Source organism: Bufo bufo, chromosome 2 (assembly GCF_905171765.1).
Source record: "Bufo bufo chromosome 2, aBufBuf1.1, whole genome shotgun sequence".
NCBI classification, from domain to species: Eukaryota; Metazoa; Chordata; class Amphibia; order Anura; family Bufonidae; genus Bufo; species Bufo bufo.
The window spans coordinates 446,272,346-446,416,524 of NC_053390.1; the positions used below are offsets into that span (position 1 = coordinate 446,272,346).

At 44.0% G+C, this 144,179-nt stretch overlaps 1 protein-coding gene across 1 annotated transcript; it reads left to right on the forward strand.

Annotated features, from left to right (window-relative positions):
* The first annotated feature begins 13,414 nt into the window (after positions 1-13,414).
* On the forward strand, positions 13,415-120,474 carry FSTL3 (follistatin like 3). The gene is made up of 5 exons (XM_040417519.1): positions 13,415-13,853; positions 56,048-56,233; positions 57,524-57,739; positions 108,555-108,782; positions 119,603-120,474. Exons 1-5 carry the CDS (start codon positions 13,769-13,771, stop codon positions 119,653-119,655), a joined length of 768 nt encoding a protein of 255 aa, XP_040273453.1. The 5' UTR covers positions 13,415-13,768; the 3' UTR covers positions 119,656-120,474.
* Positions 120,475-144,179: the final 23,705 nt, after the last annotated feature.

Below are 144,179 nucleotides of genomic sequence, written 5' to 3' on the forward strand. Positions count from 1 at the left end.
TACAGATCAGTAAGTAGCAACTAGTGATGACAATGTCAGCAAACTGCCATCCCTCCATCCCAGCCAACAGAAGCTGGAAGGAGAGGGCGAAACTACTGGTCTGCTTAGTGGAAGCATGACTGGACTGGCACAGGACGGGCCAGGTTTCAGAGCCTATAAGAACTTGAAGGAACCAAAGAATTGAACAAAAAACCAATTCTACTATCATAGGACCTTAAACAGAGAACCATAAGGCCGTCGCCTCTCGGCGAATAAAAACATTAGGAGATATAAATTGAGCAAATGACGTCCATGCAGCAATCATGGAGGTTCATCTTGTGGCTCACGTGATGGGGTCCCTCCAGCAGGGGGCGATCTTCTTCTCTTTTGTCTGGCAGGTTGCCCGATCGGACCCAGGGCAGGCTGCGGATCCGGTAGTTCCCAGTCCGTGATGGATGGAATCTCAATGCCCAAAGCAGCACAAAAATCAGGGAGATCTGCATGCTGACGCAGGATGGAAGACCTGCCATTTTTCGTAACTATTAATGCAAATGGGAATCCCCATCTATAGGGCGTCTTCTTTTCCTTGAGCAGTTGCAATAATGGTTGCAAGACTCTTCTTTTCTGAAGTGTCCACCAAGATAGATCTTGATATAAATGAACAGGAGTGCCATGAAAGTCAATGGAGCGTAATTCCCTGGCTTTAGACATGATGCTTTCCTTTATTTGGAAGTCATGCACGCAGCAAATGACATCTCTGGGCTGCAAGGAAGAGGATTTAGGCCTTAATGCCCTGTGAGCTCGGTCTAACTTGATAAGCTGGGGTGGCTGAGTGCCTAATAAAGCGTTGAAAAGCTCAGATAACATTTCTTGTAGGTTTTCCTCAGCAGTGGATTCAGGCAAACCCCGTATACGGATGTTATTTCTGCGTCCTCTGTTATCCAGATCTTCAAGATGGCGTGCATTGTCCCTGATGACTTGGGACTGAGAAGCAATAACAGATTGTAGATGTGCGACACTTTTACGGGTGTCGTCATGATCTATTTCAATAGTGTCCATGCGGTCTGCCAAGTGCTTCAGATCCTGCTTCAGAGATGAGATTTCAGACTTGCAGGCGCTTCTGACTTCTGAGACCAGCATTTTAAAATCTTCCTTGGTGGGTAGATGTTGTAAAGTTTGTTGAAGTATTGCAGAGCCCTGGGTAGGCTGTAGAGAGTCTTCCTCTCCCTCATCCATATATTCATTCCCCTGCTCCCAAGTAGCAGCTTCTCCTCCCTCTGCCCTTCTATGAAGCGTTTGGCTAGGGGGGTCGTCAGAAGATTCGGCCCAATCTCGCCGCCTCTGGGACGGGGTGGCCATTTGTTTGGCCTGCTTAGCTGCCGATTTTGGCGGCATAATGGCGGCAGTGTCTCCTGCTGAATGTAGCCCCTCTCTCACTCCTGTGGGATTTAACAGTTCCCCCTCAGCGCTGCAGGGTAGGAAAGTCCTTGCTAACGGGGACAGGGAGGAGGTGGTAAGCTGTAAAGCTGAATTGTAGCTTGTAACTGGTAGCGGCTGTGCGCACGTCTCCTCACTCCTACACGCGTCGGAGGCCTGAGATGAAAGCAGGCCGCGGCCAGACGGGACCGTGTGGAGCGGACGGCTCAGGTAAGAGTCAAGCGTCTTATTCACCCAGACGGACGATCGGGACGAGCTGGAGGGCTTGACCGGCAATTTTTTCCCCATGTGCTGCGCTGGCGTGGCAGGAGAATCTCCTTTAGTAGCTAATGGCGGCGGAGCTCTGTCTTCACGCGGCCATTGCTGAAGACGTCCAGGCCACGCCCCCGGCCTGAAGCTTTAAGAAGCAGCAGAGCGGCGCAGAAGTCCAGGAGATCGCGATTATATCACCGAGACCTCCTGCGCCGGGTCTCGCGAGATGACGAGATGACGTGATGACGCGGCGCAGGAGGGCAGGGTGATGTGTTCCTGAACGCCTGCGCCGGGACGCCCAAGCAAAGACTACAGGAGGTGATGAGTTACCGTGAGTATTATATATTTTTTTTTATGTAAGTACTGGGGGCACTATGGAGGTGGGCAGAAGAGATACAAAGGAGGCCGGTATATTTAGAAAGAATGGGCACCGTTTTATATTATACAGAGGGGCCATGATATATTATATAGGGGGCCATTATATATTATAGTTATACAGTGGGGCCATAATATATAATAATTATACAAGGGGGCTATTATATATTATAGTTATATTATAGTTATACAGAGGGACCATAATAAATAATAATTATACAAAGGGGCCATTATATATTATACATAGGGGACATTATATATTATAATTATACAGAGAGGCTATTAATAATGGGCCCTCTGTCTCTGTATAATTCTAATTGCCTTGATTGACTTCAAAGGTTCCCTTGTGCCGATCCCTTATTCCTTCCTGGGACTTCATCTTCTCCCTTCCTATCAGGCTGAAAATTATACCCTCTTCGATTTTATCATGTTCTCTCAGGAAACTCTTTATAACCTCTGCCCTCTTTGTTTACTGACTCTTCTCCTACAGTTTGTCATTCCTTTGAATACCTCCAATTGCAGCATTTCTACTCCACTATATGATCACGGAACAACTGTTCTAGGGCTCTTACCCCCTTCAAAGGTACTGTCTAGCTGCCTCAGAATGATATTTTTACCCTTCCATGATATTTCTACCCTTTATAAGTTATTATTATCTCAGCACTTCCTTTTTTTCTGTCGGTCCTGGGAAAGCGAATTAGGTAAGCAGTTTTCCTCCTCTCAATGGCACGTCTTTCTTTCTTACACATAAAGCTTCAGTGGCAACTAAGTCGCAGGAAACCTGTTATAAAATACTGTCCTGTTGGTACAGGGTCCTGGTGCTTTTTCACAGATGGTATCCATTTGTATCAGACCACTTCTGGAGATGTAGATTAGCAAAAGGTACAATGTTGCATATATGGTGAGAATGTACTTCCTTATGCCGTTTTTGGGATTCTATTCATAAGATTTTGGGAGAAGTGACCGGGATCCCTGTACCAAAGTCTCCGGAATCTTTGTTATTTTTATGTTTGTACTTTTCCTGCATATAAGAAATCTCATCTCAAGCCTCTTATTCAAGTTGTTAAAGTGGTTGTCCCGCGCCATTGGAAAACTCCTACTCCTACACCTTCTCTTGAGGAACGTTTACTGAAGTGGTCTTAGATCAGAGAATAGAGGAAATGATCACCCAAACTCTTCCAGAAGTTTCACTTTATACAAACACTTGGTCTCCCTGGGATACCTTTCATTTGTCCACAACATATCTCACCATTCAGCCTTCATTTTTGGTCACTATCTCATTCGTCCCCCCTCTTTTTTTGCTTCTTTCTTTCCTCTCTCTACCGTTTTTCCTGTCTTTTTTTCATAGGTTTATAATAAGGTTAAACAATTGTGTGTTAATGCGAACGCTATAGTATTTGAATGTAATTCCTTATTTGTCATTTGACTTATTTATGACTTTAACAGAAAATCAATAAAAACCTTGAATAATAATAATAATAATCTTCCTGCAAAACATGAGCCCCCACACAGCTCCAAAGACATAACTATAAAATATGCTATAGGTGTCAGAAAATGGCGATAAAAAAAAGAAAAGTTTTCCAAAACTATATAAATGGGGTATTGTTGTAATTATACTGACCCCTCGGATGAAATGCATGGGTCAGTTTTCCTGCATAGTAAAAGCTGCAAAATCAACACCCATAAAACTGTGGCTGAATTGCAGTATTTTTTTCCCAATTCCACCCCATTTGGATTTTTTCCAGCTTCCTACTATATCGTATGCAACAGTAAATGGTGTCATTAGTAAGTACAACTTGTCCCACAAAAAACAGGTCCATACATCTATGTGAACGGAAAATAAAAAAAGTTATGGCTGTGGGAAGGCAGGGAGTATAAAAACGAAATCACAAAAATGGAAAATCACAAAGTCTTGGAAGGGTTAAAGGCAGCATATGAAAACTGCATGAACCAGCTTCTCAGCCTGTATCTTTGCTGACAATCATGTGAAAAACTAGGTATAAGGAGTGTGAATGGTATTGTGAATAAAGGGATTGGCTTCAATGAAAAAAGAAACTTAGTCCACACTCAAAACTGTGAATGAAAGTAATTTTATTTGATTTATTTAATTGATGCAGCATGAAAAAAGACTGAAGTGGGTGGTTTAGATCAAAGAGAATGTAATAAATAATAATAATCTTTATTTATATAGTGCCAATATGTCCTGCTGCACTTTACAATCAGAAGTTACATGTACAAACAGAATCAGTAGCAAACTGATTACCCACCCGAAAAATAGGAGTGAGGGCCCTGCTTACAAGCTATGAGGAAACAGGGGTGACACAAAAGGTAATAGCTCTTGTTTTGTACAATGGTCCAGGCATCTTCTGTAAAATAGGGTATTACACATAAGGCACGGTGAGCCAGTCGTCAGCCCTATCTTCTGTAGAAGCAAAAGCAGCATTGAGGATATTAAACAGCAGTGCTGAGCAGTGTAGATGTCAATCCAGCACTGGGTTGAGAAAACCTATTAGAACCAGCAAAAGCATCTCTGCGTACCTGTGCCTCTGTCTCCCTTCTACAGTTCACTCCTCCTCCTCACCCCTCCTCTCCATAAACTTAGATGGCAACATTCAAACTAATCCCTCAGTGAGCTTTTGTCTTTTAACAAAAGAGTGGCCAGTCCAGTAGGCAGGGGTGAGGAGAAGTGGCTCATATGTGGAGAAAAGGGCATGTTGACATTCAAAAGAAGAAAGCTAAAAACATGCGAAGACAAAAACATCCTACTTATTACATAATCCCCCAAAAAACTCCACTCAACTCACTGTGTGTTCGCTGGTTCTCTGCTGTACCATGTGGCATCATCCACATTAAACAAAGGAAATGGTTCTTAGTGCCGAACCCCCTGGACACGTGCAACGTGGGGACACTTGAACTCTAATTTCCATACAAAACAGGAGTTTTCAAATGCCTTTAATTTAGCTACACAGAACTGTTGGGGAACAATGTATTTTAACCACCTCCGGACCGCCGAACGCAGCGAAGCGTCCTGGAGGTGGTCGATTGATTCCTCCTGGACGCATATACGCGTCCTCTCGCGAGACGCGAGATTTCGGTCAGAGCCGGCCCGCGCATGCGCATCGCGGGCCGGCAAAAGTTCGAGGAGTATTTTGTCAGCAACCTGCCAGCCAATGATCGTTGCTGGCAGGTTGCTGATTTTTAAAAAATCGAATCAGAAGCCATCTAACACCTTTTATTTATAAATATAAGGTGTTAAATGGCTTCTGTGCTCCTCTGCTGGTCCTTTTCGTCGGTTGGTTCCAGCAGAGGAGCAGACATCACTGTGAGTACCCACCAAACACCACACTTAGCCCCAGATCACCCTCCATCACCCCCATCACCCCAATTAACCCCTTGATCGCCCCCTGTCAATCACCTAGTGAAAGGGAAAAAAGTGATCAGTGTAAACTGTCACTTTTTTTCCCCCACTGGTATTGACTGATAGTTTTAGGATAGTTTAGGTCCCTTGGTTAGGTAGTTAGCGTCAGTTAGCGCCCAGCCCACCGCACCGCAGTCACTTATTCGCTGATTAGCGTATCGCTAATCAGCATTTGTACTTTTATAGTATCAGTAAGTGATCAAAACTGATCACAGTCAGATCTATAATTGTATTAGTGTCACCTTAGCTCGCCCTCCACCCAAAACGCAGTGTTTGCCCGATCAGGCCTGATCGGTCGCCCACACGTGCGTTCACCCACGCCCACCCCACCGCAGTGACAAAAAAATTATTATTTTTTGATCACTGCACAATCACTTTACAAGCACTGCGGCGATAAAAAAAAATCAGTTTTGATATTTTTTATCAATCGCAGCGGCCTCCGGTACTTCGCTAGCCTCCCATTTGTAAGACAGGCTTGCTTTTTTTCTTGGGTAGTCTCAGGGAATACCCCTAAATTTAATAGTCCAAATGTCAAACAGGGGGTATTCTTCTGAAGAGGCCTACAGGATTCTGACCCAGTCGGATGAGGAATGGGAACCCTCATCTGACGAATCTAGCGGGTCAGAATATGAACCTGTAGAAACTAGTGGCAGTCTGAACCAAAGTTCGGACGAGGAGGTTGAGGTCCCTGATAGCACCAGGCGTACCCGGCCCCGTGTCGCTAGACCACAGGTTGTGCAGGATCCGTTTCAAGGGCAGCAGAGTGGGGCTGGCGCTGTCGGATTACGTGGTGAGGCATACACCAGCAGCGCAGCCCATCCTGGACCTAGTACCAGCACTGCCGTACAACATGGTGAAGTGCCGAGCACCAGAAGGGCAGTTGAAGCTGGTACGGTGGCACGTGCAATAGTTACCCCGTCGCAGCCACCGCAAAGACAGGCCCGTAGAGCCCCTAGAGTCCCTGAGGTGCTGGCAAACCCTGATTGGCAGTCCCCAACTTCAGTCGCACCTGTTGTTCCCCCTTTCACCGCCCAGTCTGGAGTTCAGGTTGAGACAGCTCAGAACGGTTCGGCCCTGGGATTTTTTGAGCTGTTCTTGACTGCGGAGCTCTTGGACTTAGTCGTGGCAGAAACAAATCGGTATCCCACTCAATTTATATCCGCCAACCCGGGAAGCTTTTATGCCCAGCCTTTCCGGTGGAAACCAGTCCAAGTTTCCGAAATTAAAATTTTTCTGGGCCTTCTCCTGAACATGGGTCTAACCAAAAAGCATCAATTGCGGTCATATTGGTCCACGAACCCAATTCATCACATGCCCATGTTCTCTGCTGCCATGTCCAGGACACGTTTTGAGACCATCCTGCGTTTCCTGCACTTTAGCGACAACAGCACCTCTCGTCCCAGAGGCCACCCAGCTTTTGACCAGCTCCACAAAATTCGGCCCCTCATAGACCACTTCAACCAGAAATTTGCAGATTTGTATACCCCAGAGCAAAACATCTGCATAGACGAGTCCCTTATACATTTTACCGGGCGCCTTGGCTTCAAACAATACATCCCAAGCAAGCGCGCCCGGTATGGGGTCAAATTGTATAAGATCTGTGAAAGGGCCACAGGCTATACCCACAAATTTCGGATCTATGAGGGAAAAGATCAGACCCTGGAGCCGGTCGGTTGCCCTGACTACCTGGGGAGCAGTGGGAAGACAGTCTGGGACTTGGTGTCACCCTTATTTGGCAAGGGGTACCATCTTTATGTGGACAGTTTTTACACAAGTGTGCCACTCTTCAGGCATTTGTTCCTAGAACAGATTGGCTGCTGTGGCACCGTGCGACCTAGTCGCCGGGGCTTCCCCCAATGGCTCGTTACCACCCGTCTTGCAAGGGGGAAGAGGGCTGCCTTGTGTAACGAAGAACTGCTCGCGGTGAAATGGAGAGACAAGCGTGACGTTTACATGCTCTCCTCCATTCACGCAGACACGACAATACAAATCCAACGGGCAACCCGTGTCATTGACAAGCCCCTCTCAGTCCACGATTATAATGCGCTCATGGGAGGGGTGGACTTCAATGACCAGATGTTGGCTCCCTATTTAGTTTCCCGACGCACCAGACGCTGGTATAAGAAGGTGTCTGTATATTTAATTCAATTGGCTGCCTATAATAGTTTTGTTCTCTACAGTAAGGCTGGGAGAACACGATCCTTCCTCAAATTTCAGGAAGAGATCATCGAGAACCTCCTGTATCCAGGAGGTTCCGTGGCCCCAACCACCAGTGTAGTGAGCCGTCTACACGAGCGACATTTCCCCAATGTCGTTGCTGGTACCTCAACCCAACCGTCACCCCGAAAAAAATGTCGTGTCTGTAGCAGGAGTGGAATAAGGCGTGACACCCGCTATTTCTGTCCTGACTGCCCTGACCACCCTGCCCTATGCTTAGGGGAGTGTTTCCGGAAGTACCACACACAGGTACACTTAGCATAGGGATTGCATCTCACAGGACAGGCACACAGGGCTATTAGGGCCCTTTTACTCACAGCTTCTGCAAACCTCTCCTTTCACCTGGGATAAAGTGCATAATGTACTTCGCCACATCTTTGGGCGATTTGCGCTTTGCACATTGTCCCATGGGGAAGGAGAGGTTTGTCCTATAAAGGTAAAAAAACAAAACAAAAAAAAAAACACCGGTAAGCAAAAAAAGTTAACGTTCAGTTCAATAAAGTTTATATGTTCTGTTCAAAAGTTATTATAAAGTTAATAAATTTATTGCGTTGCGGCCTGGTTTTTTCTTTTTTTTTTACCTTCCAGGTGGACCAACCGATCGACTAGCTGCAGCACTGATGTGCATTCTGACAGAAGCATTGCGCTGCTGTCAGATTACACAAAAGTCGGTGTATGCGGCGCTGCAAGACGAGATGTCTCCTCTGCAGTAAAAGATACGTTTGCCGAGGCATATGAGCTGAGGAGGCGGCGGTGTTCATATACTTTGGCAAACACTTTGTATATAAAAAAATAATAATAAATCCTGGCAATGATTTATTCATTCACATCGATTGATGTGAATGGAGAAATCTGGTTTGCCAGGACATACGGGCTAAGTGGGTATGGATGTTGGGCGGAGCTCCTATGTCCTGGCAGACGCCTTTCCCCTCCTTTTTTTTTTTTTGGCAGAGATTTTTTCATCCACATTGATCGATGCGAATGAAGAAATCTGTGCCGTTCATTTTTTTCTTTCAGCCCAGAGGCTGAACGAAAAAAAAAAAATCGCATTACCCGTATGCTCAATATAAGGAGAATAGCAGAAACTCCTAATGCTGGCCATACATGTAATGATTGCGGAGACCCTCAAATGCCAGGGCAGTACAAACACCCCACAAATGACCCCATTTTGGAAAGAAGACACCCCAAGGTATTCACTGAGGGGCATATTGAGTCCATGAAAGATTGAAATTTTTGTCCCAAGTTAGCGGAAAGGGAGACTTTGTGAGAAAAAACAAAAAAAAAATCAATTTCCGCTCATGGAATACCTTGGGGTGTCTTCTTTCCAAAATTGGATCACATGTGGGGTATTTATACTGCCCTGGCATTTTAGGGGCCCTAAAGCGTGCAAAGAAGTCTGGGATCCAAATGTCTAAAAATGCCCTCCTAAAAGGAATGTGGGCCCCTTTGCGCATCTAGGCTGCAAAAAAGTGTCACACATTTGGTATTGCCGTACTCAGGAGAAGTTGGGGAATGTGTTTTGGGGTGTCATTTTACATATACCCATGCTGGGTGAGAGAAATATCTCGGTCAAATGCCAACTTTGTATAAAAAAATTCGAAAAGTTGTCTTTTGCCAAGATATTTCTCTCACCCAGCATGGGTATATGTAAAATGACACCCCAAAACACATTCCCCAACTTCTCCTGAGTACTGCAATACCACATGTGTGACACTTTTTTGCAGCCTAGGTGGGCAAAGGGGCCCACATTCCAAAGAGCACCTTTAGGATTTCACAGGTCATTTTTTACACATTTTGATTTCAAACTACTTACCACACATTAGGGCCCCTAGAATGCCAGGGCAGTATAACTACCCTACAAGTGACCCCATTTTGGAAAGAAGACACCCCAAGGTATTCCGTGAGGGGCATGGCGAGTTCCTAGAATTTTTTGTCACAAGTTAGCGGAAAATGATTTTTTTTTTTTCTTACAAAGTCTCATATTCCACTAACTTGTGACAAAAAATAAAAACTTCCATGAACTCACTATGCCCATCACGAAATACCTTGGGATGTCTTCTTTCCAAAATGGGGTCACTTGTGGGGTAGTTATACTGCCCTGGCATTCTAGGGGCCCTAATGCGTGCAAAGTAGTTTGAAATCAAAATCTGTAAAAAATGGCCGGTGAAATCCGAAAGGTGCTCTTTGGAATGTGGGCCCCTTTGCCCACCTAGGCTGCAAAAAAGTGTCACACATCTGGTATTGCCGTACTCAGGAGAAGTTGGGGAATGTGTTTTGGGGTGTCATTTTACATATACCCATGCTGGGTGAGAGAAATATCTTGGCAAAAGACAACTTTTCCCATTTTTTTTATACAAAGTTGGCATGTGACCAAGATATTTATCTCACCCCGCATGGGTATATGTAAAATGACACCCCAAAACATCTTGCCCAACTTCTCCTGAGTACGGCAATACCAAATGTGTGACACTTTTTTGCAGCCTAGGTGGGCAAAGGGGCCCACATTCCAAAGAGCACCTTTAGGATTTCACAGGTCATTTTTTACACATTTTGATTTCAAACTACTTACCACACATTAGGGCCCCTAGAATGCCAGGGCAGTATAACTACCCCACAAGTGACCCCATTTTGGAAAGAAGACACCCCAAGGTATTCCGTGATGGGCATAGTGAGTTCATGGAAGTTTCTATTTTTTGTCACAAGTTAGTGGAATATGAGACTTTGTAAGAAAAAATAAATAATAAAAATCATCATTTTCCGCTAACTTGTGACAAAAAATAAAAAGTTCTATGAACTCACTATGCCCATCAGCGAATACCTTAGGGTGTCTACTCTCCGAAATGGGGTCATTTGTGGGGTGTTTGTACTGTCTGGCCATTGTAGAACCTCAGGAAACATGACAGGTGCTCAGAAAGTCAGAGCTGCTTCAAAAAGCGGAAAATTCACATTTTTGTACCATAGATGGTAAACGCTATAACTTTTGTGCAAACCAATAAATATACACTTATTGGATTTTTTTTTATCAAAGACATGTAGAACAATAAATTTAGAGAAAAATTTATATAGAAATGTAGTTTTGTTTGAAAAATTTTACAACAGAAAGTGAAAAATTTCATTTTTTTGCAAAAATTTAGGTCAATTTCGATTAATAACAAAAAAAGTAAAAATGTCAGCAGCAATGAAATACAACCAAATGAAAGCTCTAAACCTAACGGACCCCATTATAGTGTATGGGGTCTGTAGGCTCCGTTATGTGCCGAATACGTTCTCCTTCTCCTATAATGGAGCAGGAGAACGGAAAGGCTGAACGCTGAAGTGAAATCAGCCTTAAAGGGGTTTTCTCATCTCAGACAATGGGAGCATATTGCTAGGGAGAGGCGGGGATTAGCGCTTGGTGGTGGACAGACCCCAGGATCCTCCAGCCACAGCACTCCCCGCTCCGTTCTCGATATAGGTGCGGGTCCCAGTGGTGGGACCCGCACCTATCAGACATTGGAGGCCTATCCTAGCGATATGCCCACATTGTCTAAGATGGGAATACCCCTTTAAAGGGTAAAACTGCAGCACTGGGAATATGTTTCATGAACTTAAAAATGCTTTGCCGCACCTGGTATGGTCCACCGCTACTGGTGTGGACACTGAATGGCATTGATTCCCCTTTCTGACTGAAGCAAACGATTGACGATTAACCTTCATATATGTCGTTTGTAGTGAGCACCATTTTTGAATGCAATTACCCTATCTGATAAAACTGCATTTTCAAAACACGTAGCCAAAAAGCCTCAACTCCACTATACACAGGGGCGCTTGGCTCAGCATTCATGCCATTTCAATAGCGGGAGCAGATAAGCAGCTGTCCCCTCATTTGACACATCTGTTGCTAAGCAATGCTGAAAATAATAGAATAAAATACGAGTAAAAACTAGAGAAACCAGAAAAGTTAATTTTTTATTGCAAACAAGAAAAACGGATGAAAAGCGGATGTAAAAAATAAATAAAAGTAGACAATCAGAGCCAACATGGACTTTCCTACATTGGGAAAACAGTCAGATTACATGTTTGTGTGACCTAAGGGCCCAATACGTATTGATGTATTGTCAACTGAACCCGCCAAGAAATACAGGTTCGGCCGACAGTCTAATGTGTATGGGGAGCTCCCGACTCTCTTCCTGACGATGTTGGGAGATAGAATAAATTAGGTGAAGTAAATAGTTTCATCCCATACTTTTGTTCTCCTTGGATAAACCACCATCCGAGGTGACTGGCAGCGGGTTTGTCCGCTCTCCCCATAGAATACACATACACATGGGAGCAAATGACACACTCTAATACTTACTACCTTAGCCACTAAATAAATAATGACACCAACAACTTAGTGTAGGAAATGGCCGCTGTGCTTTATTAAGGGTCATGTAAAATAATTTACAACAATAAATTAAATAAATATTTTAATTTAAAAACACCACCATAACGATACCCAAAGACCAATAATAAATTAACCATATAAAGACCAAGATACACTCAGAATGAGCTGAGCGACACTACCCTTCTAATAAAGCCCAGCGACAGGTGACTTAATGAAAAAAGTAGAGGGGGGGGGGGGGGGGGGGGGGGGAGACGCTGCTCAAGTCTTCAGGCACTTCTGAGCCAGCGCCGCCGAACCTGTCAATATAAAGGGGTACAGATTCCCGCCGCCAGAGCAGTGACGAATCAGGGAGCTGGAAATCTCCCCCAGCAACTGGCAGCAACCAATCAGCTGCACTCTTGATTCGCAGAAAACCAGAATCAGCTTGATTGCAGGTAAACAGCTCCCTGAGGTAATTTTACATGTAATACAAAAAAGGCGGGAAAAGCGAGACAGGGAAGGGAAAGAGAACACCATACAAAACCCCTAATCTAAAATTACCTAAGGTGTCATTGCCGCCATGCCTCCCCCCAAGCTAAACGTGGGGTTAATTCATTCGGCTATAAGCGGTCAGCCGAACAACTGAATGTGTATGGTCGCCTAGGTATAAGCTTGTGATGTGATAGCAAAATCTTAGTTTATGGCATGCTGACTTTTTTGGAATAAAGGGTTAGGTGGCAGATAGAACCCCTTCTACATAGAGCAGAATAGCTGATAAAGGACTGACTGGAAAAATGCCAGCCTAAGGTGATCTTACTGACCACACACAGATTTAGGGAAGGAGATACTGAAAAATCCCAGCCAGACATACCACAGAACCCAAACACATTGTGAGAAAATAACACTGACAGGAATGACAGACATACCTGACACAAAAGGGCACACAGCACAATACTGGAGGACTCTGTCCTCCTCCAAACATGAAGGCTCCCTCACACACTGCGCCTGCATGGGCACCTGAGCGGGAAAGCAGCTTTCCTCTGGTAAGGGCACAGGCAGACAGGAGACATTGCGCACAGTGCAAGTGGTGGAGTTTAGGAAGGAAGAGCCAGACAGGACCACCACACACACTGGCACCTACACCCACACACAACGGGCAAGTGGATAAAGTTACCGAATTGTTCTCACATGTCACAGGGAAGACAAGTCAGGCAGACGTCTATTAGAGGAGCAGCGCATTCCCAGACGCAGCCAGACACAGGGCAGACAGGCACATACACAGGCACAGACAGGTGAAGCAATACTACAACAAAAGTGAAGAGACATATAGAGAAAACAGACACCCAGCGTGGGGGGACTCGGAGGAAAGAGGGGAGAGGAGGGGGGAGACCCGGGGAATAAAGAAGTGCCGCGGAGGGGGCAGACAGATTGTACACACAATTCTTAGACACAGACAGCACTTAGACACAGGACAGACATAGGGGCACGAATAAGGGGGGGATCCTGACAGACTAGACAGAGGCACAGAGAGGCTCGCACAGGGATCCAGACACACGGAGAAGTAGCAAACAAACAGGGGAGGGTCACGGAAACATTTCAGAAGAGACCAATCTTCTGAGATCCAGATAGAAAGACCTTGTCAGACACAGAGAGCACGTCTGAGGAGACAGGCGGCAGCCACAGGCAGGTAGACGGCTCCCAGACCCAGGTCCTAGGACGCAGTGAAGCTGCCAAGTTCCTGCACCATGCTACAATTGCTTCTGCTCCCTCTCCTGCTCCTGACTGCCACCCGGTGCCACCCTATCCCGGGAGGGGACACACTGCAGCCTGGTGAGTCACACTAGACACCCCCCAACTCATGTACCCCCCCACACTGAACCCCTGCTGCCCCAGGGAGCCCTGCTCTGTACCACTCACTGCAACCCCTCCTGGTCCTCACACACAAGTACACCTCATGTGGGAAGCCACAAAATTGTCTGTGTGGGGATATATATATATATATATATATATATATATATATACTGCTTATATGTATATATCAGGTATAGAAATAATATCGCTTATTTTATATATATATTTTTATATTGCAGATGTGTGTGTATTATGTGTTTGTGTATACAATTTATTTGATCATCTTTTTGATCTTATATATTTATACATACGGTACATTTATAGATCTGTATATTTATCTTGTTTGTTAAATCTAGATATCTCATTTATTTCTATTTCCTCTGTGTCTAATTTCTATCTGTCTGTCTAATATCTATCCATCTACAGTATCTATCTATCCATCTCATATCTATCTATCTATCTATCCATCTCATATCTATCTATCTATCTATCTATCTATCTATCTATCTATCTATCTATCCATCTCATATCTATCTATCTATCCATCTCATATCTATCTATCTATCCATCTCATATCTATCTATCTATCTATCTATCTATCTATCTATCTATCTATCTAATATCTATCCATCTATCTATCTATCCATCTCATATCTATCTATCTATCTATCCATCTCATATCTATCTATCTATCCATCTCATATCTGTCTCATATCTATCTATCTATCTATCTATCTATCTATCTATCTATCTAATATCTATCCATCTATCTATCTATCCATCTCATATCTATCTATCTATCCATCTCATATCTATCTCATATCTATCTGTCTCATATCTATCTATCTATCTAATATCTATCCATCTATCTATCTATCCATCTCATATCTATCTATATATCCATCTCATATCTATCTATCTATCTATCCATCTCATATCTATCTATCTCATATCTATCTGTCTCATATCTATCTATCTATCTATCTATCTATCTATCTATCTATCTAATATCTATCCATCTACAGTATCTATCTATCTATCTATCCATCTCATATCTATCTATCATCTATCTATCCATCTCATATCTATCTATCTATCTATCTATCTATCTATCTATCTATCTATCTATCTATCTATCTATTATCTATCTATCTATCTATCTATCCATCTCATATCTATCTATCTATCTATCTATCTATCTATCTATCTATCTATTATCTATCTATTATCTATCTATCTATCTATCTATCCATCTCATATCTATCTATCTATCTATCTATCTATCTATCTATCTATTATCTATCTATTATCTATCTATCTATCTATCTATCTATCTATCTATCTATCTATCTACTGTCTATCTACTATCTATCTATCTATCTATCTATCTATCTATCTATCTATCTATCCATCTCATATCTATCTATCTATCTGACTATCTATCTATCTATCTATCTATCTATCTATCTATCTATCTATCTATCCATCTAATATCTATCTATGTATCTATCTATCTATCTATCTATCTCTCTATCTATCTCATATCTATCTATCTATCTATCTATCTATCTATCTATCTATCTATCTATCTATCCATCTACAGTATCTATCTATCTATCTATCTATCTATCTATCTATCTATCTATCTATCTATCTATCTATCTATCTATCTATCCATCTCATACCCATTTATCTAGCTTATATCTATCTATTATCTATCTCATATCTATCTATCTATCTATCTATCTATCTATCTATCTATCTATCTCATACCCATTTATCTAGCTTATATATATATCTATTATCTAACAATCTCATATCTATCTATCTATCTATCTATCTATCTATCTATCTATCTATCTATCTTATACCCATTTATCTAGCTTATATCTGGCTGTCTGTCTGACATCTATATACTGTACATTCATTGAGAAAAAAATAATGAACCAAGGAGTTGTTGGAATCAAACTTTCTATGTGTGCATGTAATGATGTTATATGTAAATGATTGCATTATTAGATTAAACAAATGCATTTATTGGGGAAACTGTACAACTGAAAGGAGGCTTTAGAAGCCTGTTGGGCCTCCTGTAGCCTGGATAAAAGATGAGATATGTTTGGGCATGGAGGCATACAAGTTCTGTATGGCATCCCCCAGCACATTTGCCTACAGATGTTACAGCTGGGCCTGTAGGTCCTGCACACATGTAGGATGCCGAAGCTGGCTCCCCAGCTGGTCCTATAAATGCTCAATTGGCGACAAATCTTGTGACTAGCAGACTAAGGAAGTGTTGCAATCTGACGGAGACATTCCTGGGAAAGTCCAGGTTTTTTGTTCATAACACAGCAGGTGATGGTGGCTGTCTTTCAATGTCAGGACACTTGATTGGTACCATGACACCAAATTTCTTTCTGCAAAACATTTGAAAATGGTTCAGCCAGAGACAAGAGTGTGAAATGAAGGTGCCCCATGTTTGGATGGTGGACAATAAAATTGTGGGAGCAGCTCGTTCTTGTCGGTGGATCAAACAATCTTCTCTACTGGTGGTCTGTCTGGGCCACCCGGAGCCTGTTCACTGTGTATGTGTGACCTCATGTAACCACTGCTCCCAACATCTCCTGGCAGGCAATCCATCAAAATGACCATCCTGATTCTTTCAGTTCAGTGATCAACTCTCTCTCTCAAACTCCGTCAACTGGGCAAAATGTCTTTGAGTGCGTTGTAGAGGCATGTCTAGCAGTCAATGATCTCTCACCAAGAAGTACACCACCCAAAAGTAACTTCTGAGAACCTTTTTATAGGGCAGCAGGGGAAAGACTTTTATGCCTTCTTATGGCAAGACTTAGTGTCTCATTAGTCCACACCTGTAATCACTTACATATCTGCCTGAGACATAACTGTGTGCTGAGTTTTGGTGATAGTGGTACAATATCTATCATACATGAAAAATGGAAGCTCTTCACACACATTTTTGTTCAAACGTGTGTCGGGCCCATCTACCAAAGTCAAGGTGGCTTCTGCAGATGGGTACCTAATACTAACAGAACTGCCTCTCCTGGGCCTAACCTAAGCCTACAATGTTCAGAGCAGTGTAGGAACCAGCTACATTTATACTCTGCTCAGAAGCCCTGGGCATATGGGCGGGGGGTTCTCAATCTAAAGGAGGGAGCTATCGTCCAAAGATACTACGAGTAAATTTAGACTAGCACATCTAAAGTCACAGGTGCACTTCCATAAAGCTAGCATGCAAACAGCAAACTAAAAATGTATGGCAGCACACCATTACACATGCAAACAATAGAACTAGGGATTGGGATTATTATGCATTACAGTTATGAAAAATGGAAGATGTGCACATTTCTGATCAAACGTGTGTCTGGCCCATCTACCAACGTCAAGATGGCATCTGCAGATGGGTACCTAACACTAACAGAACTGCCTCTCCTGGTCCTAACTTAAAGGGTTTCTATCACTTCGTTTCACATATTTAGGTGTCAGACACTAGCGATCCGCTAGTGTCTGCTCTAACAAACCATCCTAATATGATAGGTTTTGGGGCAGCCGTTTCGCTAAAATAAGAACTTATATATATATGCTAATGAGCCTCTAGGTGCTATGAGGGCGTCATTAGCACCTAGAGGCTCCGTCTACCTTCATAAACTGCCGCCGCCCAGCGTGGCCCTCCAGCCCGCCCATCTCCTCCGGAATGCGATCCTCCCCGTGCGCGTCTCTGTTTGGCGCATGCGTAGTGAATGTCTGACCGCTTCCCTGCACAGACATTTCCACTGCGCCTGTTCCTCGGAGCACTATGATGTCATCGGCGCCTAGACGGCGCCGTGACAGTACCCCCCCTTTTACGCAGGGCCACCGGACCCAAGGACTCAGGTGACGGCTTCTCGGGATGATCCTCATGAAATTTCTTAACCAGTCTAGGGGCATGAACCTCCCTAGCTGGTACCCAAGACCTCTCCTCAGGTCCATAGCCCTTCCAGTGCACCAGATACTGCAAGGAATTACGCACTCTCCTGACATCCACAATTTTAGATACCACATACTCCACAGAATCCTTAACCAGAACAGGCAGAGGCGCGGCTTGTGACGGTACAATAGGTTTGATGTATTTTTTTAGTAGGGACTTGTGAAATACATCGTGAATGTGGAACGAGTTGGGCAATTCTAACCCAAATGATACAGGATTAATCACCTCTACGATTTTGTACGGCCCTACAAAGCGAAGAGCAAACTTTCTTGAAGCAACTTTGAGTGAAAGATTTTTAGAGGACAACCACACCTTATCACCCACCTGAAAGTTCACCACAGTGGAACGTCTCCTATTGGCCTTGACTCTTTGAGTATCTTGAGCCTTTTCCAGGTTCGATTGAACCCGAGCCCATACTGTGCACAGTTCAGAGGAGAGCCTATCCGCCTCAGGGTTAGAGGAGGAGACGGATGACCCAGAAAGAAAATGAGGATGAAAGCCATAGTTACAAAAAAAAGGCGAGACCCCAGCAGAGGAATTAACACGGTTATTCAGAGCAAACTCGGCTAATGGAAGGTATTTCACCCACAACTGTTGATCATCTGCAACATATGCCCTGAGAAATTGTTCCACCGACTGATTGAGGCGCTCAGTCTGTCCGTTACTTTCAGGGTGATAAGCAGATGAAAAGGACAGAAAAATCCGGCATCTCAGACAGAAGGCCCTCCAAAACTTGGACACAATGTTTTGCCCCCTCAAGAAAATGGGGGGGAGGGAAGTGACCACTGCGCTGGGTTACTGTAGGTTCAGGTAGACTGAGAGTTGTGGATAGAAGGCATGTCCCACAGTCTGTGGCTCTCCATAATTCATTTGCAGCACTTTCAGAGTGCAAGAGCAACATGGAGGATGGCTCAAGCACAGTGGGTGAGAAACAATCATCTCCCATGCCTAAAGTATGCAAGACTGCAGCCAAAGACAAAAAGGAGAAGGTGAGGATTGATAGTAAGCAGCTGTTGGTGGGCGATTCCATCATAAGAGGTGTGAAGTTTGAGGAGAATGGTGTTGTGAGATGTCTCCCTGGTGCTACCGCTAGCAGGGATAGACGACGGCTCCTAAATATGGTTAGGCAAGCAAAGCAGGAAAGGGAAGTGGATGTTATTCTCCATCTTGGGACAAACGATCTAGCTTGCAATGAGGTTTCAAAGGTGAAAGAAGCTTTTCACACACTTGGAAAGGATATACGGGAGGTTGCATCAACTGTTTCATTCTCTGCAGTTTTGCCTGTGCATAACCTTCAGCATGACAGGAAGATGCGCATTAAGGAATTCAATGTATGGCTTGGTGAATGGTGTCTGAACCAAGGGTTTGGCTTTGTGTCTCATGATAGCTCTTGTTGGAATGAAAAAGAACTGTACAAGAAAGATGGTTTGCATCTTTCTCTCAAGGGAACGAATGTCCTCGGTGAACAGTTCCAAGTATTTGCTAAGAAGCATTTAAACTAGGAAAGGGGGGCAAAAGAGTGATAATCCAGCAGTCCGACTGCCCCCCGGAACAATGCCAGAAGAGGCCAGTAGCACAAAGGTTAAGAAATGACAAGCTCAGAGTCTTGTCTACAAATGCTCGCAGTCTAGGGAATAAGATCAATGAGCTTGAGGCTATAATGGCATCTGAGAATATAGATGTAGTGGCTGTTACTGAGACGTGGTTCAAGGGGAGTAATGACTGGGATATATCAATACCAGGGTTCTCTCTATACAGGAAAGACTGAGAAGGCAAGAAGGGGGGAGGGGTGGCCCTGTATGTGAAAGATAGCATAAAATCGAATTTGATACAAGTTAGCGAGAACAATTTAGAGTCAGTTTGGGTTACCTTGCAGCTTGATAATCATAAGGTAACTCGTGTAGGTGTTATATATAGACCACCTACCCAAGTCAAAGAATTAGATGATCTACTAGTTGAGGAAATAGCTAAAATGACATTGAAGGGGGAAGTTATCATTATGGGAGACTTCAATCTTCCAGATGTAAACTGGAAAACCAAAATAGCTAGTTCTGCCAAGAGTACAGATATTCTAAATTCCCTACTGGGATTATCTCTACAGCAAGTAGTGGAGGAGCCAACCCGGAAGGAGGCCATTTTAGATTTAGTATTCACAAATGGGAATTTGGTATCTGATATTACTGTAGGGGAAAGCTTGGGATCTAGTGATCACCAGTCAGTGTGGTTTACTATAAGTACAGTGACTGAGTCACACCACACAAAAACAAAAGTTTTAGATTTTAGAAAAACTGACTTTTCTAAAATTAGATTAGTGGTATACGAGTCCCTATCAGACTGGAACAGTTTCATTGGAGTCCAGGAGAAATGGGACTACTTAAAAGTGGCACTATTGAAGGCAACAGAAGATTGCATTAGGCTTGTCAGTAAAAGCAAAAAAAGGAAGAGACCACTGTGGTACTCAGCAGAAGTGGCCAAAATCATTAAAAACAAAAAGATAGCATTTAGGAATTATAAAACAAAACAAAACGAGGATGACAGACAAATTTATAAGATTAGGCAGAGAGAGGCCAAACAAGTTATAAGAGCTTCTAAAGCACAGGCAGAAGAGAAATTAGCTCAGTCAGGGAAAAAAGGCGATAAGGCATTCTTCAGCTACATAAATGAAAAAAGGAAACTAAAACAAGGAATTACCAAATTAAAAACTAAAGAAGGAAGGTATATGGAAGAAGATAAAGAACTAGCTGACTGCCTCAATGAATACTTCTGTTCAGTTTTTACAAAGGAAAATGAAGGAGAAGGACCTCAGTTGGGAAAAAAGACTAATGAATCTTTTGACGCATGTGTCTTTACAGAGGAAGAGGTTCTAAGTCAACTGTCTAAAATTAATACAAATAAGTCACAGGGGCCTGATGGGATACACCCAAAGCTATTAAAAGAGCTCAGCGGTGAACTAGCAAAACCATTAACAGATTTATTTAACCAATCACTGGCAACAGGAGTCATCCCAGAAGATTGGAAATTAGCAAATGTTGTGCCCATTCACAAGAAAGGTAGTAGGGAGGAATCGGGCAACTATAGGCCAGTAAGCCTGACATCAATAGTGGGGAAATTAATGGAAACCATACTTAAGGAGAGGATTGTGGACCATCTAAAATCCCATGGATTGAAAGATGAAAAACAGCATGGGTTTACTTCAGGGAGATCATGTCAAACTAATCTTATAGATTTTTTTGATTGGGTGACTAAAATAATAGATGGAGGAGGTGCAGTAGACATCGCTTATCTAGACTTTAGTAAGGCTTTTGATACTGTCCCACATAGAAGGCTTATCAATAAAGTGCAGTCATTGGGCTTGGACTCCCATATTATTGAATGGATTAGGCAGTGGCTGAGGGACAGGCAACAGAGGGTTGTAGTCAATGGAGTATATTCAGACCAAGGTCTTGTTACCAGTGGGGTACCTCAGGGATCTGTTCTGGGACCCATATTGTTTAATATCTTTATCAGCGAAATTGCAGAAGGCCTCAATGGTAAGGTGTGTCTTTTTGCTGATGACACAAAGATTTGTAACAGGGTTGATGTTCCTGGAGGAATACACCAAATGGAAAAGGACTTAGGAAAACTAGAGGAATGGTCAAAAATCTGGCAACTAAAATTTAATGTTGATAAGTGCAAGATAATGCACCTGGGACGTAAAAACCCAAGAGCAGAATATAAAATCAGTGATACAGTCCTAACCTCAGTATCTGAGGAAAGGGATTAAGGGGTAATTATTTCAGAAGACTTAAAGGTAGGCAGACAATGTCACAGAGCAGCAGGAAATGCTAGCAGAATGCTTGGGTGTATAGCAAGAGGAATTACCAGTAGAAAGAGGGAGGTGCTCATGCCACTCTACAGAGCACTAGTGAGACTTCATTTGGAGTATTGTGCTCAGTACTGGAGACCATATCTCCAGAAGGATATTGATACTTTGGAGAGAGTTCAGAGAAGAGCTACTAAACTGGTACATGGATTGCAGGATAAAACTTACCAGGAAAGATTAAAGGACCTTAACATGTATAGCTTGGAAGAAAGACGAGACAGAGGGGATATGATAGAAACTTTTAAATACATAAAGGGAATCAACAAGGTAAAAGAGGAAACAATATTTAAAAGAAGAAAAACTGCTACAAGAGGACATAGTTTTAAATTAGAGGGGCAAAGGTTTAAAAGTAATATCAGGAAGTATTACTTTACTGAGAGAGTAGTGGATGCATGGAATAGCCTTCCTGCAGAAGTGGCAGCTGCAAATACAGTGGAGGAGTTTAAGCATGCGTGGGATAGGCATAAGGCCATCCTTCATATAAGATAAAGCCAGGGGCTATCCATAGTATTTAGTATATTGGGCAGACTAGATGGGCCAAATGGTTCTTATCTGCCGACACATTCTATGTTTCTATGTCTCCATTCTTCAAATGCCCACTTAATGGCCAGTAACTCCCGATTTCCTATGTCATAATTTCTCTCAGAGGGGGAAAACTTTCTGGAAAAAAAAGCACAAGGTCTCAGGTTAGTGAGGGTAGCAGGACCTTGCGAGAGGACTGCTCCTGCCCCGTCCTCAGAAGCATCCACCTCCACGATAAAAGGTTTTTCCTGATCTGGCTGGGTTAGAACGGGAGCGCTTGTCACGGCGGACGTGCATTCAGTATAAAGGATGACACACCAACCAGGCTCTGGACGAGAGACAGGGGAAGGGTCACCTCCTAGTTTATCCCTAACCTCTTTCCCTGCACTGCTCAGCCCACAGACAGACCTTGAAGGTAGGTGTGCTGTGTCCTCCAGCCTGGACTGAGAAAACCCTGAACTCCCTGAGATGGTGAAGTGGGGAGATAGGAGCAGCCTGCTCGCACAGAACCTGGATGGGATAGATGACACAAACAACCAAACAAGAAATGACACTTATCTTCTGAGAGCAGGAACTGACATCCAACCTTCCCTCCAAACTTCCCAGACCAAAATGATCAGTATAATCCGCTCAGAGCACTTAGCTGGAGATCATTTAAACTAATGACTCCACCCAGTGCACCTGATGAGAGGCGGATCCAGCACGGAACCAAAACAAATACTAAACTCGTGCTGCAATCCTGGCCGACCTCCGCACATCGTCAGAGTGGGGCATGACTGCTACTGAAAGCATCCTTTAGGGTTTCAAATGAATCTAAGGCCTCAGTAGACCAATTTTCCAGATCCGCCCCTTTTTTAGTGAGGTCGGTCAGTGGTCTAGCGATTACCGAGAAATTCTTTATGAACTTATGGTAGTAGTTAGCGAATCCAAGGAAACGTTGTAAGGCCTTTAAGGATGATGGTCTTACCCATCCCTTAATCGCTAAAACCTTGCTAGGATCCATCTTTATGGCATGGGGAGTCAGAACATGTCCGAGAAATATAATCTCCTGCACCCCAAAAACACATTTTTCCTGTTTAGCAGATAATTGGTTCTCTCTCAACACCTCCAACACCTGTCTAACATGAAACATATGACTCTTAAAATCAGGGGAAAATATCAAAATGTCGTCGAGATATACAATGACAAATTTTCCCAAGAACTCCCTAAGAATATCGTTCATGAAATTTTGGAACACAGCCGGGGCATTGCTGAGTCCAAAAGGCATAACGAGATATTCAAAGTGACCAGCCGGGGTATTGAATGCTGTTTTCCACTCGTCCCCCTCCTTGATTCGGATTAAATTGTATGCTCCTCTTAAATCAATCTTAGAAAACCAGGCCGCCCCTAATACCTGGTTAAATAAATCCGGAATCAATGGGAGGGAGTAAGTATTCCGGATAGTGATCTAATTTAATTTCCGGTAATCTATACAGGGTCTAAGACCACCATCCTTCTTCTTAACAAAGAAAAACCCCGCCCCCATGGGAGAAACCGAGGGTCTAATGTGCCCCTTAATGAGACTCTCCTTAATGTAATCTTCCATGGCCTCACTTTCAGGTTTGGAAAGATTGTAAATACGCCCCTTAGGAAACCTTGCCCCCTCTCCAGGACTATGGCGCAATCATAAGGTCTATGGGGAGGAAGAGCCTCTGTGGACGACGACGAGAACACATCAGTATACTCCTTTATGACTGCAGGTAATACCTCAGTCTTCACAGAGAACCCAACCCGTATTCTAGCCAAACACGAGCCGCACTCAGATCCCCAACTCACCAGTTCCCCTCTGGTCCAATCAATCGTAGGATTGTGTAATTGGAGCCACGGCATCCCCAATACCACCTCGACTGGTAAGTTCTCTAGGACTAACAGGGAACATTTCTCTTAAGTGGCACACTCCCACAGCTAAGGAAATCTCTGAGGTACATGACCTGACAGTACCCCCCACCAGGGGAGTGGAGTCGATGGCCATGATATGGATGGGCGTGGGTAAAACAAAAATTGGAATACCCTGTCTAGTAGCATACCCCTGGTCAATAAAGCTGGCCGCTGAGCCCGAATCTATAAAGGCCTGACCCGACCACTTATTAGAACCCAGAGAAATTGTTATAGGAACTAAAAGCTTACTCTTAGTAATAACAGGGAGTACCTGGTCCCTTGGTGGTCTTGTCTTGGAAGCCTTATCAGAAAGGATCCTCTTTGGACACTGATTGATCCAATGGTCAGGATCTCCACAGTAGAAACAGATCCCACGTCTGCGGCGCTGATCCCCTCTGGTCATCCCAATTTGCATCGGTTCTTCAGAGGAGACCTCCACACCACTCCTGGTGCAACCCTCAGACTGGACCAGTACCTGAGAAGAGAACTGTCGTTCCTGTCGTCTTTCTCTCACACGTCGGTCGAGTTGGACTGCTAGGGTCATAGTCTCCTCAAGAGTCTCAGGGAGCTGATAACTCACTAGTAGGCCTTTTAGATTATCAGATAGGCCTGACCTGAATTGACACTTAAGAGCTGTCTGATTCCACCCTTAGGGAACACACCACCTTCTAAATTGGGTGCAATGCTCCTCCGCAGAGAGGTTGCCTTGAACCAATGCTTTCAGCGCAGTTTCGGCTACCAGAGCCCTGGTTCATCATACAGGGTACCCAGAGCCTGAAAAAAAACCTCTACCGTGGTTAAACAACTAGCATCAGGGGGTAAAGAAAAGGCCCACTCCTGGGGATCCCCCTGTAAGCGGGAAATAACAATGCCCACCCGTTGGCTTTCCGACCCGGAAGACAAGGGGCGTAAACTAAAATACAATTTACAGCTCTCCTTAAAGGAGTGAAACTTCCTCCGAACTCCAGAGAAGGGCTCTGGAAGCTTGATCGGTGGCTCCATATGAGGGCTCAAGTTCGGAGCAGCGGCGTATTGTCCTATTTCTAGGGAAAGAATCTTCTCCCCTAGCTCCTGCACCATCTGCGTCAGGTTTGACACATGCTCAGTCAGGGTCACTAGAGGATTCATGGTACAGTGGTTTCAGTAGGCCTGTTATTCTGTAACGGTCACGTACACACACACACACAGGGGGGAGGGAAGTGACCACTGCGCTCCACCCTCACCCCTGCCCCTGCCTACTTGCCTCGCGAGTCCTAATGACAGGGGACAACTGGACGGCAATCCCTAGCTTGGAATAAGTGCAGGGATGACAGACAGACAAACAACAGAACGTGAACAGACCGAGTCAATACCAGGAAATCTACAAAGTACAAATGAAGCAAGCAGAGAATAGTCAGGAGAAGCCGGGGTCATAAATACCAGGAGAGTCGTGAAGTACCAAAGGAGTCAGCAGAGGATCGTCAGGAGTTCAGCAGGGGGTCAGTACGCCAGGAAAGACAAAATCGCAGGTGGAACCTAAATAACAGGCAATCTGTGGCCAGCAGATTGCCTGTTTAAATAGGGAGCTAGAGGGGTCATGTGACGTGGCCAGCGTCATATGACTTCACACAGACTACACAGCCGAGCACCGAGTGATCATCTCGGTGCTCAGCCCTAAAACCATTAGCATGAATGCAGATAGATGCACGCATAGTATTATCAGGAGCGCGGGTTACGCTGGACGCACTGATGATGCGCGCCTGCTCTGGACGTGCCCGCCTCCTAGACGGCGCCGTGACAATCAGTGAAGCATGGTGGTGGTAGTGTCATGGCGTGGGCATGCATGGCTGCCAATGGAACTGGTTCTCTTGTATTTATTGATGATGTGACTGCTGACAAAAGCAGCAGGATGAATTTTGAAGTGTTTCGGGCAATATTATCTGCTCATATTCAGCCAAATGCTTCAGGACTCATTGGACGGCGCTTCACAGTGCAGATGGACAATGACCCAAAGCATACTGCAAAAGCAACCAAAGAGTTTTTTTAAGGGAAAGAAGTGGAATGTTATGCAATGGCCAAGTCAATCACCGGACCTGAATCCGATTGATCATGCATTTCACTTGCTGAAGACAAAACTGAAGAGAAAATGCCTCAAGAATAAGCAGGAACTGAAGACATTTGCAGTAGAGGCCTGGCAGAGCATTACCAGGGATGAAACCCAGCGTCTGGTGATGTCTATGCGTTCCAGACTTCAGGCTGTAATTGACTGTAAAGGATTTGCAACCAAGTATTAAAAAGTGAAATTTTGATTTATGATTATTATTCTGTCCCATTACTTTTGGTCCCTTAACAAGTGGGAGGCACATATGCAGACTGTTGTAATTCCTACACCGTTCACCTGATTTGGATGTAAATACCCTCAAATTAAAGCTGACAGTCTGCAGTTAAAGCACATCTTGTTCGTTTCATTTCAAATCCATTGTGGTGGTGAATAGAGACAAAAATGCTACGGTAGAATTGTGTCGATGTCCCAATATTTATGGACCTGACTGTATATCTATCTGTCTATCTATTTTTCACTCTATCTATCTATTATCTATTTCCCTAGCCTATATCTTGCTATCTGTCAGATTCTATCTACATGTATCTTCTATCAACCTATCTATCTAATGTCTGTGTAGCTGTCTATCTCTCTTGCTCTCTTTTATATCTGTCTATCTATCTACTATCCATCTAGAGAGCTTATATCCCTCTATCTGTCTGTGTGTCTGTCTGTCAAATTCAAATAAGGGTACTTTCACACTTGCGTTGTTGGATTCCGGCAAGCAGTTCCATCGCCTGCCGGATCCGGCAATCTGTATGCAAACGGATACCGTTTGTAGACGGATCCAGATGTGGATCCGTCTTACAAATGCATTGCAATACCGGATCCGTCTCCGGTTGTCATCCGGAAAAACTGATCAGGTATTTATCTTTTTCAAATTTTTAAAGGTCTGCGCATGTGCAGACCGCAAAACAGGATCCGTTTTTCCAGAACACTGGGGCCGGATCCGGCATTAATGCATTTCAATGGAAAATAATGCCGGATCCGGCATTCTGGCAAGTGTTCCGGAATTTTGGACGGAGAAAATACCGCAGCATGTTGCAATATTTTCTCAGTCGAAAAAACGCACAGTGACTGAACTAAAGACACCCTGATGCATAGTGAACATATTACTCTCCATTCAGAATGCATTACGATAAAACTGATCATTTTTTTCCGGTATTGAGCCCCTAGGACGGAACTCAATACCGGAAAAGTTTAACGCAAGTGTGAAAGTACCCTAAGCTTTATTGTCAGGACCAAATACACATTAGCATTGCCAAAGCAAATGGGAAATAATTGGGTTGAGTATAGGGAAGGGGGGTAGAGACACATTCACGGTGGGGTGTAGAGATGTCCATGGCATGTCACGTGTTTCTCAGTCTATGTCATTCACTGACATATTGTCCAGCTATGGCCATAGTGTTTTCATCTTCCCTAACAGGATATACAATTTGTTTTCCTCCTCCATGGATGAGAAGTCCTGAACGAGATCAGATAGTCTTCTGAAGTTGATGTCCCTCACCACTCAGTATTTGGGGCTTCACAGCAGGAAGTGGGCCTCATCCTCTTTGGTCTCTTGGTCACACAGATGGCACACTCTGTTCTCCCTGGGCTTTTACTTCTGTATATGCCTCTTGGATTCAATAACTAGGAAGTGGGCGCTCAGTCTGTACAGATTGCGCATCTGTCCGTCTCTTGATTTTTCTCTCTGTCCTTACTTTTTCAAGATATTGGACTCCCTCTGTAGACTATGGTAAATTGTCAGTTTCTGTGATCTTCTTTTACCTTTTGTCAGGGTGTTTTGGTTAGGTTGGGTTTTGGGGGAATTGTTCTGGGGTACTTTGTTTTCCTAGGGCTTCTTGTTGTAGCAAGGCTTTGTGATGATAATTACTGTACTTGGACTGCTTCTATGTAGGTGGACCCAGAATGATAGTGCCCTCTTTTGGACTGTAAGGTATAGGCACTGTTTGAGGTATTGCGGTGGACTTGGAGAATGTGCTTGCAGAATTCCAGCTGGGATTTTCCAATTGGACCAGAATCCCACCTGGCCTCAGACTCCACTGCCACGCACGAGGGTTGAGGCGATGAAGCTATCAAAGCTTTTAAGCAAGGGGGTCGCTGGTGGTTTGAGATGGTACAAACTCCTTCTGATTAGGGGTGGGCGGTATAGGCGGTATAGGCGATATAGGCGATATGCGATATAAATTTGGGCCACGATATGGATTTTCGCCATATCGCCTATATCGCCGGACCGCAATACAATCGCGCTCTCTGCGGGCACCATTTTCTCCTGAGCCGGCCGGCACAGTGGAGGGAGAAGGAGGGAGTCCCTCCCTCCCCACTGTACGCGGCTGCCGCTGAACACCAATGAGGACAGAGTAGGAGGAGGAGGGGAGGGACTGTGGCCACTGCGCCACCAATGAATGTGCCGGCCATATCCCACAGGGTCCCCCTCCCCCCCCCCATCATTGGTGGCAGTGGGCAGTTCCGATCGGAGTCCCAGCAGTGTAATGCTGGGGCTCCGATCGGTTACCATGGCAGCCAGGAGTCACGCTACTGAAGTCCTGGCTGCGATGGTATGTTAGTGAGCAGCATTATACTCACGTGCGCCGTGGCTGCCGGTCGCTCCTTCTTCTGTCTGTGCGGCGGATTGCTAATGCTTATAGAATTAGCAATGCGCCGCACAGACCTATGAGAAGAAGGAGCGACCGGCGGCCACGGCGCACGTGAGTATAATGCTGCTCACTAACATACCATCGCAGCCAGGACTTCAGTAGTGTCCTGGCTGCCATGGTAACCGATCGGAGCCCCAGCATTACACTGCTGGGACTCCGATCGGAACTGCCCACTGCCACCAATGATGGGGGGGGGGGACCCTGTGGCCACTGCCACCAATGATTAATACTGGGGAGGGAGGGGGGGGTGGGTTTGAGTTACCAGAGGGGGCGGATCAGAGGCCGGGGGAGCAGATCAGAGGCTGGGGGGGCAGATTAGAGGCTGGGGGGGCGGATCAGAGGCTGGGGGGACAGATCAGAGGCTGGGGGAGCAGATCAGAGGCTGGGGGAGCAGATCAGAGGCTGGGGGGGTAGATCAGAGGCTGGGGGGGGCACATGAGAGGCTGGGGGGGGCACATGAGAGGCTGGGGGGGCACATGAGAGGCTAGGGGGCACATGAGAGGCTGGCTGCCATGGTCAGCTCCCTGCTGTTGTGTGCACAAAGGACAGGGCAGCAGGGAGAGTGTAAAGTCCTATTCACCCTAATAGAGCTCTATTAGGGTGAATATGACAAGGGTTCTAGCCCTTAAGGGGGCTAATAGTTATTAAATAAAAAGTAAAAAAAAAAAAAAAAACAGTTTAACCGCCTTACGTCCGGCCATAAGATATAAACGTCCTGTGGGTGGACTTCTATTTCTGAACGGACGTTCCAGAACGTCTGTTCAGAAAGTGCAGCTGCACGCTAATCGTGCAGCTGCTGATCGGGTTGCCCGCTGTCAGTGACAGCAGGGCAACCCTAAGACAAGGCAGGGACAGTGCCCAGGTGTCCCTGCCTTCCGGATCGCTGCATACACAGCGCTCACCGAGCGCTGTGTCTGCAGAGAAGGAAGCGCTGTGCGCTTCCTGTTCCGGCCCGGCGGTCATGTGACCGCCGTGACCGGAGTGTGCAGGAGCTGTGTGAGGTCTCTCAGAGACCTCGTTCAGCCCTGCTCTGAGGCTGTACAGCGCTGGATTGCTGCTGTACAGCCTCTCTAGGGGTGTATTTGTCCTGTAACTGGGGCTACTATGTCAGCCCCAGTTACAGGAGAAATCAACAGTGAAAAAAAAAAATAAGTGAAGCAAATGTCCCCCAGAGGTCTTGTATGACCTTATGGGGGACGAAAAGTATAAAATAAAAAAAATAAAAATAAAAGGTTGAAAATAAAAAAATAAAAAAAAGTTTCACATGTAAAAAAAAAAAAGTCCCCAAGTAAGGAATGAAAAAAAAAAAAGTTAAAAATAGAAAAAATAAAAAAAGTATACATATTAGGTATTGCCGCGTCCATAACAACCAGCTCTATAAAAATATTACATGACCTAACCCCTCGGGTGAACACCGTAAAAAAAACCAAAAGAAACCGGTGTCAAAACAAGCAATTTTTGTCACCTTGCATCACAAAAGGTGCAACACCAAGTGATCAAAAACACGTATGTTCCACAAAATAGTACCAATAAAACCGTCACCTCATCCCGCAAAAAATTAGCCCCTACATAAGAAAATCTCTCAAAAAAAAAAAAACTATAGCTCTTAGAACATGGAGACACTAAAACATCATTTTTTTGGTTTCAAAAATGCTATTATTGTGTTAAAGTGAAACAAATAAAAAAAAGTATACATATTAGGTATTGCCGAGTCCGTAAAAACCAGCTCTATAAAAATATCACATGACCTAACCCCTCAGGTGAACACCGTAAAAAAAAAAAAAAAAAACTGTCAAAACAAGCAATTTTTGTCACCTTGCATCACAAAAGGAGCAACACCAAGTGATCAAAAACGCGTATGTCCCACAAAATAGTACCAATAAAACCGTCATCTCATCCCGCAAAAAATGAGCCCCTACATAAGAAAATCTCTCAAAAAATAAAAAAACTATAGCTCTCAGAACATGGACACATTAAAACATAATTTTTTTGTTTCAAAAATGCTATTATTGTGTAAAACTTTAATAAATGAGAAAAAGTATACATATTAGGTATCGCCACGTCCGTAACAATCTGCTCTATAAAAATGTCACTTGACTGAACCCCTCAGGTGAACGCTGTAAAAATAAATAAATAGAAACTGTGCTAAAACAACCAATTTTTTGGTCACCTTGCCCCATAAAGTGTTATAATGAATGATCAAAAAATCATATGTACCCAAAAATAGTACTAATAAAACTGGCACCTTATCCCCTAGTTTCCAAAATGGGGTCACTTCTTGGGAGTTTCTACTGTAAGGGTGCATCAGGGGGCTTCAAATGGGACATGGCATCTAAAAACCATGTGGAGTTCCTTTTCTTCTGCGCCCTGCCGTGTGCCCATACAGCAGTTTATGACCACATGTGGGGTGTTTCTGTAAACCGCAGAATCTGGGTAATAAATATTGAGTTTTGTTTGGCTGTTAACCATCGATGTGTTAAAGAAAAAAATTGATTAAAATGACTCACAAAGTGACTTCAGACCTGACTCACAAAGGCCCCACAAAGTGACTTCAGACCTGAACTGGTCCTAAAAAAGTGGGTTTTGGCAATTTTCTTAAAAATTTGAAGAATTGCTTCTAAACTTCTAAGCCTTCTAACGTCCTAAAAAAATAAAATGACATTTCCAAAATGATGCCAACATAAAGTAGACATATGGGGAATGTTAAATAATAAATATTTTATGAGGTATCACTTTCTGTTTTAAAAGCAGAGAAATTTAAATTTTGAAAATTGCGAATTTTTCAAATTTTTGGTAAATTTGGAATTTTTTCATAAATAAAGGTGAAATATTTTGACTCAAATTTATGACTATCATGAAGTACAATGTGTCACGAGAAAACAATCTCTGAATGACTTGGATAAATAAAGGTGTTCCAAAGTTATTACCACATAAAGTGAGATATGTCAGTTTTGCAAAATTTGGCCTGGTCAGGAAGGGGGCAAATGGCCCAGATGGCAGGTGGTTAAACACCCCCCCAATATAGAAAACAATATATCGCAATATATATCGCACATGCTTAAAATTATATCGCAATATAGATTTTAGGCCATATCGCCCACCCCTACTTCTGATGGCATAAAAAGTTTCTAATGCCTTGCCTTTTAGCATCCCTATGACTTGTTTAAAGCACCCTAATTGACTGATTTCTAGGCCCACGTAACTGTACCTTTTTGTTTCCGTAAGTGGACAGTTGTATAGTAGAAAGGAAGGATGCCTGACTAACAGGCACTGTTTGAGCTGTTGCCATTGACTAGGAAAAGGTACTTGCAGATCTCCAGGTGAAATTTTCCAATTGGACCAGAATCCCATCTGGCCCCAGACTTTGCTTCCACGCACGAGGATTGGGGCGATGATGGCTGCCTTGGACACCTTTTTCGTGTGGTGATACATGTATGCACCACCCTGGTAGTGTGACGCGGGTGTGACAGCAAGGGGATAATTTACTCCACTCAAATCTTGCACTCCCCTTAACGCAGCCTGCAAATTGAGCATAAATCACACCCCAACACAGTCCAAGCCCCCCAAATACATGCTGCCACCTCCTACTGCATTCTGTAGAATTCTGGGCAAATAGGTACACCAACACATGCACTCACACAATAACACTAGCCATACTGGTCAAGGTGGGATTCTGGTCTAAATAAAAATTCCACCTGAAATCTACCCAGCTCAACTCAACAAGCACTGTTTAAGTGCTGTGGTTGACTGAGACAAAAATGGAAATACTTAGCATGTTGCATGGTAAAAGTCTTTGCTATCCTGGAGACAGGGAAGAAAGATGGACACAATACGATCATATCCCCAACTTTTGTCAGTAAAACATCCATGGCATAGTATTTTTAACTCCCCTCATCAAAAGGGGTCTGCTGAGAGGACAGCCCCCTCTGTTCTGGCTTAGCCCTTGAGGTGTTGCTTCATTATTCATGTTCATGCCCATCACCTCCTCATCCAAGTGGCAGATATGAAATATGAACAAAACGTGATTTCAAGCCTGTACTGAAGGAGATGCAGGCCCAGTCATACTTCCTTAATTAATATTCCATCATACTGGTCATATAGACACTAAATATGAGCCATGTAAACCATTATTAAGTGGTGTTTGGGCTTCTCATGAAGCCCACAATGTACCAAACACGATTATTTAAATTATTAACACATAGGTCTTAACATTAATGATTTATAGCCCATGATATATTTACTCATATTCCTATGTAGACATGCAGCCTCTAGAACACCTGCTGTGAGTAGAGACTTGATCTCCAGGCCTTTATGACTTTGCATAGGATTGAGTGATTTGTGTGTGTGAGGACCAGTGCTTGCTTAATTAAACAGTTCCAAAAAGAGCCCAGTTGAATCACCACCTGGTACTAGCATCTGACAGGCAGATGCTAATTGGATTACAAAGAAGATGTTCCTTCCACCACACAGCCTCCCAGGTTCAGCAGAGCCGTAGGGCCTCTATTATCATATACATAACACTAACAAGATGGGATGTAGCTCATACAATCACATGTAATACATGCTACAAGATAGGCTGTCTATTTATCACAGTGATAATAGCAGGAGGTTCTCTTCATACAGCAGATATTTCACACTGGGGTCATTGAGGGTACAGACATGGTGGTGAGGAGGACTCCAGAACCACGGCCAGCTCATTGATGTAGATGTTGAAGAGCGCTGTACTTAGGCTGCAGCCTTGTCTGCCTCCACGGCTCTGCTGGAAATAAGCAAATCTCCTCCCATTTACCTTCACACTGCATATGTTTTCAGTGTAGGAGCTTATGATTACATCATAAGTTTTCCTTCCTATTTCACTCTCCAGAAGATTTATGAATAAGCCTAGGCGCCACACTGAGTCAAAGGGCTACTTAAAGTTCACAAACAGGTGTAGCTCTTTCCATGCTTTGTATTATGGACGTGGCTCTTGATGCAGCTGTGCAGGGTATAGATGTTGTAAGTAGTGCAGTGGTTTTGCATGAAATCTGCTTGGCTTTTGCTAAGGACGTTGTGGTGAGTGAGTGTTAAAGGAAATATTACTTATTGATATTTTGGTTAATATCAATAATTAATATTCATAAATACGTGTGAGTAGTTTATTGATGACTCTGCCTATTTATGCTATAAATAATAATTAGATAACTAATTTACCTTGGTTGCCCTTACACTTTTTCCCTGAACTACATGTGACTTACTACTGCTACTACGGCGGCTACCATAAAAGACTATACACTGTATTATGAACAATAAAGTATATTTGTTAACACAATAACATGTCTACAGTTTACTAATACTGAATTCCCTCTACAGTGAGGAAGCTGAGAATCCTCTTATTCAGGACACTGCTGAACAGTTTTCACAGGTTTCTGCTGACACATATCCCTCGGTAGTTGGCTGGGTCGTACCTGTCACCGCCGGCCCTGGGAGAGATCTTAGAAGTTCAGATAGACAGAAGACTCAGGAGTCTATCTGACAGATCTCTCTTGTTTTCATTGTTGCCGACAGGTTTCCACCCCTTCGCAGATGCTGCTCATTATCAGTCAGGTGGCTCTTTATATGTTCCGCCTCTCACTTGTTTCCCTGCAGCTGATAGTTCTTTTGTGGAGTGCTCTGCTTGTGTGGTGGTTCTCCTGTTCCAGTTACATCTCAAGCTAAGTCCTTTTCCCTTTTCTTGGTGTGTCTGTTCTGACTAGGCCTCAGGGAGACACTAGCTCCTTCAGTTTGGAAGGAGCCGGTTGCCTCATTCCCTGTTCCCTAAGCTGAGGGTTTGGTGCAGTGTTGCAGCAGTCTCAGGTTCCTGTGCATGTGCATTTCTACCTTTTAAGATTTGCACATGTTGTTAGCAGCTTAGGGAGAGTATCAGAGATTGCTAGGAGGTGACTTCTTCTTTCTTTAGGTTTGGGGCCTAGTCTGTTGTTGTTTAGTTGTGGTTCCCTTTGGTTGTCTTTTCTCCCTTTTGTGTAGCGAGCGGATAGACCTTCAGGGGGATAAATCCCTCTGAGAGTAGGTCTCAGGAAAAGGGGGGAGAGGGAAAAATAACGATCGGCAAGTACCACTGAGTAGGTGCAAGTGATGTATAATTTGTAGATATATATATAGCGTGAAGGTGTCCTATATTATTCCGCTACTAGGTAATTGGGTTGGTGATCAGAAAGCATTTCTTACACCAAAAGAGAATATATAATAAAATGTATAGTAATTAGGGATCGACCGATATTGATTTTTTAGGGCCGATACCGATAATCTATGAACTTTCAGGCCGATAGCCGATAATTTATACCGATATTCTGTGAATTTTCATTTTTGAAAAAAAAAAAAAATTCCTACACAAATCTGCTGAAAATGAATATGTTTATTGTTAACATGTAGTTTTTTTGTGTAAATCTTTCTTTTTCATTCATAATTAATATTTTTTTATTTTTTATTTTAACTTTTTTTATTATTAGCCCCCTTAGGGACTAGAACCCTTGAGCTCTATCAGGGTGAATAGGACCTCACACTGTCCCTGCTGCTCTGTGCTCTGTGCACACAGCAGCAAGGGAGCCGACTATGGCAGCCAGGGCTTCAATAGCATCCTGGCTGCCATGGTAACCGGTTGGAGCCCCAGGCTTACACTGCTGGGGCTCCGATCAGAACTTCCACTGAGGAGGAGGGGACCCTGTGGCCACTGCCACCAATTATTAATACCAGGGGGCTTGGGTGGGGGGGCGCACTGCGCCACCAATGATTCACACTGGGGGGGCGCACTGCGCCACCAATGATTAATACTGGGGTTGGGGGAGGGGCGCACTGCGCCAACTATGATTAATACTGGGGTTGGGGGGGCGCACTGCGCCACCAATGAAGATAACTCTCTCATTAATTTATATACAGGAGGCGGGAGCTGGCTGCAGAATAACATAGCCGGCTCCCGACCTCTATGAGCGTTAGCTGCGATCCGCGGCAGTTAACCCCTTAGGTGTGGCACCTGAGGGGTTAACTACCGCAGATTGCTGCTACTTGTCATAGAGGTCGGGAGCCGGCTATGCGATTCTGCAGCCAGCTTCCGCCTCCTGTATATGAATTAATGAGAGAGTTATCTTCATTGGTGGCGCAGTGGCCACAGCCCCTCCCCTCCTTCTCCTCCCTTCTCTCATTGGTGGCAGCAGCAGCACAGGGGGGAGGGAGACACTGCTTCCTTCTCCCCTGTGCTGCTGAGGGAACACAGGGAGCGCTGTCAGCAGCGCGATCCTTGTTCCCGATACGTTATAGGTATATCGGCAAAATAGATGCCGATACCGATAACGTTCAAAATCCTGAATATCGACCGATAATATCTGTAAAACCGATAATCGGTCGATCCCTAATAGTAATGTTACAATATTTGTGCTGTTAAAATATTTGAAGAGATATTGAAAGTGCAATATATTATATATATTAGTTGTCAACTCACTTCACTGGGGAGGGGGCCTGAAGGATAAACTCAAGACACCGACAGGTCTCTCCTCCCCCCGCCGAGATCGCTTGTAGAGTGTTAGAAATTAATGTCAGCTTCAGGAGGCAGCATCTTCATCAATGACCTTTAATAGTTAGCTCAACGCGTTTCAGGGATTACAGAAAAATCCCCCTTTTTCAGGAACAGTATAACAATAATACAGAAATGTACAAGATAAACATAATCACAACATACAGCTTTACCCCTTTAAATAGTGGTTGATTCCCGCCAAGTTTACAGTGTAGGTGTCACGGCTGAGGATGGGGGAAATCCTCAGTCGTGTGGAGCCCGGTGATGTTATGGCTGCTTGACCAAGAAGACAGGATTAGGGAGCAGGTCACCTCCTAAACGCATCCCTAACCTGACCCTGGCTCCTAGCTACATGAGCCAACCTTGATGGTAGGAGGGCTCATGCTCCGGAACCTAGAAGTCCCTGCTAGCCCTCAAGATGGCCCTAAACTAGGAGCTGAGTAAGACAACCCACTCCTCCAAGACACGGAGGAGCAGGAGTCTCAATGGCCAAGCTGCTGGAAAAGGGGAGACATAAACAGCTCTATGAATATGGCAGGTGAACAAAGAGTTCCACCTACCTGCCACAGCCTTGCTGACTGGATCCCTGTGTAAGCAGGGTGCAGATCACAAACGCATCCCCACACAGGGACCCAGATCCATAGCTGCACAAAATCACATGTAAAACATCAAACGGGCATCACACATAACTAGAAATAAACTTAATGAGACATTATGGTTATGACCACAGGGGTGGCTCTTACTGGCAGGTAGTAAAGACAGGGGGCTGCTTTCAGCTAAGCATGGCTGAAGCAACTTGCAGACCTGCAAAAGCAGTGAGGCTTTATAGGCCAAGAAGCCACACCCCACAGTCGGACACACCCAGTGAGACACACACAAGCACTGGGAAGGGAGTTAACCCTTCCAGCACCAAAGAAGGGAAACACACATAAAAAGGAAAAGTGTCCAAACAACACATACACTGTGGCTGTTGCCGCAGGCAACGACATGGGTGGCACTCATGTCCAGGGAGTCAGCCCGAAGGCTGGGACACTGCCACCACATGTACAACAACGACCAAACGTTGCCACAGGCAACCACAATGAGGGGAAGATGTACGTGCACACCAGACATAACACAGAGTGTACACAGACATACCAAAGTGCATTCATACTCGCACACAACTCCTAGGAAACCGCACACATAGCTGTTGTCCGCGGCAACCGCACCTGAGGCCAACTACATTATGCCTCAAGCTGCGGTTGACACTACAACCCAAAACCGCGGGCAACAGTATGCGGCTCCCAAGGAGTCACGGCCAAAACCGTGGCCGTGACAGTAGGTTTGGAAATGAGGTGATGCGTTCCAGCTTGGGGGTCTCAGCTTAAATTAATAAATACTTCAGAAATATTCTAAAATACTCTAAAAAGACATTGGTGGCAGTAAAGGGCGTTCCATAGGTAAACGCTGAAACTTTTGATGTCCCAAAGAAACTGGCTGGGTCGAAGAGGAAGGCCAGGAGGCTGCGACCCGCGGTGGAACGCATATGCGTTCCATGCTGGATCCCAACAGACCAGAAGATCTGGGCTAACGACAGGTAATGGAATGCACATGCGTTCCACGTCGGAGCTCAATGGGCCGGATCTAATGATTCTCTGTGAAATGCACGTGCGTCTTGACGGACTGTTCACAACCATGTCCACCTTTAGGTAACTGTGTGATAAACAGTAATAATTAAAAGAAAGCATCACAACAAACATTTGCATTTAAAACACACACCCAAGTGGAGGTTTACACATAAAAGCAATGTAAAAATAATATACTGAGGTGTGAAAAGCTCATATATATATATATCACAAGCACATAAATCAACCAAAGCTTGTTCTCTTAAAACACTGGAACACATTTAACAGATACCATGTTGCCAAAATCTACATTTTCTGCGAGTGCACAGCATATCAGGTATAAAAATGTAAGCTAATAATTAGTACCCACAACCACCTTTTATGCAACTTTGTAGCAAAGAGTGGTTGTGACTAAAATGCATATTCTAGCAAAGTCCTTATGATAAATAACATATACTGTTCAAAATACTGTAAGATGTGAGGAGTTCATACATGCCACACATGTTTATACTCAATGCTGCATGTGTTAAAGAAATGCAAAAATGCATTAGTGTACCAACTAACGTTTGTAAGCAAGTATTGGGAATTATATAATACTAGCAAGATGACCCGGCTTCGCACGGGTATATTTTGACTATTTCATTTAAAGGGGTTGTCCGGGTTCAGGGCTGAACTCGGACATACCCATATTTTCACCCAGGCAGCCCCCCTGATGCTAGCATCGGAGCATCTCATGCTTCGATGTGCTCATTTGCCCTGCGCTAGATCGCGCAGGGCACGGGCTCTTTTGTTTACAGTGTGTTCGGTGACGTCACTGGCTCCAATGGGCGTGATTTAGCGCTGCCCTAGCCAATTTACTGGCTAGGGCAGCACTAAAGCCCGCCCATCAGTTCTGGTGACATCACCAGGCTTCCTGCCAGCCCCATGGAGACCCCGGTACGTCACCGGAACTCTTGAAAATGCCTTTGCCCTGCGCGATTTAGCGTAGGGCAAAGGAGAGCATCGGAGCATGAACTGCTCCGATGCTCAAGTCAGGGGGGCTGCCTGGGTGAAAATGGATGTATGTCCGGGTTCAGCTCTTTGTGTGTGAGGTAAAAGATATCCACAGTGTTCCCCATAACAGTGACCTCTACAGCAGCCCACCCCCTTAACAGTGACCTCCACAGAGGTCTGCCCTCTTAACATTGATATCCACAGCACCTTGTCTTATTAACAGTGATGTCCAAAGTATGCCACCCCCTTAACAGTGACCTCCACAGTGGCCTGCCCCCTTAACAGTGACCTCCATGTAACTCTGCCCCCTTAACTGTGACCTCCACAGTGCCCTGCCCCCTTTACATTGACTTACACAGTGACCTGCCCCGTAAAAAGTGACCTCTATAGTGCAGGGCTCCAGATGGCGACCAAAATGGTCGCCAATGCGACTTAGAATTTACAAATGGCGACAAGACTTTTTAGTCTTGTCGCCATTTGCGACTAGACCCGCCGCCGCAGCTCTGCTCAATACAGCGGCAGGCACAGGAGCTGATGTTCTCAGCAGCGCAGGAGGAGTCTCTCCCTCCCCCTGTGCTGCTGCTGCCGCCGCCTCTGCCAATAAGAAGAGGCAGGAGGAGGAGGGGCTGTGGCCACTGCGCCACCAATGAAGAAAACTGACCTGTCATACAAATACAGGAGGCGGGTGCCGGAATCAAATAGCCGGCACCCGACCTTTGTGACAGGGAGCTGCGATCAGCTGCAGTTGAGTTAACCCTTCAGGTGCGGTACCTGAGGGGTTAATTGTAGCTGATCGCAGCCCCCTGTCACAAAGGTCGGGTGCCGGCTATTTGATTCCGGCACCCGCCTCCTGTATTTGTATAAGAAACGTTGGTGGCACAGTGCGGCCCCCCCCCCCCAAACACCCCAGTATAAGAAACATTGGTGGCACAGTGCGACCCCCCCCCCTTCCCCCAGTATAATAAACATTGGTGGCTCAGTGGGAAGTGCCAATGAGGGTTAAAAATAATAAAAGAAAATTAACTCACCTCCTCCAGTTGATCGCATAGCTGCCGGTCTCCTGTACTTACTTCTTTCTTCAGGACCTGTGGTGACGTCACTGAGCTCATCACCATGGTAATGGATCATGTGATGAGCACAGTGACGTCACCACAGGTCCTGAAGAAAGAAGTAAGTACAGGAGACCGGCAGCTATGCGATCAACTGGAGGAGGTGAGTTAATTTTCTTTTATTATTTTTAACCCTCATTGGCACTTCCCACTGAGCCACCAATGTTTATTATACTTGGGGGGGGGGCGCACTGTGCCACCAACGTTTCTTATACAAATACAGGAGGCGGGTTAGGGTTGAGTAAATTATTTTTTTATTTTTTAACCCTCATTGGCACTGCCCACTGCGCCACCAATGTTTATTATATTGGGGGGGGGCACACTGCGCCACCAATGTTTATTATTTTGAGGGGGGGCGCACTGCGCCACCAATGTTTATTATATTGGGGTGATGGGGGGGCGCACTGCGCCACCAATGTTTATTATACTGGGGTGATGGGGGGCGCACTGCGCCACCAATGTTTATTATACTGGGGTGATGGGGGGCGCACTGCGCCACCAATGTTTATTGTATTGGGGTGATTGGGGGGGGCACTGCGCCACCAATGTTTATTATACTGGGGTGATGGGGGGCGCACTGCGCCACCAATGTTTATTATACTGGGGTGTTGGAGGGGCGCACTGCGCCACCAATGTTTATTATACTGGGGTGATGGGGGGCGCACTGCGCCACCAATGTTTATTATATTGACCTTCTACTATGTATTCTGTATTCAGAATGCTATTATTTTCCCTTATAACCATGTTATAAAGGGAAAATAATACAGTGAATAGACTTTCATCCTAGGAACCATGCGTGAAAATCGCGCCGCATCCGCACTTGCTTGCGATTTTCACACAGCCCCATTAACTTCTATGGGGCCTGCGTTGCGTGAAAAACGCACAACAGAGCATGCTGCAATTTTCACGCAACGCACAAGTGATGTGTGAAAATCACCGCTCATGTGCACAGCCCGATAGAAGTGAATGGGTCCGGATTTAGTGCGGGTGCATTCCGGTATTTTGAATGCCGGATCTGGCACTAATACATTCCTATGGGGAAAAATGCTGGATCCGGCATTCAGGCAAATCTTCATTTTTTTTTCGCCGGAGATAAAACCGTAGCATGCTGCGGTTTTATCTTTTGCCTGATCAGTCAAAATGACTGAACTGAAGACATCCTGATGCATCCTGAACGGATTACTCTCCATTCAGAATGCATGGGGATAACACTGATCAGTTCTTTTCCGGTATAGAGCCCCTAGGACGGAACTCTATGCCGGAAAAGAATAACGCTAGTGTGAAAGTACCCTAAAATATTAAGTTTAAATCCCCCCTTTCCCAATTTTACATATAAAATATATAAACAATAAATAAATAAACATATTACATAGCGCTGTCCAAACTATAAAATTATTCAAAAATATCTCCTATGCGGTGAGCATTCGCCATTTTTTAGTCAACTTGTCACCCCAAAAAATAGGATAGGACGGTTCTATTATGGGCCGAATGTTTCATAAAATGCGAAATGCACGCGGCTTTTTTTTTTTGGGGTTTTTTTTGCGCGGTATTGAGTATCGCAATACTTTTTTATGGTGACGAAAGCGAATCAAAATTTTGGTTTCAAAACAACCCTACGCCGATCTGATCGGCATAGCGTTGTCACGATACCAAAATTTTGATTCAGTTTCGATTTGGCGACTAAAAATTTGATTTGGCTCCTAAATTTTTCAGTTCAGGAGCCAATGGCTACTAGGTATTTTTTTTAGGCTGGAGCACTGTAGTGGACCATCCACTTAACAGTCACCCCACGATGCCTCGCCCCCTTAAATTTAACCTCTACAGTGTCCCACCCCCTTAGCAGTGACCTGAACAGTGGTTTGCCACCTTAACTGTGACCTCCACGGCGCCCATCCCGTTAACAGTGACCTCCACATAGCCCCCCCCTTTAACTTTGACCTCCATAGAGGCCCACCACCTTAACAGTGACCCCCCACAGCGGCCCACCCCTTAACAGTGACTGCCAAAGCATTCCGCCCCCTTAACAGCGACCTCCACAGCAATCCGCCCCCTTAACATTGACCCCCCACAGTACCCTGCACAGCAGCCCCGCCTCCTTTACATTGACCTGGACAGGGCCCCTCCCCTTTAACAGTGACCCCCCCACACTGCACCACGCCCTCTTAATAGAAGACCTCCACAGCACCACGTGCCCTTAACTCGGATATCTGCAAAACTTGGCATGTAATTTTGTCTCAGGCAGATATTTTAAGGATTACAGTTGTGGTCTGATTGAACACTTGCCACAAGAGGGCTTAAAAGTTCTTCCCCCACTGCCCTATAAAACAACTCTCAGAGGCTACTTTTGGCTGGTGTACCTCTTGGTGAGAGATCACTGACTGCTAGACATGCCTTTACGATGCACTAAAAGTTATTTTGCCCAGTTGACTTTGAGAGAGTGCTTATCACTGGACTGAAAGAATCAGGATGGTCATTTTGACCAACTTCCCGCCATCTAGGCCATTCTGACCTAGCTGATAGGAGGTGTTGAGAGCAGCGGTTAAGTGAGGGCACGCACACACAGGGAACAGGCTCCAGGTGGCCCAGACAGACGACCAGTAGAGAGGATTGTTTGATCTACGGACAAGCATGAGCAGTTCCAAAAGTTTTGTCCACCATTCAGACACAGGTTGCACCTTCATTACACACCGTTGTCTCTGTCTGGGCCAATTACAGGTGCTTAGCAGAAAGAAATTTTTTGTCACGGTGACCATTATATGTCCTGCCATTGACAGCCAGCCGCCGTCTCCTTCATTTGTAGTGGTGTTGTGAACAAGACTTCCAATTAGAATTTTTTAGCAGAATGATGCCTATCGAGCATTTATGGGACCAGCTAGGACGCCAGCTTCGGCAACCCATGAATGTGCAAGATCTACAGGCCCAGCTGCAACAAATGTGGGCAAATGTGTTGCAGGATTCCATACGGAACCGTATCTCATCTTGTATCCGGGCTAGAGGCGGCCCAACAGGGAACTAGAGCCTCCTTTCTATTGTACAGTTTTGCCCATTAAACTTATCCTTTCTCTCTAACATTGTAATTACTTACGTATATAAGTTTCCTTCAATTCCAGCAACTCAGTTTGTGCATTGTTATCTTTTTTTGCCAATGAGTATATCTTATTACAAAGACTCATTTATCTGTGTCTGTATCACTGTTTGTCTATCTTTCTATCTACAGTTGCAGTCAAAATTACCGTATTCAGCTTACATAGTAAATTAGGTTTACAAACATTTACTGACATCTCTGAATTATTCACCCTAGGGGCGGACTGGGAAGTGGCCCTGAAAAAAAACTAAAAGGGCCCCTCTTTTGTATTGGGGCTCAAATTGACAAAAAGCAGGGTCAACACAAGTAGGTGGGACCAGTAATACTATATTGCAGTACATTATACCACCTCAGCAGAGCCAAATACCACAGTGCATCACAAACTGCACCAGCAAAACAAAATACCTCCCCAAAAACTGACACTCTGTGGTGGCCGGCGCCAGCTGCCATGTTCTTTCCTCCTACTCCAGTTGCCTTAGGATGGCAATACAGTTGAATTCAGGAGTCAGGAGGGAAGCGTCAGATCATTACTTACTTGGCTGGCAGTGGTGAAAAAGAATTCAGATACCAATGTGCCACAGAATAAGACACCACATAGAATCCCTCATAAGAGCGCACATTTACAAATCAAGTGTTGTTTCAAGCACACCAGATGAAACTGATCAAGGGCTTCATTAGTGTGCTTGAGATAAAACACATGAAATAACAGGGCTAGCAGTTTGTTGACTATGACATGTGATTGCTTGTTAGGCCGCATGCACACGACCGTGGTGTGTTTTGCGGTCCGCAAAACACGGATGGCGTCCGTGCGCGTTCCGCAATTTGCAGAACGGCACGGACAGCCTTCAATATAAATGCCTATTCTTGTCCGCAAAGCGCGGACAAGAATAGGACATGTTATATTTTTTTGGCGGGGCCACTGAACGGAGCAACGGATGCGGACAGCACACAGAGTGCTGTCCGCATCTTTTGCGGCCCCATTGAAGTGAATGGGTCTGCATCCGAGCCGCCAAAACGGCGGCTCGGATGCGGACCAAAACAACAGCCGTGTGCATGAGGCCTCAGAAGTAGGTCAAGAGAGTGGTCTAAAAAGTTGAGAAAAAATCATTGCTTTGCACAAACGAGGAAATGATGCAAAAAGATAGTAAAGCCACTGTATGTTCCTAGAGATACTACCAGGACGTGGCAGTAAGAGGAGGCTATCACCGGTTGCTACCAGATTCCTGCGGAGACGCATGGTCAAAGCCCTGAAGTGACTGCAAAAGACTTGCAGCAAGATTTGGTAGAAACTGCCACTGAGGTTTTAGTTTGAACAGTAAGGTTCATCCTAAATAATGAAGGTCTCCATGTCCAAACGCCAAGACATACCTAAAAGCACAAGAAGTCTGCTCCAATATGCCCAAAACCATATAAATAAGCCATAGAAATTTTGCGAATCTGTCCTGACGAGCGATGAGAAAATACTTTAACTTTTTCGGGCCTACAGATCACCCTGTTTACAGTGAAGCATTGCAGCATAATGATGATGATCTGGGGCTGGTTTGCTTTCTCTGGCACTGGAAACCTGAAGTGTGTAGAAGACAATATGAATTCAGTCAACTATCTGGAAATCCTTGGCAAAATCGTCATGGTTCCTATGAGAAGGCTGAAGCTTGAGTGTCTTTGGACTTTCCAACAGGACAGTGATCCTAAGTATGCATCAAGTTTCAGGTGAGGTGCTGAAAGATTCTGGAGTGGTCGTCACAGTCACCTTACTTGAACCCCATAGAAACTCTGTGTTGGGATTTGAAGAAGGTGGTTGTAGAATGCAAACCCAAGAATGTTGGTCAAGTGGAGGCCATTGCCCATGAAAATGGACTAAGATTCCTCAAGAACGCTGCCAGAAGCTGGTACCAGGCTATGCATCACATATGTGCTCTATACTAAGAACAAAAGACGTTTGTCGTGAAGAGCTTGAATAATTCTGAGACTGCAGTAGTAGTGGCCTTAACTATTTATTATTCTTATCACTCTGTATTGTACAGTCGTGGCCAAAAGTTTTGAGAATTATATAAATATTGGAAATTGGAAAAGTTGCTGCTTAAGTTTTTATAATAGCAATTTGCATATACTCCAAAATGTTATGAAGAGTGATCAGATGAATTGCATAGTCCTTCTTTGCCATGAAAATTAACTTAATCCCAAAAAAAACTTTCCACTGCATTTCATTGCTGTCATTAAAGGACCTGCTGAGATCATTTCAGTAATCGTCTTGTTAACTCAGGTGAGAATGTTGACGAGCACAAGGGTGGAGATCATTATGTCAGGCTGATTGGGTTAAAAAGGCAGACTTGACATGTTAAAAGGAGGGTGATGCTTGAAATCATTGTTCTTCCATTGTTAACCATGGTGACCTGCAAAGAAACGCGTGCAGCCATCATTGCGTTGCATAAAAATGGCTTCACAGGCAAGGATATTGTGGCTACTAAGATTGCACCTCAATCAACAATTTATAGGATCATCAAGAACTTTAAGGAAAGAGGTTCAATTCTTGTTAAGAAGGCTTCAGGGCGTCCAAGAAAGTCCAGCAAGCGCCAGGATCGTCTCCTAAAGAGGATTCAGCTGCGGGATCGGAGTGCCACCAGTGCAGAGCTTGCTCAGGAATGGTAGCAGGCAGGTGTGAGCGCATCTGCACGCACAGTGAGGCGAAGACTTTTGGAAGATGGCCTGCTGTCAAGAAGGCCAGCAAAGAAGCCACTTCTCTCCAAAAAAAACACCAGGGACAGATTGATCTTCTGCAGAAAGTATGGTGAATGGACTGCTGAGGACTGGGGCAAAGTCATATTCTCAGAGGAAGCCTCTTTCCGATTGTTTGGGGCATCTGGGAAAAAGGCTTGTCCGGAGAAGAAAAGGTGAGCGCTACCATCAGTCCTGTGTCATGCCAACAGTAAAGCATCCTGAGACCATTCATGTGTGGGGTTGCTTCTCATCCAAGGGAGTGGGCTCACTCACAATTGTGCCCAAAAACACAGCCATGAATAAAGAATGGTACCAAAACACCCTCCAACAGCAACTTCTTCCAACAATCCAACAACAGTTTGGTGAAGAACAATGCATTTTCCAGCACGATGGAGCACCGTGCCATAAGGCAAAAGTGATAACTAAGTGGCTCGGGGACCAAAACGTTGACATTTTGGGTCCATGGCCTGGAAACTCCCCAGATCTTAATCCCATTGAGAACTTGTGGTCAATCCTCAAGAGGCAGGTGGACAAACAAAAACCAACTAATTCTGACAAACTCCAAGAAGTGATTATGAAAGAATGGGTTTGTTACGCTGAGCGCTCCGGGTCCCCTGCTGGTCTCGGAGCGCTCACAGCGTATGTCCCCAGGCAGCACTCCAGCGTCTCGGCGTGTGCGTCCTCGCTCTCTAGGGCGCGCGCGCGCCGGGACTCTTAGATTCAAAGGACCAGTGCACCAGTGATTGGTGCCTGGTCCAAAGGGGTTATTAAGGGTTAAGGTTGTGAGAGGCAGTGCTGACTTAATTAGGCTGCACCTGTGCACTGCCCATTTATACCTTCTCCTCCCACAGCCTTCTGCCGGATCTTTGTGCCTTGTGCCTCAGAGAAAGCGTTCCCTATGATGTTAGTTTGCCTTACCTATTGCCGTACCCGTTGCTACCGTCCTCTCGCCTTTGAACCTTTGCCGCCTGCCCTGACCGCTGCTTCGTCCGACTACGCTCTTGCCTTCTCCCTGTGTACCACGCCTTATCAGTTGCCAGAGAGGTCGAGTTGTTACTAGGGGACACGACCTGGTAGTTACCGCCGCGGCAAATCCATCCCGCTTTGCGGCGGGCTCTGGTGAAGACCAGTAACTGCTTAGAACCGGTCCTCTAGTACAACCCGCGCCATCGCCTCTCTGGTGCAGAGGATTCACTACCTGTCCTGCCGGTTCGTGACAGGGTTGCTATCAGTCAGGAATTGGCCCAGAAGTTGATTGAGCGCTTGCCCAGTCGAATTGCAGAGGTCCTGAAAAAGAAGGGCCAACACTGCAAATACTGACTCTTTGCATAAATGTCATGTAATTGTCGATAAAAGCCTTTGAAACGTATGAAGTGCGTGTAATTATATTTCACTACATAACAGAAACAACTGAAACAAAGATCTAAAAGCAGTTTAGCAGCAAACTTTGTGAAAACTAATATTTGTGTCATTCTCAAAACTTTTGGCCACGACTGTACATTTCTTTATTATTCCTTTTAGAAATGATGTTTGAATTTGCTAGCAGTTAGTATTTAAGGTCCAGATGAGTATTACCAGTTGCGGGCATGTCCCTACACACTCTGATACTGGCAGCTCTCATTGGATAGTGTCAGACTGGGCAAGGGCACACTGCCAATTGGTAACCCTCATTTGGACCTTCATTGCTAACTGCTAGGAATTCATCCATAACTTCTAGCAGGAATAATAAAGGAATGGCACATCACCAAATAATAAAAATAGACGTTCCAGAATTGTCATTACAGTGTGAATGCAAGTAGTTGCTAAAACAGACACCAATACGCCACATAAACATAGATACAAAGCCGACTGCTTTCACCACTGTTTATTTTTGTGCTGTAATTTTTCTTAGTCTTTCCTATATTTATGTACATCATGTAATCTAATCCTTACCCACATTTACATGTTAAACTGAATACAAGGTGGAAAAATATTACCTTTGGCTGTGAGAATAACCACTGTATTTTTGTATGTGAAAATATTGATTTACAATAATGTGGAGTACATGCTTTCAGAAATGTGTACATACTATGCATTTACACCGCCTAGCTGTCCAGATACATAGACATAAACACAAAAGTTACCGTACATGGATTTTGCCTACAACTGGAATCTTTCCTTGGGTGAAACAATAGCAACAATTTACACAATTGCTCTTGTACATTGCCCACAATTCTAATTTTATTCTAATACAGTCAGGTCCATAAATATTGGGACATGGACACAATTCTAACATTTTTGGCTCTATACACCACCACAATGGATTTAAAATGAAAGGAACAAGATGTGCTTTAACTGCAGACTGTCAGCTTTAATTTGAGGGTATTTACATCCAAATCAGGTGAACGGTGTAGGAATTACATCAGTTTGCATATGCGCCTCCCACTTGTTAAGGGACCAACATTAATGGGACAATTGGCTTCTCAGCTGTTCTATGGCCAGGTGTGTGTTATTCCCTCATTATCCCAATTACAATGAGCAGATAAAAGGTCCAGAGTTAATTTCAAGTGTGCTGTTTGTATTTGGAATCTGTTGCCGTCAACTCTCAAGATGAGATCCAAAGAGCTGTCACTATCAGTGAAGCAAGCCATCATTAGGCTGAAAAAACACAACAAACCCATCAGAGAGATAGCAAAAACATTAGGCGTGGCCAAAACAACTGTGTGATGGGAAGAAAAGAGTATGGAGAAGGAAAGGAACTGCTCATGATCCTAAGCATACCACCTCATCAGTGAAGCATGGTGGTGGTAGTGTCATGGTGTGGGCATGTATGGCTGCCAATGGACCTGGTTCTCTTGTATTTATTGATGATGTGACTGCTGACAAAAGCAGCAAGATGAATTCTGAAGTGTTTCGGGCAATATTATCTGCTCATATTCAGCCAAATGCTTCAGAACTCATTGGACGGCGCTTCACAGTGCAGATGGACAATGACCCAAAGCATACTGCAAAAGCAACTAAAGAGTTTTTTTAAGAGAAATAAGTGGAATATTATGCAATGGCCAAGTCAATCACCTGACCTGAATCCGATTGAGCATGCATTTCACTTGCTGAAGACAAAACTGAAGGGAAAATGCCCCAAGAACAAGCAGGAACTGAAGACAGTTGCAGTAGAGGCCTGGCAGAGCATCACCAGGGATGAAACCCAACGTCTGGTGATGTCTATGTGTTCCAGACTTCAGGCTGTAATTGACTGCAAAGGATTTGCAACCAAGTATTAAAAAGTGAAATTTTGATTTATGATTATTATTCTGTCCCATTACTTTTGGTCCCTTAACAAGTGGGAGGCACATATGCAAACTGTTGTAATTCCTACACCGTTCACCTGCTTTAGATGTACATACCCTCAAATTAAAGCTGACAGTCTGCAGTTAAAGCACATCTTGTTCGTTTCATTTCAAATCCATTGTGGTGTATGTATAGAGCCAAAAATGTTAGAATTGTGTCCATGTCCCAATATTTATGGACCTGACTGTAAATGCCATGATTGCGGCCATAAAGTTTAATGATTTCTCAGTATCACTGGTAATGGGGCCAATTTATTTTGAAGCTCCCTACCCACCCACAGTTTTTACTTACCTGGTTGGCACTGATATTTAGGGGTATGTCTACTTGGGACGGATACACTGTAGATTTTTCACAATTAAACTGCAGGCACCAAATGCAGGCTACAATAGCCATAAAGTGGATTAGATGTTGCCAAATCTCACCCATAGGGCTCATGCAAATGATCGTATGTATTTTGCGGTCCGCAAAACACAGATTCGCCAAAAAAAATGATGACATCTGTGTGACATCCGTCCGTGTTGCATCAGTTTTTTTTTGCGGATCCATTAAATGCCTGTCCTTTTTCCACAAAACGGATAAGAATAGGACATGTTCTACTACTTTGTGGAACGGACATACGGAAACGGAATTACACAGTAATTTCTGTGTTTTTGCAGACCCATTGAAATGAATGGTTCCGCATATGAACCTGTAAAAAAACGGAACATGTTCATGTGCATGAGCCCATACACTGCTGAAAAAATCCTTTTCAGAATCTGTGTGGAAAGGCGCCTGAAGTGTGGAATTTTAAATCCATAGCATGTCAATTTAGGGCTCTTGCACATGACCGTATGTATTTTGCAGTCCGCAAAATATACTTCATATGACCTCCGTGTGCATTCCGTATTTTGTGGAATGGAACAGCTGGCCCCTAATAGAACAGTCCTGTAATTGTCCATAAAGCAGACAATAATAGGACTTGTTTTTTTTTTTTGCGGAACGGACATACGGAAACGGAATGCACACGGAGTAACTTCCGCTTTTTTTGCGGACCCATTGAAATGAATAGTTCTGCATACGGTCCGCAAAAAAAAATGGAACGGACACGGAAAGAAAATATGTTTGTGTACATGAGCCCTTATACTGAGTATTTCGGCAGCAGATTTCACACTTGGCAAAGCCTAGGGTTCAATCTGCAGGAGATTGGCAGCGAACTCTGTATGTAACTCCTGTAGATTTTCGAAGCAGATTTGATGCAGATGTTATACTCTGAGTTTACGTCCTGTGTCGACATACCAAAGATCCCACTCTGAGCTTGCTAGCCCTTCATGAAGGTCCAAGGAGATCCCAGACTGGGGGCAATCAGGTAAATTAAATTGGCTCAATCCACCATCAGAAGTCAATCAATCAGGGTCATTTATCTTTGTTGTTTGTGCCTTTTTTGGGCTAGTTTTGAGTGTTTTTGACAGTCTATTTTACTCTTTGCATTTACTCTTTCTTTTGCGCCAGTTTCTTAGCCTCTTTTTCCTGGTTTGACTGTTTTTTGTTTTAGACTGATTTTGGGGGGCATAGTTTAGTTGGTGTGTATTTTTCAGACTGATATAAGTAAGTGCGCCTTTTTTCCTGCCGGAATTAGTTGTCACCTTGATGCAATTTCTGCGCTTCTTCATGGCTGGTGTACTTTTTGTTCATCGGTGATGTGTGTGGCCATGCAACAATTTTATTAAAAGAGTCACATCGCGGGGTAGATGTGCACCTTTTCACAAACATAAGTATATGGCTGCGACTTTTTATATCTAATATGTGACTTTTTATTTAACCATTTCACATCCGGGCCATTTGCCCCCTTCCTGACAGGCCTAATTTAGCAAATCTGACATATGTTACTTTATGTGGTAATAGCTTTGGAAAGCTTTTACTTATCCAAACCATTCAGAGACTGTTTTCTCGTGACACATTGTACTTCATGATAGTCATACATTTGAGTCAATATATTTCACCTTTATTTATGAAAAAATCCCAAATTTACCCAAAATTTAGAAAAATTTGCAATTTCCAACATTTCAATTTCTCTGCTTATAAAACAGAAAGTGATACCTCATAAACTGAAAGGAAAATGGAGATCAAATTTTTAAATTTCACTTTTTTGGCAGATTTTCCATTTTGATCTTCAACATATCGAGGGTTAACAGCCAAACAAAACTCAATATTTATTACCCTGATTCTGTGGTTTACAGAAACACCCCACATGTGGTTGTAAACTGATGTAAGGGCACACGGCAGGGCGCAGAAGAAAAGGAGCGCCATATGGTTTTTGGAAGGCAGATTTTGCTGAACTGGTTTTTAGATGCCATGTCGCATTTGAAGATCCCCTGATGTACCCTTACAATAGAAACTCCCAAAAAGTGACCCTATTTTGGAAAATAGGGGATAAGGTGCCAGTTTTATTGGTACTATTTTGGGGTACATATGATTTTTTATTGCTCTATATTACGTTTTTTGTCAGGCAAGGTAACCAAAAAATGGCTGTTTTGGCACTTTTTGTTTTATTTTTTACAACATTCATCTGACAGGGTAGATCATGTGCTATTTTTTATAGAGCAGGTTGTTACGGATGCAATGATATCAAATGTCTACTTTGTTTGTTTCAGTTTTACATAATCAAGCATTTTTATTTTTTTATTATGTTTTTGTGTCTCCATTTTCTGAACGCCATATTTTTTATATTTTTCTGCCGATCGTCCTATGCAGGGACTCTTTTTTTGCATTTTTACCATTTTTGGGTACACATGATTTTGTGATCATTCATTATAACACTTTATAGGGCAAGGTGACCAAAAAATTGGTTGTTTTAGCACAGTTTTTATTTATTTATTTTTATAGCGTTCACCTGAGGGGTTAGGTCATGTGACATTTTTATAGAGCAGATAGTTACGAACGTGGCGATATGTAATATGTATACTTTTTCTTATTTATTTAAGTTTTACACAATAATAGCATTTTTGAAACAAAAAAAAATGATGTTTTAGTGTCTCCATCATCTGAGAGCTATAGCTTTTTTTATTTTTTGACCGATTAGTTAGGGTCTAATTTTTTTGCGGGATTAGGTGACAGTTTGATTGGTACTACTTTCGGGGGCATACGCCTTTTTAATCGGTTGGTGTTGCCCTTTATGTGATGTTAGGTGACAAAAAATTGCTTTTTTGGCACAGTTTTCATTTTATTTTTTTACGGTCCATGTGCAAAAATATATCTAGTCTAAGTTTATTCCACCTATAAGTAGGTTTTTGGCTCATTTTTGGCGCATGGAGGTGCGTTTAGGCCATGCCACAGAATGTTGAATGCCATTTTGCAAAGTTCAATGAAAGTGGTTTACATTTCCACCAACTAGAAAGTAACTTTCATCTTTACATTTACCTTTGTGCCACAATCTGCACCAGAAATGCGCTTAATATAGGCATATTTCTGGTTAGTAAATGACCGCTAAATCTGAGCTCTGATTGGTTGTTCTGGGAAATAAGGTCAGTGTCTCTTAGAGCTTATTTGCACGTCTGTATCTGTAATAATGTCTGTAATAAGACAGTCAGTATGTCCATTTATTGTCCTTCATGTGGAATCCGTATTCCACATGCACTGCTAGGCTAAAAATGGATTTCCACAGCATCTCCTACCAATGGTCAGTAAAAACCCGTGACTAGAGATGAGGGAGTTGATTTGTACAAATCAATTTTTGTTCAAAATTCAGTCTCCTTGAGCAGTGAGGGGCTGGCCACGCTGCTTAAGAGACTCCACATCCCCTTTGATTGACAGGGACAGACATCTGACCTGGTTCTGTCTTTCACGTGTGCTGTTACTCCAAATATCAGCCCAAGTGCAGAGGCTTTGCTGCTGCTCAGGTAGCTGAATGTGCATGCAAGGCTCACATCTGGGCAAACCTGGAAGTGTCGGGGCACGTACACAGTCGGCATCTGCACTGCTCAGGTTGCTGAATGTGCATGCACCGCTTATATCTGGGCATACCTGGAAGTGTATGGGCATATGCACAGTTGGGATCTGCACTGCTCAGGTAGCTGAATGTGCATGCACCACTCACATCTAAGCACACCTGGAAGTGTAGGGGCACATACACAGTCGGCATCTGTGCTGCTCAGGTAGCTGAATGTGCATGCACCGCTCACATCTGGGCACACCTGGAAGTGTAGGGGCATGTGCACAGTCGGCATCTGCACTGCTCACATCTGGGCAAACCTGGAAGTGTAGGGGCACGTACACAGTCGGCATCTGCACTGCTCAGGTAGCTGAATGTGCATGCACCGCTCACATCTGGGCATACCTGGAAGTGTATGGGCACGTGCACAGTTGGGATCTGCACTGCTCAGGTAGCTGAATGTGCATGCACCGCTCACATCTAAGCACACCTGGAAGTGTAGGGGCACATACACAGTCGGCATCTGTGCTGCTCAGGTAGTTGAATGTGCATGCACCACTCACATCTGGGAACACCTGGAAGTGTATGGGCACGTACACAGTTGGCATCTACACTGCTCAGGTAGCTGAATGTGCATGCACCGCTCACATCTGGGCATACCTGGAAGTGTAGGGTCACGTGCACAGTTGGGAACTGCGCTGCTCAGGTAGCTGAATGTGCATGAACCGCTCACATCTGGGCACACCTGGAAGTGTAGGGGCACGTGCACAGTTGGTATCTGCGCTGCTCATGTAGCTGAATGTGCATGCACCGCTCACATCTGGGCACACCTGGAAGTGTAGGGGCACGTGCACAGTTGGTATCTGCGCTGCTCAGGTAGCTGAATGTGCATGCACCGCTCACATCTGGGCATACCTGGAAGTGTAGGGGCACGTGCACAGTTGGGAACTGCGCTGCTCAGGTAGCTGAATGTGCATGCACCGCTCACATCTGGGCATACCTGGAAGTGTAGGGTCACGTGCACAGTTGGGAACTGCGCTGCTCAGGTAGCTGAATGTGCATGAACCGCTCACATCTGGGCACACCTGGAAGTGTTGGGGCACGTGCACAGTTGGTATCTGCGCTGCTCGTGTAGCTGAATGTGCATGCACCGCTCACATCTGGGCACACCTGGAAGTGTAGGGGCACGTGCACAGTTGGTATCTGCGCTGCTCAGGTAGCTGAATGTGCATGCACCGCTCACATCTGGGCACACCTGGAAGTGTAGGGGCACGTGCACAGTTGGGATCTGCGCTGCTCAGGTAGCTGAATGTGCATGCACCGCTCACATCTGGGCACACCTGGAAGTGTAGGGGCACGTGCACAGTTGGGATCTGCGCTGCTCAGGTAGCTGAATGTGCATGCTCTGCTCACATCTGGGCACACCTGGAAGTGTAGGGGCACGTGCACAGTTGGCATCTGTGCGGCTCAGGTAGCTGAATGTGCATGTTCCACTCACATATGGACACCCCTGAAGTGTAGGGGCACGTACACAGTCGGCATCTGCGCTGCTCAGGTAGTAGCAGCAGCAGAGCCCCCGCGCATGGCCTGCTACTCGTAGCAATGCTACAGGCGCAAGATTGATAGGGCCAGACGAGATGTCTGCCCCTGTCAATCAAGGGGGAAACTCTTGAGCAGCCGGGGCAGCTTGTACGAATCAAATAGCTCAACTGTACCAGTGATAGAACATAGATCACATCCGTATTCCCGCAGTGGTTTTCACAGAGCCATAGACTTCAATCAGCGTGTTTGGTGTCTGCATCACAGACTAAAGTAGTGCATGCTTTTGTTGTTTTTGCGTTAGTGGAAAAACAGGGATGCAAGAATATACAGATTAAAATCAATGAATATGTGTGCTCATGTTAAATTGGATCGGATAAATGCTGACGAACCACACAGACTGCATAATATAACACTTTTAGAGGATAGATTCTTTCATTATTCAAGTGCAATTCTTACAGATAGTTGAATGTAATTCTAACATTGTCATATAGAAAGATGGATTTACTATGTTACAGGGCCTCTGTCAGCAGATTTGTACCTATGACAATGGCTGACCTGGTACATGTGTGCTTGGCAGCTGAAGACATCTGTGTTGGTCTCATGTTCATATGTAAACGCATTGCTGAGAAAATTATGTTTTTTATATGCAAATGAGCCTCTAGGAGCAACGGGGTGTTGTTGTTACACCTAGAGGCTCAGCTCTCTCTGCAACTGCCACACGCTCTTCACATGCTCATGCACACGACTGTAGCAGGTGCATGCCCATTTTGCGCCCCACAAACAGCGTATGCTGTATCACAGATACAGATTCATTGACTTGAATAGATACAGTGCGGAAAGGAGGCACGGAGCAGAAGCCCACGGAAGCACTACTGAGTGCTTCCGTGGATTTTCTGTCCGTGCCTCCGCACCGCAAAAAAGTAGTGCATGCATAGTAGTGCACACAGTTGGTGCTTGTGCACTTGTGGTCCACAGCACGGGCATAGACACCACATGTTTGTGTTCATGAGGCTTTATAGACAGGGCCAGGCCCTGTCAATCAAAGTAGAGAGGACGTGGCAGTTGCAGAGCTGAGCCACTAGGTGTAATGGCAATGCCCCTGTTGCTCCTAGAGGATGATTTGCATACATTAACACTTCATTTTTCTCAGCCATGCGAGCACATATGAACATGGGACAAACACAGATTCCTTCAGCTGCCAAGTGCACATGTAACAGGTCAGCCAGGGTCATAGGTGCAAATCTGCTGACAGATGCCCTCTAAGACAATGCATTTACTCTTGCTATTATTATTAGAAATCATACCATTTTTCTTATGTCTTACAGGTGGCACTTGCTGGGTTCTAGAGGGTTCTAGTTCCACATGCAACTTAATATTACTTACTGCAGGGACATGGGATGAATGCTGTGGAGATGGACATCTTGACACAGCCTGGTCTAACTATACCGTTCCAATGAACAAGATTAGCCTTATGGGCTTCCTAGGACTGGTCAATTGTCAGCCTTGCAGAGGTGAGTAACACAGAAAGGTAAATCTCCGACAGAGGGCATACGTTTAGGCTGTCTACACATTCCCCAGATTTATCACAGTGACTCAGGCTGGATGATAATTCTGGTGCGTGGCTAGTCACAACTGTTCGTTGGTGTTTTTTGAGACAGAATTTTGCGCCAGAATTGCAGTGCAATTTTGGTGCTAAATGTTGCTTATTAGGGCACGCCAAATTGTGCTACATTTTTTTATCTTTGCATTGACACATTCTGAACCACATAATGTTCTTCGAAGTGTTGTATTTTTGAGGACAAATTTAGTGTTTAGATTTAAAAAAAAGTCACATCTCCATGCCAGGTAACTCCATGGAGCACTTTCACTGATAGTGGCGAAATCACATCACACTTGCGCCAAAGGTAATAAAACAGAACGCCACTTATAAATTTGACGCAGCACCGCAAACCAAAGACACAAAAAATAACGCAAATGATACATTTTCCATGTTACAATCGAGCCATGCCACAGGCAGGTCCTGAAAGCAATTTTATTGTAGCAGGCCTCAGAGCCTTCAGAATGTCCAAGGCTGCCATAGCAAGTGAATGAATCGGGGAAGCTGTTCCATTCCCCAGGAACACATCAGTCACAGGAAAGACCACTCAGCCTCTGGTGCTTGCTGTATAAGACAGCAGGCACCCAGCAGATATGGGAGCCATCTCTAATGTCACGACTTGTGCCCATACATGTATGGTGCAAGTCATGAAGGGGTTAAAGGGGTTTTCTGTAACTTTACTATTGATGGCTTATCCTTAGGATAAGTGATCAATATAAGATCGGTGGGGGTCTGACTGAAGGCACATTGCTGATCTGCTGTTTGAAGGAACTACACAGCCCCATACACTGACTGTGTACTGGCTGTGGCTGTGTACTGCAGCGCTGCTGCCTATTCAAATGAACACTACACTACAGAGTAGGACAGATTTAATAATCCTGTAGATTGCGTAAACTTAAGGTGGCCACTTTGTAGATGATCGTTTGGCTGACAACTAGCTCTCCTGACTCCCTCACAAGTCCTTCATACACATTTTAATGGGTATTTAATGGGGAAAGGGGAGAAAGCCGCGGGGCGAAAATATTTTCGTCCCATTCCTCTCTCCCTCGTCATCATCTGTTATAAGACAGTTGGAAGCTCCCAGTACACATTAAACTGTGTTCTTGGTGGGTTCAGCCAACAATGCATGTGTATGGGGGGCCTTAGACATGCTGTCTAGACATGCAGCAACTTTGTGTCTAATATTCTTTTTCCCCCCCCACAGACAGCTGTGATGGTGTGCAATGCCCACCTGGTAAGACATGTCTTCTGAAAGATGGTCGCCCCCAGTGCGAATGTGCACCTGACTGTTCGGGTCTCAATAGCGATATTCCCGTATGTGGCTCAGATGGCAACACATATCAAGATGAATGTGAGCTAATCACAAATAAATGTCGTGGACAGCCGGACCTGGAGGTCATGTACTATGGAAAATGCAAGAGTATGTTATCACGTTTTATCTTTGTTTTTCTGTTGCTATCGTTAAATTTGCTTCTCAGCAACTTATGGTAATACTATCACTTTATTCTCGATGCTACATGGTAAAAAATATCAAGTTAATTATCAGTTTCTGAGACGCTAAAACAAAAGTGTCAGCCAATATACTGCCACAGTGAGACAGAAAATTGGCAGTGTCAGTAAAACAATACTGTACAATATTATGTTAGTTGCGTTAAAGGGGTTGTCCAAGATTAGTGAAAATTGGGACATAGGCAATTATAAGCATTATTTAACTGTTAAATCGCCCAGTTCTCCAGCACTGCCTTCCAAATCCTTTCCGCCAGGTACGGGCTGCAGTACTGACGAGACGTGACCACTGCAACCAATCACTGACCTTAACATTGGTCACACATTGTCAACACTACAGCCCTGTAAGGAAAATCCGTCAGGGAGAACTGAAACAGCTGCACCGGAGCAGCGGGCAATTCAACAGGTAAGTACAGTAATGCTTATTTTGTTATCTTACTCCATCCCTGCTTGTGCCCGAATTTTTCCTAATCTGAGATAACCCCTATAACTTCTGATGTAACAGTATATGGCCATCTTTGTTATTGGTGGAAATCCTCTTAAAATACATATATACATATATACTGTAGTGTGCAATGTCAAAACTGGACTTGTGTGCAATACAACATTAGCACCGTTAATTCTTCAATTAAATAAGCGACAATAAAAAGGGACTGCGATTTTAAAAGTATCCCAGCAAGTCTTAGACAAACTGAACTGCGTGTTAGGGAGACTGTCCACCTAAACTTAAAGGGGTTCTCTCACTTCAGCAAATGCCATTTATCATGTAGAGAAAGTTAATACAAGGCACTTACTAATGTATTGTTATTCTCCATATTGCTTCCTTTGCTGGCTGGATTCATTTTTCCATCACATTATACACTGCTTGTTTCCAGAGGTTATATGACCACCCTGGTGGCCTGGACCGTGGAAGCATGCATAATCACGCATATGCAGCTGCTCCCGTTCACGTCGTATCTGTACTGGAGAGGTGGCAATAACCTCTGTAAATGAGAAGTGTACAATGTGATGGAAAAATTAGTCCAGCCAGCAAAGTAGGCAATATGGACAATCACAATACATTAGTAAGTGCCTTGTATAAACTTTCTCTACATAATAAATGCCATTTGCTGAAGTGAGACAGCGGATCTCCAAAGTTAGGGTCCATTCACACGTCCGTTTTTTCTTTCCTGATCTGTTCCGTTTTTTCTGGAACAGATCTGGACCCATTCATTTTCAATGGGTCCTGGAAAAAAACGGACAGCACAATGTGTGCTGTCCGTTTCCGTTGTTCCGTTCCGCATGTCCGTTTAAATATAAAACATGTCCTATTCTTTTCCTGAAAAATCGGATCCTGGTACAATACAAAGTCAATGGATCCGCAAAAAACGGAAGACATACGGATGTCATTCCGTATGTCATCCGTTTTATACGGAATCCGTTCCTGGAAATTACATTTTAATTTTTTTTTTTTTTTCAATAAATCCAAACAACTTTATTTGCTTATTGAAATTTATACATGTTTCCGTTTTTTGCGGATCCGCAAAAAACGGATGACATACGGAAACATTTTCAGGAACAACGGATCCGCAAAAAACGGACAGAAAATCGGATTATAGAAAAATACTGACGTGTGAATGTAGCCTTATATAGAGGCCAAGTTATATAAACAACAAATGTTTTGCTTTAGGTTGAAACCCCTACACCAGGAGTACTCAAGTACTTTTTGTAAAGGTCCACATTCCTGGGTCTGCTGTAGTGTGAAGGTCTGAGCCGCAAAAAATTATGTAAGGAGGGATAGTAATATGAGCATGTAGCGCTGCAGCAATTTGTTTTTATAATATCGACTAGCTCTATCTTCTGGCGCCTGCGCTGTGGCTCACAGACTCGTCTGCTGTGTTCTAGATCTGTAGCTGCTTGCTGAGCGGCAAGAATTCACAGAGCACAGGTGCCAATGAGGTCATTACACCCGGAAGTGGAGGCACTGGCGGCTTCAGAGACAGAGGAGGAACGCTTCCGCGTGGAATGCGCACTGTGAATCTGCGCTGACTGGTAAACAACAACAGATGTAGAGCGCAGGTGCCAAGTTTGCAAGCCAAAGCACATGTGCCAGAAGATAGGGCAGGATGTGATATTTTTCTCTTGCAGTCAAATGAGAAGGGGGAATGTACTGAGCACCGGGGCATAGCTGTAACAGTGATCCTAGGGTTACAGCCAGCCCCTTGGTGCTCCAACTAATTTATAAGTAATGATATTTCTGCAGCGGTACAAGCTAAAAACAAAAGAAAGAAATAATTTTAATCAGCACGATCAACCCTACCAGGTAGTATGCCTGGTTTAATAGGGTTGATCGTGCTGAGAGGTGCTCTTTAAACTGATAAGATATATATAAAACTGTAAGAAGCATATTATTCATTTTAAAATAATAGGGCAGTTTCTGAGGCTGCAAATTTTATGCAAGCTCATCAGGAAGGCTAGTGCTGCATGCGTTATTTTTCTGGTGAAACAAACAGAGGTTTGTGCACAGCTGTACAGTCGTGGCCAAAAGTTTTTAGAATTACATAAATATTGGAAATTGGAAAAGTTGCTGCTTAAGTTTTTATAATAGCAATTTGCATATACTCCAGAATGTTATGAAGAGTGATCAGATGAATTGCATAGTCCTTCTTTGCCATGAAAATGAACTTAATCCCAAAAATACCTTTCCACTGCATTTCATTGATGTCATTAAAGGACCTGCTGAGATCATTTCAGTAATCGTCTTGTTAACTCAGGTGAGAATGTTGACGAGCACAAGGCTGGAGATCATTATGTCAGGCTGATTGGGTTAAAATGGCAGACTTGACATGTTAAAAGGAGGGTGATGCTTGAAATCATTGTTCTTCCATTGTTAACCATGGTGACCTGCAAAGAAACGCGTGCAGCCATCATTGCGTTGCATAAAAATGGCTTCACAGGCAAGGATATTGTGGCTACTAAGATTGCACCTCAATCAACAATTTATAGGATCATCAAGAACTTCAAGGAAAGAGGTTCAATTCTTGTTAAGAAGGCTTCAGGGCGTCCAAGAAAGTCCAGCAAGCGCCAGGATCGTCTCCTAAAGAGGATTCAGCTGCGGGATCGGAGTGCCACCAGTGCAGAGCTTGCTCAGGAATGGCAGCAGGCAGGTGTGAGCACATCTGCACGCACAGTGAGGCGAAGACTTTTGGAAGATGGCCTGGTGTCAAAAAGGGCAGCAAAGAAGCCACTTCTCTCCAAAAAAAACATCAGGGACAGATTGATCTTCTGCAGAAAGTATGGTGAATGGACTGCTGAGGACTGGGGCAAAGTCATATTCTCCGATGAAGCCTCTTTCCGATTGTTTGGGGCATCTGGAAAAAGGCTTGTCCGGAGAAGAAAAGATGAGCGCTACCATCAGTCCTGTGTCATGCCAACAGTAAAGCATCCTGAGACCATTCATGTATGGGGTTGCTTCTCATCCAAGGGAGCTGGCTCACTCACAATTTTGCCCAAAAACACAGCCATGAATAAAGAATGGTACCAAAACACCCTCCAACAGCAACTTCTTCCAACAATCCAACAACAGTTTGGTGAAGAACAATGCATTTTCCAGCACGATGGAGCACCGTGCCATAAGGCAAAAGTGATAACTAAGTGGCTCGGGGACCAAAACGTTGACATTTTGGGTCCATGGCCTGGAAACTCCCCAGATCTTAATCCCATTGAGAACTTGTGGTCAATCCTCAAGAGGCGGGTGGACAAATAAAAACCCACTAATTCTGACAAACTCCAAGAAGTGATTATGAAAGAATGGGTTGCTATCAGTCAGGAATTGGCCCAGAAGTTGATTGAGAGCATGCCCAGTCGAATTGCAGAGGTCCTGAAAAAGAAGGGCCAACACTGCAAATACTGACTCTTTGCATAAATGTCATGTAATTGTCGATAAAATCCTTTGAAACGTATGAAGTGTGTGTAATTATATTTCACTACATCACAGAAACAACTGAAACAAAGAACTAAAAGCAGTTTAGCAGCAAACTTTGTGAAAACTAATATTTGTGTCATTCTCAAAACTTTTGGCCACGACTGTACAACTGAATACGCTATTCGACAAATGCTGAAGGTGTTTTCCCATATTACGTATTTTTTCAATTGTCTAGGCCACAGTGAATGTCTGGTATGCTGGTATTTATACCGTAGGTGGTGTGGTATGCAACTCCTCCTCCAGCTAAACTTGGCATGACGTCATTTTGGCTCTTGTGTTTAGATTTGCTAGAGACTTCATAGTAAGTAAGGAAACTGTAAAATTTACACATTTGTGGGAAGTCGAGGGAGGGAGTAAGTGAAACCACGAAGTTGTGCTGTATTATGTAGGTCCATATGATTACAGCAATAGCAAATTTATATAGTTTTTATATGTTTTACTACTTTTAAAGAAAATAAAAACTTTACATTTTTTTTTGTATTGCTAACTGTATAACAGTTTTTTTGATTTCTGTGTACAGAAATATGTAAGGGTTGTCAGGGTGACCAAAAAACAGTGATATGGCCATCTAGTTTTTTCCATTACGGCATTTACTGTGCAGAATAATTACTTATATATTTTAGTCAATCAGACATTTTTGGATCCAGAAATACCAATTACCATATTTTCGACTATAAGACGCACTTTTCCCCCCAAAAGTGAGTGAAAAGTGGCAGTGTGTCCTATAGTCTGAAAGCTAATGACCGCTTCCATTATGGAAGCGGTCATTAGCATGCAGAAGGCACAGGGAGGTGAGGGCAGTGCTGTGCTAGCTGTACTCACCCTCCTCATTCTTCTACCCTCGCCCTGCTGTGCACTGTGTCCTGACCTTGTATAGCGGTGCAACATAAGGTCACAGTGTAGCATGGGCCGGAAGAAACGGTGCAGTGCAGTAAGCAGTGAGTACTGAATCTGCAGTGTAGCAGCGCCATCTGGAGCAAGCAAGGTAAGTTTATCTATTTTTTATGTCTGATCTGAGGCTGAGGGGTCTGATGGGAGTCTGATCTGAGGGTGATGTAGATTGGGGGTCTGATTTTGGGGTCTCATTTGAGGTCTGATGAGGATTCGGGGTCTGATGAAGAATGGATGTCTGATTTGGGGGCCTGCTCTGAGGTCTGATGGAAAATTTTTTTTTTCTTATTTTCCTACTCCAAATCCTAGGTGACTCTTTATAGTCCGAAAAATACGGTATATTTATTTTTTAATGTGTAAAATCTTTTTTTTTTTTTACATTTTCTTTTTATTCTAACATTTATAAAAATGTTTTTACTTTTAAAATGTTATCGCTTAAACCAGGCATGGCCAACCTGCGGCTCTCCAGCTGTTGTAAAACTACAACTCCCACCATGCCCTGCTGTAGGCTGATAGCTGTAGACTGTCCGGGCATGATGGGAGTTGTAGTTTTGCAGGAGCTGGAGAGCCTCAGGTTGGCCATCCCTGGCTTATACCATAGAATACAATAGTTTACTATTGCAGTCTGTGAGGATTCTGTAGTATGTTAATAGGCATTTACAAGACCCCAGTCAACCATAGCAACCGATCAGTACCTTGCAATTGGAGGACAGAAGGAGTCTCTATTGCCCGCTGCTTCTGAGGAGTTAAACAGTCATAAGCCTGGCTATAGCAGGCAGGTGTCAGCTGTATAACACAACAAGCACCCGCTGTGTATAGAACAGGCTCAGCACATGAGCCTAATCCATACAGTCATCCTGCATCTTAGGCTACTTTCACACTCGCGTTCGGTGAGGATCCGTCTTGTATCTGCACAGACGGATCCGCACCGATAATGCAAACACTTGTATCCGTTCAAAATGGAACTGCTTGCATTATTCTCTGAAAAAAAAGTCTAAGTCAAAACGGATCCGTCTTGACTTTCATTGAAAGTCAATGGGGGACGGATCCGTTTTTAATTGCATCATATTGTGTCAGTGAAAACGGATACATTGTAAGTCAGGACGGATCCGTTTGGCTCTGCATCATCAGGCGGACACCAAAACGCTGCAAGCTGCGTTTTGGTGTCCGCCTCAAAAGCGGAACGGAGACCAAACACAGCCAAATTGATGCATTCTGAACGGATCCATATCCATTCAGAATGCATTGGGGCTGAACTGATCCGTTTCGGGCCGCTTGTTAGAGCCCTGAAACGGATCTTACAAGCGGACCCAGAAACGCCAGTGTGAAAGTAGCCTAAAATGTACAGTTGTGTCTAGGTACACAAAGGGGTTAATACATAATGTTTAGATTTAACAAATTAAATTACTTATTATATATTGGTAGGGTGGCCACTTGCTTCACACCCAAAAGCCAGACACTCTAGCCATGCCCGTCAAGTCTGATAAACCATGCCCCAAGTCTGCTAAGCCACTCCCCCTGTTGCCAGCAAAAGGGGGGGGGGAGTACTGTAAGACCTTCAGGGGAGTTGCGTTGGGGCTTCTTTTCCTCCCAGTGAGTCACAGAGAGCCATATCCGTGGCTCTAGGTCAGGGGTGCACAACCTGCGGCCTGGGGGCCACATGCGGCCCTTGATACCATTCTGTGAGGCCCCAACCATCTGGTATGTCTATGTCTTGTGGCTACTCACATATATTTTTCAGGTATTCTCCTATTAGATGGGAGTCCTGGAAGTGTAACTAGACATTCCTGATATATACTGTATGTTCAATATGCCATAAATGCAGTATTTCAGTTGTTAATACCCTTTTCAATTTTATTTTCAGCCCTTGTCATTGGTTCAGTCTGGCAATGTGGTCCCCAACCAGAAAACGTTGTGCACCCCTGCTCTAGGTACTGACTGGGAGGTGAGAGAAGCCTCAGACAGTTGATTTGTTGCTGAAGCTCACGCTCAGACAGCAAAATGCTGTTTTTTTTTCAGCTTTCCATTCATTACAATGAAAGAATCAGTGCAGATTCCACATCAAGATAAAGCATAATGCTTCTATTTTCCATGCTCCTTTTTTATGTGGGAAAAAAAGCAAGTGCTATTTCCCATTGGTATGAATGGGACGCTGTTTAGAGGCCCTAGTTTTTCTTTCCCACCAGTTAGTCTCCACCTAATAGCTCAGGGACAGCTGAGAATAAGAGATGCAGAGGGGAAAAAAGGATAAAATATTTCAGATATATATCATATAATGGTCAGTAATACTCCAATTTCTAATGTACCCAACATGATAGCTTATCATGGAAAGTCATCAAAGTGTAGATACGCTTTAAATGTTCCTCTTTTTGAACTGATCGTTTTATATCATAAAGCTCCAGAAAGAGTATACATGGTTTTCAAACAGCTTATTAGACCCTAAATACTATATCGCTTCATGATTTGATGCAATTCTGTTCATGTGTATAGGCCTACGTGAAAAAGTGGATATTTTACACACTGATCCATAAGTGTTCATCTTTGGCCATTCAAAAAGTCAGGCAATATAGGTCGACATATGCTTTCAAATGGTTTGCTGGTAATGGTAAACTAGTGCAGTATACCAGTCCCTCTTCAAAAAACAAATATTTTATATGGAGAATTTCCCATGTGCGTAATTATAATCACATTACACAGTAGGGCTAAAACGATTCCTCGATTGAAAAAATCCTTGATTGTTATTACTTACCGCTCCGTGGTCACATCAGGATCCAGTGCAGCGTGCGGAGAAAAAGAGGAAGGAGCTGTGGAGCGGCGCCCCTACAGGAAAGTTAAGTATTTTATTTCACTGGCACTGGGGACATGGCACTGAAGGGGGCAATGGATGGCATGGAGGGGCAGATGGGAGTGGGGGACATGGAGGGGCTGACTGATGGCAGTGGGGGACATGTAGGGGCTGATCTGATGGCACTGGGAGGAATGGGGTACATGGAGGAGCTGATCTGATGGCACTGGGGGAATGGGGTACATGGAGGGGCTGATCTGATGGCACTGGGGGAATGGGGTACATGGAGGGGCTGATCTAATAGCACTGGGGGAGTAGGGGACATGGAGGGGCTGATCTGATGGCACTGGGGGAGTGGGGACATGGAGGGGCTGATCTGATGGCACTGGGGGACATGGAGGGGCTGATCTGATGGCACTGGGGGACATGGAGGAGCTGATCTGATGGCACTGGGGGACATGGAGGGGCTGATCTAATGGCACTGGGGACATGGAGGGGCTGATCTGATGGCACTGGGGGACATGGAGGGGCTAATCTGATGGCACTGGGGGAGTGGGGGACATTGAGGGGCTTATCTGATGGCACGGGGGAGTGGGGGACATGGAGGGGCTAATCTAATGGCACTGGGGGAGTGGGAGACATGGAGGGGCTGATCTGATGGCAATGGGGGACATGGAGGGGCTGATCTGGTGGCACTGGGGGAGTGGGGGACATGGAGGGGCTGATCTGATGACACTGGGGGAGTGGGGGACATGGAGGGGCTGATCTGATGGCACTGGGGGAGTGGGGGACATGGAGGGGCTGATCTGATGGCACTGGGGGACATGGAGGGGCTGATCTGATGGCACTGGGGGACATGGAGGGGCTGATCTGATGGCAGTGTGGGACATGAAGGGCCTGATTTGATGGCACTGGGGGACATGAAGGGGCTGATCTGATGGTACTGGGGGAGTGGGAGACATAGCAATGGATGGCATGGAGGGGCTGATGGCACTGGGAGAGTGGAGCTGAAGGCACGGGTGGGGAGAGCTGAAGGCACTGGGGTGGGGGAGAGCTGAAGGCACTGGGGGAATGGAACGATGGCACTGGGGTGGGGGGGAGCTAATGGCACTGGGGGAACTGATGCACTTGGGCTGATCGCACAGGGGGGAAGGAAGGGTTTTAGGGACTGATGGCAGGGGGTCTGATGATTTTTTATAAAGGAAAATAGTCTATTAATGTAACGGACCGTTTCAGCAGACAAGGGGTTAAAATCAGTTTAGGCGATATGCCCCTTTTCTGAGAGACAGGCACAGCTACTGCAGAACACCAAACTCCCGAACTGGATACAAAATAGCACTCCAAACTGGAACCTCACGAATAGCTGCTAGCAGACGAACAGGAATCAGCTTACAATCCTGGCAATCAGTCTCTATCAGCATACAGTAAATCCCCCCAAGAACGAGACAAGGCTCCGTGTTGAGGGTCAAGCAGTGGTCTGAGGTGCTGGTACACCCAGCCTGGTTTTTATTACAGTTGTTGCAAATACAGGTCCGCCCACAGGGAGGTATAAAACAACCCAGCCCATCTGGTGTACACGCCCCTAAGGGACCAGAAGGAAGACTGTGACACAGGACAGACATGCAGCACTGTAGGACACACAGAGACAATACATCCCCACAATGCATCATGGTTTCCTCCTCTCTGCCCTGGAGACACCCGAGGAGCAATCCAATTATCTCTCAAGACAAAGGGAAATCACCAATACACATGTGGGGACAACAGAACAGAAATCACCATTTAAACATACAATGTCACAACCCTTTTCACTACACAGACATTTAACATCCCAAAATGGCACGAATTAGACCAGGAGTTCAAGTTAGTTCAAGTCCTTTGTGAACAAATGAGGCCTGGCTGATGAGAGGGCCCATAATCCTGGGGCAAGAGGCCAGCAGCCAGGCCCCTCCAAAACCCAGTGGCGAGGTTGGTTTCGCCACAATTAATTCATTTTTTCTTATTAGATTACTCGATTAATCGTAAAAAAATAATCGATAGAATACTCTATTACTGAAATAATCGTTTACTGCAGCCCTATTATACAGTAGTAAATAATGTTCAAAATAACATTTTTAATTATAATTTACTGATAAAAACTGATTTATATCCCATAATTTTTAGGGCAAATGTCCTTCACATGGAAAGTAGAGGTTGACTACAAAACTGCATGTTGAATACGTATTGTATAGTCTTCAATTTTATATAATATTAGAGTATGGCACTGGATTATTCTCTTTTACATGGTTGACAGAGTCACTAGTGGCGGGTGCCAGGGGATCTTGCTAAGGCTACTTTCACACTAGCGTTTAAGTTTTCCGGTATTGGGTTCCGTCATAGGGGCTCAATACCGGAAAAAAACGCTTCAGTTTTGTCCCCATTCATTGTCAATGGGGACAAAACTGAACTGAGTAGAACGGAATGCTCCAAAATGCATTGCGTTCCCAGACCGGAGAGCAAACCGCAGCATGTTGTATTTTTATTTCCGCCCTGGGATGCGGAGCAAGACGAATCCGGCATTACCCCCAATGCAAGTCAATGGGGACGAATCCATTTTTTCTGCCACAATAAAAAACAGATCCGTCCCCCATTGACTTTCAATGGGGGTAATGCCGTATCCGTCTTGGCAGTGTTAAAGATATGTTAAAGATAATACAACCAGGTCCGGTCATAATGGATGCAGATGGTTGTATTATCACTAATAGAAGAGTTTCCGCCAGGGTCCAACAAAAACGTTATTGTTAAAGTAGCCTAAGACAGGGAGTGGTCTCTTGAGAATTGTGGCTGTGGCTGGAACTTTTAGGGTGTTTTTTTTTTTTTAGGTTGATGTAAAGGTTGATGTAATACTAATAGCCAAAAGGGAAGCAATTGTATTATAGAAGTTGGAGATGCATACAGTTAACTAAAGAGCACATTTTTCAAATCATTACTCTAAGTCTGGTTGTATGGTAAACGCCTTGTAATTTAATTCCAAAGATAGGAGAGTTTACAAACTATTTGTAAGGCTTACATCTTGGATAATTTGGCCAGTGCATGATGACCAATCAAGACTACTTTACACCACCTATCAGACATTGATATTGTTGTTCCTACAGTAAGACAAAATTGACCCCTCAATTATCTATGTAGGGCTACTTCAGCAGATTAATAGTTTTCAAGAATATTTTTTTTTAGTGTTGACCTAATGCAGCAGAGGCTTTAACTGCGCAGAGTAGCTGGCTGCAAAAGTGTTACTCAGCTGTAAATAGCTGCATGCCAGACTTCTGCTAGCAGTGTGGGTGTCCTGCTAAAGTTGAAAAACAGACAGAGCAATTGTTTCTCTAATGCTTCCTATTTTAAGGGGCTTAGTATTGCTGACTTTCACATCAAAACTTTAGTTATTTGCAATTATTTTATAAGGTATTACAGCCATAAGTTTAAAGCCACCTAACTAATATTGTGCTGATCCCACTTGAGATGCTTTAACAGCTCTGACTTGTCAAGGCACGTACACTACAAGACCACTAAAGGTGTCATGTAGTATTTGACACCAACATGTAATCACCAGATCCTCTAAGTCATGTTGCGTGGTGAGGCCTATAATGATTATTTCCCAGCATATCCCACAGATGCTCAATTGGATTGAGATCTAGGGTATTTTGAGACCAAGTCAACATTGTGGACTCTGGACAGTACCACTCCTGGCTTGGCTTCATTTTATAGTTCATCCTAATGCCATCACTTCCTAAGTCTACCTTCTACTATTGCCCCATGATCCTGTTCTGATGCTCACATCCCCATTGTAGGCACTTTCGGCGATGATCATGTGTCAGCTTGGGCACTCTCACAGGTCTAGGGCTAAGCAGTACTATAAGTACCAGGCTAAAATGAACTGTGGGACAGATTTACTAATACTATGTAAACACAGTGTAAAAGTGCATTTAGACATGCTGATAATATTTGAAGGCTAATGATTTATGTAGGACAATAGTCATGCAGTGAAGTGTATGTTGCAACTGATTTATTGTATTGAAAATGTAACACTTGTAAAACCGTTTATATGTTTTATACAGCGGAAGTAGCTGCACCATATTGATATATGGTCTGGTGGGCAAAGAGTCAGTAAAACTTGTAATTTATACATTTAAAGGTGAACAGTAGAGAGAGACGCGGCACTATATTCTTTTGCTGGTTGCTTTTTATTGCAGGTAAGACAGCATGCTGCGCAGGCAGGCGGGCGGGATGGCCATAGTGTGCGTCGGCGGCGACGGCCGTTTCGCGCAAAAATAGCGCTATTTTTGCGCGAAACGGCCGTCGCCGCCGACGCACACTATGGCCATCCCGCCCCCCTGCCTGCGCAGCATGCTGTCTTACCTGCAATAAAAAGCAACCAGCAAAAGAATATAGGTGAGTGCCGCGTCTCTCTCTACTGTTCACCGTTATACCACTTTGCCACGCTGAGCACCACCTCCTATATGGTCTTCACAGATGGCTGCCGTTCCCAGGTTTGACACGGACTTACATGTACAGAGGTGTATTTGCGTAGTGCCGCTGCAATTTTCCTTTCCCTTCTTCTTTGTGCCACAATTTATACATTTAAACCTCTGCTCTTTCTGAGTTCAGATGTACATAGGGGCAGTGTTATCAGTTATTGATGGCATTCTATGTAAAAGTGTGTATCTACAAAGATAGCTGTCAGTCACTGATAGCTGCATACGGGGAAAGTATTATCAGTGATTGATAGAATTGTCTGCTTAAGTGTGTATACAGAGATACAGGTGGCCCCTGTGTGCAACTGAGCTTAGAAAGAGGAGAGATGTAAATGAGTAAATTACAAGTTTTGCTGAATCTTTTCAAACTACAGTCATGGCACCCCAGAAAAGTATTTCTCCCAGAAAATTATTGAAATTACACATGTTTTGTTCTACACATTTTTATTTCCTTTGTGTGTATATTGGAACAACACAAAAAAAAATAAAAAAAATGACAAATTGGACATAATTTCACACAAAACTCCAAAACTGGGCTGGACAAAATTGTTCAGACCTTTTCAAAATTGTGGGTAAACAACTTTGTTTCAAGCATGTGATGTTTGTTCACACTCACCTGTGACAAGTAACAGGTGTGGGCAACATAAAAATCACACCTGATAACCAGATAAAAAGGGGAGAAGTTCAATCTTTGCATTGTGTCTGTGTGCGCCACACTAAGCACTGAGAACAGAAAGAGGAGAAGAGAACTGTCTGAGGACTTGAGAACCAAAATTGTGGTAAAATAGCAGCAATCTCAAGGTTACAAGTGCATCTCCAGAGATCTTGATTTTCCATTGTCCACGGTGTGCAACATAATCAAGAAATTTACAACCCATGGCCGTAGCTTTCATCCATTTTTCTCTTCTGTCCATGTCTAGGCAGATGCTTGGACATAGACAGAAGAGAAAAATGGATGAAAGGTTGCAACGCAGGGTAGTCCGAATGGTGGATTAGCATCCCCAATCAAGTTGCCAAGAAATTCAAGCTGTCCTGCAGGCTCAGGGTGCACCAGTGTCAGCTCGAACTACCCGTCGACATTTGAATGAAATGAAACACTATGGCAGAAGACCCAGGAGGAGCCCACTGCTGACACAAAGACATAAAAAAGCTAGACTGGAGTTTGCCAAAAGGTACGTGAGTAAGCCAAAATCCTTCCAAGAAAACGTCTTGTGGACAGAAGAGACCAAGATAGAGCTTTTTGGTAAAGCACATCATTCTACTGAATGAGGCCTACAAAAAAAATAACACATTACCTACAGTAAAATATGGTGTTTTTGGGTTGTTCTGCTGCCTCTGGCACTGGGTGCCTTGACTGTGTGCAAGGCATCATGAAATCTGAAGATTACCAAAGGATTTGGGGTCGCAATGTAGGGCCCAATGTCAGAAAGCTGGGTTTGCATCCTAGATCATTGGTCTTCCAGCAGGACAATGACTCCAAATATACTTCAAGAAGCACCCAGAAATGAATGGGAACAAAGCGCTGGAGAGTTCTGAAGTGGCCAGCAAATCCCATTGAACACTTGTGGAGAAATCTTATAAGTTGCTGTTGGGAGAAGGCACCCATCAAACATGAGGGACCTGGAGCTGTTTGCAAAAGAAGAGTGGTCCAAAATTACAGTTGAGAGGTGTAAGAAGCTTTGTTGGTTATAGGAAGCAAATTATTTCAGTTATTTCTTCCAAAGGGTGTGCAAGCAAATATTAAGTTGAGAATGCAAGTAAATTTGTCCGGACCATTTTTGGAGTTTTGTGTGTAATTATTTATTTAATCATTTTTGGCTTTTTTTCCTCTGCTTTTTGTGTTGTTCCAATACACACAAAGGAAATAAACATGTGTATAACAAAACGTGTAATTTCAATAATTTTTTGGGAGAAATACTTCATTTTCTGAAATAATTTCAGGGGTGCCAACACCTGCGGCCCTGACTATATATATCAATCTGCTCAGCTTCTCCTGCTCTATAACATGCTGCCTACAGATTGTACTGCATTATGTGGTGACATCTCTTTTTCCCTATTGACTGGACTGCAATTGCAATTTTGGATAGAGAAGATACCATTAAAAGGGTTTTCCGGTTTGCATCAACATTCTTTAAACAAATCATTTATGAAGGTAGCTGTAATTTTCTTTTACCTTTCATGCTGCTATTCAAGGCAACAATCTTCCAACACCACATGTGATCAAGTTAAAAATATCTTTACTGTCACCATTACTAGATTTCCATAGCAGAGTAGTTTGACAGGTTTACATGTTTTGGCTAAAAAGCGTTAATCATAACCTCAAAGGCTTTTTTGCCGAAACATGTAAACCTGTCATAGTGCTCTGCTATGGAAGTCTTGTAATGGAGACCAGATGTTAAGAGCTGCTTGTCATTATACTGTTGTAGATAGAAATTAGTTTTAGGCACAATTTATATTTATATCACCCTGTTTTGTGTTTTTCATGATAATTTAACTTGAATCTTGTATAGCAGGGCTTGACAAATTTCCTTGGAATCTAGGAGCCAGCTAAAAAAGTTAGGAGCCAGGCGGAGCCGCGTCATAAAGCCCCCAGTAGGTGCCCCCATAGTGCTCCCCCCCCCACTTTTCCATAGAGCCCCCAATAATGCTGTATACCATGTTACATATACCGCCGCTCCGTCCCCGGACCCTATTGACTATAATGGGGACGGGGGTGGAGCTCCGGCGCAGCATGGCAGTTCGCGGTGAGAGGCCGCCAGACTAAAAAGTTGGACATGCAGTACTTTTAGCCCGGCGGCCTTTCACCATGCACTGTTGTGCTGCGCCGGAGCTCTGCCCCCATTATAGTCAATGGGGACGGAGCGGTGGTTCGGCGAAACAGCGGAAGGACGGATCCAACAGGGTGAACAGCCTGCCTGATCCGTCCTGCCGCAAGTGTGAAAGTACCCTTAGTTATATAGCTACTGAATGAGACAGAAGAAGGGATGCCTTTAACATATATATCTCCTTGAGAAGCCAATTTGATCCTAAAGGGTTAATTCAAACTGTAATCTAAACTCTGTGTCCTGTCACTTATCTCTCTGCTCCTGTCCCTTAATCTTATCACTGCTGCAACAAAAGCATCAGCCTCAGTGTAAACTGTTCTAGAGTCTGACTCACGGCTCTTTTAACTCAAAGAATCGAATGAGTCTCTAACTTAAGTCGGATCTTTAGATTCTTTTAACCTGAGACTCATTCGATTCTTTCTAGACTCCCTCCTGTACTTGTGTCAGTGACCCAGAGCTGCTAGTGCTTGCATTGCCTCAGCTCTGATTGGTTGGTGGGCGGGGAGGGGAGGGGCTGGCAGAAGCAGCTTCCACTCTAGGATCAGATTACACTCCTCTCGAGTCCCTCCCCTCCCTGCTGCCAGCGTCTCACTCTCTGTGTGTGCTGTGACGGACCTGACTCAGACTGAGGAGCTGCTTCAAACGGTGCTGCCTCCGGACAGAACGGCAGCTCCGCACCCATCGCCCGGGCACCTTTGAAAACGGACTGACAAATACCCAAGCGCCAGGACTAAATTCCTGGTCGCCATGGCGACCTGGCGCCTGGGATTTGTCGAGCCCTGTTGTATAGTATAATTACTATTCTTTTTTTGCAAGATAGTATGCATTAAATGTTTCCCTTGTAGTCATACCCATTTAGTAATACTATATTTCTGAAGCCCATGCAGCATATAGTAATACAATACATATTACATATAACAGTGTAACTCTAATTTTCTTCCCACACGTTGAAATGCCCAGTATCCCTCATTATTCAGTCTATACAGTAGAATACAGCTTACATTACAGTTCAAGTAACTACATGGGATATAAGTAATATGCTACTATTAACACTTAATGCTGTACTGCTTTCTACTTGTGACATATGCACTGTAGCGCTATCTACCTGTAATATATACCGGTATTTACTTGCTGTTTAGCAGTGATATATGAACCATACTGTATCTGTAATATGTGTACTGTACAGTTATTTTCCAACGACAGGACAAGATACTCTTGGATTGCTCTATTTTATTTTTCCTGTTTTCCACTTCTGCTTAAGGCATTAGATTTTTGTTGGCTAACCCAATTTTAATAGCCCATGACAAAAACATAGGTAATATTGAATATTGAGACAGACCATCCCTCTGATGGGATTGTTTCTTGGGATGTAAGTAGCATCATTTTGGCCTCCATCGTCAAAATTTCTGTTACTGTGAACAGGTAAGCAAGTTGAAGATGAACTGATCTCCAAAAGGCATAAAGTTAAAGATGACACGTTCTTTTTTTATTTTAAGCAAAAACTATTTATCTTTTAGATTTCAAAATGACTAAAAAGCAAAACTATGGGCACCCTGCATGGTTAGTACCTAGTAGTCTTTCAATTCTTATTTGAGGGATTTTCATCCATTCTGCCTTACAAAAGTCTTCCAGCCATCTTTCATGCACTGCTCTTTTGAGGTCTATCCACAGATTTTCAATGTTCAGATCAGGGGACTGTGAGAGCCATGGTAAAACCTTCAGCTTGCGCCTTTTGAGGTAGTTTCAGGTTGCCATTTCCTCAGTTTGAAATGCAATTAAGAAAGGGCAGTTAAGTGGAGGTCAAGGTCTGGAATACGAAGGCTAGGACTACACGGCGAAACTGGTCGCATGACACCTGTCGCGGCCAGGATCGCTGAGTAGCGGTGATCCTATAGAAATTAGTGGGATCGCTGGGCAGTGACAAGAAATCCAACATGGCTAGATTTATTGCAACTGCCACAGCGTTCCTATTCATTACTATAGGATCACCTCTACTCAGCGATCCTGGCTGCGACAGGTGTTGCGTGACCAGTGTCGCTGTGTAGCCCTAACTTCAGAGACAGCTACTCACAAGATTGCTAGAAATGCGAATCAGAACCCCTGCTTAGCTGTAAAAGACCTTCTGATGTTGTGGTACATTGTTCTACTGTTCAGCGACACTTGCAAAAATATGGACTTCATCAGAAGAAAACATCTTCTGCATCCTCAACACAAAATTCAGCATCAAAAGTTTGCAAAAGAAAATCTAAACAAGTGCGATGTATTTTGGAAACAAGTCCTGTGGACCGATGAGGTTAAAATACAGGATTTTATAAAAGGAACATCTCGTCAACCATTAGGCATGGGGGTGGATCAATCATGCTTTGTGGTTATGTTGCAGCCAATGGCACAGAGAACATTTCCCAGGTAGAGGGAAGAATATATTTAATGAAATGCCAGCAAATTGTGAAAGCAAACATAACACCAACTGTAAAAAAGCTGAAGTTGAAAAGAGGATGGCTAGTACAAATGGATAATGATCCTAAACAGAACTCAAAATCCACAATAGACTACCTCAATCCACAATAGACTACCTCAGCTGATGGCCCTCACAGTCTCGTGATCTGAACATCATTGAAAATCTGTGGATAGACCTCAAAAGAGCAGTGCATGCAAGACGGCCCAGGAATCTCACAGAACTGGAAGACTTTTGCAAGGAAGAATGGATGAAAATCCTTCAAACAAGAATTGAAAGACTCTTGGCTGGCTAAAAAAAAAGTGTTTACAAGCTGCGACACTTGGTAAAGGGGTGCTACTAGGTACTGACCATGCAGGGTGCCCAAACTTTTGCTTTGAGCCGTATTTCTTTTTTAATGGAAAAGATGAAAAATAAATGTTTTTGCTTAAAATACAAAGAGAATGTGTCTTTGTATTTTCTGTTTGTGTTTAACTTTATGGCTTTTGGAGAGCATTTCATCTTCAGCTTGCTTACCTGTCCACACTAATAGTAATTTTGACCAGGGGTGCCCAAACCTATATATGTGGCATTATTGTACTTTATTTGTGTTTGCAGAGTGCTGCTGCATTGTCCTTTTTTTCCTGTATGTTTCTAGCCATAGCAACGTGCACCTGCACATTGGGATGTGCTGACTGACCCCCTTTTTTTGTAGTTGTATTGGAGCTGGAGGTGTGGCTGACTCCATTTGGTCTAGCACCCCTGACCAGTCTTTCTGCCCCATAGGCTGATTTTAATTAGAGTAAGTATAAAGCTGTAGCCTGCTATCATTGTATTTATTGGAAGCCATTTGGCACCAGGGGAGGTATAGAGTGGGCTCAGCATTCATGTTGGTAGCTGCATTCCCTGGATTTAATGGAGGCCGTTATGGCACCAAAAAATTGTAAAAAGCAGAGTGGACCCAGCATGCATGTGGAACCTGCACTCCCTGAATTTTATGGTGGCCATTCCCGTCTGATAGAGATTGCTTTGATGTTTAGCAGAAGGGCCCAAATAATTTTGTACAAAATGTATTTGCCAAAAATCTCAAATTTGCAAAATAAGCATAGCATTAGCACCAGAATGTTTTCTATAATTATGGCATTATTGTACTTTATTTGTGTTTGCAGAGTGCTGCTGCATTGTCCTTTTTTCTTCTAGGAGCAACGGGGGCATTGCCTTTTTCACTAAGAGGCTCTGCTCTCTCTGCAACTGCCACGCCCTCTCCCCTTGACAGGGCCTACCTATCATGGGCCATTTTTAATACTGGTTTCTTATCACGTGGCATAGCAGTGCCCTTAGGTACAGGGCCTGGGTGTGGCTGCTACCTCTTCATCCCCTGGAGTTACGTCCCTGCCCTTGCCAGTATTTACATGAGAGATAGAGCAATTAAGCCTGCTATTAAAGACATGTTCTACTTCACTCAGTAGTGCGTTCAGCATGATCACATGACTATGCTCCACTCGCCATGCTGCCAAACAGACGCTGATATATACAGATTAAGTTGGCAGCACTGTTTGTCAAAGCATACTTGCCAACATTTGAAAACAATTTCAGAAACTATGTTGTTGGGCAGGTGCATAAAGTGCTTATTGTGTGAGGAACATTCGATGCAGACATAGAACAGCTCACTTACCCAAAAACACGATATCCTCATAGAAATTTTTTTGTATTTTTATATTTAGTAGGAAAACAGTATTCATAATCAGTAAAACAAAGTACATTGCAGTAGTTTACTTATATAGTTGGCCGTTGCATAATAGCGGCACAGAATTCCAAAATATATAGCTTTTTTCTTCTTTTTGTTGATGTCGATTTGAGATCTATTTTTTGCATGCCAAATTATATTTTATATGGTATCTATATACCATTATGGGTTAGCATTTAATTTATATATTTCTTGTGTGTGTAGGGGAAATGTGCAAAGAAAATGAAAACACTAAAACATTCTTGTCAAATTACAGTAAAGCAGCAAAGAAGCAGTTGTAAAGGGTATCTGGCAGCAGTTTTGTATCTATGAAACTGGCTGACCTGTTACATGTGCTCTTGGCAGCTGAAGGCATCTGTGTTGATCCAGGGTTCATATGTGCCCATATTGCTGAGAAAAATGATGTTTTAATATATGCAAATGAGCCTCTAGGAGCAACGGGGGCATTGCCTTTACACTTAGAGGCTCTGCTCTCTCTGCAACTGCCACGCCCTCTCCTCTTGACAGGGCCAGATGGTGAAACTGACATCACATCTGACCCTGTCAATCAAAGTCCAAAGGTCCCGGCAGATGCAGAAAGAGCAGAGCCTCTAGCAACGCCCCCGTTTCTCCTAGAGGCTCATTTTCATATATTAAAACCTCACTCTTCTCAGCAATGCGGACACATATAAACATGGGGCCAACACAGATACCGTCATCTGCCAAGCTCACATGCAACAGGTCAGCCCGTTTCACAGGTACAAATCTTCTGACAGATGCCTTTTAAAATATAGTAGCATAATTTAGCACATAGGCAAACTAAATTTGTGGCTAGATTGGAAGTGCTGTCCTAAGGATAGGTCATCAATATGCAACAACCCATTTTAAATAAATGTCTTCCACTAAAAGAAATGGCATGTCTGTGAATTTTATGTCCAACATATTGTTTCAGATTACATTTCTGTGGAGTTTTATTTAATTAGGTTACTGTTATGTCCACATACCGTATGTGAAAAAAACACAACTTTTATCGGGCGGTGACTATAATAGTGTACAGTCGTGGCCAAAAGTTTTGAGAATTACATAAATATTGGAAATTGGAAAAGTTGCTGCTTAAGTTTTTATAATAGCAATTTGCATATACTCCAGAATGTTATGAAGAGTGATCAGATGAATTGCATAGTCCTTCTTTGCCATGAAAATTAACTTAATCCCCAAAAAAAATTTCCACTGCATTTCATTGCTGTCATTAAAGGACCTGCTGAGATCATTTCAGTAATCGTCTTGTTAACTCAGGTGAGAATGTTGACGAGCACAAGGCTGGAGATCATTATGTCAGGCTGATTGGGTTAAAATGGCAGACTTGACATGTTAAAAGGAGGGTGATGCTTGAAATCATTGTTCTTCCATTGTTAACCATGGTGACCTGCAAAGAAACGCGTGCAGCCATCATTGCGTTGCTTCACAGGCAAGGATATTGTGGCTACTAAGATTGCACCTCAATCAACAATTTATAGGATCATCAAGAACTTCATGGAAAGAGGTTCAATTCTTGTTAAGAAGGCTTCAGGGCGTCCAAGAAAGTCCAGCAAGCGCCAGGATCGTCTCCTAAAGAGGATTCACCTGCGGGATCGGAGTGCCACCAGTGCAGAGCTTGCTCAGGAATAGCAGCAGGCAGGTGTAAGCATCTGCACGCACAGTGAGGCGAAGACTTTTGGAAGATGTCCTGGTGTCAAGAAGGGCAGCAAAGAAGTCACTTCTCTCCAACAAAAAAAAAACCCATCAGGGACAGATTAATCTTCTGCAGAAAGTATGGTGAATGGACTGCTGAGGACTGGGGCAAAGTCATACTCTCCGATGAAGCCTCTTTCCGATTGTTTGGGGCATCTGGAAAAAGGCTTGTCCGGAGAAGAAAAGGTGAGCGCTACCATCAGTCCTGTGTCATGCCAACAGTAAAGCATCCTGAGACCATTCATGTGTGGGTTTGCTTCTCATCCAAGGGAGTGGGCTCACTCACAACTTTGCCCAAAAACACAGCCATGAATAAAGAATGGTACCAAAACACCCTCCAACAGCAACTTCTTCCAACAATCCAACAACAGTTTGGTGAAGAACAATGCATTTTCCAGCACGATGGAACACCGTGCCATAAGGCAAAAGTGATAACTAAGTGGCTCGGGGACCAAAACGTTGACATTTTGGTCCATGGCCTGGAAACTCCCCAGATCTTAATCCCATTGAGAACTTGTGGTCAATCCTCAAGAGGCGGGTGGACAAACAAAAACCCACTAATTCTGACAAACTCCAAGAAGTGATTATGAAAGAATGGGTTGCTATCAGTCAGGATTTGACCCACATGCATAAATGTCATGTAATTGTTGATAAAAACGTATGAAGTGCGTGTAATTATATTTCACTACATCACAGAAACAACTGAAACAAAGATCTAAAAGCAGTTTAGCAGCAAACTTTGTGAAAACTAATATTTGTGTCATTCTCAAAACTTTTGGCCACGACTGTACTGTACTGTACACATTCTACTCATTTTGGGCTAAAAAATAAAAAAACATTTATTAAAAATATTGAGCCATTCTGTGACAAAAGGTTAACTGTCTAGCTGTGTGAATCCACTTTTTACTTTCACTTTGTGGCCAGTCATCTAATAACCCTTATCTCTAATTTACTAAGAGGTCATAAACTCTTATTTAAGCCACATTCTTATTAGTAAGATAAGAACTGAGCTATAATGAGTGTTTATAATGTCAGAGAGCAGAGATAAGGAGCCTGTCAGATTAGCTGACTGACAGAGCATAGAGAAAATTTTGATCCCTCTATTAGAGCATCTCAGCCCTGTACAGAAAAACAGGTTCCAGATTTGTATTAAAGACCAATTTAAAAAAGGATTTTTAGCTCAAAATGAGTACAATGCAATAATAAAAAAATATTGTCCCCAAAGGTTTTCATAACCTTTAACCCCTTAAGGACCCAGGACGTACCGGTACGCCCTATTTCCCGAGTCCTTAAGGACCCAGGACGTACCGGTACGTCCTGACTTAAAATCTGTATTCCGGCGCCCCAGGGGTTAATCGGAACGGGATTTCGGCTGAAATCATTCAGCCGGCATCCCGTAACAATGCAGGGGGGGGTCATTTGACCCCCCCGTATCGGCGATCGCAGCAAACCGCAGGTCAATTCAGACCTGCGGTTTGCTGCGCTTTTTGCAGTTTCTGATCCCCGCGGGCCCTGACCGCGGGGATCAGAAACTTTTGAGTGCCTAAAATCATTATTTTTCACCCCCCCTGCACCCCTGCACGATTTTATGCCGGTGGGTGCGATCTCCTTGGAGTCATTGCACACCTGACCAGTTAATCTGTCCTTGAGGCTGGTTTTAAAGTCAGTATAAAACTGAGTCTGCTTGTATAGAACCTACCATTAGCCATCTGGCTCCAGGAGAAGTATATGGTGGGTTCAGCATGCATGTTGGTACTTGCATCCCTGGATCCGATGAAAGCTGTAATGGCACCGGACGGGGTTACAAGCAAAGTGTACTTGGCTTGCATGCTGACCTGCATTCCCTGGATTTTATGTGGCTGTCATGGCCTATGAACAGGTAGGAACAAGAGTTAGGGACCACTCATGAGACAACCTTGACGCGGTGAGTGGCTTACTATGCTTTGGCCAAAATATAAACCAATGTCTCGTCCAGCATGGAGGGCAGAGTGCTGGATGTAGTGTGCGATCACATTTGCATTTTCCGTTTGTATATGTATTTCGCCATAGTGATGTGCACCTACAGGCAGGTTGTGCTGACCCAACCCCTTATTTTTTTCATTGTGTAAAACTTACATAAATAAAAAAAAAGTATACATATTAGGTATCGCCGCGTCCGTATCGACCGGCTCTATAAAAATATCACATGACCTAACCCCTCAGGTGACCAACGTAAAAAAATAAAAACAAAAACGGTGTAAAAAAAGCCATTTTTTGCCATCTTATGTCACAAAAAGTGTAATAGCGAGCGATCAAAAAGTCATATGCACCCCAAAATAGTGCCAATCAAACCGTCATCTCATCCCGCAAAAAATGAGACCCTACTCAAGATAATCGCCTAAAAACTGAAAAAACTATGGCTCTTAGACTATGGAGACACTAAAACATTTTTTTGGTTTTAAAAATGAAGTTATTGTATAAAACTTACATAAATAAAAAATATAGTATACATATTAGGTATCGCCGCGTCCGTGACAACCTGCTCTATAAAATTACCACATGATAAAACCTGTCAGATGAATGTTGTAAATAACAAAAAAAAAAAAAGTGCCAAAAAAGCTATTTCTTGTTACCTTGCTGCACAAAAAGTGTAATATAGAGCAACCAAAAATCATATGTACCCTAAACTAGTACCAGCAAAACTGCCACCCTATCCCGTAGTTTCTAAAATGGAGTCACTTTTTTGGAGTTTCTACTCTAGGGGTGCATCAGGGGGCTTCAAATGGGACATGGTGTCAAAAAAACCAGTCCAGCAAAATCTGCCTTCCAAAAACCGTATGGCATTCCTTTCCTTCTGCGCCCTGCCGTGTGCCCGTACAGCGGTTTACGACCACATATGGGGTGTTTCTGTAAACTACAGAATAAGGGCCATAAATAATGAGTTTTGTTTGGCTGTTAACCCTTGCTTTGTAACTGGAAAAAAAATATTAAAATGGAAAATCTGCCAAAAATGTGAAATTTTGAAATTGTGTCTCTATTTTCCATTAAATCTTGTGCAATACCTAAAGGGTTAACAACGTTTGTAAAATCAGTTTTGAATAGCTTGAGGGGTGTAGTTTCTTAGATGGGGTCATTTTTATGGAATTTCTACTCTAGGGGTGCATCAGGGGGCTTCAAATGGGACATGGTGTCAAAAAACCAGTCCAGCAAAACCTGCCTTCCAAAATCAAACCGCGCACCTTTCACTCTACGCCCTACTGTGTGGCCGTACAGTAGTTTACGGCCACATATGGGGTGTTTCTGTAAACAGCAGAGTCAGGGCAATAAAGATACAGTCTTGTTTGGCTGTTAACCCTTGCTTTGTTAGTGGAAAAAATGGGTTAAAATGAAAAATTAGACAAAAAAATGAAATTCTCAAATTTCATCCCCATTTGCCAATAACTCTTGTGCAACACCTAAAGGGTTAACGACGTATGTAAAATCAGTTTTGAATACCTTGAGGGGTGTAGTTTCTTAGATGGGGTCACTTTTAGGGAGTTTCTCCTCTAGGGGTGCATCAGGGGGCTTCAAATGGAACATGGTGTCAAAAAAACAGTCCATAAAAATCAGCCTTCCAAAAACCATACGGCGCACCTTTCACTCTACGCCCCGCTGTGTGGCCGTACAGTAGTTTACGGCCACATATTGGGTGTTTCTGTAAACGGCAGAGTCAGGGCAATAAAGATACAGTCTTGTTTGGCTGTTAACCCTTGCTTTGTTAGTGGAAAAAATGGGTTAAAATGAAAAATTAGACAAAAAAATGAAATTCTCAAATTTCCTCCCCATTTGCCAATAACTCTTGCGCAACACCTAAAGGGTTAACAATGTATGCAAAATCAGTTTTGAATACCTTGAGGGGTGTAGTTTCTTAGATGGGGTCATTTTTGGGTGGTTTCTATTATGTAAGCCTCGCAAAGTGACTTCAGAGCTGTAGTGGTCCCTAAAAATTGAGTTTTTGTAAATTTCTGAAAAATTTCAAGATTTGCTTCTAAACTTCTAAGCCTTGTAACATCCCCAAAAAATAAAATATCATTCCCAAAACAATTCAAACATGAAGTAGACATATGGGGAATGTAAAGTCATCACAATTTTTTGGGGTATTACTATGTATTACAGAAGTAGAGAAACTGAAACTTTGAAATTTGAAAATTTTTCCAAATTTTTGGTAAATTAGGTATTTTTTTTGTGCAAAAAAAATAATTTTTTTGACTTCATTTTACCAGTGTCATGAAGTACAATATGTGACGAAAAAACTATCTCAGAACGGCCTGGATAAGTCAAAGCGTTTTAAAGTTATGAGCACTTAAAGTGACACTGGTCAGATTTGCAAAAAATGGCCTGGTCCTTAAGGTGAAAATGAACCCGGTCCTTAAGGGGTTAAGGACCTTTAAACATTGACTTTTTTATTATTGGATACAGTTTTAGTAAGTTCTAACAGGGAAATAATGGTAACGATTTGGAGACATGAAATTGAAAGTTTTAATAATCATGGAGCTATATTTGACTCTGCTTATAACTAGCATTGTTTATGTGGCTTTTCTATATTGATTTCCATTAATTTTAGTGGCTTTTGGGATATTATTTTTCGATAATTTTATAACCCTTATATTAATACTTTTCTGTAAATCACAGAAAGTCTAAAGGCTGTCATACACATTCAGTAGCTGTTGGCTGAATGATCGTTCAGCTGACAGCTATCTCCCCCGACACCTCCATACCCATAAACATACATGTTCAGTTCAACAGAAAGGGTATGTGTGTTCAGTTGGGAGAAAGACACTGCCAGGCACCTCTGGTGGCAGATTATCTCTTGGAAGAGCAAAATGATCTGGCAAAAGATTAACTTTGCCCACTGATGATGTCAGGGGGGGTCGGGAGGTCCCCACACACATTAGACTGTCAGACGAACCCGCTGTTCTCAGTGGGTTTGGCAACAATACACTGATGTGTATGGGGGCTTTTAGGCTGGATTCACAGATGCAGTTTCAAAAATACATGATAAACATATAGGAGGTCACTTATTAAAAGTGTGAACAAACCCTAAATCATACGAAAATAAAAGCAGTCACTAATTTTGCCTTTACAAGCCTCCAGCCTTGCTGTCTATGAAGGCAAATAACTTGGGAATAGACATAAAATTAAAGAGCTTGGCCCACAACATTTATCACATAGCCACAGGAGAGGCTGAGGGTCTGACTGCTGAAACCTCACCTATCATGAGAACTGGAGCCCCCAAGCCCACTTTGTAAATAGAACATTGGTGCACATGTGTGACTACAACTCCATTCTTCTCTCATCCTTCTATGGGACTGACAGATAACCAAGCATTGTACTTGGCAGTTCAATACAAGTGAATGGGCCGGTAGTCACACGCCACCGCTGCATTCACACAGGGGGCTAAGGGGCTCTCCTTCTCATGATTGCTGGGGGTCTCAGCTATTGGACTCAGTGTAGCAGTGAGAGGAAAGCAGACATTTGTATTGTATTTCCTTTTCTGTCTTTCTTAAGAACCTTCAATTTTATGCAGAATTATGGCTAACACTCAACAAGCTTTATGAACACTTTGGCATTTACAAGAAGAGGTGAATGTTGGGAAATATTTTGGGAACCAGAATTTTTTTTATTATTTACAAGATTTTCAAGAGATTAACCAGCTGGCTTGTACTGTGAAAGGAATACATGTTCTTGTCTTCAGGCAAAATCCAATTTGTTGTAAATGCAATTTAATTTCTGAAAGAAAAATACAGTACATATTCTGCAGATCTTCGGCAATTTATATTGATGGCAATTGACCAACTTAATCAATTTATGGTGCCTTCCCTGGCAAATCTCACTGGAGGGATATATCTTTACTGGAAAAAAAATCCCAACCAGGGGTCAGTAATATGATATGTTTGTAATATAGACCACCTGTCATTAGTTTGGAGTTAAAGGGGTTGTCGCACCTCAGCAAATGTAGAGATATACTATGTAGGGAAAGTTAATACAAGGCACTTACTAATGTATTGTGATTCTCCATATTGCCTCCTTTCATTTTTCCATTACATTATACACTGCTCGTTTCCAGGGCTTACATCCACCCTGTAATCCAACAGTGGTGGCCATGGTTGCACAATATAGCTAAAGGCGCCAGCCTCTCTTGGTGGCCTAGACTGTGGGAGTGCGCATAGTCCAGCACTTTTTTCTATAGTGTGCAAGCATGTCCACTGCTGCTTAAAGGGAATCTGTCACCTATTTTGACCATATAAAACCGTTAACATAGCAATGTGCAATAAAGTACCTGTCCCGCGAGAGACCTCCGCGTCGTCAAGCAATAAACAAATGGAAATCATGTACAGACACACAAGAGTTTATTGCACAAACAAAAACCAGGGAAGGCAGCACAGACAAAACATGAGCTCTATGTACCGTCAGCACAGTGGGAGAAAACCCCCACTGCGCCACTGTCTAGTAAAACTCCAGAGGGGCGTGACTAAGCAACTCCTGGTATTCACTAGGGCCCCAGATGGTAGGGTTAGACTTTGCAGCAGGAAGTTGCCAAGGTCCACTCCAGCGCGTGAACTAGACAGTGACAGCAAGAACGAATGGACAACAGGTATCAGAAGGTACTGACGGCACATAGGCAATCATAACATAGACAGGCAAATACAAACAGGGCAACTAATAACACAAGCAGGAGTACATAGCAAGGAAACAGGAGTGACAATGAGCAGAGAAGGACTAGCTCCACCAGTGGTATACTGCGTGGCCTTGCCCATAGCACTCTGCAGCAAGGCACGCTGCAGAAAGGGCTTGCTGAACAGAGACATACAGTCAGGTCCATAAATATTGGGACATCGACACAATTCTAACATTTTTGGCTCTATACAGCACCACAATGCATTTGAAATGAAACTAACAAGATGTGCTTTAACTGCAGACTGTCAGCTTTAATTTGAGGGTATTTACATCCAAATCAGGTGAACGGTGTAGGAATTACAACAGTTTGCATATGTGCCTCCCACTTGTTAAGGGACCAAATGTAATGGCCAGGTGTGTGCTATTCCCTCATTATCCCAATTACAATGAGCAGATAAAAGGTCCAGAGTTCATTTCAAGTGTGCTATTTGCATTTGGAATCTGTTGCCGTCAACTCTCAAGATGAGATCCAAAGAGCTGTCACTATCAGTGAAGCAAGCCATGATTAGGCTAAAAAAACAAAACAAACCCATCAGAGAGATAGCAAAAACATTAGGAACGGCCAAAACAACTGTTTGGAGCATTCTTAAAAAGAAGGAACGCACCGCTGAGCTCAGCAACACCAAAAGACCCGGAAGACCACGGAAAACAACTGTGGTGGATGAATGAAGAATTCTTTCCCTGGTGAAGAAAACACCCTTCAAAACAGTTGGCCAGATCAAGAACACTCTCCAGGAGGTAGGTGTATGTGTGTCAAAGTCAACAATCAAGAGAAGACTTCACCAGAGTGAATACAGACGGTTCACCACAAGATGTAACCCATTGGAGAGCCTCAAAAACAGGAAGGCCAGATTAGAGTTTGCAAACGACATCTAAAAAAGCCTTCACAATTCTGGAACAACATCCTATTGACAGATGAGACCAAGATCAACTTGTACCAGAATGATGGGAAGAGAAGAGTATGGAGAAGGAAAGGAACTGCTCATGATCCTAAGCATACCACCTCATCAGTGAAGCATGTTGGTGGTAGTGTCATGGCGTGGGCATGTATGGCTGCCAATGGAACTGGTTCTCTTGTATTTATTGATGATGTGACTGCTGACAAAAGCAGCAGGATGAATTCTGAAGTGTTTCGGGCAATATTATCTGCTCATATTCAGCCAAATGCTTCAGAACTCATTGGACGGCGCTTCACAGTGCAGATGGATAATGACCCAAAGCATACTGCAAAAGCAACCAAAGAGTTTTTTAATGGAAAGAAGTGAAATGTTATGCAATGGCCAAGTCAATCACCTGACCTGAATCCGATTGAGTATGCATTTTACTTGCTGAAGACAAAACTGAAGGGAAAATGCCCCAAGAATAAGCAGGAACTGAAGACAGTTGCAGTAGAGGCCTGGCAGAGCGTCACCAGGGATGAAACCCAGCGTCTGGTGATGTCTATGCGTTCCAGACTTCAGGCTGTAATTGACTGTAAAGAATTTGCAACCAATTACTAAAAAGTGAAAGTTTGATTTATGATTATTATTCTGTCCCATTACTTTTGGTCCCTTAACAAGTGGGAGGCACATGTGCAAACTGTTGTAATTCCTACACCGTTCACCTGATTTGGATGTAAATACCCTCAAATTAAGGCCTATTGCACACGGACGTTTTTTTTTTCCCGTTTACTGGACGTTTTTTGCGTTCCGTATACGGTCCGTATACGGAACCATTCATTTCAATGGGTCCGCAAAAAAAAACGGAATGTACTCCGTATGCATTCCGTTTCCGTATTTCCGTTTTTCCGTTCCGTTTTAACATAGAACATGTCCTATTATTGCCCGCAAATCACAGTCCGTGGCTCCATTCAAGTCAATGGGTCCGCAAAAAAACGGAACACATACGGAAATGCATCCGTATGTCTTCCGTTTCCGTTCCGTTTTTTGCTGAACCATCTATTGAAAATGTTATGCCCAGCCCAATTTTATCTATGTAATTACTGTATACTGTATATGCCATACGGAAAAACGGAACGGAAAAACGGAACAGAAACGGAAACACAACGGAAACAAAAAACGGAACAACGGATCCGTGAAAAACGGATCGCAAAACACTGAAAAAGCCATACGGTCGTGTGCAATAGGCCTAAAGCTGACAGTCTGCAGTTAAAGCACATCTTGTTCGTTTCATTTCAAATCCATTGTGGTGGTGTATAGAGCCAAACATGTTAGAATTGTGTTGATGTCCCAATATTTATGTACCTGACTGTATAAATACACACAAGGTGACTCAAACATAACTGGCAGAACAGATAACAGAAACACAGGAAAGAGGACGGGAATGAACAAGTAGGAAACCCACAGAGCACAGACAGACAGGGATCCCATGGGTCAGCAGCATGGGAGAGTGAGTACAAACAAGGAGCAGGACAAGACAACACACACCAGGAGAGCTGACCCAGAACTGAGGAAACCTCAGCCTTATATACAGGTTCCATGGGTGCAGCAGAGAGGCCACACCCATGGAGCAGACAGAGACGATTAACTCTAGATAGGAACACAGGGGAGTTAACCCATAAAGAACCACAAGCAACACACAGGAACGGAGCTGCAGCGAGAGCGTAGACAGAAGGTCACAGCCAGAGATAGCGACTGTGACAAGACCTTCTTACCTACATGTGTCTTCTTTCTTTTATTCAACTTTTCATTCTTATTAAAAAGCGATTTTTCTGATATGCAAATGAAGTCTCAAGGTGCCCAGAGGGGCGTTATTACTCTGCTCTAGTGCCCAGTAACGCCCCCCTGCAGTGCCCAGCCGGCCTTTCTTCCAAGCCCAGCACGCCTCCTAAGAAATAAATGTCCTCCCACATACTTGCCGAACGGCGCCGCCCCCTCCCCACTACATCATTTAACCGCCTCCGGACCACTGAACGCAGCAACGCGTCCTGGAGGCGGTCGATTCATTCCTCCTGGACGCATATACGCGTCCTCTCGCGAGACGCGAGATTTCGGTCAGAGCCGGCCCGCGCATGCACATCGCGGGCCGGCAAAAGTTCGAGGAGTATTTCGTCAGCAACCTGCCAGCCAATGATCGTCGCTGGCAGGTTGCTGATTTTTTAACCACTTAAGGACCACAGGTTTATACCCCCCTAAAGACCAGGCCCTTTTTTACAAATCGGCACTACACTACTTTCACCGTTTATTGCTCGGTCATGCAACTTACCACCCAAATGAATTTTACCTCCTTTTCTTCTCACTAATAGAGCTTTCATTTGGTGGTATTTCATTGCTGCTGACATTTTTACTTTTTTTTGTTATTAATCGAAATTTAACGATTTTTTTTGCAAAAAAATGACATTTTTCACTTTCAGTTGTAAAATTTTGCAAAAAAAACGAGATCCATATAGAAATTTTGCTCTAAATTTATAGTTCTACATGTCTTTGATAAAAAAAAATGTTTGGGTAAAAAAAAAATGGTTTGGGTAAAAGTTATAGCGTTTACAAACTATGGTACAAAAATGTGAATTTCCGCTTTTTGAAGCAGCTCTGACTTTCTGAGCACCTGTCATGTTTCCTGAGGTTCTACAATGGCCAGACAGTACAAACACCCCACAAATGGGGATAAATATCTTGGTCAAATGCCAACTTTGTATAAAAAAATGGGAAAAGTTGTCTTTTGCCAAGATATTTCTCTCACCCAGCAGGGGTATATGTAAAATGACACCCCAAAACACATTCCCCACCTTCTCCTGAGTACGGGGATACCAGATGTGTGACACTTTTTTGCAGCCTAGGTGGGCAAAGGGGCCCATATTCCAAAGAGCACCTTTCGGATTTCACAGGTCATTTTTTACAGAATTTGATTTCAAACTCCTTACCACACATTTGGGCCCCTAGAATGCCAGGGCAGTATAACTACCCCACAAGTGACCCCATTTTGGAAAGAAGAGACCCCAAGGTATTCGCTGATGGGCATAGTGAGTTCATGGAAGTTTTTATTTTTTGTCACAAGTTAGTGGAATATGAGACTTTGTATGAAAAAAAAAAAAAAAAAAAATCAGCATTTTCCACTAACTTGTGACAAAAAATAAAAAATTCTAGGAACTCGCCATGCCCCTCACGGAATACCTTGGGGTGTCTTCTTTCCAAAATGGGGTCACTTGTGGGGTAGTTATACTGCCCTGGCATTTTCCAGGGGCCCTAATGTGTGGTAAGTAGGTAAATGACCTGTGAAATCCTAAAGGTGCTCTTTGGAATATGGGCCCCTTTGCCCACCTAGGCTGCAAAAAAGTGTCACACATGTGGTATCGCCGTATTCAGGAGAAGTTGGGGAATGTGTTTTGGGGTGTCATTTTACATATACCCTTGCTGGGTGAGAGAAATATCTTGGCAAAAGACAACTTTTCCCATTTTTTTATACAAAGTTGGCATTTGACCAAGATATTTCTCTCACCCAGCATGGGTATATGTAAAATGACACCCCAAAACACATTCCCCAACTTCTCCTGAGTACGGCGATACCAGATGTGTGACACTTTTTTGCAGCCTAGATGCGCAAAGGTGCCCAAATTCCTTTTAGGAGGGCATTTTTAGACATTTGGATACCAGACTTCTTCTCACGCTTTGGGGCCCCTAGAATGCCAGGGCAGTATAAATACCCCACATGTGACCCCATTTTGGAAAGAAGACACCCCAAGGTATTCAATGAGGGGCATGGCGAGTTCATAGAAATTTTTTTTTTTTGGCACAAGTTAGCGGAAATTGATATTTTTAATTTTTTTCTCACAAAGTCTCCCGTTCCGCTAACTTGGGACAAAAATTTCAATCTTTCATGGACTCAATATGCCCCTCACGGAATACCTGGGGGTGTCTTCTTTCCGAAATGGGGTCACATGTGGGGTATTTATACTGCCCTGGCATTCTAGGGGCCCTAAAGCGTGAGAAGAAGTCTGGAATATAAATGTCTAAAAAATTTTACGCATTTGGATTCCGTGAGGGGTATGGTGAGTTCATGTGAGATTTTATTTTTTGACACAAGTTAGTGGAATATGAGACTTTGTAAGAAAAAAATAATAATAATTCCGCTAACTTGGGCCAAAAAAATGTCTGAATGGAGCCTTACAGAGGGGTGATCAATGACAGGGGGGTGATCAATGACAGGGGGGTGATCAATGACAGGGGGGTGATCAGGGAGTCTATATGGGGTGATAACCACAGTCATTGATCATGCCCCTGTAAGGCTTCATTCAGACGTCCGGATGCGTTTTGCGGATCCGATCCATCTATCAGTGGATCCGTAAAAATCATGCGGACGTCTGAATGGAGCTTTACAGGGGGGTAATCAATGACAGGGGGGTAATCAATGACAGGGGGGTGATCAGGGAGTCTATATGGGGTGATCACCACAGTCATTGATCACGCCCCTGTAAGGCTTCATTCAGACGTCCGGATGCGTTTTGCGGATCCGATCCATCTATTAGTGGATCCGTAAAAATCATGCGGACGTCTGAATGGAGCTTTACAGGGGGGTAATCAATGACAGGGGGGTAATCAATGACAGGGGGGTGATCAGGGAGTCTATATGGGGTGATCACCACAGTCATTGATCACGCCCCTGTAAGGCTTCATTCAGACGTCCGGATGCGTTTTGCGGATCCGATCCATCTATCAGTGCATCCGTAAAAATCATGCGGACATCTGAATGGAGCTTTACAGGGGGGTGATCAGGGAGTCTATATGGGGTGATCACCACAGTCATTGATCATGCCCCTGTAAGGCTTCATTCAGACGTCCGGATGCGTTTTGCGGATCCGATCCATCTATCAGTGCATCCGTAAAAATCATGCGGACGTCTGAATGGAGCTTTACAGGGGGGTAATCAATGACAGGGGGGTGATCAGGGAGTCTATATGGGGTGATCACCACAGTCATTGATCACGCCCCTGTAAGGCTTCATTCAGACGTCCGGATGCGTTTTGCGGATCCGATCCATCTATCAGTGGATCCGTAAAAATCATGCGGACGTCTGAATGGAGCTTTACAGGGGGGTAATCAATGACAGGGGGGTGATCAGGGAGTCTATATGGGGTGATCACCACAGTCATTGATCATGCCCCTGTAAGGCTTCATTCAGACGTCCGGATGCGTTTTGCGGATCCGATCCATCTATCAGTGGATCCGTAAAAATCATGCGGACGTCTGAATGGAGCTTTACAGGGGGGTAATCAATGACAGGGGGGTAATCAATGACAGGGGGGTGATCAGGGAGTCTATATGGGGTGATCACCACAGTCATTGATCACGCCCCTGTAAGGCTTCATTCAGACGTCCGGATGCGTTTTGCGGATCCGATCCATCTATTAGTGGATCCGTAAAAATCATGCGGACGTCTGAATAGAGCTTTACAGGGGGGTAATCAATGACAGGGGGGTAATCAATGACAGGGGGGTGATCAGGGAGTCTATATGGGGTGATCACCACAGTCATTGATCACGCCCCTGTAAGGCTTCATTCAGACGTCCGGATGCGTTTTGCGGATCCGATCCATCTATCAGTGCATCCGTAAAAATCATGCGGACATCTGAATGGAGCTTTACAGGGGGGTGATCAGGGAGTCTATATGGGGTGATCACCACAGTCATTGATCATGCCCCTGTAAGGCTTCATTCAGACGTCCGGATGCGTTTTGCGGATCCGATCCATCTATCAGTGCATCCGTAAAAATCATGCGGACGTCTGAATGGAGCTTTACAGGGGGGTAATCAATGACAGGGGGGTAATCAATGACAGGGGGGTGATCAGGGAGTCTATATGGGGTGATCAGGGGCTAATAAGGGGCTAATAAGTGACGGGGGGGGGGGTGTAGTGTAGTGTAGTGGTGCTTGGTGCTACTTTACTGAGCTACCTGTGTCCTCTGGTGGTCGATCCAAACAAAGGGGACCACCAGAGGACCAGGTAGCAGGTATATTAGACGCTGTTATCAAAACAGCGTCTAATATACCTGTTAGGGGTTAAAAAAAAAACATCTCCAGCCTGCCAGCGAACGATCGCCGCTGGCAGGCTGGAGATCAACTCTCTTACCTTCCGTTCCTGTGAGCGCGCCGCCTGTGTGCGCGCGTTCACAGTAAATCTCGGCTCACGCGAGATGACGCCTATTGGCGTTAGCGTAGCCTGGGGGAGCCGCCGCAATGACGCCTTTCGGCGTTACAGTTGCGGGAAGTGGTTAAAAATCGAATCAGAAGCCATCTAACACCTTATATAATCAGAAGCCATCTAACACCTCTGCTGGTCCTTTTGGTCGGTTAGTTCCAGCAGAGGAGCAGACATCACTGTGAGTACCCACCAACACTACACTTAGCCCCCAGATCACCCTCCATCACCCCAATTAACCCCTTGATCGCCCCCTGTCAATCACCTAGTGAAAAGGAAAAAAGTGATCAGTGTAAACTGTCCCTTTTTTTCCCCCACTGGTATTGACTGATAGTTTTAGGATAGTTTAGGTCCCTTGGTTAGGTAGTTAGCGTCAGCGCCCAGCCCACCGCACCGCAGTCACTTATTGTACTTTTATAGTATCTGTAAGTGATCAAAACTGATCACAGTCAGATCTATAATTGTATTAGTGTCACCTTAGCTCGCCCTCCACCCAAAACGCAGGGTTTGCCCGATTAGGCCTGATCGGTCGCCCACACGTGCGTTCACCCACGCCCGCCCCACCGCAGTGACAAAAAAATTATTATTTTTTGATCACTGTACAATCACTTTACAAGCGCTGCGGCGATAAAAAAAATCAGTTTTGATATTTTTTATCAATCGCAGCGGCCTCCGGTACGTCGCTAGCCTCCCATTTGTAAGACAGGCTTGCTTTTTTTCTTGGGTAGTCTCAGGGAATACCCCTAAATTTAGTAGTCCAAATGTCAAACAGGGGATATTCTTCTGAAGAGGCCTACAGGATTCTGACCCAGTCGGATGAGGAATGGGAACCCTCATCTGACGAATCTAGCGGGTCAGAATATGAACCTGTAGAAAGCAGTGGCAGTCTGACCCAAAGTTCGGACGAGGAGGTTGAGGTCCCTGATAGCACCAGGCGTACCCGGCCCCGTGTCGCTAGACCACAGGTTGTGCAGGATCCGTTTCAAGGGCAGCAGAGTGGGGCTGGCGCTGTCGGATTACGTGGTGAGGCATACACCAGCAGCGCAGCCCATCCTGGACCTAGTACCAGCACTGCCGTACAACATGGTGAAGTGGCAAGCACCAGAAGGGCAGTTGAAGCTGGTACGGTGGCACGTGCAATAGTTACCCCATCGCAGCCACCGCAAAGACAGGCCCCTAGAGTCCCTGAAGTGCTGGCAAACCCTGATTGGCAGTCCCCAACTTCAGCCGCACTTGTAGTTCCCCCTTTCACCGCCCAGTCTGGAGTTCGGGTTGAGACAGCTCAGATCGGTTCGGCTCTGGGATTTTTTGAGCTGTTCTTGACTGCGGAGCTCTTGGACTTAGTCGTGGCAGAAACAAATCGGTATGCCACTCAATTTATAGCCGCCAACCCGGGAAGCTTTTATGCCCAGCCTTTCCGGTGGAAACCAGACCAAGTTTCCGAAATTAAAATTTTTCTGGGCCTTCTCCTGAACATGGGTCCAACCAAAAAGCATGAATTGCGGTCATATTGGTCCAAGAACCCAATTCATCACATGCCCATGTTCTCTGCTGCTATGTCCAGGACACGTTTTGAGACCATCCTGCGTTTCCTGCACTTTAGCGACAACACCACCACCCGTCCCAGAGGCCACCCCGCTTTTGACTGGCTCCACAAAATTCGGCCCCTCATAGACCACTTCAACCAGAAATTTGCAGATTTGTATACCCCTGAGCAAAACATCTGCGTAGACGAGTCCCTTATACATTTTACCGGGCGCCTTGGCTTCAAACAATACATCCCAAGCAAGCGCGCCCGGTATGGGGTCAAATTGTAAAAGCTCTGTGAAAGGGCCACAGGCTATACCCACAAATTTCGGATCTATGAGGGAAAAGATCAGACCCTGGAGCCGGTCGGTTGCCCTGACTACCTGGGGAGCAGTGGGAAGACAGTCTGGGACTTGGTGTCACCCTTATTTGGCAAGGGGTACCATCTTTATGTGGACAATTTCTACACAAGTGTGCCCCTCTTCAGGCATTTGTTCCTAGAACAGATTGGCTGCTGTGGCACCGTGCGACCTAGTCGCCGGGGCTTCCCCCAACGGCTCGTTACCACCCGTCTTGCAAGGGGGGAGAGGGCTGCCTTGTGTAACGAAGAACTGCTCGCGGTGAAATGGAGAGACAAGCGTGACGTTTACATGCTCTCCTCCATTCACGCAGAGACGACAATACAAATTGAACGGGCAACCCGTGTCATTGAAAAGCCCCTCTCAGTCCACGACTATAATGCGCTCATGGGAGGGGTGGACTTCAATGACCAGATGTTGGCTCCCTATTTAGTTTCCCGACGCACCAGACGCTGGTATAAGAAGGTGTCTGTATATTTGATTCAATTGGCTGCATATAATAGTTTTGTTCTCTACAGTAAGGCTGGGAGAACAGGATCCTTCCTCAAATTTCAGGAAGAGATCATAGAGAACCTCCTGTATCCAGGAGGTTCCGTGGCCCCAACCACCAGTGTAGTGAGCCGTCTACACGAGCGACATTTCCCCAATGTCGTTGCTGGTACCTCAACCCAACCGTCACCCCGAAAAAAATGTTGTGTCTGTAGCAGGAGTAGAATATGGCGTGACACCCGCTATTTCTGTCCTGACTGCCCTGACCACCCTGCCCTATGCTTAGGGGAGTGTTTCCGGAAGTACCACACACAGGTACACTTAGCATAGGGATTGCATCTCACAGGACAGGCACACAGGGCTATTAGGGCCCTTTTACTCACAGCTGCTGCAAACCTCTCCTTTCACCTGCGATAAAGTGCATAATGTACTTTGCCACATCTTTGGGCGATTTGCGCTTTGCACATTGTCCCATGGGGAAGGAGAGGTTTGTCCTATAAAGGTAAAAAAAAAAAAAAAAAAAACACCGGTAAGCAAAAAAAGTTAACGTTCAGTTCAATAAAGTTTATATATTCTGTTCAAAAGTTATTATAAAGTTAATAAATTTATTGCGTTGCGGCCTGGTTTTTTCTTTTTTGTTTTGTTGTTTTTACCTTCCAGGTGGACCAACCGATGAACCAGCTGCAGCACTGATGTGCATTCTGACAGAAGCATTGCGCTGCTGTCAAATTACACAAAAGTCAGTGTATGCGGCACTGCAAGACGAGATTTCTCCTCTGCAGTAAAAGATACGTTTGCCGAGGCATATGAGCTGAGGAGGCGGCGGTGTTCATATACTTTGGCAAACACTTTGTATATAAAAAAAATATAAAAAATCCTGGCAATGATTTATTCATTCACATCGATTGATGTGAATGGAGAAATCGAGTTTGCCAGGGCATACGGGCTAAGTGGGTATGGATGTTGGGCCCCCATTTTGGAAAGAAGACACCCCAAGGTATTCCGTGAGGGGCATGGCGAGTTCCTAGAATTTTTTATTTTTTGTCACAAGTTAGCGGAAAATTATGATTTTTTTTTTTTCTTACAAAGTCTAACCTGTGCCAAAAAAAAAAAAATTCTAGGAACTCGCCATGCCCCTCATGGAATACCTTGGGGTGTCTTCTTTCCAAAATGGGGTCACTTGTGGGGTAGTTATACTGCCCTGGCATTCTAGGGGCCCTAATGTGTGGTAAGTAGTTTGAAATCAAAATGTGTAAAAAATGACCTGTGAAATCCTAAAGGTGCTCTTTGGAATGTGGGCCCCTTTGCCCACCTAGGCTGCAAAAAAGTGTCACACATCTGGTATTGCCGTACTCAGGAGAAGTTGGGGAATATGTTTTGGGGTGTCATTTTACATATACCCATGCTGGGTGAGATAAATATCTTGTTCAAATGCCAACTTTGTATAAAAAAAAATGGGAAAAGTTGTCTTTTGCCAAGATATTTCTCTCACCCAGCATGGGTATATGTAAAATGACACCCCAATACACATTCCCCAACTTCTCCTGAGTACGGCAATACCAGATGTGTGACACTTTTTTGCAGCCTAGGTGGGAAAAGGGGCCCACATTCCAAAGAGCACCTTTCGGATTTCACCGGCCATTTTGTACAGATTTTGATTTCAAACTACTTTGCACGCATTTGGGCCCCTAAAATGCCAGGGCAGTATAACTACCTCACAAGTGACCCCATTTTGGAAAGAAGACACCCCAAGGTATTTTGTGATGGGCATAGTGAGTTCATGGAAGTTTCTATTTTTTTCACAAGTTAGTGGAATATGAGACTTTGTAAGAAAAAAAAAAAAAACATTTATTTTCCGCTAACTTGTGACAAAAAATAAAAAGTTTTATGAACTCACTATGCCCATCAGCGAATACCTTAGGGTGTGTACTTTCCATAATGGGGTCATTTGTGGGGTGTTTGTACTGTCTGGCCATTGTAGAACCTCAGGAAACATGACAGGTGCTCAGAAAGTCAGAGCTGCTTCAAAAAGCGGAAATTCACTTTTTTGTACCATAGTTGGTAAACGCTATAACTTTTACCCAAACATTTTTTTTTTACCCAAACATTTTTTTTTTAACAAGGACATGTAGAACAATAAATTTTGCGAAAAATTTATATATGGATGTCGTCGTTTTTGCTAAATTTTACAACTGAAAGTGAAAAAAATCGTTAAATTTCGATTAATAACAAAAAAAAGTAAAAATGTCAGCAGCAATGAAATACCACCAAATGAAAGCTCTATTAGTGAGAAGAAAAGGAGGTCAAATTCATTTGGGTGGTAAGTTGCATGACCGAGCAATAAACGGTGAAAGTAGTGTAGTGCAGAAGTGTAAAAAGTGGCCTGGTCATTATGGGTGTTTAAGGTAGGGGAGCTGAGGTGGTTAATTTATTCACTGCATCGGTCCTTGCTTCCTCCTCTCTTTGCCTACGGCGCCACCCCCTCCCCACTACGTCATTTAATTTATTCACTGCACGTATCTGCCCTTGCTCCCTTTAATTGCTGGGTGGTCATAACCATGGAAAGCAGCAGTGTATAATGTGATTAAAAAATGTATCTATCCAGCAAAGGAGGCAATATGGACAATCACAATACATTAGTAAGTGCCTTGTATTAACTTTGTCTACATGATAAATGCCAATTGCTGAAGTCAGACAACCCCTTCAAGCCCACAATCTTTTGAATGAGGACAATTTAAGGCTGAGTTCAAATAGGGTTCACATGGGGTTTTAGTACTCCACAAGGCTATACCTCTGAATAGTTCAAAAACACTATTCAAATGTATACCACAGTGGTTACTTTTACTTTAATGTGTGAAATGGAGTTCAGATGATTAATCTTTGGAGTCTGAGAGAGGAGCAGGGCTTGAGTGCACCAGGATGCCTCCTTAATTTGTATATTCCTAAAAAAGGGAATTTCTTTGCAGGGAAAATCGGATCTAGGAACCAAGGGCAGCTTTGTAACTAGGTGATTACACTGGTGTCACTGGTGCCAGACTCCCTTTAAAGGGAACCTGTCAGGAGCTTCATTCTGCCCAGGATACATGCCTCATGAAATCCCAACAGCATCCCTGGTTACAAACAGCTATGGTTTTACTCTGACATGCTCCAGTGTTTCAGAGAAGATATAGTTTAGAATTCAGCCAAGAATTAGAGAAGAGTCAAGGGGCCAGTGCAGGCGCTGTTACTCAGAAGAGTACTGCGCATGCACAGTCGTTGCTTCGATAGCAGCAGTAGAGCCACTATTTAGAGCAAGTAAGATGTCTGGCCTTGTTAATCAGGTAGGAGGGAGAGCCTTTTCAGCCGTGGGGACTGCCCCTCACTGCTCAAGGACTCTAATGAACGAATAGATTTGTTTATGTCTAGTGGGAGTACTTTTGACAGCATAGCTAGAAATACGTAAGTGTATGTGATCCTACATTGACATATAGCAGCATGCATATAATGAGATATAAATGAAGGGGTGATTTTATTCAACCAGGATGCGTGAGACCTACTAAGTCTTACATAATTGCAACAATGTTTCTTTTGCTCTATTCTACCAACAGAAATGTTTTTATTCATTTGTTTTTTATTTTATTGCGTTTTTTCTTCTTTGCATTTTCTTGAAAAGTAAAAAGGAAGAAACACATTTTGTATTCTTAAGAAAAGCAGCAGAAATCAGTGTAAACACTTGGCAGCAGGAGAAGGAACAGTCCGTCCGCTCAAACACATGTCTTACATCTTCCTAACTCCTCCGGCTTAAAGAAACATACAGACAGCATTAATTTGCAGCATCGGGAAGCTAACAGTTATTTAATAGGACTGCAGCATGGAGTTGTGTTATGAGCTCCACCTTCACTGTTAAGCTGGGAGGGTCAAGAAGCAAACAAGGTTCTAGAAAAATAAATCTACAAGAAGAAGCTAGACTCTGTATTTCTTACCTTTAGTACTTAAATAATTGGTTACATTATCTTTAAAGGGAGCTTCTCACCAGCAACCTCCCTATCAAGCTGTTTGCATAGGACACGTAGCTGTGGTTCACCTGATTAAATCGCTGTTTTTCTTTTGTTGATCTGAGGCTCCGTTCCCAATACTTCAGGCATTTGGTGCAACAAGGGTGACCAGCCACTCTCTTGCTACTTTGATGACGCTTGGATGCAACAAGAGCAACGGTGATGCCCTTGTTGCAGCAGGCGCGTAATTTGCACATTGAGAAAAAATATCATAACTCAGGAATCAACAAAAGAAAAACTGTGATTTCATCAGATGAAGCTATGTGTCTATGCAAACACTTGGATAGTGAGGTTGCTGGTGACAGATTCCCTTTATTTTCACTGATGATACACTATGGGTCATTTGTTTTGTCCAAGTCAGGATAACAAAAGGTATCTAGTGTTGCAATGTTTTTGTGAGAAAACAGCCATGTTGTTCTAATTCTGTTCAAGACCTCTTTCACACAGCTTTTTTCTTATAGTGTTTTATTGTTTCATAAAGCTTATTTGTGTGCCCTTTTAAGGAATTCTAAGTTAAAGGGGTATACCAGCTTCAAAAATTAATGACTTATCCTCAGGATCAATTTGAGATCAGTGGATGTCCATCGTTCGGCACCAGTGATGGCCAGTTCGCAGTGTTCGCCAATGAACACATGCGGGCTGCCATCTTAACTCACAAGTCCGGCGATGCACAGGTAAGCCCTTACCTGTGCCTGCACCGCGAGCCAGTCTGAAACAAATGCGGTCACCGGGAGCAGGCAGTTCCGAGAACAGCCCGATGTTCTCGGAACTGCCTGCTCCCGGTGACCGCATTTGTTTCAGACTGGCTCGAGGCGCAGGCCCAAGTAAGGGCTTACCTGTGCATCACCGGACTTGTGAGTTAAAGGGGTATTCCCATCATCATGATCATATTGTATTCCCCCAGTGAACATTTGACTAAATATATTGCATTAAAAAAAACTACTGTTCTCTCTAAAATTCTATTCTCCTACTCCATTATTTATATTCGCTGCCCATGGATACGGCCATCGCTCGCCTGCCCATCCATGGGCCGCGCTTGTGCAGATGTTTCCCTGGCAATCCAGTGGCTGGCCTCTCATTCTGTGAGCGCGCACGTCGCCAGGAGAAGGCGAAGGGGGGGGGGGGGGGGGGGAATGTTGTCCTATCAGCGGAGGAGGAGGGGAGCTGTCCAGGCTTTCAGCGTTCAGCAGCGCAGCCCGGATCTCCTCAGTGAATGGTGAGGAGATCGGGGCTGCGCTGCTGTGTATAATAACAGTGCGCCCTCCCCCTCCTCCCCCCATCATTGGTGGCAGTGGCAGCTCCGATCGGTTACCATGGCAGCCGGGACGCTACTGAAGCATTACACATGGAAGCCGGGACGCTACTGCCATGGTGCGCCCTCCCCCCCATCATTGGTGGCAGCGGCAGTTCCGATCGGAGTACCAGCAGTGCAATGCTGATGGGGGGCTGATGGAGGCATATGGGGGGCTGATGGAGGCACTTGGGCTGATGAAGGCATTTGGGGGGCTGATGGAGGCATATGGGGGCTCTGATGGATGTAGCAGAGCTGAATATGCTGATGTTCAGCCACAGTTCTAATGGAGAATGGAATAGACAAATGTAGCAGAGCTGTATATGTTTTGTGTCAGCATCAATGCTGATGGAAGAGAGAATCAGATGTAGCAGAGCTGAATATGCTGATGTTCAGCCACAGTTCTAATGGGGAATTGAATAGACAAATGTAGCAGAGCTGTATATGTTGTGTGTCAGCATCATTGCTAATGGAAGAGAGAATCAGATGTAGCAGAGCTGAATATGCTGATGTTCAGCCACAGTTCTAATGGGGAATGGAATAGACAAATTTAGCAGAGCAGTATATGTGGTGTGTCAGCATCAATGCTGATGGAAGAGAGAATCAGATGTAGCAGAGCTGTATATGAGACTGTTCTGACACAGTGCTGGTTGAAGACATAAACAGAGAAATGTAGCAGAGCTGTATATGAAGCTTTTCAGACACAGTGCTAGTCGGGGAGTAGAATAAAGATGTAGCAGGGCTGTATAGGAAGCCATTCAGCCAAAGTGATGTTAGGGGACTGGAGAAGACACATGTAGCTGAGCTGTATATGCATCTATACAGATACATAGTGTAAGGTTTATACACAATTGGAGTACAGCTGTAATGGAAAAATATCTGCATCAGTGCTGGTGGGTAGGGGTTGGTCATGTTTTATGGGAGACAAAAGCAAAGATTATAAGTCTTCTAGCTAACAAGCTTTTGAGCTAATGTATAATATGGAATTATATTTTTTGATTAAAAAATTGGTTTGTAAGAGATCAGACAGCGATTTTGTGTGTAAGGGTTCATTCACATGTCCGTGGTGTGTTGCGGACCTGCAAATTATGGATCCGCAACACACCCGGCCGGCACCCCCTATAGAAATGCCTATTCTTGTCCGCAGCTGCGGACAAGAATAGGACATGTTCTATCTTTTGCGGAGCTGCGGACCGGAAGATCAGGCCACGCTCCGCAAATGCGGACAGCACACTGTTTGCTGTCTGCATCTATTCCGTCCCCATAGAGAATGAATGGGTCCGCACCTGTTCTGCAAAATTGCGGAACGGATGTGGACCCATTTGCGGACGTGTGAATGGACCCTAAAACTGTGCAGAGCAGCCACATGTTCCTGTACACTGAGCTCACTTATCACAGCTCTCTGAGTGACGATTCCCCAGCAGGGGGGAGGGGCCTCACAGACACTGCAGGCTCCCAGACTGATGAGTCATACTCTTCACATGAACTAGCACGCAAGGACTGAGTTCTCAGTGTGATGTCATAAGGGGGTGTGGCCGGCCTTCACTCTAGCTGCCTAAGCCCGCCCAGCCTTATCTGCAAAAAACCAGGAAGTGAATTCTGCTGTAACTGCAGCTCAGGCTGATTTAGCAAGATGGGAATACCCCTTTAAGATGGCAGCCCGCATGTGTTCGTTGGTGGACACTACGAACTGGCCATCACTGTTCGGCACCCCCGCTGATCAGCTGTTTGAAGGGGCTACAGTGCTCGTACAAGTTCAGAAGCTTCTTCATTGTTCATATGCACTATATAGTAGCTGCATTTCAGGGTTGATTACAGCTTTGTCCTGTTTACTTGAATGGGAGGAAGCTGTAATTAACCTGCGCTACTACTACTATGTAGACTGCATACAGGTAAACAGGGCCGCCATCAGGAATTTCAAGGCCCACAGGCAAACCCTTCCCCAGCCCTTCTCACATTCATAACCACAACAGCTATAACTTTTGTTTTGGGTCAAGCCATTTTGTCATACACGAGTAAGATTTTAATTTCTCTCAATTTTATTATGGGTGAAATGAAGGAAAAACATGTTTGCAATGTTAATTTATGCTAATTTACTGATCACTATAAATAAGGCTACTTTCGCACCTGCGCTTTCACTTTCCGCTATTGAGATCTGTAAAAGGATCTCAATAGCGGAGGAAATCGTTTCAGTTTTGTCCCCATTCATTGTCAAACTGAACTGAAGGGAACAGAGTGCACCAGAATGCATTGTGTTCCCATGACACACACAAAAGCACTGCAGGCAGCGTTTTTGAGTGCGTCCTGGGATGCGGAGAAAGGCGGATCCGTCATGACTCACAATGTAAGTCAATGGAGATTGATCCGTTTTCTCTGACACAAAAGAAAACGGATCCATCCCCCATTGACTTACAATGGTTTTAGAGACGGATCCGTCATTGCTATTTTAGAAATAATACAACCGATGCAGATGGTTGTATTATCATGATGGAAGCATTTTTGCTGATCCATGACGGATCCAGCAAAAACGCAGATATGAAAGTAGCTTAAGTGTGTTCACTATATTGTATGGGTTATTATGATTACAGGAATGCCAAATACTATTTTGTGATATTTAATAATAAATATGTTACAAAAATGCATTTGTTGTAATGGTTTTTGCTAAAATGTAATATCAAAACACACCATAAAAGAAAAACTGGAAAATTGTTGTTCAGTTTTTCTGCCATAACTTTTAATCAATGAAATTATCTTATAGATCTCCACTGAGAATTGAACCCCAGACCTTCTGAATAGCAGATTTACCACTACTCTGTAGAGCTGGTCTAATGAGCAGATAGGATTTTCTATGCCAAAAAAGCTACTAAATAGTACAATTTATTTAATATCATCTCTCCAGTTGTTCTTTTATGGTAAAAGGTATGTTTTTCTAAAAAGTTATTGTTTATAAAGAAAAATAACAGCAAAAAACATTACAATCGTGTTTTTTAACATACTTAAAGAACCACTCCCATCAGTTTTTTTTTTTACCTAAAGCTATGTGTACAAGTATGTCAAAAACGTTCTTACTGTTGCTTCATCCCTGCTAATAGTCTCAATTCTCTGTACTGGTCCGCCATCTTTATCTGCCTTTTGGCTCTACTATATTCGTTAATAATGGCTGCTGCTATATCAAAATTCCTTCCAATGTTGCTGCAGTTTTGCCTACAAGTCCAAGAATGCTGCTGTCCTAAGGGGGAGAGTGTAAATGAAGGTTGGCGTTTCCTCCATAATGTTGTTCCCACCCACTGATCCTCTTCCTGGCAATCTGTATTCTCATCATCCTGACAGGATCTTGTGATGTCACTCGGTCATGTGACTAGAGTTGTTGCGATACCAAATTTTTGATTCGGTTTCGATACCATGAAAAAGTATTGCGATACTCGATACCATTCGATACCACGCAAAAAAAATAAACAAAAAAAGCCACGTGCATTCCTCATTTTTAAAAATGGCGAATCGCGCAGTTTTTATTTTATTTTTTCTGTTCCGGCATTCACCACCTAGATTTTTTTTTTATATTTTAATAGTTTGGACTTTTCTGACGTGGCGATGTAATATGTTTATTTATATATTTTATATGTGAAATTGGGAAAAGGGGGGTGATTTATACTTCATATTTTAGTGTTTTTTTTTTTTTCACTTTTTATTTAATAACTATTTCCCCCCTTAGGGGCTAGAACCTGGGATCTTTCATCCCTTTTCCTATTCACCCTGATAGATCTCTATCAGGGTGAATAGGACTCCACACTGTCCCTGCTGCTCTGTGCTTTGTGCACACAGCATCAGGGATGTTACCATGGCAACCAGTCCTGGCTGCCATGGTAACCGATCGGAGCCCCAGGCTTACACAGCTGGGGCTCCGATCAGAAGCTGCCACTGCACCACCAATGAGGGGGAGTGGAGAGGTCCCTGTGGCCACTGCCACCAATGATTTTAATACTGGAGGGTTGAGAGGGGCCGGCGCACTGTGCCACCAATGATTTTAATGGGATGGGGGGATTGAGGGGGGGGGGGGCACACTGCACCACCAATGATTTTACCCCTTTATACAGGAGGCGGGTACTAGCAGATCAGCGGCAGTTAACTGCCGCTGATCGCAGCTCCCTGTCAGGGGCAGGGTGCCGGCAATGCGATTCTGCTGCCGGCACCCGCCTCCTGTATGTGTTAAAGACTGACTACTGTATATGAGTCCAGACTTTCACTATTAGGCCACACAGAGCGGCGCCCAGCGATGTCTCAGCACTCACCATTTAGTCCTGGGCGCCGCTCCGTTCGCCCGCAGTGCCCCATTACTGTCTCCTCTCCTGCTCCACATGCTGCTGATTACTATCGGAGCGATGGGAGGAGACATCAGCTTCACTAGTGGGCGTTCCTTCTCCCTGGCTGTAGCGCTGTCCAATCGCAGCGCAGGGAAAAGGAACGCCCACTAGTGAAGCTGATGTCTCCTCCCATCGCTCCGATAGTAATCCTATCATTGGTGGCGCAGTGCGCCCGCCCCTCCTCCGCCCCTCTCTTCTCATTGCCGCCCCTCCTCCACCCCCTCTCTTCTCATTGCCGCCCCTCTCTTCTCATTGCCGCCCCTCTCTTCTCATTGGTGGCAGCGGCAGCGGCAGCAGCACAGGGGGAGGGAGGACAGCTTCCTTCTCCCCGTGCTGCTGAGAGAGAACATGAGCGCGCCGATAGCAGCGCGCTCATGTTCAGAGATACTAGACTGCGCAGAAGCGCAGCCCAGTATCGAAAAAACGGAAATCCCGGTATCGTATCGATACCGGGACAAAAGTATCGATTGGGTATCGAAATTTCGATACCCGCAACAACCCTACATGTGACCCCTGTTTTCAGACTTCCAAACATTAAAACACTTATTTGATAAAATTATTATGTTTAATTTGCTAATTTAAAGGAGCTTATAGAATAGCTAATTTTGTAACCCATGTGACTTGATCTGGTCATATGACCACATGAAGTCAAAAGATTCTTGCAGCTTAGTGATTCTAAGCATTCTATGCTGGTGTGGAGGAGGAGGCTTTAGTGAGAGGAATGAAGAGCTGCTGAAGGCCGTAAATACAGCAGATGATGATCTTCCTTCAGACTCTGCTTGTAGTTTCCATCTGCACAGGAAGGGGAGAAACTGGCTTCCTGGGGAACACATAAATATAAGGACAGAATGGTTATTCCTAAGTGGGTCCTACCGCTGGGTCTCAGTGTGGCGTGGGCCCTACCGCTAAACTACCTATCGTGTTTGAACATTGGTAACATTCTGGTGCACCTGCTAGCCTGTGTCACATGGCCTGTTATAGGTGGGGCTCGCAGCCTCCTCCTCCCCCCTCTTATTGTATTAGTGATCTTACTATGGAGGTATGTAGGAGTTTGGCTGTGAGTCGGTCCTTAGCACCTATCAGACTGTGTTCACACACGCGGTAGGACCCACGCCACACTGAGACACCTTGACGGGGTGTGCAGGGCTCCGACATGTTCCTGACTGGAATATATTGGCTAAAGTCTCACCTTTTAACATCAGCGTGAGGGTCTAGCCAGTATGGTCAGTCGCATATTATTGTGGTGCACCTTTTTTCAGTGATTTATGTATTCTTATATTTTCATCCACACAGTATTTCATCTTGTGTAGGATGTTTTTGTGGTGCATGTGGTCCGCTGCCGGCATCCTCTATTGTATGCATTTTTGCTGGGGATTGCCTTTAGCAACGGATCACATGCGGAGGAATTGCTCCCCCGATTATAAACACGCTACAGTGTTTGGGGTTGAGCATTTCCTCCCATTTAGGCCATTTTATTCAGTGATTTTTCTTTACATGTATTGAATGTGCTAATGCTTCCATTGGTAACATTTTGGTGCACTTGGTAGCCTGTATCACATGGCCTGTTATAGGTGGGGCTCGCAGCCTCCTCCTCCCTCCAATTGTATTAGTGATCTTACTAGGGAGGTATGTAGGAGTTTGGCTGTGATTCGGTCCTTAGCACCTATCAGACTACGATAGGTAGTTTAGCGGTAGGACCCATGCCACACTGAGACACCTTGACAGGGTGCGCAGGGCTCCGATATGTTCCTGACTGGAATATATTGGCTAAAGTCTCAGCTTTTAACATCAGCGTGAGGGTTTAGCCAGTATGGTCGGTCGCATATTATTGTGGTGCACCTTTTTCAGTGATTCACATGATGCAGTATCTGAAAATGATGATGTGAATTTATGTGTAAACTAAGCATCTAAAAATTTAACTTCATTAGTAAAGGAGGTTTAATATCTATTTTAAGTGCAAGTCTGAAAAAAACATGGGTGTGGCTTTTTAACATGAAATATCACAAAACATGGTATTCCTATCATAATAACCTTTACAAACACATTATTTATGGTGATCTGTAAACGGTGTAAATAATAATGTGCTTTTTAACTTCTTAGGGAACAGCCGGTTTTGGGCCTCAATGACCAAGCATTTTATTTTAACTTTTTTTATTTTTGCTTTGCATTTTTGTTTGCCCATTTTAGGGTACACATTATCTTGTGATTCATTTTCATAAATTCTTTTTTTGGAGGGAATTAGAAAAAAACTGCTACACTGCCACTGAGTTATAAATTTAGCAGTGGTCATTTTTTTTACATACTGTACTACTTTTGCACAATAAAAACCTTTCTTTTTCTTTTTTTTGCGTTACCGCATCCCAAGACCCATAACTTTTTTAACCATTTTTTAACTGTTTTTAATTTGTATCATTTTTTTTGGGGGGGGGGGTTAACACTTTTTGATTGCTTTTTATTCTTTTTTGTGGTGAATAAGAAAAAAAGCAATTCTGGCAGTTTTATTGCGTTCACAATACAGGATAAATTACATTATAATTGTGTAGTGCGGGTTGTTACGTACACAACGATACCAAATATGTGAAGGGGATTTTGTTTTTACAATTTTTTCATTTTTCCATTTTTTTTTTATGGAAATAGGTGTACTTTTATTACATAAAACTTTTTAAACTTTTTTAAACCATTTATTTGTCCCACAAGGGGGCTTTAACAGGCGATCTTTTGATCGCTTCTATAATATCCTGTACTAATTATGAAGGGCAGAGTATTATACTGTCAGTGCTATACTGACAGTCACCAGTGGGGATACACTGCAGGCAGGCCTGGGGTGCCTATGGAATACAGAGGGAGCTCCCTCCCTCTCTCTAAGGGGTTAAACAGCCTGTATCGGCACTTCTGTTGGTCTGGGCCATTAGAACATGAGCCGAGCCCCTGCTCTCGGATACAAGCAGGCAGCACTGAGACTACACCGCTGTAAAAATGAGGCTGCCCAATCTAAGGGGTTAAGTACAGCTAGTGGCATCTGTTGAGTGCTACTCCCTGTATCGTGTACTTTGCCTAATAAAGTGGAACATATACAAGCACAGAAGGACAGTACTGGTAAATCCCCTGCCTGCCATACAGAGGTTCAAGGGTTAAAATCCCAACAACTACCTGTAAATATATTTCTTTAGTAAAAGTCAATGTGTTTGGAGAATACCCCTCCCTCAACTCATGTGGAGGAAGGGCCACAGAGCTTCAATTCACTGCACCAAAGTGAATATAAATGAGGCTGCCAATGTCAGAGACCAGAAGTGGCTTCCTGGGCTGCTGACTGCAGTACTGCCTTGATGTTGGCCCTATAGGTGAACAGTAAAGAGGACACTTTGCTCATACAAGTGCCACAGTCTCTTCAAACATCTGATTAGTGGAGGTGCTGAGATTCAGATCCCCTCTGATATTGTCCAAGATAATTAAAAATCTTAAACAACTCCAAACAGCAGCAGGAGTACCAGACATGCGTGGGAGAGATAGGTGAGTATATAAGTTTTTATTTTATTTTAAGCAGTTGAGGGTGGGGGAGTTTTCTGAGATTTTTAATTATCCCAGACAACGCCTTTAAGTGGCAAATTTACTAGAATTTTGCAACTAATAGCATCTGGTTCAATATCTTAGTGCTTGTGTTTAAAAGCAAACCATTATAACTATTGAAAGGTATTTGGGAATATATTTATAATAAAGTAATATTTAAATATTTTCATATTCTTCAGATGGTTACTGTTTCCCTTTTAACTCTTCACTAGCATAACCACAATTGTTGCTATTAACTCTTTAACTACCCTATGCTATCAGAGATATTGCCGCTGTAGCCTCAACAGTTCCATAGGCTTCCCTAATTTATCCAGGCACTATATGAAACGATTTATCTGGACGCTGTATAAAACTCCTTATCTGTTATTATTGTCAATAATATATAGTCTCTTTGTCAATGTTATATACCTCCAGAGTCATGTTCGACAGTGGTTTGCCCAGGGACTCATTCATGTGTCGTAGACCAGACTGGAAGTGCCCATTGTGTCATGTGTCGCACCTCTCCATGTCCAGTGCCTCTTGCATCTGAATACATGCTGTGTGGAAACAACAATGTCACCTATCCCTCAGCCTGTCATCTCAGAAGAGCCACTTGCTTCTTGGGACGATCTATAGGAGTCCGTCATGTAGGCAGCTGTGCAGGTATCTAACGCTTTTTGATATCATCTACTCTACAAATAAAGATAACTGGTTTTATGTTTATGCCATTGCTGTAAATTGTTTTAAATATCAGTAATTGAAATCAGAACAAATATAGTATATGTTAGTTTTATTGTGTTCATATGTAAAATTTTTCTATTAAGTCTTATCTTTACTGAAAAAATTGCTTTTCTGCATTGATTATTTTTATTCTTTTTGTGTTTTACGTGCAAATCATGGGTGAATATTGTTGCAAGCAGCTGGCCAGCTGAAAAAAAAAGGTTAGGCAGAGAATTGAGCAATTTTGCCCCAGGTACCTTTTTGAATAAAATGTTGTTTTTATTCCCATTCCTAGATTTCTGTTCTAAAATCGTAGCTCAGTAATCATCAGTTTTAAGTAGATTTCTCATTTATTGTATATAATGTATTGCCTAATTGTTCTTGTTTTGCATTATCTCATAAAGTACTTTTTGTTACATGATATGATCATGTTTTTAGTGTTTTCATTATTATCGTTATCTTCATTTGGAATGCCATAGTTGCATGTGTAATATGTATTTATATGCACTTATGTGCAATAGTCTCATGCATCCTAGATTTTGTTAGATGTTTGCATTTTTTTTTGCATTAGTGTGCCAGTAGCAATTAGATTTGTGTGTTATTAAAGAAAATACCGGTATTATAAAAGTATACCTCCACTTACAATTTAAAGGGAATCCATCACCATAATAATTCAGTGCAATCTGCAGGCAGCATGTTAAATCTCTACTCATTCTGGGCTTAGGGACATGACTCTTAAGCATGGAATGAATGTTTTCCCATAAAACTATATATCAGTCTGCTCAGCTCCCCCGCTCTATAACATGTTTTCTGCAGTTTGCATTGCAATTTCATGGTGACAGGTTACCTTTAAGAAAAAATACGCTGCATGGAGACTGTAGTACAAAGCTCCTATTGTTTTTCCACAAAAGCCTTATTGCTGCATTATATGAATGGCATGCAGTAAGGACAGTATATAAAATGTATGTTGATTTTTTTAAAGTATACTTTAAGGAATATTTTTGTAAAAAAAAAAATTGCGTATTGTAAAAACTTACAATACGGTTATCCCCAATTAACCATGTCTTTCCCATGCAGAAATGTAAAACGTTCTTTAAAATGTACTGTCCAATGTTTTGTGACACACAATGGGAGAGATATATAATTGTACTTACTCTTAGATTCTGTCATAATATACTTCAAAATTATTTGTGCTTGAAGTGTTTACTCTTAAAATAGTAGTCACTTGTGACATGCTAAACAAGACTTTAACAAGGTCAATTTTTACGACAATTTTTGCCTTGTCCAACTTTATGCTTTCTTTTATCCTAATCTTAGTTAGATTTCGTCACATATTGTGGTCAAAAACTACAGTGGTGCCCAGAAGTTTGTGACCCTTTCATTATTTTCTATATTTCTAAATAAATGTGACATACAAGTTTTAAAAGAAGATAGCCAAATTAAACACGAGTCAAACATATTCGATTTTGAGGAAAATGATCCAATATCACATGTATGTGAGTGTCAAAAGTATGTGAACCTTTAGGATTAGTAGATAATATGAATATGAAATTAGTCAGGTGTTCTCAAGATGACAATCAGATGTGAGTGTATGACCTGTTTTATATAAAGAACAGTGATCTATGACAGTCAGATTTCTGACTACTACTCTGCTCAACATGTATTTAGCATGAGGCCTTTTAAAAAAGAAAGGCAAAAGATTTCTGAGGACCTCAGAAGAAAGGAGATTTCTGAGGATCTCTGAAGAAGAATTGTTGATGCTCATCAGGCTGGAAAAGGTTACAAAACTGTCTCTAAAGAGTTTGGACTCCACCAATCCAAATCCAGATTGTTGGCAGATTGTGTACAAATGGAGGAAATTCAATACAATTTTTACCCTCCCCAGTGGTCGACTAACACGACTGGCCAGCCAACAACATTATGCCAAGAGCAAGGTGTGAAATAGTGCACAAGGTCACAAAATAATACAAGGTAAACCCTAAGGAACTAAAGTCCTTTCTCTAAATAGCTACTGTTAATATTCATGAGACCACCATCAGGAGGACATTGAACAACCATGGTGTGCATGTCAGGATTGCAAGGAGAAAGTCATTATTCCCCAAAAAGAACATTGCAGCCTGTCTGCAGTTTGCTAAATGTCACCTGGACAAGCCAACCTGGAAAAGCTACTGGAGCAACGTTTTGTGGACAGATGAGACCAAAATAGAACTTATACCGGTATGTGTAAATGAGAAGATGTATGTTTGTAGCAAGGAAAACATTGTATTTCAGCATAAAAACATCATCCAATCTGTGAAACATGGGGGTGGTCAGGACAGCTTCCCATCATCGATGGAACAATAAATTCTGAATTATACCAGCAAATTTAGAAGGAAAATGTCAGGACATCTGGCCATGAGCTGAATCTCAAGAGCACGTGGCTATACAAGTGTTATCAATCTTAAAATGTTGAGGAACATGAATTTCAGTTTGCTGTTTCAGTTTTTGCACTGTCTAGGCATTATTTGCTTAACTCTACCCTTCACGTAACTCCACGGAAAAAAATGCACACACACCATTCTCTCTGGTGACAATGGAGGCCATAACCATTTGCTCACTTTCTCTTGAATGCATTGGGGGACACAGCACCATGGGTATATGCTCAGCTGCCACTAGGAGGATGCCCAGCTGCCACTAGGAGGCTGACACTAGAAGTAAAAAGTGTTGGCTCCTCCTATCTGGGCTATACCCACTGCAGATGCAGGAGCAAACCAGTTTTTTTCTAGTGTCTATAGGAGGCAGACACAACCTGCTTTTATCCTGCAGGTCTTGCTGCTATTTTGTTGTTTTATTTTTTCTTTCTTTTCCTCTTTATGCAGGTTTTTCTCCTGCTGCAGGGGGTGCTCCATCGTGGGTTGCCACATTAGTTGCACCCTCTGCAGGCGCGTACTTCGGTACCGCTGGTCACCCAGTCCCCATTACTGCCGCCGCAGTGGCTTGCCAGCATTCCCACGGGCCCCGTGTTGAGTCTGCTGATGGGGTGACCCTGCTGCACCTGAAGACGTCAGAGGGTAAGTACAGCTTCCCCTCTCCCCCCTCTGGACCATCCCTTCTACCTTGGCTCATGGGGCTCATGTGCTGGACAATGGGCCTGCAATCCTGCCTCTCCGGTCCCCTGTTCTATGTGGTCTCCTGGGTGCCGCTCCTCGCTGGGGTCCTCATATTTCATCCCCCCCTGCTTATGTGTGCGGCCGCCGGGGCTCCGGTCCGGCCGCTTCTACTAATTTAGTCCCCGGCTTTTCGGCCCGCTAGGCCGTGACCTAGCTCCACCCCCTTTTTTCTTCCCAAACTTCGGCCCAACTCCTCCTCTCACTGGGAGGGTCCTCCTGCCTAGCTCCTATCTCGGCCAGGCGCGGTCTTTTCCTCTGGAGGGGCAGTTTCTTCTGCTGCTGAGAAGAAGGAGAAAAGGCTCCATCTTGCAGCTTAGGCCCTGTTCGCCATTCAGAGTGTTCCTGTCCTCCCTTCGCTGCTTCTGCGCATCGTGGGGCACAGCACCTGGGGCCTGGTAGGATAGCCTCTCTGGCTATACATTTCTTTTCTGTAGTTGGTCTCTTTTTTGCCATCATGTCCTCTGCCAGTACGGACCCTAAAGCCCGGGTGCCAATTGGGGTGGTTATTTTTTATGCCTGCTCTAAGTGCAGTAAGGCTTTTCCTTCCTGCAACCTAACTCGCTCTGCGCGCAGTGCATTGCTCCCATGCCCCCTACTGACGCCCTGGCCCCCCTTGTGGTGGTGGTCCCTCCTGATTGGGCCGCCTCACTGTCCCAGGCCATAGGCGACCTTGGTAGCCTGTCCCGGTCCATGGTGCAGTCGCTGGATCGCTTGCCTGCTCAAATTGCAGCAGTCTCTGCCCCTCACAGGGACCATGTTGCTGAAGGGGCTCGCCCCCGCTCTGACACCAGGTCCCGTAAAAGACCTCGAGTGATCTCAGCCGCGTCCCGCTCATCCTCAGCGTCCTCTGGTCACTCACTGGACAAGTCTGAGTCAGGCGAAGTCTCGTCTTCTGCCGCTCCTGGGACACCTTTGACTCCGATTCTGTATCAGAGCAGAGTTCTACTTTATCTGCGGCCATGTAGGACCTCATTAAGACGGTTAGAGACACTCCCTCCTCTTCTCAGGATCCTGTTATTTCCGCCATTCCAAGTGTTCTATGTTGGTTTTCCCTAACCACCCAGACCGTCTCTGGAGGACAACCTGACCAGCCTCCGGATCACCCTGTCTGTCCTGTCTCAGTTCGGGTGGTTGTTCCACTATCCCAAGTCCTCCCTGGTTCCCCGCCAGAGAATGGATTTCCTGGGCATGACCTTAGACACTCGCCTTTGCAAGCCGTCCCTTCTAACTCTTCGGACGTGCATGCGGGTTTTGGGCCGGATGGTTGCCTCCTTCGAGGCAATCCCATTTGCGCAATTCCATTCCAGGTCTCTTCAGCTGGCGATCCTATCCAGCTGGGACAAGTCCTAGCTGGGCCTCGACAGTCTGGTTCGTCTTCCCCATCTTGTCCGCAAGGAGTTGTGCTGGTGGCTTCTACCTCGCACCCTATCTCTGGGCAAGTCCTTTCTTCCCCCTCGTTGGCGGGTGATCTCCACGGACGCCAGCCTGACGGGGTGGGGAGCCGTCTTCGGGTCCCTCTCTGCTCAGGGACTGTGGTCAACAGCGGAATCCTCACTGCACATCAATATTCTGGAGCTCAGGGCAATCTTTCTGGCTCTCTCTCATTGGATACACCTACTCTCCGGTCTTCCGGTCCGAATCCAGACTGACAACTCCACTGCGGTGGCGTACCTGAATCATCAGGGGGTCACCAGAAGTGTGGGGGTCATGGAAGAGACATCACGCATACTTCGGTGGATGGAGTCCTTTGTTCCGGTCCTCTCCGCAGTCCACATTCCCGGGGTCGAAAATTAGGCAGCAGACTCACTCAGTCGCCAAAGTCCTGACCCGGGCGAGTGGTCTCTTCACCCAGAGGTGTTTCTTCGTCTGTGTCAACGTTGGGGCATGCCGGACATAGACCTTTTCGCCTCCCGTCTCAACCACAAGGTACCGCGTTACTTCGCGAGGTCCCGGGACCCTCAGGCACTGGCCTCAGATGCTCTGGTCCTTCCTTGGTCCCAGTTCAGTCTCGTGTACCTCTTTCCTCCCATTCCGCTCCTTCCCAGGGTTCTCAAGCGCCTGAAGTCGGCCCGGGTTCCGGCGATTCTGGTGGCGCCGGACTGGCCCCGCCGTCCATTGTACGCAGACCTTCTGTTCCTACTCGCAGACGCGCCGTGGCGTCTCCCTCTATGTCCCGACCTCCTTTCCCAAGGTCCGCTACTCCACCCGAGTTTACATCAGCTGCGTTTAACAGCGTGGCTGTTGAGGCCGCGGTTCTGAGGTTCCGCGGTCTCTCGGAGTCTGTTATCCAGACTATGCTCCACGCATGCAAGCCCCAGTCTTCCAGAATTTATCATCGTACCTGGAAGACTTATTTTTCCTGGTGTGAGGCTGCTCAGTTTCACCCTTTCTACCTCTCTATTTCCAGAGTCTTGTCTTTCCTCCAGGCGGGCTTTGACAAGGGCCTTCGGCTGGCCTCTCTCAAGGGTCAGATTTCGGCCTTATCTGTTCTTTTCCAGAAACCCCTGGCCAAGTGTGAACTTTTCTGCAGGGGGTCACTCACCGCGTTTCGCCTTTACGTCCTCCTGTGGAACCGTGGAACTTCAACATTGTCCTGGACGCTCTTCAGGCCTCTCCTTTTGAGCCTTTACAGGATATTTCTCTTTCCTTTGCCTCATTTAAGGTCGCCTTTCTGTGGCGATTACTTCTATTCGCAGAGTTTCTGAACTTGCTGCACTCTCTTGCAGATCCCCTTTCTTGGTGTTTCATCAGGATAAGGTAGTTCTGCGTCCAGTCCCTTCCTTCCTCCCTAAGGTGGTGTCCTCATTCCACATTAATGAGGAGATTGTTCTTCCGTCCTTCTGTCCTAACCCCTCTCCTCCTATGGAGCGTTCTCTTCACCGTTTGGATGTTGTAAGGGTCCTTACAAGGGCCTGCAAGCTTCCAAGGCCACCATATCCCCTTGGATTAGGTCGGCAATTAAGGAGGCCTATGTTGCGAAGGGTCGTGTTCCTCCCTTTCGGTTGACCGTTCATTGCACTAGGGCGGTCGGGGCTTCTTGGGCGGTTAGACATCAGGCCTCAGCTTCCCAGATCTGCAAGGCTGCCACCTGAGCCTCTGTCCATACGTTTTCCAAATTTTATCACATCCACTCCTTGGCTTCTGCTGATGCCAGTTTGGGTTGCAGGGTTCTGCAAGCAGCCGTGAGTTAGTTGCGTTGCATGGCTGTTTTTCTGCCCTCCCTTGTGGACTGCTTTAGGACGTCGCATGGGGCTGTGTCCCCCTATGCATTCAAGAGAAAACTGGATTTTTGTACTCGCCGTAAAATCCTTTTCTCGTAGGATGCATTGGGGGACACAGATCCCACCATTTGTGGCTAAGTTTTTTCTGTTGGTCCTCTCTGGTTTAGGACTTGTTGGCTTACAGTTTTATCTTGTGCTCGTACTGCTTTTCTACCTACTGATTTGCTCCTGCATCTGCAGTGGGTATAGCCCAGATAGGAGGAGCCAACACTTTTTACTTCTAGTGTCAGCCTCCTAGTGGCAGCTGGGCATCCTCCTAGTGGCAGCTGGGCATATACCCATGGTGCTGTGTCCCCCAATGCATCCTATGAGAAAAGGTACAAAAATCCAGTTTTATGCCGCATGAATTCAGCACAGGGAGGGAAGCCTGTGACGTTTGGCAAGTCACCCAGTGTTGCTGAAAGAAACAAGACTAAAGTTCATGATCAGATGATTGTGCATAGAATTGCTTGAAGATGTCTATGTACTGTACATGGCCGTGTTCACATCTTTATAAAAGAATATTGGACCCACAATCTGTGTAACCATAGCCATGCGCCAAACTCTGATTTTTGGATTATAAAGCGATTGCATCTCGTGTGAATTTTCTGTGTACCTACTGTTAAGCAAATTAACACACACGGTTAGATACTGTAGAACCACGCTTCATCAGGCACGATATATGTCAACGGGTCCAAATATCGGTTTATGATCATATTCAATAGCCAATTATAGAATGAAACATGCTTCTGTTTATCCCCCAAAAAAGTATTCAACATTTTTTACACCAGCACATGGATCTGTATACTTTTGTAATTGCATGTAATTAAAATTTTTGTATAGCTGCAGAGTTATTCAAAAAATGTATCTGTATAGTATCACCTGCTGTTTGTCCTTTTCCTTATTTCTTGGTCGACTTCTTTGAGGTGGTCGCACATGGTCAGTTCTATCCTTCAACTGCCACCAGCCATATCTACTGTTAGAAACGGTGACAGTTATAGGTTAAGAGCTGCAGCAAAACAGACATTGGCCACAAATCCTGTGTTATACCACTTTGTCATAAAAAAATGTATTCTACTTTTTTTCTGGAGCAGTAAGGCTGGGTTCAGACCTGAGCGTTTTACAGCGCGTTCAAACGCGCTGTAAAACGCTCAACACATGAAAACCAATGCTTCCCTATGGCCCTGGTTCTCACTTGAGCGTTTTACGCGCTGAAAAACGCCCTACGCTCAAACAAGTTCTTGAGCTTCTTTGGGGCGTTTTGACGCGCGTTTGTGGCCATAGGACACTGCAGTCAATCACACAAACGCGCGTCAAACGCGCGTTTACTATTGCAAAAAACGCGCGACAAAAACGCGCGTTAAACGCGCATATAAAATGCGCTCAGGTCTGAACCCAGCCTAAGTTCCAGAAATTGAACATCAAAACAGTCTTATGTTTCTTTCAATGAACCTGTGCAGACATAGGCCTCCCGAAGCACAATTTTTTTTGGAAGTGAATACGGCATATCGGACACACTCCCACACAAGAATACTGCCCTCGACTGGCAGGAAAGGGTATGATGGGCCTCATTCATTTCTTAAACTGCTCTGGTAAAATGAAAGCTGAACTCTGATTGATATGCAAAAATGATAATTTGACTTAAAACAGCTTTGATGCCCTATAAGAATTATCTTGTACAAACCACAGAAGGTTAACAGAAGTCTGTTTTTCATAGCTTATCCTGTATAATTTATTACCAACATTATAGATCAATACCTATACCCAGCTGCTACCAGAAAACCACATAAGCAGAATGGAAACACTTGACAAACTCACTGACATATGAAAGCAAAAGAAGCCAAGTTATACTACATATACACTGTATATGGTGTAAAAAGTCACAAATGATGGAGAACAGCATTTTTGCTCTATAATTTGTGAATTTTTTCACAGTTCTCACAACTTTTGGCAAATGGGTAGGGCATAGCGAGAAGGGGTGGGAGATTTTCTGGTGCAGACTGCCAAAAAATGCACAAAATTTATTAACCTGATAGCGGCCAAGTGCTGTACTTGTACGCCGTTTGGTGCTAGGCTTTGGTCCAAACATGTATGGCATGGGAATAAGGGTCCATTCACACGTCCGTAACTGTTTTGCCATCCGCAAATTGCAGATCCGCAAAACACGGACACCAGCCATGTGCGTTCCGCATTTTGCAGACCGCACATGGTCGGCACTATAATAGAAATGCCTTTTCTTGTCCGTAGCTGCAGACAAGAATAGGACATGTTCTATTTTTTTGCAGGGCCGTGGAACGGAAGTGCGGATGCGGACACATACTTTGCGGCCCCATTGAAAATGAATGGGTCCGCACCCGTTCCACAAAATTGCGGAACGGATGCGGACCCATTTTTGCGGACGTGTTAATGGACACTAAAGCTCTTGATCCTGCAATCTAGTCAGTGACAGCTGGGTACCCTGAGGAGAAGACAGAAGTGATTAATTACCGTTTCTGCTTTCTTCTTTTCTTTTGTGCATAGCGATCAATGAGCATTAGGCCTCATGCACACGACAGTATTTTTTTGCGGTCCGCAAAAAGCTGTTCCGTGATCCGTTTCCGTTTTTGTTTCCATGTGTCTTCCTTGATTTTTGGAGGATCACCAGACATGAAAAGTGAAAAAAAAAGTCAAGTTTGCCCTGCAAATGATAGGAAAAAAACGGATGTGGACACGCGGATAACAATCTTGTGTGCCTCCGTGTTTTTTCACGGACCCATTGACTTGAATGGGTCTGCCAACCGCTGTCCATGAAAAAAATAGGACAGGTCTTATTTTTTTGACGGACTGGAAACACGGATCACGAACGCGGATGACAAACGGTGCATTATCCGAGTTTTCAACAGACCCATTGAAAGTCAATGGGTCTGCAGAAAATCACGGAAAACGGAACAACGGACACGGAACACAACAACGGTCGTGTGCATGAGGCCTTATGCAGTGAATAGAGGAAGCAGCTATGACACTTCGGTTGGACCTCGTGATCACTGGGGTTTCTTGTGCAGAGCAGAACTGCTGGATCTTAGCAGACCCAGATATGATCTGCATGTGTACAATGCACAAAAAAGGGGGCTATTTTCCTCTGGAACTGGGGCTCTTTTCTACGACCCATTTACAGTGGAAAAATGCTTTAAAAAAAAGAAAGGTGTCTTCTCCAACACATCTTTTAATGACATCTTGGGGGACATATTATGTACCAAAAATGTATTAAAAAAAAAAAAAAAAAACACCCATGCCACATTTGCCCAGTTTACACAAAACTAAAACACAAAATAAGGAGCCCATTTTAATATATTTTGGTGTAAATATTTGAAGAATAAGCAGCTATAGTTAAATATATATATTTTTGCAGTTCTCCCAAAATAAAACGGCACAAAAATTATTTTGGTAGTCCAGCAAATAAAACAGGACAATTAATTCATAATGTTCACTAAATCACAATAAAATGTCTGGTCATTAATTTTGTTTCAGGCCTGGCATCTTACTTCAATTGACTTTAGACGGAAAAAAAACACCCTAAAAACCACAAGGGGCCTAGAAAAGAGCGCAAGCTGGCAATTTTTTTTTGTAGTATGTTTTGTGTTGTCTTATTGTTTTGTAATTTTTAACGTACCGTAGTTTTATGTCCATTACAGACGCATTTTATGCTACATTAAAGGGATTGTCCGGGTTCAGAGCATTTCCACCCAGGAAGCCCCCCTGAGCAGTTCATGCTCCAATTCTCTCCTTTAGGCCGAATGCACATGGCCGTGTTGCGCGGCCGAGAGTGGTCCGTGGTATGCCGGGCTGGATTTCTGTTCAGAGCAGGAGCGCACGGCGTCATTGGTTGCTATGACGCCGTGCGCTTCATGCCGCCGCTGCTGTACAGTAATACACTATACGAGTGTATTACTGTCCAGCAGCTGCGGCATGAAGCGCATGGCGTCATAGCAACCAATGATGCCGTGCGCTCCTGCTCTGAACAGGAATCCAGCCCGGCATACCACGGACCGCTCTCGGCCGCGGAACACGGCCGTGTGCATTCGGCCTTACTCTGCGCTAAATCGCGCAGGGCAAAGGCATTTTCTGGAGTTCTGGTGACGAACCGGGCTCTCCATGGGGCTGCCAGGAAGCCTGGTGACATCATCGGCACTGATGAGCACGCTTTAGCGCTGCCCTAGCCAGTAAAACGGCTAGGGCAGCGTTAAAACCCGCCCATCAGAGCTGGTGACGTCACCGAACACACTGTGATATTTACACATTGCCCATGTAGTGCATTATACATATATTAGTGTATAAAAATATTATTAAAAACTTTGCTTTGATTTCTCTTTTACAGTGCACTCCAAATTTTCCATGGATCTCGACGATGCAGTGAAGAACTTTGTGTGAGATCCTGATGTCACAGAAATGTCAAAACAAGCTCACGGGCATTTCATGTGTATATTGTACATACAGTGAGGCATATTTATTAACTGGACGTGTTATTTATATGTATCAGCCAGGCTCCATTACCCAAAGTGTATGTAGCAGGGTTTAAACATTAAACTCTGTCATTTGTAAGGTTATATCCTGTAGGAAATGTTATGTATTGTAGTCTGACTTGGTGAATCTGTTGTCACTATGGTTCGGTGGGTGAATCTGATTTCTTAGGGCACATTCAATGTGCTCCACAGGCAGTAAATGAAATCTTTCTCTATATTACAGGGTGGCAGGGTGACACAGGCAGAATGGTGCGAAAAAGGTGGAAACAAATTGTACCTCACAGTATAGGGTGGTCACTTAGTCGTCTACAACACAAAATGGCAGAGGAAAGAACTATCTGACATGACGAACGACTGAGAAGTAAACATAGTTACACAGATAGAAAGAAGCTATGAGGTTGGCACACTGCTCCAATGCCAGACCACATATTAACCCACAGGTAAAGCAAGGGAAGTGGAGCACGTCCTTGGTTTTGCAGGACAAAGTATATTATTTTATTTGTTTTCGGAATGCATTGCTCCTATTGAGTATATATCATCTGAACTGTACAAATATGGCAGAATACACTAGCCATACCAGTACGTTGCAGCTGCATAAACAGGCTTTTAATCACTGTTTAATTGGTATCAACTGCTCGGTTTCAGGTGTAATTTGCCTCCTACTTGTAAGGTCAGAGACCACAGTGCTGTTTTTCTATTTTTCTATCTTTGTGTCTTTACTCTTTTTCTATCCATGAAAATAAAATTATTAAAACACAGAACTTTGTCTCCTGTAATTTCACAGTGTCTAGATTCTCTGCAATAAATCAATCTGGAACAAATACTGGTCCTGTGCTGTCCTCTAGTGATGTCTTTTGGAGATGCAATTCAATGTTTTCTTCTATGTGTATGTACTATCCAGTATACTATTTTACCCTGAATTTGCTACATTCCCCTTTCCATCATTAGTCAGATTTGCATTATTTCTGTGGCTTGTTAGGTTGAAAAGGAAATTTATCACCAGTAGTTTGGATTATTAAAGCGGTTTTCCGGGATTTGAATATTAATGACCTATACACTTGAATAGAATGAAGCCATCCCATAGATGTCGATGGTGAGCAGGTAAACAATGAAGGGAAGTAGCACTTGCACGAGCGCAGCCTAGTCTTTAAACAGCTGATCAGCGGTGGTGCCAGGTGTTGGACCCCCTGCCGATCTGAAAACCCCTTTAACTGCAGTAATGCAGCACTAGTACTGCAGATAAGGAGTCCAACTTGCGGCATTTTTATTTTCCTACTGCCATTAAGAGTATCCATTGTATGGAGCAGTTCTCTTTGGGGTCCCATAGAACATAAGTATGGATGTCACCTTCCAAAAGCACTTTTTAATCAATAAGCCACTACACCAGGTGACATCATCAGCAGTTAATACCATACCATAAGTCTGCTTTATGCTGAAATAATTTTGTAAACATGATTTTATTTTATAAGGCGTTAGAACTTAAAGGGGTTGTCTCACTTCAGCAAATGGCTTTTATCTTGTAGAGAAAGTTAATACAAGCCACTTACTAATATATTGTGATGGTCGATAATGCTTCCTTTTCTGGCTGAATACATTTTTTCATCACATTATAAACTGCTCATTTCCATGGTTACGACCACCCTGCATTCCATCATTGGTGGTCGTGCTTGCACACTATAGCAAAAAACGCCGGTCTCTCTGGTGGCTGGGACCGTGGGAGCGTACATAGGCTATTGTATTTTCCTATAGTGTGTAAACATGACCACTGCTACTGGATTGCAGGATGCCCATAACTAGGGATGAAACATCCGAAGTTGATTCGCATAAAACTTTGTTTTAATACTGTACGAAGCAGGAACTCCGTACAGTATTAGAATGTATTGGCTCCGATGAGCCGAAGTTATTGCTTCGTGAAGTCTCGCGGGACTTCGCGCAATAACTTCATAAATAAATTTTTACTGTAAAAAAACATTTCCCAAACTCTGATTCAGTTCCAAGTGGTACCTTGGAACCGAACCAAAGTTCAGGAAATGTTTACAGTACAAATTAATTTCTGAAGTTATTGCGCGAAGTCCCACGAGACTTCGCGAAGCAATAACTGTGGCTGGCGCAGCACTATAAAGTGCCTTTTGCACTGTGGCATTAGAAGAATTTTGATATCTCTGACTTTTTAGTCTAACCAGACTGTCTATTACTCTGTAATTCCTCTAGCGCTGTTCTATGGAAACAGTAGGTTTAAAGAACACACCAAATGCTTAAAATAACTTCTTTATTAAAGGGGTTCTGCAGTTTGTTTAAACTGATGATCTATCCAGAGGATAGATCATCAGCATCTGACCGGTAGGGGTCCGACACCCGGGGCCCTACCGATCAGCTGTTTGAGAAGGCAGCGGCGCTCCAGCAGCGCGGCAGCCTTCTCACTGTTTACCACTGGCCCAGTGACAACACAACTAGTATCAACTGGCCTGGGCGCGGCTAAACTCCATTCAAGTGAACTAGTTGAACCAGTTGATACTAGTCACTGGGCCAGCGGTAAACAGTGAGAAGGCCGCAGCTCTGCTGGAGCGCGGCTGCCTTCTCAAACAGCTGATCGGCGGGGGTCCTGGGTGTCAGACCCCCGTTGATCAGATATTGATGATCTATCCAGAGGATAGATCATCAGTTTAAACAAACTGCAGAACCATTTAACTTTAGCTTTTCTTCATATAACACTGCCGCCCCTGCAGCAGAAAATCCATGTACAAAAACGGGTTGCATAAAGATATCACAAAATGGCGGCATGCAAAAGATCTTGAGTATCTGTACTCTGAAGTTATTTAAGCACTTTATGATCTCTCTGAGAGGTACAGTACAGACCAAACGTTTGGACACACCTTCTCATTCAAAGAGTTTTCTTTATTTTCATGACTATGAAAATTGTAGATTCACACTGAAGGATTCAAAACTATGAATTAACACATTTGGAATTATATACATAACAAACAAGTGTGAAACAACTGAAAATATGTCATATTCTAGGTTCTTCAAAGTAGCCACCTTTTGCTTTGATTACTGCTTTGCACACTCTTGGCATTCTCTTGATGAGCTTCAAGAGGTAGTCCCCTGAAATGGTTTTCACTTCACAGGTGTGCCCTGTCAGGTTTAATAAGTGGGATTTCTTGCCTTATAAATGGGGTTGGGACCATCAGTTGCGTTGAGGAGAAGGTGGATACACAGCTGATAGTCCTACTGAATAGACTGTTAGAATTTGTATTATGGCAAGAAAAAAGCAGCTAAGTAAAGAAAAACGAGTGGCCATCATTACTTTAAGAAATGAAGGTCAGTCAGTCAGCCGAAAAATTGGGAAAACTTTGAAAGTAAGGGCTATTTGACCATGAAGGAGAGTGATGGGGTGCTGCACCAGATGACCTGGCCTCCACAGTCACCGGACCTGAACCCAATCGAGATGGTTTGGGGTGAGCTGGACCGCAGAGGGAAGGCAAAAGGGCCAACAAGTGCTAAGCATCTCTGGGAACTCCTTCAAGACTGTTGGAAGACCATTTCAGGGGACTACCTCTTGAAGCTCATCAAGAGAATGCCAAGAGTGTGCAAAGCAGTAATCAAAACAAAAGGTGGCTACTTTGAAGAACCTAGAATATGACATATTTTCAGTTGTTTCACACTTGTTTGTTATGTATATAATTCCACATGTGCTAATTCATAGTTTTGATGCCTTCATAGTCATGAAAATAAAGAAAACTCTTTGAATAAGAAGGTGTGTCCAAACTTTTGGTCTGTACTGTATATCTGAGGTTAACTAATAGTTCACTTGCTCTACTTGGTTTTCAGTTTGCTCTATACAATTGCTTATGATCTGGTATGGTTCGCATTTTTATGCAATTTGTTTGGATTGTATGATTGTATGGCTCAAGAGTTCGTTCGTATGGTTTGTTTGTTTGGTATTTGCACTTGGTGGAACTGTAAGTAAACAAACATATAACTGGTTCAGTATACAGTTCTAATCACTATATTAACAGTAGGAACATTATGTAACAGTTTTAAATACCTATTTTGGCCTCTCTGCTTCCATAAAACACAGCTCTTAGTGGAGTGAATGTCTGTTCAGCTTCTCTCCTCTGGTGTAATGATTCTAGCAGCTCCTGCTGGGGGGATTTCCCACACAGGCTGTGTGTGAGGCTGACTGTGATTGGTCAAGACTCCTGCCCAACAACAACAGTTTCAGGCTCCATTTACACATCCGCAATTCCATTCCGCATTTTGCGGAATGGAATTGCGGACCCATACATTTCTATGGGGACGCACGACATGTGGCCCCGATCGGAAATGCGGACCCGCACTTCCGGGTCCGCAATTCCGATCCTGAAAATAATAGAACATGTCCTATTCTTGTCCTCCAGCATCCACCGGTCTCAGCCTTCTGGCTGGGTGTGTAAATTAATTTGTGTGTAACCAGCATCTGTGGTCATGTTCATTACCACGTTTAAGTAAAATACAGTTTTGGCAAAACTGGTGTTGGAGTTGTTTTCCTTGTTCGTGGCTTCGCTGTATCCTGGGGAGCCTACCACGATACAGTACACAGTTTACAATCCTGTGCCACATAAAAGGTTAGTACATAAAATAAGAATACTTGGACTGGGAGAAAATGTCTGTATGCGGGTAACTGTCTCAGTGATAGAAAACAGAAGGTGGTCACACTCAGATTGTGTCACCGTCACTAGTGGGGTACCTCAGGGGTTAGTACTGGGCCCTACTCTCTTGAACATATTTATTAATGAAATGTAAAAATGTGATGGCACACTCTCATCTGGTACACAACGGAACAATTGTTTTAATTTAAAAAACTCATTATATTATTGACATAAAAACAGGGACAGTCTTGTATGTTGGGGAAGCTGTCGTATGTTGATGGTAGTTTGAGAAGTGTGCTATGTATTAGCTAGTAAATCTTTGTCCTCTTCTTTTATGGAAGTCTTGAATTATATGCTGTTTGTTTCAATGATGATATGGCATGTCTTTATATCTACATGTGATGTTGTTTTCACAAATAAATCAAGTGTTTATATAGATGGTTCGTGGACTAAATAGGTATGAATCCTATGTAGTGTGGAACAAATATAAATATGATTGGATGAAAGCTAGATATAGACTTGGTTCAAAGTGCTATATGTAAGCTGGGTACATTAAAGTGTTATGTGCAAGCTGAGTACACAAAGATACTTGGTATGAGCTGAGTACAAGAAGGTGCTATATGCAAGCTGAGTACATAAAAGTGCTGCGTGCAAGCTGGGTACATAAAAGTGCTGCGTGCAAGCTGAGTACACAAAGATACTTGATATGAGCTGAGTACAAGAAGTTATAAAATGCGGACTGAGTACATCAAAGTGCTATGTGCAAACTAAATACATAAAAGGTATTGTAAAAACAGATTCAATATATGGGAACCAGTGGTTGCGGTACAAATAAATATTCAGTGCAGGTGCACTAAAATAAATTCTAGAGGATAAATAAAAATGATAAGGAACGTAAAGATATAGGTAAGTATCACATAGGTTGAACGTTTGTCACTCGATCAGGGATTCCTAATAGGTTTTCTTATAACTTCAATGTTTAGAAGAAGTGCGGTTATTGTTACTTTCGCGTAATGTACAAACCGGATTCCAGAAAAGTTGGGACACTATACAAATCGTGAATAAAAACTGAATGCAATCATGTGGAGGTGCCAACTTCTAATATTTTATTCAGAATAGAACATAAATCACGGAACAAAAGTTTAAACTGATAAAATGTACCATTTTAAGGGAAAAATATGTTGAATCAGAATTTCATGGTGTCAACAAATCCCCAAAAAGTTGGGACAAGGCCATTTTCACCACTGTGTGGCATCTCCCCTTCTTCTTACAACACTCAACAGACGTCTGGGGACCGAGGAGACCAGTTTCTCAAGTTTAGAAATAGGAATGCTCCCCCATTCTTGTCTAATACAGGCCTCTAACTGTTCAATCGTCTTGGGCCTTCTTTGTTGCACCTTCCTCTTTATGATGCGCCAAATGTTCTCTATAGGTGAAAGATCTGGACTGCAGACTGGCCATTTCAGTACCCGGATCCTTCTCCTACGCAGCCATGATGTTGTGATTGATGCAGAATGTGGTCTGGCATTATCTTGTTGAAAAATGCAGGGTCTTCCCTGAAAGAGATGACGTCTGGATAGGAGCATATGTTGTTCTAGAACCTGAATATATTTTTCTGCATTGATGGTGCCTTTCCAGACATGCAAGCTGCCCATGCCACACGCACTCATGCAACCCCATACTATCAGAGATGCAGGCTTCTGAACTGAGCATTGATAACAACTTGGGTTGTCCTTGTCCTCTTTGGTCCGGATGACATGGCGTCTCAGATTTCCAAAAAGAACTTCGAATCGTGACTCGTCTGACCACAGAACAGTCTTCCATTTTGCCACACTTCATTTTAAATGATCCCTGGCCCAGTGAAAACGCCTGAGCTTGTGGATCTTGCTTAGAAATGGCTTCTTCTTTGCACTGTAGAGTTTCAGCTGGCAATGGCGGATGGCACGGTGGATTGTGTTCACTGACAATGGTTTCTGGAAGTATTCCTGAGCCCACTCTGTGATTTCCTTTACAGTAGCATTCCTGTTTGTGGTGCAGTGTCGTTTAAGGGCACGGAGATCACGGGCATCCAGTATGGTTTTACGGCCTTGACCCTTACGCACAGAGATTGTTCCAGATTCTCTGAATCTTCGGATGATGTTATGCACAGTTGATGATGATAGATGCAAAGTCTTTGCAATCTTTCGCTGGGTAACACCTTTCTGATATTGCTCCACTATCTTTCTGCGCAACATTGTGGGAATTGGTGATCCTCTACCCATCTTGGCTTCTGAGAGACACTGCCACTCTGAGAAGCTCTTTTTATACCCAATCATGTTGCCAATTGACCTAATTAGTGTTAATTGGTCTTCCAGCTCTTCGTTATGCTCAAATTTACTTTTTACAGCCTCTTATTGCTACTTGTCCCAACTTTTTTGGGATTTGTTGACACTGTGAAATTTTGAATCAATGTATTTTTCCTTTAAAATTATACATTTACTCGGATTAAACGTTTGATCTGTCATCTACGTTCTATTACAAATAAAATATTGACATTTGCCATCTCCACATCATTGCATTCAGTTTTTATTCACAATTTGTTTAGTGTCCCAACTTTTTTGGAATCCGGTTTGTAGTTAGTTGAGCGACAAACCGCAATATTTTGTAGTTGTCCCGGCCTTTATATTCCTCACTGTTTCTTTGTACCAACTTCATGACAGTGGTTAATTTGAGTCAAAATATTTAATTTTTATTTATAAAAAAATACCAAATAAAAAAAAAAGTCGCGGAAACTTCCAAATTTTTATTTCTCTACTTTAATAATAGATAGAAATACCTCCAAAATAGCAGGGCGGCGCTTCCATATAGGCAAGGGGGGCAATTGCCCCCGGGTTCCCGAGTCCTTAGGGGCCCCAAATCCCACCACCCGACACTGGCCAGTCCCGAGCCTTTTTTTATTTTTTTGTGAGGCCTCATGCTGGTTGGGGCCTTGCTCTGGCTCCGGGAAGGGGGCCAGCGATGGCTGGTCACAGGGAGATGAACGCTTCCATTGTGGAAGCATTCATCTCCATAGTCATCTGTATCGCTGTCCTCAGGACAGCGATACAGATGTCTGTGCTTTGGGGCAGGGGAGGGAGAGGCCCGCAGCCTATCAGAGGCCGTTGCAGGCGGTGTGATGATGTCATCGCGCCGCCTGAGCCGTACAGCGCAGGGCACAGGCCGGAAGAGGCCAGCATCGCCTCACTGTGTGATGGAGGTAAGTATAAGTGTTTTTTGTTTTATTTAATACCGGGCTTTTACTGCCACATGGGGGGAGCGGGAGGCACTTGATACTGGCACATTGGGGTGGGGTGGGGGGTTTTGCACTTGATACTGGCACATGGGGGGTTTGACACTTGATACTGGCACATGGGGGGGTTAGCAGTATCTGTTTTATGTTTAAAGTCTAGAGGATAAATAAAAATGATAAGGAACGTAAAGATATAGGTAAGTATCACATAGGTTGAACGTTTGCCTGCTATGTCGATACCAGAATAGTCGTGGTATATCAATATAAAGGAGTTCCAGTCATGAAACTTCTCACTTTGTAGGGAGGAAACAGTTACTCATGCTCTGCTGGTTCTGTTGTATGCAAAGTTTTCATGCCTATGTTATACGGTTTAATTGCTAGTAGGTACTTCGATACTTAGTTGCAGGGCTGTATCTATTTCAAAACAATTTGTGTTGATTATGGTCTGCATAAAACAGATAGATAGAAATTGGGTACATTACCGCCCCACGCCGGTTTGTTCTTTACTTTGTCCTGCAAGGACCTACGCAGCGTCCCACGTGGTCACTCACTTTATTACGTGGCGTCCCACGTGACTCTGGCGGGGCGGTGCGTCACTCGATCAGGGATTCCTAATAGGTTTTCTTATAACTTCAATGTTTAGAAGAAGTGTGGTTATTGTTACTTTCGCGTAATGTAGTTAGTTGAGCGACAAACCACAATATTTTGTAGTTGTCCCGGCCTTTATATTCCTCACAGTTTCTTTGTACCAACTTCATGACAGTGGTTAATTTGAGTCAAAATATTTCATTTTTATTTATAAAAAAATGCCAAATTTAAAAAAAATTCACGAAAATGTACAAATTTCTATTTCTCTACTTTAATAATAGATAGAAATACCTCCAAAATAGCAGGGCCGGCGCTTCCATATAGGCAAGGGGGGCAATTTCCCCCAGGCCCCCGAGTCCTTAGGGGCCCCAAAACCCACCACCGAACACTGGCCGGTCCCGAGCCTTTTTTTTTTTTTTTTGTGAGGCCTCATGCTAGTGGGGGCCTTGCTCTGGCTCCGGGAAGGGGGCTCGCGGCGGCAGGTCACAGGGAGATGAACGCTTCCATTGTGGAAGCATTCATCTCCATAGTCATCTGTATCGCTGTCCTCAGGACAGCGATACAGATGTCTGTGCTTTGGGGCAGGGGAGGGAGAGGCCCACAGCCTATCAGAGGCCGGTGCAGGCGGTGTGATGACGTCATCGCGCCGCCTGAGCCGTACAGCGCGGGACACAGGCCGAAAGAGGCCAGCATCGCATCGCTGTGTGATGGAGGTAAGTATAAGTGTTTTTTTGTTTTATTTAATACTGGGCTTTTACTATCACATGGGGGGAGCGGGAGGCACTTGATACTGGCACATTGGGGTGGGATGGGGGGGGTTTGGCACTTGATACTGGTGCATGGGGTGTTGGCACTTGATAACGGCACATGGGGGAGAGGGAGGCACTTGATACTGGCACTTGGGGGAGGTTGGCGCTTGATACTGCCACATGGGGGGGTTTGTACTTGATACTGGCACATGGGGGTTGGCACTTGATACTGGCACATGGGGGGTTGGCACTTGATACTGGCACTTGGGGGGGTTGGCACTTGATACTGGCACATGGGGGGAGGCACTTGATAGTGACACATGGGGGGGGAAGAGAGGTACTTGTTACTGGCACATGGAGGGGTTTCGAACTTGTTACTGGCACATGGGGGGCATTAAGAGGCACTTGTTACTGGCGGGGGTTTGGCACTTGTTACTGGCACATGGGGGGCATGGAGAGGCACTTGTTACTGGCACATGGCTGGTGGAAGAGAGGCACTTGATACAGGCACATTATTATGGGGCACTATGGGGGCTTCTACTGAGGCCACAAAGAAGGGGTATTTTATATGGGGGGGCTCTGTGTGGTACTAGTATTATCAGGGGTATTATCTGTTTCTCCAGTATTGTATTGGGAGCACAACGGCACAGTATTGGTGGTAGTAGGATGATTTGTCCAGAAGATGGGAGGATGATGGAAAAGTAGTAAACTAATATTTTTTATGTTGTTGTCAAGCTGCAGAGACGAAAAATGGCGACAAAATGGTGGTCTGGTCTGAATATCTGAAAGGAGAAGACGAGGACAGAGAACATCTACATCAAAGGAGACGTCACTGAATGTAAGAGGTATGGGGAGCTGTATTTCTGTAGCGATGGGGGGGACATTAAAGTCAGCAAGTGTCGTGTGGGGGGGCCCTTATTGTTTTTTACCCCAGAGTCCCATTTCACCTAAAACCGGCCCTGCAAAATAGTTATTACTTTACATTCCCCATATGTCTACCTCATGTTTGGATCATTTTAAATGACATTTTATTTTTTTTGGGTTGTTAGAAGGCTTAGAAGTTTAGAATCAAATCTTAAAATTTTTAAGAAAATTTCCAATACTCTATTACATATTAGAATCACCCATAAATCACCCCATTTTAGAAATTACACCCTCAAGCTATTCAAAACTGATTTTACAAACTGTGTTAACCCTTTTGGGTGCCCCACAAGAATTAAAGGAAAATAGGGATGAAATTTCAAAATTTCAATTTTTTTTAGCAGATATAAAATTTTTAGCTATTTTTTCTGCAACACATCAAAGGTTAACAGCCAAACAAAATAAAAAAACTATTAGCCTGAATCCGGAGTTTACAGAAACACCCCATATGTGGTCAAAACTGATGTATGGGCGTACAGTAGGCTTCACAGTGGAAGGAGCTTTTGGAGAGCGGATTTAGCTAGAATGGTACTTGGGAGCTATGTCGCATATGAAGACACCCTGAGGTGGCCCTACAGTGGAACCCCCCAAAAAGTGACCCTATTTTGTAAACTGCACCCCTCAAGGAATCTTTAAAGGTGTGTAGTGAGCATTTTGACCTCAAAGGTGTTTCCTAGAATTAGCAAACACTTGGCAGTGAAAATGAAAAATTGCATTTTTTTCACGAAAAAGTTGCTTTACACTCACATTTTTCACTTTTGCAAATGGTAACAGGACAAAATGCACCCCACAGTTTGTTCCCCATTTCCCCCCGAATACGGCAACACCCTATATGTGCTCAAAAACTGATGTATGGCTACACGGCAGGCTTCAGAGTGGAAGGAGCACCATATGGCTTTAGGAGAGCGGATTTAGCTGGAATGGTAATTGGGAGCTATGTCGCATATGAAGACACCCTGAGGTGGCCCTACAGTGGAAACCCCCAAAAAGTGACCCTATTTTGTAAACTACACCCCTCAAGGAATCTTTAAAGGTGTGTAGTGAGCATTTTGACCTCAAAGGTGTTTCCTAGAATTAGGAAACACTTGCCAGTAAAAATGAAAAATTGCATTTTTTTCACGAAAAGTTGCTTTACACTCACATTTTTCGTAAAGAATAACAGGACAAAATTCACCCCAGTTTGTTCCCCATTTCCCCCCCGAATACGGCAACACCCCATATGTGCAAAAAAAACCTGCTGTGTGGGCGCACAGCAGGCTTCAGAGTGGAAGGAGCACCATACGGCTTTAGGAGAGCGGATTTAGCTGGAATGGTAATTGGGCGCTATGTCGCATATGAAGACACCCTGAGGTGGCCCTACAGTTGAAACCCCCAAAAAGTGACCCCATTTTGTAAACTACACCCCTCAATGAATCTTTAAAGGTGTGTAGTGAGCAATTTGACCTCAAAGGTGTTTCCTAGAATCAGCAAACACTTGGCAGTGAAAATGAAAAATTGCATTTTTTTCACGAAAAAGTTTTACACATTTTTCACTTTTGCAAAGGGTAACAGGACAAAATGAACCCCACAGTTTGTTCTCCATTCCCCCCCCCCCCCCGAATACGGCAACACACTATATGTGCTCAAAAACTGATGTATGGCCACGGTCACGGATGGTGTTGCAGAAAGCTGGAACTTATAAATAAACATCCGACTGGCTTGAAACCAAACTAAGGAGCATATGGGTGAGCCCTATAAAACCCCTAGAGCTCTCCCTGACTGCTATGCCCATGCAAAGGTCTTTATGGTAGACGATTGCATGCCCACGTACCTAATACTGCGTGACACCTGAAAACCCTATAATAGTGAGGGGACACGACCACCGGCTCCCTGCACTTAATACAGACGGAGTCAGGGTCACCTAGAATCAAGCCAGCAAGGAAACACAAATAAAGGAAAAAGACTTATCTGAGGAATCAGCAGTAGCAGCCTCCAGCAGTGAACAACTCATCCAGGAAGAAGTATAAACTGCAAAGTGAGGCAGTATGGGAGGGAATATAAAGGGAGACAATTAGTGTAAATTGGTGACAGCTGGGAGAAGGAAAGGAGATGACAAAGTGAAACCAAAACAAAGAACGTCATGCAAGAGGTAGAGAAGAACGTCTAACAGACCTTCTCACAGAACTGGCGGTGACAGTAACCCTCCCTCTACGGGTGGACTCCGGACACTCAGAGCCCACCTTCTCAGGATGAGACCTATGGAAAGCCCTGATGAGACGAGTGGCCTTAATGTCCACCACTGGGACCCACATCCTCTCCTCAGGACCATAACCCTCACAATGAACGAGGTACTGGAGAGATCCGCGGATAATGCGAGAATCCACAATCCTAGAGACCTGAAATTCAAGATTACCATCAACAACAATCGGAGGAGGAGGCAAAGAGGAGGGTACAGTGGGTTGGACATAAGGTTTTAATTGGGACCTGTGAAAAACATTATGGATCTTCCAAGTCTGAGGAAGATCAAGACGGAAGGCAACGGGAGCCTCTGCCTGGGCTGTCTAAACCTCTGCCTCCAAATCAGGATAAAGAGCAGAGACGACCACCCCTTCAGCCAAAATGGGACCCGGGTCTTCAAAGTTTCCCCCTCCCGGAAAACAACGTGACAGGGCATCCGCCTTCACATTTCTACCCCAGGGCGGAACATAACAACAAAATTAAACCTAGAAAAGAACAAAGACCATCTGGCCTGTCTCAGGTTCAGACGCTTGGCCGACTCCAAGTAGGCCAGATTCTTATGTCTGTAAACACGGTAATAGGGTGTCTGGCTCCCTCTAACCAATGGCGCCATTCCTCAAAAGCTAATTTGATGGCCAACAACTCCCTATCTCCCACATTGTAATTTCTCTCTGCAGAGGAGAGTTTCCTTGAGAAAAAGGCACACGGTTGCCATTTGGCAGGAGAGGGACCCTGAGATAAGACCGCACCCACACCCACCTCAGAAGCGTCCACCTCAACAATAAAAGGTAGAGAGACATCAGGTTGTACCAAAATGGGAGCGGAAGCAAAACTCTCTTTGATACTAGAAAAGGCTTTAAGCGCATCTACTGACCACGAAGAAAAATCTACCCCCTTTTTAGTCATATCAGTGAGTGGCTTAACAACAGAGGAATAATTCAAAATGAACTTTCTGTAATAATTGGCAAAACCCAAAAACCGCATCAGCGCCTTCTGATTCTCAGGAAGCTCCCAATGAAGCACAGCGCGGACCTTCTCAGGGTCCTTGCAAAAACCCGAAGCGTAGAGAAGAAAACCAAGAAATTGAATCTCCGGAACCGCAAACACACATTTTTCCAGTTTAGCGTACAATTTATTATCCCGCAGAATCAGCAAGACCTGATGTAGGTGGTCTCGATGAGTCTTGAAATCAGGAGAAAAAATCTAAATGTCATCTAGATACACCAGTACAAATTTCCCCATTAAATGATAAAAAATGCTGTTCACAAAATGTTGGAAGACGGCCGGAGCATTCATAAAACCAAAGGGCATAACCAAATTCTCAAAATGACCCTCAGGGGTATTGAAGGCCGTCTTCCATTCGTCCCCTTCCCTGACCCTGACTAGGTTGTATGCCCCTCTTAAATCCAACTTAGAAAAAACTTTAGCCCCAACAATCTGGTTAAACAGGTCCGGGATCAGAGGAAGCGGATATGGGTCACGAATCGTGATACGGTTCAGCTCCCTGAAATCCAGACAAGGTCTTAAAGAACCATCTTTTTTCTTAACAAAAAAAACCCAGCGGCAACAGGTGACTTCGAGGCTCGGATGTGTCCCTTTCTCAGGCTCTCAGAGATATAAGTACGCATAGCGACTCTTTCAGGTTGGGAGAGATTGTATAAACGTGATTTTGGCAGTTTGGCGCCTGGGATGAGATTAATAGGGCAGTCGTACTCCCGGTGCGGGGGCAACTCCTGGACACCACTCTCGGAAAACACATTTCCCCCCCGAATACGGCAACACCCCATATGTGCAAAAAAAACTGCTGTGTGGGCGCACAGCAGGCTTCAGAGTGGAAGGAGCACCATACGGCTTTAGGAGAGCGGATTTAGCTGGAATGGTAATTGGGCGCTATGTCGCATATGAAGACACCCTGAGGTGGCCCTACAGTGGAAACCCCCAAAAAGTGACCCCATTTTGTAAACTACACCCCTCAAGGAATCTTTAAAGGTGTGTAGTGAGCAATTTGACCTCAAAGGTGTTTCCTAGAATTAGCAAACACTTGGCAGTGAAAATGAAAAATTGCATTTTTTTCACGAAAAAGTTTTACACTCACATTTTTCACTTTTGCAAAGGGTAACAGGACAAAATGAACCCCACAGTTTGTTCTCCATTTCCCCCCCCCCCCCCCCGAATACGGCAGCACACTATATGTGCTCAAAAACTGATGTATGGCCACGGTCACGGATGGTGTTGCAGAAAGCTGGAACTTATAAATAAACATCCGACTGGCTTGATACCAAACTAAGGAGCATATGGGTGAGCCCTATAAAACCCCTAGAGCTCTCCCTGACTGCTATGCCCATGCAAAGGTCTTTATGGTAGACGATTGCATGCCCACGTACCTAATACTGCGTGACACCTGAAAACCCTATAATAGTGAGGGGACACGACCACCGGCTCCCTGCACTTAATACAGACGGAGTCAGGGTCACCTAGAATCAAGCCAGCAAGGAAACACAAATAAAGGAAAAAGACTTATCTGAGGAATCAGCAGTAGCAGCCTCCAGCAGTGAACAACTCATCCAGGAAGAAGTATAAACTGCAAAGTGAGGCAGTATGGGAGGGAATATAAAGGGAGACAATTAGTGTAAATTGGTGACAGCTGGGAGAAGGAAAGGAGATGACAAAGTGAAACCAAAACAAAGAACGTCATGCAAGAGGTAGAGAAGAACGTCTAACAGACCTTCTCACAGAACTGGCGGTGACAGTAACCCTCCCTCTACGGGTGGACTCCGGACACTCAGAGCCCACCTTCTCAGGATGAGACCTATGGAAAGCCCTGATGAGACGAGTGGCCTTAATGTCCACCACTGGGACCCACATCCTCTCCTCAGGACCATAACCCTCACAATGAACGAGGTACTGGAGAGATCCGCGGATAATGCGAGAATCCACAATCCTAGAGACCTGAAATTCAAGATTACCATCAACAACAATCGGAGGAGGAGGCAAAGAGGAGGGTACAGTGGGTTGGACATAAGGTTTTAATTGGGACCTGTGAAAAACATTATGGATCTTCCAAGTCTGAGGAAGATCAAGACGGAAGGCAACGGGAGCCTCTGCCTGGGCTGTCTAAACCTCTGCCTCCAAATCAGGATAAAGAGCAGAGACGACCACCCCTTCAGCCAAAATGGGACCCGGGTCTTCAAAGTTTCCCCCTCCCGGAAAACAACGTGACAGGGCATCCGCCTTCACATTTCTACCCCAGGGCGGAACATAACAACAAAATTAAACCTAGAAAAGAACAAAGACCATCTGGCCTGTCTCAGGTTCAGACGCTTGGCCGATTCCAAGTAGGCCAGATTCTTATGGTCTGTAAACACGGTAATAGGGTGTCTGGCTCCCTCTAACCAATGGCGCCATTCCTCAAAAGCTAATTTGATGGCCAACAACTCCCTATCTCCCACATTGTAATTTCTCTCTGCAGAGGAGAGTTTCCTTGAGAAAAAGGCACACGGTTGCCATTTGGCAGGAGAGGGACCCTGAGATAAGACCGCACCCACACCCACCTCAGAAGCGTCCACCTCAACAATAAAAGGTAGAGAGACATCAGGTTGTACCAAAATGGGGGCCGGAAGCAAAACTCTCTTTGATACTAGAAAAGGCTTTAAGCGCATCTACTGACCACGAAGAAAAATCTACCCCCTTTTTAGTCATATCAGTGAGTGGCTTAACAACAGAGGAATAATTCAAAATGAACTTTCTGTAATAATTGGCAAAACCCAAAAACCGCATCAGCGCCTTCTGATTCTCAGGAAGCTCCCAATGAAGCACAGCGCGGACCTTCTCAGGGTCCATGCAAAAACCAGAAGCGTAGAGAAGAAAACCAAGAAATTGAATCTCCGGAACCGCAAACACACATTTTTCCAGTTTAGTGTACAATTTATTATCCCGCAGAATCAGCAAGACCTGATGTAGGTGGTCTCGATGAGTCTTGAAATCAGGAGAAAAAATCTAAATGTCATCTAGATACACCAGTACAAATTTCCCCATTAAATGATAAAAAATGCTGTTCACAAAATGTTGGAAGACGGCCGGAGCATTCATCAAACCAAAGGGCATAACCAAATTCTCAAAATGACCCTCAGTGGTATTGAAGGCCGTCTTCCATTCGTCCCCTTCCCTGACCCTGACTAGGTTGTATGCCCCTCTTAAATCCAACTTAGAAAAAACTTTAGCCCCAACAATCTGGTTAAACAGGTCCGGGATCAGAGGAAGCGGATATGGGTCACGAATCGTGATACGGTTCAGCTCCCTGAAATCCAGACAAGGTCTTAAAGAACCATCTTTTTTCTTAAAAAAAAAAAAAACAGCGGCAACAGGTGACTTCGAGGGTCGGATGTGTCCTTTTCTCAGGCTCTCAGAGATAAAAGTACGCATAGCGACTCTTTCAGGTTGGGAGAGATTGTATAAACGTGATTTTGGCAGTTTGGCGCCTGGGATGAGATTAATAGGGCAGTCGTACTCCCGGTGCGGGGGCAACTCCTGGACACCACTCTCGGAAAACACATCCGAAAATTCAGAGAGAAAAGATGGCACAGTCTTGGTAGAAACCTCTGAAAGAGACGCCGTGAGGCAATTCTCTCTGCAGAACTCACTCAAACCATTTATTTGCCTTGCTTGCCAATCAATGGTGGGGTTATGTTTAGTGAGCCAGGGTAGCCCCAACACTAGAGGAGTAGGTAATCCGCTTAAGATGAAACATGACATATCCTCAACATGAGCATCACCCACAGTCAAACGGATATTGTGAACTATGCCCTTTAACGATCTTTGAGAAAGTGGAGCGGAATCGATAGCAAAAACAGGTATATCCTTTTCCAAAGTGCATACCTGGAAACCATGCATTATTGCAAATTGATTATCAATGAGATTGACAGCTGCTCCACTATCTACAAAAATCTCACAAACAATGTTCTTGCTGTCTAGCGACACCCTGGCAGGTAGGAGAAAATGGGAACTACAAGTAAACGGCAAACCTTCAATTTCCGCATCAACCTTGCCAATAGTAGCAAATGGAAAGTTTTTAGAGGGTTTTTTCTTTTAGTTTTTTATTACCCTCAGAAAACTCCATGAATCTCCTAGAGGGGCAAAAATTAGCCAAATGATTTATACCCCCACAACAGAAACAACGCCTCCTCTGAGAGCTGAATCCTCTACTATCAGAGGCAAGCAAACCCAGCTGCATGGCCTCCTCCTCAGAGGGGATTGAGACAGACTGAGACCCCTGCGCACTGAATGAGACAGCCCCACTGTCCTTGGACTGAATATGACAGGAAGAAGTAGTCTCCTCTCTCTCTCTAAGACGCCTGTCAATACGAACAGCTAGAGACATGCCAGATTCTAACGAGGCTGGTCTCTCATGAAAAGCAAATGCATCTTTCAATCTTTCCCGAAAGACCATGGCAAAATTGACTTCGGAGTGCAGCATTATTCCAACCAGTATCAGCTGCCCATCTCCGAAATTCAGAACAATATATCTCTGCGGACTGTTTACCCTGGCATAAAAGACGCAGTTTAGATTCAGCCAGAGCAATATGATCCGGGTCATCATATATCTGCCCCAGGGCTACGAAAAATTCATCCACCGATCGGAGGGGCCATGCCCCCACCGGCAGTGAAAAGGCCCAAGACTGAGCGTTATCCCTGAGCAGCGAGATGATGATCCCCACCCTCTGCTCCTCATCACCAGAGGAATGGGGAAGTAGGCAAAAATGGAGTTTGCAAGCCTCTATAAAGCGAACAAAATTCTCAGTACCCTCGGAGAACGTATCCGGAAGCAAGATCTTAGGCTCGGAACAAACTCCATGAATGCCAGCAGAACCGGTCACCTGAAACTGAGACACAGTTTTACGGAGATCTGCTACCTCCAGCGAAAGACATTACATGCGGTCAATCAAGGCTGAAACCGGATCCATGCTTAAGACGGTTATGGCGGTTTATAATGTCACGGATGGTGTTGCAGAAAGCTGGAACTTATAAATAAACATCCGACTGGCTTGATACCAAACTAAGGAGCATATGGGTGAGCCCTATAAAACCCCTAGAGCTCTCCCTGACTGCTATGCCCATGCAAAGGTCTTTATGGTAGACGATTGCATGCCCACGTACCTAATACTGCATGACACCTGAAAACCCTATAATAGTGAGGAGACACGACCACCGGCTCCCTGCACTTAATACAGACGGAGTCAGGGTCACCTAGAATCAAGCCAGCAAGGAAACACAAATAAAGGAAAAAGACTTTTTGAAAAATCAGAGGAATCAGCAGTAGCAGCCGCCAGCAGTGAACAACTCATCCAGGAAGAAGTATAAACTGCAAAGTGAGGCAGTATGGGAGGGAATATAAAGGGAGACAATTAGTGTAAATAGGTTACATCTGGGAGAAGGAAAGGAGGTGACAAAGTGAAACCAAAACAAAGAATGTCATGCAAGAGGTAGAGAAGAACGTCTAACAGACCTTCTCACAGAACTGGCGGTGACAGCCACACGGCAGGCTTCAGAGTGGAAGGAGCACCATATGGCTTTAGGAGAGCGGATTTAGCTGGAATGGTAATTGGGAGCTCTGTAGCATATGAAAACACCCTGAGGTGGCTCTACAGTGGAAACCCACAATAAGTGACTCCATTTTGAAAACTGCACCCCTCAAGGAATCTTTAAAGGTGTGTAGTGAGTACTTCAACCTCAAAGGTGTTTTCTAGAATTAGGTAACACTTGGCAGTGAAAATGAAAAATTACATTTTTTTCACAAAAAAGTTGCTTTACACTCGCATTTTTCACTTTTGCAAAGGGTAACAGGCCAAAATGCATGCCACATTTTGTTCCTTATTTCCCCCCGAATACGGCAACACCCTATATGTGCTCAAAAACTGATGTATGGGCGCACAGCAGGTTTTAGAGTGGAAGGAGCACCATATGGCTTTAGGCGAGCGGATTTAGCTGGAATGGTAATTGGGAGCTATGTCGCATATGAAGACACCCTGAGGTGGCCCTACAGTGGAAACCCCCAAAAAGTGACCCCATTTTGGATACTACACCCCTCAAGGAATCTTTCAAGGTGCGTAGTTAGCACTTTGACCTCAAAGGTGTTTCCTAGAATTAGGAAACACTTAGCAGTAAAAATGAAAAATAGCTTTTTTTTTCACAAAAAAAGTTGCTTTACACCCACATTTTTCCACTTTCCCAAATAGTAACAGGACCTCTCCCTGACTCCTGCCAATAAGAGTAGACCCTGAAGGTGGAGATACTCATACACCGGAACCTTAGCCCTGGAAAAGCCTGGAAATCCCTAGGAGTGGCAGGGAATGAGACTACTGGTTCCTTCCCAGATGAAGGAACCAGTGTATCACTGAGGCCTCCAAAACAATAAACAAAATTGATCAACAAAATGCACTTAGCTTAACCACTTAAGGACAACAGGTTTATACCCCCCTAAAGACCAGGCCCTTTTTTACAAATCGGCACTACACTACTTTCACCGTTTATTGCTCGGTCATGCAACTTACCACCCAAATGAATTTTACCTCCTTTTCTTCTCACTAATAGAGCTTTCATTTGGTGGTAATTCATTGCTGCTGACATTTTTACTTTTTTTGTTATTAATCGAAATTTAACGATTTTTTTGCAAAAAAATGACATTTTTCACTTTCAGTTGTAAAATTGTGACAAAAAATAAAAACTTCCATGAACTCACTATGCCCATCAGCGAATACCTTGGGGTGTCTTCTTTCCAAAATGGGGTCACTTGTGGGGTAGTTATACTGCCCTGGCATTTTCCAGGGGCCCTAATGTGTGGTAAGTAGGTAAATGACCTGTGAAATCCTAAAGGAGCTCTTTGGAATATGGGCCCCTTTGCCCACCTAGGCTGCAAAAAAGTGTCACACATGTGGTATCGCCGTATTCAGGAAAAGTTGGGGAATGTGTTTTGGGGGGTCATTTTACATATACCCATGCTGGGTGAGAGAAATATCTTGGCAAAAGACAACTTTTCCCATTTTTTTATACAAAGTTGGCATTTGACCAAGATATTTCTCTCACCCAGCATGAGTATATGTAAAATGACACCCCAAAACACATTCCCCAACTTCTCCTGAGTACGGCGATACCAGATGTGTGACACTTTTTTTGCAGCCTAGATGCGCAAAGGTGCCCAAATTCCTTTTAGGAGGGCATTTTTAGACATTTGGATACCAGACTTCTTCTCACACTTTGGGGCCCCTAGAATGCCAGGGCAGTATAAATACCCCACATGTGACCCCATTTTGGAAAGAAGACACCCCAAGGTATTCAATGAGGGGCATGGCGAGTTCATAGAATTTTTATTTTTTTGGCACAAGTTAGCGGAAATTGATATTTTTTATTTTTTTCTCACAAAGTCTCCCTTTCCGCTAACTTGGGACAAAAATTTCAATCTTTCATGGACTCAATATGCCCCTCACGGAATACCTGGGGGTGTCTTCTTTCCGAAATGGGGTCACATGTGGGGTATTTATACTGCCCTGGTATTCTAGGGGCCCTAAAGCGTGAGAAGAAGTCTGGAATATAAATGTCTAAAAAATTTTACGCATTTGGATTCCGTGAGGGGTATGGTGAGATCATGTGAGATTTAATTTTTTGACACAAGTTAGTGGAATATGAGACTTTGTAAGAAAAAAAAAATAATTTCCGCTAACTTGGGCCAAAAAAATGTCTGAATGGAGCCTGACAGGGGGGTGATCAATGACAGGGGGGTGATCAATGACAGGGGGGGTGATCAATGACAGGGGGGGTGATCAATGACAGGGGGGGTAATCAGGGAGTCTATATGGGGTGATCACCCCCCTGTCATTGATCACCCCCCTATAAGGCTCCATTCAGATGTCCGTATGTGTTTTGCGGATCCGATCCATGTATCCGTGGATCCGTAAAAATCATACGGACATCTGAATGCAGCCTGACAGGGGGGGTGATCAATGACAGGGGGGTGATCAGGGAGTCTATATGGGGTGATCACCACAGTCATTGATCATGCCCCTGTAAGGCTCCATTCAGACGTCCGTATGCGTTTTGCGGATCCGATCCATCTATCAGTGGATCCGTAAAAATCATGCGGACGTCTGAATGGAGCTTTACAGGGGGTTATCAATGACAGGGGGGTAATCAATGACAGGGGGGTGATCAGGGAGTCTATATAGGGTGATCACCACAGTCATTGATCACGCCCCTGTAAGGCTCCATTCAAACGTCCGTATGATTTTTACGGATCCGATCAGTCTATCAGTGGATCCGTAAAAATCATGCGGACATCTGAATGGAGCTTTACAGGGGGGTGATCAATGACAGGGGGGTGATCAGGGAGTCTATATGGGGTGATCACCACAGTCATTGATCACTCCCCTGTAAGGCTCCATTCAGACGTCCGTATGATTTTTACGGATCCGATCAGTCTATCAGTGGATCCGTAAAAATCATGCGGACATCTGAATGGAGCTTTACAGGGGGGTGATCAATGACAGGGGGGTAATCAATGACAGGGGGGTGATCAGGGAGTCTATATGGGGTGATCACCACAGTCATTGATCACTCCCCTGTAAGGCTCCATTCAGACGTCCGTATGATTTTTACGGATCCGATCAGTCTATCAGTGGATCCGTAAAAATCATGCGGACATCTGAATGGAGCTTTACAGGGGGGTGATCAATGACAGGGGGGTGATCAGGGAGTCTATATGGGGTAATCACCACAGTCATTGATCATTCCCCTGTAAGGCTCCATTCAGATGTCCGTATGATTTTTACGGATCCGATCAGTCTATCAGTGCATCCGTAAAAATCATGCGGACATCTGAATGGAGCTTTACAGGGGGGTGATCAATGACAGGGGGGTAATCAATGACAGGGGGGTGATCAGGGAGTCTATATGGGGTGATCACCACAGTCATTGATCACGCCCCTGTAAGGCTCCATTCAAACGTCCGTATGATTTTTACGGATCCGATCAGTCTATCAGTGGATCCGTAAAAATCATGCGGACATCTGAATGGAGCTTTACAGGGGGGTGATCAATGACAGGGGGGTAATCAATGACAGGGGGGTGATCAGGGAGTCTATATGGGGTGATCAGGGGCTAATAAGGGGTTAATAAGTGACGGGGGGGGGGGTGTAGTGTAGTGTAGTGGTGCTTGGTGCTACTTTACTGAGCTACCTGTGTCCTCTGGTGGTCGATCCAAACAAAGGGGACCACCAGAGGACCAGGTAGCAGGTATATTAGACGCTGTTATCAAAACAGCGTCTAATATACCTGTTAGGGGTTAAAAAAAACACATCTCCAGCCTGCCAGCGAACGATCGCCGCTGGCAGGCTGGAGATCAACTCTCTTACCTTCCGTTCCTGTGAGCGCGCGCGCCTGTGTGCGCGCGTTCACAGGAAATCTCGGCTCACGCGAGATGACGCCTATTGGCGTTAGCGTAGCCTGGGGGAGCCACCGCAATGACGCCTTTCGGCGTTAGCGTGGCGGCAAGCGGTTAAAGAAGAATGGAGGAGCAGGAGATCCAAAGGAACAACAGAATCACTGAATATCAGGATATTACAGAGGACAGTTGCTATAACAACACATAAATCACTGAGGGCAACTTCCTAAAACTTAACCTTTAATGTTGTTGTGCCTTTTCATAGGTAAATGCATTGATATCCAATTATTCCAGTCAAGATGGATGTTCATTGCCCTTAAGAGCCATGCTCAACTATATTTACAATTTTGTATGTCTTGCCTACTACTTAATTTATTCACTGCACTATCCTGACGTCATGAAATCTCTGCTCTGTAGTCTCGCGCAGGCGCAGTGGACACTGTAGTCTGCGCCCGTGCGGACTACTGGCATTGGCTTCCACTTGTCCACTGCGCATGCGCTGGCTCCATGCGCACCCCGAACGGACCGGAGAAGACTCTCTCTGCGCAAGGCAGTCCTAGGCGGAGGAATCTTCTGGCAGCAAGCGCGAGACTACGGAGCAGAGATTACATGACGTCAGGATAGTGCAGTGAATAAATTAAGTAGTAGGCTGTGCTGGGCTCCGGAGATCGTGGGACAACCCCTTGGGCTCCTGACAGAGGTGATTTACATATGAATAAGATCGCTTTTTATAAGAATATAAGGCACACAGAGCATAAACAGAGGGATCATTGTAAACACTGCATGAAGACTAATGGGCACATATAAATATCTACATATCGTTAATCCTGGTGACCGAATCCCTTTAAGACTAATTAGATAGTGTGGGTGAAATTATACCACCAAGATTAGCGAATAAATAAGTAAATTAATTGATCATCTCCATATTGAGATGTAGTCTTAGGATATTGTGAGGCTTCATTCTACCTGCAGAAAAATCTAGACTCATAATCTAGCAAAGCATTAAATGATTGTTTATATATATATATATATACAGTACAGACCAAAAGTTTGGACACACCTCATTTAAAAGAGTTTTCTTTATTTTCATGACTATGAAAATTGTAGATTCACACCGAAGGCATCAAAACTATGAATTAACACATGTGGAATTATATACATAACAAACAAGTGTGAAACAACTGAAAATATGTCATATTCTAGGTTCTTCAAAGTAGCCACCTTTTGCTTTGATTACTGCTTTGCACACTCTTGGCATTCTCTTGATGAGCTTCAAGAGGTAGTCCCCTGAAATGGTTTTCACTTCACAGGTGTGCCCTGACAGGTTTAATAAGTGGGATTTCTTGCCTTATAAATGGGGTTGGGACCATCAGTTGCGTTAAGGAGAAGTCAGGTGGATACACAGCTGATAGTCCTACTGAATAGACTGTTAGAATTTGTATTATGGCAAGAAAAAAGCAGCTAAGTAAAGATAAACGAGTGGCCATCATTACTTTAAGAAATGAAGGTCAGTCAGTCAGCCGAAAAATTGGGAAAACTTTGAAAGTAACGGCTATTTGACCATGAAGGAGAGTGATGGGGTGCTGTGCCAGATGACCTGGCCTCCACAGTCACCGGACCTGAACCCAATCG

What these genes read in the sequence shown, in the direction of transcription:
- FSTL3 (XM_040417519.1), top strand. Translation starts at nt 13,769, where the DNA reads ATGCTACAATTGCTTCTGCTCCCTCTCCTGCTCCTGACTGCCACCCGG. An exon ending in AGGGGACACACTGCAGCCTG is followed by an intron (nt 13,854 to 56,047) that starts GTGAGTCACACT and finishes TATGTCTTACAG; the next exon opens with GTGGCACTTGCTGGGTTCTA. An exon ending in GTACTATGGAAAATGCAAGA is followed by an intron (nt 57,740 to 108,554) that starts GTATGTTATCAC and finishes ATATACCTCCAG; the next exon opens with AGTCATGTTCGACAGTGGTT.